Source organism: Salvelinus namaycush, chromosome 20 (assembly GCF_016432855.1).
Source record: "Salvelinus namaycush isolate Seneca chromosome 20, SaNama_1.0, whole genome shotgun sequence".
NCBI lineage: Eukaryota > Metazoa > Chordata > Actinopteri > Salmoniformes > Salmonidae > Salvelinus > Salvelinus namaycush.
Window position 1 is genome coordinate 34,278,702 of NC_052326.1, and position 132,741 is coordinate 34,411,442.

The 132,741-nt window shown below is 41.9% G+C and overlaps 1 protein-coding gene across 1 annotated transcript; it reads right to left on the reverse strand.

Annotated features, from left to right (window-relative positions):
* Nucleotides 1-30,146: 30,146 nt before the first annotated feature.
* On the reverse strand, nt 30,147-121,673 carry LOC120064775 (sodium channel protein type 8 subunit alpha-like). The gene is made up of 27 exons (XM_039015380.1): nt 121,647-121,673; nt 113,761-113,879; nt 112,904-112,993; nt 112,653-112,781; nt 110,025-110,116; nt 105,102-105,323; nt 82,155-82,218; nt 81,820-81,961; nt 80,717-80,923; nt 79,752-80,069; nt 67,208-67,540; nt 66,089-66,224; nt 64,738-64,976; nt 50,504-50,677; nt 49,918-50,274; nt 49,317-49,478; nt 48,853-49,146; nt 45,500-45,617; nt 45,090-45,244; nt 44,019-44,192; nt 37,526-37,648; nt 33,062-33,346; nt 32,713-32,766; nt 32,387-32,524; nt 32,162-32,266; nt 31,672-31,942; nt 30,147-31,312 (listed from the first exon to the last, which is right to left on the reverse strand). Exons 1-27 carry the CDS (start codon nt 121,671-121,673, stop codon nt 30,147-30,149), a joined length of 5,694 nt encoding a protein of 1,897 aa, XP_038871308.1.
* Between the last annotated feature and the right edge of the window lie 11,068 nt (nt 121,674-132,741).

The following is a 132,741-nucleotide window of genomic DNA, read 5'->3' on the forward strand; positions in this document are numbered from 1 at the left end:
GCAACAGCGTTACTTTAAATCATTAGAACACATTAGTCAAAAGCTACAAAATACACTTAATTGGATTTCTGCAAATATGTAACTAAATACCATAGGTGTCCTCTTAAATTTGGGAACTTTACAGTCCTATTGATCAAACAGCCATAAAAAGGTAGGCTATCTTTCCCTACATGCACATCAACAACTAAGGCAAGCCAGAGCAAGATGAGCTAAAATCTAACAAAGGAACATTAGATAAACCTTCTCAAACATTTTTAAGCTAGTTGGCTGTCAAAATTGCACTGATAAACGATGGGGAATAGCCTGCTCATCCTTCTGCAGCTTGCCAATGCATGCGTTGTCCCAAACAAGCAAACTGGCTAAAGTTGGCCTACTTGCTAGCTAGCTACTTCCAGACACAAATGAGAGTACACCTCCCTGACCATTTTACACACCCTGGCAGAGCTGGTTAGACCGTTTACATCTTTTATATAGAGCGTTCATGACTAAGTACTACTTTTTTTGAGTATGTTTTCTGACACCGTATTCAGCGGGTCTTGCGCGTTTGTAATTTAATCAGTTATTCTGAGCTCTGGCACACTCAAGACTAGTGCTCTGAAATCAGAGTAAATAGCTAGCCAGAGTGAGTTTGCAAACGCAAGAGATGCTAACTGGATAACAGTCGTTCAGCATAGCTATCTAGCAAAGCGATTCACATTTCTTGCTAGCTAACCAAACGGCACGTGCATCTAACTGTGTAGCCACTGAAAAACGATACGAGCTGGAAAAGTCACTCACCCACTCCTCCAATGACATGACGTCCTCCTAGCAGCAAGCCATCTAGCTAACGTTATGCTCTGTGTTTTTAGCTTGCTACATAAATAGGTACACTAGTATATTAGCCATGTTATGACTGACTTGTGATCATTTCCTTTGCTAGTTTGATTGTATTATTAATTACCCAAGTCCAGCTCAGTTAATCCGTACTAATGTGTCGCTGAGTTGTCATAATGCTTCAGCAAATATACATTATCCCAGGGGTGTTGGAAGACATAATGTAACTTAATGTATGTCCCTCTAACTGCCCTGAATGCCTCTGCTCATCCTACAGCTATTTATGCACATAATTACTGCATACAGAAACCAGAGTTATACTGTTAGCACTGAGGCGGTGTGCCCTAGTAGGAAGTCCGCTGTGCAGCTCACCCTGCACTAACATAAATAACATGAGAATGTCTACTTCTGCTAAGCTTCCCAGTAAAGCAATGAAAACAATCAAGCATCCCAGAAAAGTGCTAAAAAATAGCCCACGTTAACATATGTAGCTTAAAAAACAAGGTTCATAAAATCAATCATTTGCTAGTAACAGATGACATTCATATTGACAGTTTCTGAAACTCACTTAGATAATACCTTTTGATGATACAGTGGTAGCAATACATGGTTATAACTTTACAGAAAAGACAGAAATGCCAAAGGTGGAGGTGTGGCTGTTTATATTCTGAACCACATTAATGTAAAGCTTAGAGAGGATCTCATGTTAAATAGTGTTGAAGTAATATGCCTACAAGTTAATTTACCTCACCTAAAGCCCATTCTGGTGGGAAGCTGCTATAGACCAAGTGCAAACATTCTGATAACCTGGTATCAGTCAACCTACCAGGTAGTTAACCTTTACTGCTCAGGCGTTCCGCCAGCGGAACTCCTCCCACATTCCACTGAAAAGGCAGAGCGCGAAATTCAAAATATATTTTTTAGAAATATTTAACTTTCACACATTAACAAGTCCAATACAGCAAATGAAAGGTACACATCTTGTGAATCCAGCCAACATGTCCGATTTTTTAAATGTTTTACAGCGAAAACAGCACGTATATTTATGTTAGCTCACCACCAAATACAAAAAAGGACAGACATTTTTCACAGCACAGGTAGCATGCACAAAGCCAACCTAACTAACCAAGAACCAACCAAACTAACCAAGAAACAACTTCATCAGATGACAGTCTTATAACATGTTATTCAATAAATCTATGTTTTGTTCGAAAAATGTGCATATTTCAGGTATAAATCATAGTTTACATTGCAGCTACAATCAGAAATTGCACCGAAAGCAGCCAGAATAATTACAGACACCAACGTCAAATACCTAAATACTCATCATAAAACATTTCTGAAAAATACATAGTGTACAGCAAATGAAAGACAAGCATCTTGTGAATCCAGCAAATATTTCCGATTTCTTAAGTGTTTTACAGCGAAAACACAATATAGCGTTATATTAGCTTACCACAATAGCCAGAAACACAAGCCATTTCCCAGCAGTAAAAGTTAGCGATCGTGACACACCAGCAAAAGATATATAATTTTTGACTAACCTTGATAAGGTTCATCAGATGACAGTCCTATAACATCAGGTTATACATACACTTATGTTTTGTTCGAAAATGTGCATATTTAGAGCTGAAATCAGTGGTTATACATTGTGCTAACGTAGCTACTTTTTCCCACAACGTCCGGATTTTTTTCTGACACATTCTGACCAAATAGCTATTCATAAACATAACTAAAAAATACATGTTGTATAGGAAATGATAGATACACTAGTTCTTAATGCAATCGCTGTGTTAGAATTCTAAAAATAACTTCATTACCACATAAGGCTTACGTTATGTCGACCGGGTGCCCAAAACCTGGGCGCAAAACTAATAGTACACAGTTCGACAGATATGAAATAACATCATAAAATGGGTCCTACTTTTGCTGATCTTCCATCAGAATGTTGTACAAGGTGTCCTTTGTCAAGACCAATCGTTGTTTGGATTTAGAACGTCCATTTTCCCTCTTGAATTAGCAAGCGCACTAGCCAAGTGGCGCGAAGCTCTCCTTTCTGAACAAAGGCACACAACGCAACACGCCTAACGTCCCGAATAAATTTCAAAAATCTAATAAAACTATATTGAAAAAACATACTTTACGATATTGTCACATGTATCAAATAAAATCAAAGCCGGAGATATTAGTCGCCTATAACGAAAGCTATTCAGAAGGCAAATCCAGGTCCAACCTCGCGCCTTCCTGAAAACAGGAAATGGGTGACATGTCATTCCAAGAGGACGTATTCCATCTCAGACCAAGATAAACACTCCATTTCTTCTCTCACAGCATCTTGACATCCAGGGGAAGGTGTATGACGTGCATGTATACTAATAGGTATCATGCCCATTTATAGGCAGGAGCCAGAAGAGAGCATCGATTTCAGATTTTCCACTTCCTGGTCAGGAAGTTTGTGCCAAACGAGTTCTGTTTTACTCACAGATATAATTCAAACGGTTTTAGAAACTAGTGTTTTCTATCCAATAGTAATAATAATATCCATATTGTACGAGCAAGAATTGAGTACGAGGCCGTTTAAATTGGGCACGTTTTTCCCCAAGTGAAAACAGCGCCCTCTGTCCTCATCAGGTTAACAGCACAGGAATTAAATCATCAATATTTTTATTGTTCACATCTTTACTAATGCGGCAGAAATATGCTTTTAAAGTAGTATCCAAATTCATCAGATGTAGTGATCACAATATATTAGCCATATCTAGGAAAAACAAAATTCCAAAGGCTAGGCCTAACATAGTATATAAGAGGTCATACAATAAGTTTCGTAGTGATTCCTATGTTGTTGATGTAAATAATTGTTTGTTGGTATGTGGTGTATAATGAGGAGCAGCCAGAAGCTGCACTTGACACATTTATGAAATTGCTTATCCAAGTTACTAATAAGCATGCACCCATTATGAAAATGGCTGTGAAAACGTTTAAATCCCCGTGGAATGATGAGGAATTAAAAAATTGTATGGTTGAGGGATGAGGCAAAACGAATGGCAAAGAAGTCTGGCTGCACAACTGATTGGCAAATGTACTGTAAATTGAGAAATAATGTGACTAAACTGAATAAAAAGAATATTATGAAACAATGACAAAGAATGACAGTAAAAAGCTTTGGAGCACCTTCAATGAAATTGTGAGCAAAAAGGCAAACTCAGCTCCATCATTCATAGAATCAGATGGCTCATTCACCACAAACCCCACTGATATTGGCATGATATTTAATGATTTATTTCATTGGCAAGATGAGCAAACTTAGGCATGACATGCCAGCAACAAATGCTGACGCTACACTTTCAAGTATAACTGATCAAATAATGAACGATAAGAATTGTAATTTTTCATTCCGTAAAGTGAGTGTGGAAGAGAAAATTGTCTATCAACAATGACAAGCCACCGGTGTCTGACAACTTGGATGGAAAATTACAGAGGATAATAGCCGATGATATTGCCACTCCTATTCGCCATATCTTCAATCTAAGCCTACTAGAAAGTGTGTGCCCTCAGGCCTGGAGGGAAGCTAAAGTCCTTCCGCTACCCAAGAATAGTAAAGCCCACTTTACTGGCTCAAAATGCTGACCAATCAGCCTGTTACCAACCCTTCGTAAACTTTTGGAAAAAATAGTGATTAACCAGATACAATGCTATTTTACTGTAAACAGACTTTCAGCACGCTTATGGAGAAGGACATTCAAAAAGCACGGCACTTACACAAATGACTGATGATTGGCTGAGAGAAATTAATGATAAAAAGATTGTGGGAGCTGTTTTGTTTGACTTGAGTGAGGCTTTTGACATTATCGATCATTGTCTGCTGATTTTGTTACGACAGTAGCTAAGATGGGGAGAAGTCTGTCCATAATTGGAAAAGATTGGAAAGCTGCCGCGTTCATCCAGCTCTTCAAAGGGGGAGACACTCTAGACCCAAACTGCTACAGACCTATATCTATCCTATTCTGGCTTTAAGGTCTTCGAAAGCCAAATTAACAAACAGATTACCAACCATTTTGAATCCCACCGTACCTTCTCCGCTATGCAATCTGGTTTCAGAGCTGGTCATGGGTGCACCTAAGCCACGCTCAAGGTTCTAAATGATATCATAACCGCCATCGATAAGAGACATTACTGTGCAGCCGTATTCATCGACCTGGCCAAGGCTTTCAACTCTGTCAATCACCACATTCTTATTGGCAGACTCAACAGCCTTGGTTTCTCAAATGATTGCCTCGCCTGGTTTACCAACTACTTCTCTGATAGAGTTCAGTGTGTCAAATCGGAGGGCCTGTTGTCCGGACCTCTGGCAGTCTCTATGGGGGTGCCACAGGGTTCAATTCTCGGGCCGACTCTTCTGTATACATCAATGATGTCGCTCTTGCTGCTAGTGATTCTCTGATCCACCTCTACGCAGACGACACCATTCTGTATACTTCTGGCCCTTCGTTGGACACTGTTAACTAACCTCCAGACGAGCTTCAATACCATACAACTCTCCTTCCGTGGCCTCCAACTGCTCTTAAATGCAAGTTAAACTAAATGCATGCTCTTCAACCGATCACTGCCCACATCTGCCCGCCATTCCAGCATCACTACTCTGGATGGCTCTGACTTAGAATATGTGGATAACTACAAATACCTAGGTGTCTGGATAGACTGTAAACTCTCCTTCCAGACTCACATTAAGTATCTCCAATCCAAAGTTAAATCTAGAATTGGGTTCCTATTCCGCAACAAAGCATCCTTCATTCATGCTGCCAAACATACCCTCGTATGTTTGGCGATGTCATTTACAAAATAGCCTCCAACACTCTACTCAACAAATTGGATGCAGTCTATCACAGTGCCATCCGTTTTGTCACCAAAGCCCCATATACTACCCACCACTGCGACCTGTATGCTCTCGAAGGCTGGCCTTCGCTTCATATTCGTCACCAAACCAACTGGCTCCAGGTCATCTATAAGTCTTCGCTAGGTAAAGTCCCGCCTTATCTCAGCTCACTGGTCACCATAGCATCACCCACTCGTAGCACGCGCTCCAGCAGGTATATCTCACTGGTCACCCCCAAAGCCAATTCATCCTTTGGCTGCCTTTCCTTCCAGCTCTCTGCTGCCGATGACGGGAACGAACTGCAAAAATCACTGAAGCTGGAGACTCATTTCTCCCTCACTAGCTTTAAGCGTCAGCTGTCAGAGCAGCTCACACTGCACCTGTACATAGCCAATCTGTAAACAGCCCATCCAACTACCTCATCCCCATACTGTATTTATTTATCTTGCTCCTTTGCACTCCAGTATCTCTACTTCCACATTCATCTTCTGCACATCTACCATTCCAGTGTTTAATTGCTATATTGTAATTACTTCGCCACCATGGCCTATTTATTGCCTTAACTCCCTTATCTTACCTCATTTGCACTCACTGTATATAGACTTTTTGTTTTCTTTTTTTCTACTGTATTATTGACTGTTGTTTATTCCATGTGTAACTGTGTTGTTGTACATGTCGAACTGCTATGCTTTATCTTGGCCAGGTCACAGTTGCAAATGAGAACTTGTTCTCAACTAGCCTACCTGGTTAAATAAAGGTGAAATTAAAAAAAAAAGTGCTGCTGTGCCGCCTTAACACTATCAACAAGGCAGGTCCTACAGGCTCTAGTTTTGTCGCACCTGGACTACTGTTCAGTCGTGTGGTCAGGTGCCACAAAGAGGGACTTCAAAAATTATAATTGGCTCAGAACAGGGCAGCACGGCTGGCCCTTAACTTCTCTGGGATATGTGGGACGCTAACGTCCCACTTGGCCAAAAGCCAGTAAAAATGCAGAGCGCCAAATTCAAATAAATTACTATAAAAATCAAACTTTCATGAAATCACACATGAAAGACACCAAATTAAAGCTACACTTGTTGTGAATCCAGCCAACATGTCTGATTTCAAAAAGGATTTACGGCAAAAGCACACCAAACGATTATGTTAGGTCAGAGCCAAGTCACAGAAAAACACAGCCATTTTTCCAGCCAAAGAGAGGAGTAACAAAAAGCAGAAATAGAGAGAAAATGTATCACTAACCTTTGATTATCTTCATCAGATGACACGCATAGGACGTCATGTTACACAATACATGTATGTTTTGTTCGGTTAAGTTCATATTTATATCCAAAAATCTGAGTTTAGGCGGGACGCTACTGTCTCACTTGGTCAAAAGCCAGTGAAATTGCAGAGCGCCAAATTCAAACAAATTACTATAAAAATCAAACTTTCATTAAATCACACATGAAAGACACCAAATTAAAGCTACACTGGTTGTGAATCCAGCCAACATGTCAGAATTCAAATAGGCTTTTCGGCGAAAGCAAACGATGCTATTATCTGAGTTAGCACCATAGTAAACAAAGACAGAGAAGCATATTTCAACCCTGCAGGTGCGACACAAAACGCAGAAATAAAAATATAATTCATGTCTTACCTTTGACGAGCTTCTGTTGTTGGCACTCCAGTATTTCCCATAAACATCACAAATGGTCCTTTTGTTCGATTAATTCCGTCGATATATATCCAAAATTTCCATTTTTTTTGGCGCGTTTGATCCAGAAGAACACCGGTTCCAACTTGCTCAAACGTGACTACAAAATATCTCAAAAGTTACCTGTAAACTTTGGCAAAACATTTCAAACTACTTTTGTAATACAACTTTAGGTATTTTTTAATGTTAATAATCGATAAAATTGAAGACGGGATGATCTGTGTTCAATACAGAATTAAAACCAACTATAGCTAGCTTTCTGGTCACGCGCTTCTATCTAACAGGACACTTCATGTGACTCTCGTTCAAGATGGCCGTACTTCATTACACAAAGGAATAACCTCAACCAATTTCTCAAGACTGTTGACATCCAGTGGAAGCGGTAGGAACTGCAAGCAGGTCCCTTAGAAATCTGGTTTCCCAATGAAAACTCATTGAAAAGAGTGACCTCAGAAAAAAAATCTGAATGGTTTGTCCTCGGGGTTTTGCCTGCTAAATAAGTTATGTTATACTCACAGACATGATTCAAACAGTTTTAGAAACTTCAGAGTGTTTTCTATCCAAATCTACATATCTTATCTTCTGGGGATGAGTAGCTGGCAGTTGAATTTGGGTATGCTTTTCATCCAAACGTGAAAATGCTGCCCCCTATCCTAGAGAAGTTAAGAACACATTCTTATTTTCAATGACGGCCTAGGAACGGTGGGTTAACTACCTTGTTCAGGGGCAGAACGACAGATTTTTACCTTGTCGGCTCGGGGATTTGATCTTGCAACCTTCTGGTTACTAGTCCAACGCTCTAACCACCTGCCTTACATTGCACTCCACGAGGAGCCTGCGTGGCAGGCTGACTACCTGTTACGCGAGTGCAGCAAGAAGCCAAGGTAAGTTGCTAGCTAGCATTAAACTTATCTTGTAAAAAATCAATCAACCTTAACATAATCACTAGTTAACTACACATGGTTGATGATATTACTAGTTTATCTAGCGTGTCCTGCGTTGCATATAATCGATGCGGTGCCTGTTAATTTCTCATCGAATCACAGCCTACTTCTCCAAACGGGTGATGATTTAACAAGCACATTCACCCCCCCCCCCAAAAAAACTGTCGTTACACCAATGTGTACCTAATCCATAAAAATCAATGCACAAGTATATATTTTTAAACCTGCATATTTAGTTAATATTGCCAGCTAACATTACTTTCTTTTAACGAGGGAAATTGTGTCACTTCTCTTGCGTTCCGTGCAAGCAGTCAAGGTATATGCAGCAGTTTGGGCTGCCAGGCTCGTTGCAAACTGTGTGAAGACCATTTATTCCTAACAAAGACCGTAATTAATTTGCCAGAATTGTACATAATTATGACATAACATTGAAGGTTGTACAATGTAACAGCAATATTTAGACTTAGGGATGCCACCCGTCGATAAAATACAGAACGGTTCCGTATTTCACTGAAAGAATAAACGTTTTGTTTTCGAAATGATGGTTTCCGGATTTTACCATATTAATGACCTAAGGCTCGTATTTCTGTGTGTGATGTTATAATTAAGTCTATGATTTGATATTTGATAGAGCAGTCTGAGTGGTGGTAGGCAGCAGCAGGCTCGTAAGCATTCATTCAAACAGCACTTTCGTGCGTTTGCCAGCAGCTCTTCGTTGTGCTTCAAGCATTGAGCTGTTTATGACTTCAAGCCTATCAACTCCCGAGATTAGGCTGGTGTAACCGATGTGAAATGGCTAGGTACCTAGTTAGCCGGGTGCGCGCTAATAGCGTTTCAATCGGTGACGGTTCTCGCTCTGAGACCTTGAAGTAGTTGTTCCCCTTGCTCTGCAAGGGTTGCGGCATTTGTGGAGCAATGGATAACGATGCTTCGAGGGTGGCTGTTTTCAATGTTTTCCTGTTTCGAGCCCAGGTAGGGGCGAGGAGAGGGATGGAAGCTATACTGTTACACTGGCAATACTGAAGTGCCTATAAGAACATCCAATAGTCAAAGGTATATGAAATACAAATGCAAATAATAACTACAACCTAAAACTTCTTACCTGGGAATATTGAAGACTCATGTTAAAAGGAACCACCAGCTTTCATATGTTCGCATGTTCTGAGCAAGGAACTTAAACGTTAGCTTTTTTTACATTTACATTTTATATTGCACTTTTACTTTTCTCCAACACTTTGTTTTTGCATTATTTAAACCAAATTGAACATGTTTCATTATTTATTTGAGGCTAAATTGATTTTATTGATGTATTATATTAAGTTGAAATAAGTGTTCATTCAGTATTGTTGTAATTGTCATTATTACAAATAAATAAATATTTTTAAATCGGCATCTGCTTTTTTTGGTCCTCCAATAATCTGTATCGGCGTTGAAAAATCATAATCGGTCGACCTCTAGTAGACAGATATATATATATATATATATATATATATATAAATACACCTTATGGAACAGCGGGGACTGTGAAGAGACACATACACAGGCACAGGCACACATGATAAGACATGCACTCTACTCTACACACATACACATGGATGTTGTATTGCAAGTATGTGATAGTGGAGTAGTGGCTTGAGGGAACACACTAAATGTATTGGGTAAAGTGTTATGAAATGTAATATTTTACATTTTATGTAACTGCCTTAATGTGCTGGACCCCAGGAAGAGTAATGGGGATCCTTAATAAATACAAAGTATTGACATTCCCAGCCTTCGTTACATTAGTACGCTGTTGTCCAAAATATTGAGTCATTGAAACTGAAACAGTGCATCCTGAATGGAGGCAGCAAACAATGTACCAGGACAGCTGTATTTACAACCTGATAGCAATATTTTTTGGACTACCAAGAAATGTATTGGTGAATTATATTAATCATGCATAGAACTGCATCCATCTGTTCTGCCAACAATGCCTTGGTGTACGTCATGGAATGTTGAGTCAAATAGAACCTACTGTATTTTTAAAACCTCATGAAGTTTGTTTTGTAGCATAAACTGGGAATTTGATATTTTTGACTGACATTATGATTGTTTGTTTCATATCTGCAAAGTAGTATAAAAGTCTGCATATAGCTGACAATGGGGTGACAGTTTTTTTTGATGTGCTGTTCTAGAGTTCCATAGCCCAGCAGACTCACCTAACGGAAAGGGGGATGGACACATGTTCATTCTTATTAAAGTCCGGGAGACTTACAGGGAGGAGAGTGCATGAGTTTAAGTGAGTACAGTAAATCCAATCCAACCATTGGCCCTGGATAATATGCTAGTATCACAGAAGCAGACTGCCATTGTGGAGGTTTACATAGTGCATCAAGTATACTATTATGAGTGGAGCTTACTTCTCTTTGTTCTGGAGAGATCGCAGGTATTTGGTCAGAAAGCTCTGGAGGACCTTGGACCATTCAGTCTCTGAAGACAATGTTTGTTTTCCAGAATTTCAACTGTGGCAACTAATGGAGACCTAGCCCTTGATCATGACTCTCAGTGCCATTACATTACACATAAGTCATTGGAAGGAGGCATCTTCTGTACGGGGGTTTTGTTTATGAGCCCTGACGCTCGGTCTGAACTTTAACGCAGGTACGGTTTTGGAAGCATAAGGACTTTATCTTTCATACAGTGGGGCAAAAAAGTATTTAGTCAGCCACCAATTGTGCAAGTTCTCCCACTTAAAAAGATGAGGCCTGTAATTTTCATCATAGGTACACTTCAACTATGACAGACAATGAGATTTTTTTCTCTCCAGAAAATCACATTGTAAGATTTTTAATGAATTTATTTGCAAATTATGGTGGAAAATAAGTATTTGGTCACCTACAAACAAGATTTCTCGCTCTCACAGACCTGTAACTTCTTCTTTAAGAGGCTCCTCTGTCCTCCACTCGTTACCTGTATTAATGGCACCTGTTTGAACTTGTTATCAGTATAAAAGACACCTGTCCACAACCTCAAACAGTCACACTCCAAACTCCACTATGGCCAAGACCAAAGAGCTGTCAAAGGACACCAGAAACAAAATTGTAGACCTGCACCAGGCTGGGAAGACTGAATCTGCAATAGGTAAGCAGCTTGGTTTGAAGAAATCAACTGTGGGAGCAATTATTAGGAAATGGAAGACATACAAGACCACTGATAATCTCCCTCGATCTGGGGCTCCACGCAAGATCTCACCCCGTGGGGTCAAAATGATCACAAGAACGGTGAGCAAAAATCCCAGAACCACACGGGGGGACCTAGTGAATGACCTGCAGAGAGCTGGGACCAAAGTAACAAAGCCTACCATCAGTAACACACTACGCCGCCAGGGACTCAAATCCTGCAGTGCCAGATGTGTCCCCCTGCTTAAGCCAGTACATGTCCAGGCCCGTCTGAAGTTTGCTAGAGAGCATTTGGATGATCCAGAAGAAGATTGGGAGAATGTCATATGGTCAGATGAAACCAAAATATAACTTTTTGGTAAAAACTCAACTCGTCGTGTTTGGAGGACAAAGAATGCTGAGTTGCATCCAAAGAACACCATACCTACTGTGAAGCATGGGGGTGGAAACATCATGCTTTGGGGCTGTTTTTCTGCAAAGGGACCAGGATGACTGATCCGTGTAAAGGAAAGAATGAATGGGGCCATGTATCGTGAGATTTTGAGTGAAAACCTCCTTCCATCAGCAAGGGCATTGAAGATGAAACGTGGCTGGGTCTTTCAGCATGACAATGATCCCAAACACACCGCCCGGGCAACGAAGGAGTGGCTTCGTAAGAAGCATTTCAAGGTCCTGGAGTGGCCTAGCCAGTCTCCAGATCTCAACCCCATAGAAAATCTTTGGAGGGAGTTGAAAGTCCGTGTTGCCCAGCAACAGCCCCAAAACATCACTGCTCTAGAGGAGATCTGCATGGAGGAATGGGCCAAAATACCAGCAACAGTGTGTGAAAACCTTGTGAAGACTTACAGAAAACGTTTGACCTCTGTCATTGCCAACAAAGGGTATATAACAAAGTATTGCGATAAACTTTTGTTATTGACCAAATACTTATTTTCCACCATAATTTGCAAATAAATCCTTTAAAAATCCTACAATATGATTTTCTGGATTTTTTTTTTCTCATTTTGTCTGTCATAGTTGAAGTGTACCTATGATGAAAATTACAGGCCTCTCATCTTTTTAAGTGGGAGAACTTGCACAATTGGTGGCTGACTAAATACTTTTTTGCCCCACTGTATCAGCGAGAAACAATTTTCAAAAAAATGCTAAATTGATACACACCTTTTATACGTTTAGTGTTCCCTCAGCCATATCTCCATGTTACAGCATGTTTTTATGGAAGACCGACTGAAGACAGTGCCAATTAGCTACCTAGTATGCTCCAAACATGTGTGTAACAGAAGAAGGTCGCCAGAAAAGTGTTGTCACGGACAAATACTGTCGGCTGCAACTGTGATAAGCCGGTAAAGGTAAAACAGTGTAGTGTGTACTTTGCATTTGTGAAATTATTTTGTGATATGAAAGTAAAGGGCTTTATATTTCTAGAACCATATCTCAATTGAGAATCAATTCACAGTTAGATGGAGTATTTGGCTGCCAGAGCCAGTCTACCTCTGAAAAGAACACAGAGTATACGAAACATTAGGAACCCCTTCCTAATTTTGAGTTGCACCCTGTTTTACCCTCAGAATACCCTCAATTTGTCGGGCACGGACTCTACAAGGTGTCAAAAGTATTCCACAGGGATGCTGGCCCATGTTGACTCCAATGCTTCCCACAGGATATCCTTTGGGTGGAGGACCATTCTTCATTCACGCGGGAAACTGTTGAGTGAAAAACCCAGCAGCTTTGCAGTTCTTGACTCACTCAAACCGGTGCGCTTGGCACACTACCATACCCTGTTCAAAGGCACTTAAATATTTTGTCTTGCACATTCACCCTCAATGGCACACATACACAATAAATGCCTCAATTGTATCAAGGCTTAAAAATCCTTCTTTTAACCTGTCTCCTTCCCTTCATCTACTCTGAAGTAGATTTAACAAATGACATCAATAAGGAATCATAGCCTTCACCTGGTCAGTCTAGTGGAAAGAGCAGGTGTTCCTAATGTTTTGTATGCTCCGTATATAAGGTCCTTTACCTTAAGGCTTAACGGTAGCGTTAGGCTCCTTAAAGAGTACATCTTGGGCTAGTGGAAACATTTTGTGATAATGGTTACGCAAATTTACATTGCATCCATGTGAATTCATAGCTAAGCTATTATTTTATATTATGGCACCACGTATCATCTTATTAACAATTGCTACCTTGACTTATTCAATTATGACATCAACATGCTCCTTGTTTGACGTTAGTTAGCTGCTAGCTTAGCTAGATGCAGCCTGTGATTGTTAACGGCTAATTCTTCAAATATGGTAGCTAGCTCAAGGACAACCCTATTCATTCTAGAAGTATTGAATATGGCTTAATTCAGAAAGTAGGCTTCACCTTCGAGTTACATCTGTAGGCATTAGCTAGCTTGCTAGCTAGCCAACATGCATTGTTTGACATGCCACGATCCTGCTTACTTTAAATCTGACGGGGCTGTAATGGAGCAGGTTGAGAGCTTCAAGTTCCTTGGTGTCCACATCAACAACAAACTAGAATGGTCCAAACACACCAAGACAGTCGTGAAGAGGGCACAACAAAGCCTATTCCCCCTCAGGAAACTAAAAAGATTTGGCATGGGTCCTGAGATCCTCAAAAGGTTATACAGCTGCAACATCGAGAGCATCCTGACTGGTTGCATCACTGCCTGGTATGGCAATTGCTCGGCCTCTGACCGCAAGGCACTACAGAGGGTAGTGTGTATGGCCCAGTACATTACTGGGGTTAAGCTGCCTGCCAGCCAGGACCTCTACACCAGGCGGTGTCAGAGGAAGGCCCTAAAAATTGTCAAAGACCCCAGCCACCCCAGTCATAGACTGTTCTCTCTACTACCGCATGGCAAGCGGTACCAGAGTGCCAAGTCTAGGACAAAAAGGCTTCTCAACAGTTTTTACCCCCAAGCCATAAGACTCCTGAACAGGTAATCAAATGACTACCCGGACTATTTGCATTGTGTGCCCCCCCCACCACCACTCTTTTTACGATGCTGCTACTCTCTGTTTATCATATGCATAGTCACTTTAACTATACATTCATGTACATACTACCTCAATTGGGCCGACCAACCAGTGCTCCCGCATATTGGCTAACCGGGCTATCTGCATTGTGTCCCACCACCCGCCAACCCCTCTTTTACGCTACTGCTAATCTCTGTTCATCATATATGCAGTCACTTTAACCATATCTACATGTACATACTACCTCAATCAGCCTGACTAACCGGTGTCTGTACGTAGCCTCACTACTTTTATAGCCTCGGTACTGTATATAGCCTGTCTTTTTACTGTTGTTTTATTTCTTTACTTACCTATTGTTCACCTAATACCTTTTTTGCACTATTGATTAGAGCCTGTATGTAAGCATTTCACTGTAAAGTCTACACCTGTTGTATTCGGCGCAAGTGACAAATAAACTTTGATTTGATATATAGCTGCCGTAGCTAGCTAGATAATGGTTTATGATAATTGCAGTTTAGTTCATTATCTAGCTAGCTAAACAACTAGGCAGTTATCAGACACTGGCCATGTTCGAGAGGATCAAAACTGCGATGTATGATGGGTAAATTGTGTGTGACTGACTGATCTACAAATAATAATGAGTCGTTATTTATAATGTGATTTGTAGATCAGTCAGTCGGCAGTCACCTGCAGTCATTGTAATGCTCTCGAACATGGCCAATTGCTCTTAACTTACCATACCTTTCTGACCAACTAGACATTACTTTCGCCAATCTTGGCTGACTCCTCCTTGCCTACCCCCGTCTCCACGTCTTCTTCTAGGTTCAAAACGATGTCTGTAGTCCGGTGCTTCATTGACAAAAGAAACCCACTCACACACATCCATCTGGTGCAGTCAATGGGGATGTTTGAGTGGATCAATTTTGTTAAGACGTTGACCAATGTTGTTCACCTCCTTTCAAAGTGTGTTGCATTATGGCTATAAAAATGTTCTAATTTGCAAGGTCCAGCTTTTGTCAAATTATCGTCAGATTTCACTTTTCATTGCAGATTAGGAGAATTAAGCTAAGGTTAGGGCTAGCTAAAATAAAACAAGTCTACTTTTTACATTCATTTGACAGACGCTGGATACCTTCTAACCATGACTGACTTGTGACTACATGTCGACTGCATGACCTTTACAACAACCATGTGATCAAAGATCATGAACTTTCGACTACAGTCGACTGGAAATTTCTGCAGTTGCTCCTTGCCAACTGCAACTTGTAATCGGAAACTAAAGCATTGAGAGAGACAACCTTCTGTTTTTTGGGATGCAAAAGGCACTACATGCTCAAATGGTTGATGTCGCCAAATATCATTGGTTATTATCAATGCATGTTTGCTGTTTTGGGTGGATAACTATTTAGAGCTTAAAATACATATTTATACTTACAATCTAATTACATGTAATCCAAATTTCTAACATAAATAAGTGAAATATCCTATTTGTGACAATATGCTATATATGCTTCGGATCATCGCTGCTAGCTAGCTGCTACCGAGTGGCTATAGTGGCTAATGCACCTGTCCCGAAACTAGCACCAGTCTTCCGGCTAGCAAACAAAATTACAACATTACCTCTTTCGCCAACTGGCCTGAACCCTTTGTCGACAAGGAGCCCGCCGTTCCACCACGACTGGTCTGCCGACGTAACTCCATCCACTGTGCCCTCAACCGGCCTTTGCCGGATGTCGGAGCAGGCGCTTCTACTAGCCCCGGCCTGCTAACTTTAAACGCCGTGTCTCCCGCTTGCTAGGTAGTAACGACTACCCAGCGGCTTCCCTGTTTCATCTATTGCTGTTCACTGGATCCTATGATCACTAGGCTACATAGCTGATGCCTGCTGGACTTTTCATTAATCACGGTACTCCATTTTGTTTATGTTTTGTTTATCTGTCGGCCCCAGACTCACCATCTTGTTAACTAGTTAACTCACCATCTCTGCCCATTCATCGCCATTTTAGCTGTTGTCTTAGCTGATTAGCTGTTGTCTACACGTTGTTGTCTTAGCTAGCTCTCCCAATCAACACCTGTGATTGCTTTATGCATCGCTTTGTCTCTCAAATGTCAATATGCCTTGTATATTGTTTAGAATAGTTATCATTGTTTTAGTTTACTGCGGAGCCCCTAGTCCCACTCAACATGCCTCATACCTTCTTTGTCCCACCTCCCACACATGCGGTGACCTCACCCAGCATAACTAGTGCGTCCAGAGATGCAACCTCTCTTATCGTCACAAAATGCCTGGGTTTACCTCCATTGTAACCGCACCTCACCATACCCCTGTCTGTACATTATGCCCTGAATCTAATCTACCATGCCCAGAAATCTGCTCCTTTTATTCTCTGTCCCCAACGCACTAGACGACCAGTTTTGATACCCTTTAGCCGTACCCTCATCCTATTCCTCCTCTGTTCCTCGGGTGATGTGGAGGTTAACCCAGGCCCTGCGTGTCCCCAGGCACTCTCATTTGTTGACTTCTGTAACTGAAAAAGCCTTGGTTTCATGCATGTTAACATCAGAAGCCTCCTCCCTAAGTTTGCCTCCGCCAAGCCTGATGTCCTCGCCGTGTCTGAATCCTGGCCACCAAAAATTCTGAAATTTCCATCCCCAAATACAACATTTTCCATCAAGATAGAACTGCCAAAGGAGAGAGAGCTTGCAAAGTTCTATCATACTTTCCAGGTCTATGCCCAAACAGTTCAAGCTTCTAATTTTAAAAATGAATCTCTCCAGAAATAAGTCTCTCACTGTTGCCGCCTGTTATAGACCCCCCTCAGCTCCCAGCTGTGCCCTAGACACCATATGTGAATTGATTGCCCCCCATCTATCTTCAGAGTTCGTTCTGTTATGTGACCTAAACTGGGATATGCTTAACACCCCGGCAGTTCTACAATCTAAGCTAGATGCCCTCAATCTCACACAAATTATCAAGGAACCCACCAGGTACAACCCTAAATCCGTAAACATGTGCACCCTCATAGATATTATCCTGACCAACTTGCCCTCCAAATACACCTCTGCTGTTTTCAATCAGGATCACTGCCTCATTGCCTGCATCCGCTATGGGTCCACGGTCAAACGACCACACCTCATCACTGTCAAACGCTCCCTAAAACACTTCTGCGAGCAGGCCTTTCTAATCGACCTGGCCCGGGTATCCTGGGAGGATATTGACCTCATCCCGTCAGTCGAGGATGCCTGGTCGTTCTTTAAAAGTAATTTCCTCACCATCTTAAATAAGCATGCCCCTTTCAAAAAAATGTAGAACTAAGAACAGATATAGCCCTTGGTTCACTCCAGACCTGGCTGCCCTCGACCAGCACAAAAACATCCTGTGGCGGACTGCAATAGCATCGAATAGTCCCCGCGATATGCAACTTTTCAGGGAAGTCAGAAACCAATACACACAGTCAGTCAGGAAAGCAAAGGCTAGCTTTGCAGAAATTTAACAGAAATTTGCATCCTGTATCTCTAACTCCAAAAAGTTTTGGGACACTGTAAAGTCCATGGAGAACAAGAGCACCTCCTCCCAGCTGCCCACTGCACTGAGGCTAGGTAACTGTCACCACCGATAAATTCACGATAATCGAGAATTTCAATAAGCATTTCTCTACGGCTGGCCATGCTTTCCTCCTGGCTACCCCAACCCCGGTTAACAGCGCCACACCCCCCGCAGCTACTTGCCCAAGCCTCCCCAGCTTCTCCTTCACCCAAATCCAGATAGGATATGTTCTGAAAGAGCTGCAAAACCTGGACCCGTACAAATCAGCTGGGCTAGACAATCTGGACCCTCTCTTTCTAAAATTATCCGCCGCCATTGTTGCAACCCCTTTTACCAGTCTGTTCAACCTCTCTTTCGTATCGTCCGAGATCCCTAAAGATTGAAAAGCTGCCGCGGTCATCCCCCTCTTCAAAGGGGGTGAAACTCTAGACCCAAACTGTTATAGACCTTATCCATCCTGCCCTGCCTTTCTAAAGTCTTCGAAAGCCAAGTTAATAAACAGATCACTGACCATTTCGAATCCTACCGTACCTTCTCCGCTGTGCAATTCAGTTTCTGGTTTTTCAATGCCATACAACACTCCTTCCATGGCCTCCAACTGCTCTTAAACGCTAGTAAAACTAAATGCATGCTTTTCAACAGCTCGCTGCCCGCACCCGCCCGCCCGACTAGCATCACTACTCTGGATGGTTGTTACGAATCCCTTTGGCCCGACAGTCTAGGGGGGATGGTAATGGGACCCGTAACACAACTCATGCAAATTATAGTAGTGAAAACGTAAGTGAGAACAAATAACACAGACAACTTAATTACCGTCAAACACTAAATGTTTATTTATAAACACACGGTAAATGGGGGGGAGCAGGAAAAGGGGCTGAGCGGGACCCAAGGAATGAAAGAATAATAATTCAAAAACACCCCTAAGCTAGACTAGCCTACTTCACAAACAGCTAACTAACTAACCAAAAATACAAGGGGTGGTCCGCCCAGTTCTAACTAGTGTTTTTAACAATGTTTAACTACGGGTAGTGTAGCCCAAGGGCGACTTGTCTGGTTACCCCCTTTTCCCACCATCAAACAAACACTCAAACACCATAACCAAAACAATACTCACAGGTGGGGACAAAGTGACATGTAGCTGCAAAACACACAAGCGATCTACAGACAGAAGGCATGTTACAAAGAGATTGAGCTGGGGAGAAAACAACTGACAGGGGTTTTAAACCAAGGGAAAGGGACTGTGATTGGGTAAGGGAAAAGGAGCAGGTGTCTTCCGATTAGCGACTGATTGATGACTGATTGGGGAATGATTATTGTCACCTGTGAGTAGGGGAGAAGGAGAGAAAAGAAATACACACAGGATACACACAGAACACTTGTATCCGTAACAATGGTTCTGACTTAGAATATGTGGACAACTACAAATACCTTTGTGTCTGGCTAGACTGTAAACTCTCCTTCCAGACTCATATTAAACATCTCCAGTCCAAAATTAAATCTAGTGGCGCAGTGGTCTAAGGCACTGCATCGCAGTGCTCGCTGTGCCACTAGAGATTCTGGGTTCGAGTCCAGGCTCTGTCGCAGCCGGCCGCGACCGGGAGGCCCATGGGGCGGCACATAATTGGCCCAGCGTCTACCGGGTTAGGGAGGGTTTGGCCGGCAGGGATATCCTTGTCTCATCGCGCACTAGCGACTGCTGTGGCGGGCCGGGCACAGTGCACGCTGACACGGTCGCCAGGTGTACATTGTTTCCTCCGACACATTGGTGCGGCTGGCTTCCGGGTTGGATGGGCATTGTGTCAAGAAGCAGTGCGGCTTGGTTGGGTTGTGTTTCGGAGGACGCATGGCTCTCGACCTTCGCCTCTCCCGAGTCCGTACGAGAGTTGCAGCGATGAGACAAGACTAACTAATACCAATTGGATACCACGAAATTGGGGAGAAAAAATGGGTAAAAAAATGAATCTAGAATCGGCTTTCTATTTCTCAACAAAGCCTCCTTCACTCACACTGCCAAACATACCCTAATAACACTGACTATCCTTCCGATCCTCATCTTTGGCAATGTCATTTACAAAATAGCCTCCAACACTCTACTCAGCAAACTGAATGCAGTCTATCACAGTGCCATCTGTTTTGTCACCAAAGCCCCATTTACCACCCACCACTGCGACCTGTATGATCTAGTCGGCTGGCCCTCGCTACATATTTGTCGCCAGACCCACTGGCTCCAGGTCATCTGTAAGTCTTTGCTAGGTAAAGTTCCACCTTATCTCAGCTCACTGGTCACGATAACACCCACCTGTAGCACGCGCTCCAGCAGGTATATCTCACTGGTCATCCCCAAAGCCAACACCTCCTTTGGCCGCCTTTCCTTACAGTTCTCTGCTGCCAATGACTGGAACGAATTGCAAAAATCGCTGAAGCTGGAGACTTATATTTCCCTCACTAACTTTAAACATCTGCTATCTGAGCAGCTAACCAATCGCTGCATCTGTACATAGCCCACCTGTAAATAGCCCATCCAATCTACCTACCTCATCCCCATATTGTTTTTATTTACTTTTCTGCTCTTTTGTACACCAGTATTTCTACTTTCACATCATTATCTATCAGCTTTGCTTTATCTTGGCCAGGTCGCAATTGTAAATGAGAACTTGTTCTCAACTAGCCTACCTGGTTAAATAAAGGTGAAATAAAAAAATGTAATCTAGATATTACTGTAATGTTGTGTTGCATGTTATAGCCTAGAATTGGTCTTGTCTGTAATATTGTCACCAAACAAATTAAAATGTGTTGATTGTCTAAGTGTGAATAAAATGTAATACACATTGTGGGCTACAAATGGGTTATTGTTGGGGATTTCTACACTGGCAATTTTAGAGGCTTAATCTGTGACTGAGAAACCGGTCCTTAATGAGCAAGTACCCCAGACACCAGTTGTTTGGTCAATACCAAGTACATTTGACTGCAATGCATATGGTTTACCCAGTAACTTATGTGAACTGATGTACATGCATATTCTAATCCTTTTCTGTACAGTGTTTTTGGCCTTTGTGATTTAATCCAATTCTGTTCTTTACATGCTTACTGACAAAAGCAACACAAATGTTGAGAATGAAATAAATACACTGCAGGCTATAGTGATGCTGATATGCAATCAATTACCATACAGTAAAACTCTTTGTGGACTCCATTTAATCACATCTGTTATAATTGCATGTTGCACAATCACAAATAATGAGGAAGGTACAGGGGCATGAAGTAATGGCAAACAGAGCATTTCCCATATGTTGCAAAAACACCTATGTTCTCATTATAGTAGCCTATGCACTCACTACCTCGCTATATTTTGAGAAAAATACAAAACCAGACTTGTGAATGTTCGAAAGAGCTTGGGCTTGTATCCAATTTCCTTATCAGGATATTAATTCCTTGCGCCATGTTGATCATGTTCAGCTTCCTGTAGGAGAGGTGGTATTTCGATAGCATCCACTTCATCGACAATCGAGAGGAATAGTAATGGTGTCTTATTGTAGGCACTAACTCTGCCATGGTTCTTTGTATAAAGCCTATGAGGAAGAGGTGTGACGGTTTTTGTATAAACGCCGAAAATAAGGTATGTGGTAAACACAGGTTTACGAAATCATATGTCCTATGAGATCATATTCATCAGCTAATGTTGGTTTTTGTGAATTTCGAAGAATTTATGTAATAAATAACACAAACCACATAAAGGCTTCATAATTCATAAAGGTCATGTTATCTGACTGCTATTATCTCATGGAACAAAACGTATAAGATATCCTAAACGTGTTAAATTCAGACTTTATTCCAAAACTATTCTTTCCCAATTAATTTTTCCCATAGCGATGGTTTAGGACTACATGCTGGCGAGCTCTATTTAGGCAAATTTCATGTCTGCCATTGTTGCGTTTCCTGGAAACAGCACAACATGTCCAATTTGCTGTCGGTGCAAATGTTCCGTCTACAGTCGGCTACTTTCGGTGTACCACTCCAACGCGCCCAATGGCACCGCATTCCAAAAGTATTCCCTTAAATCTGTCATGCGTTGCCTGGAAACCCGACGTTGAAATACATAACATTCTACGTCGGGCAGGAATTAGCATTTTGAATCAAGAAAGGTTCTTCTCACAACCTTTATAAGCCAAAATGTTGAATAAAATATTTTAATGTTTACCGGTTGGTTGTCTGTGCGCTTGGTCCTTTTTGCGGTAGGAATGTGAGACAATATATCCACAGGAAAGTATAATTACATAAACTTTTCAAAGCGCTGGTGGTGCTTCCAGATTTCTATCACCTGAAGCATAAAATCAAAATCAAAATACATGCACGAGATGTATGCATACTTGTGAGCTGGTGCATGTGTTTACATGGTTCTGGGCAAGCTTCAGGTGATAGAAATCTGGAAGCACAACCAGCACTCACTACCGAATTCCTCTGGAAGCAAAAGAACTGTTCATTGAGAGCTTCATGAAATGGGTTTCTATGGCTGAGCAGGAGGCTGGAGTGGTGTAAAGCTTGCCAGAATTGGACTCTGGAACAGTGGAAACATTCTCTGGAGTGATGAATCACGCTTCACCATCTGGCAGTCCGACAGATGAATCTGGATTTGGCGGATGCCAGGAGAACGCTACCTGCCCCAATGCATAGTGCCAACTGGGCTCCCAAGTGGCGCAGCGGTCTAAGGCACTGCATCTCAGTGTAAGAGGCATCACTACAGTCCCTGGTTCAAATCCAGGCTGTATCACATCTGGCCGTGATCGGGGGTCCCATACGGAGGCGCACAATTGGTCCAGGTTTGGCCCGGGGTAGGCCGTCTTTGTAAATAAGATGTTTGTTCTTAATAACTGTCTTGCCTAGTTAAATAAAGATTAAATTTAAAAAACTGTAATGTTTGGTGGAGGAGGAATAATGGTCTGGGGCTGTTCCAGTGAAGGGAAATCTTAATGTTATAGCATACAATGACTTTCTAGACGATTCTGTGCTTCCAACTTTGTGGCAACAGTTTGGGGAAGGTCCTTTCCTGTTTCAGCATGACAATTCCCCATGCACAAAGCGAGGTTCATACAGAAATGGTTTGTTGAGATCGGTGTGGAAGAACTTGATTGGTCTGCACAGAGGCCTGACCTCAACCCCATCAAATACCTTTGGGATGAATTGGAACGCAGAAAAGGGGGGACCAACTCCATATTAATACCCATAATTTTTGGAATTAAATGTTTGACGAGCAGGTGTCCACATACTTTTGCTTATGTAGTGTATACAGTGGGACAAAAAAGTATTTAGTCAGCCACCAATTGTGCAAGTTCTCCCACTTAAAAAGATGAGAGAGGCCTGTAATTTTCATCATAGGTACACTTCAACTATGACAGACAAAATGAGAAAAAAAAATCCAGAAAATCACATTGTAGGATTTTTTATGAATTTATTTGCAAATTATGGTGGAAAATAAGTATTTGGTCAATAACAAAAGTTTATCTCAATACTTTGTTATATACCCTTTGTTGGCAATGACAGAGGTCAAACGTTTTCTGTAAGTCTTCACAAGGTTTTCACACACTGTTGCTGGTATTTTGGCCCATTCCTCCATGCAGATCTCCTCTAGAGCAGTGATGTTTTGGGGCTGTTGCTGGGCAACACAGACTTTCAACTTCCTCCAAAGATTTTCTATGGGGTTGAGATCTGGAGACTGGCTAGGCCACTCCAGGACCTTGAAATGCTTCTTACGAAGCCACTCCTTCATTGCCCGGGCGGTGTGTTTGGGATCATTGTCATGCTGAAAGACCCAGCCACGTTTCATCTTCAATGCCCTTGCTGATGGAAGGAGGTTTTCACTCAAAATCTCACGATACATGGCCCCATTCATTCTTTCCTTTACACGGATCAGTTGTCCTGGTCCCTTTGCAGAAAAACAGCCCCAAAGCATGATGTTTCCACCCCCATGCTTCACAGTAGGTATGGTGTTCTTTGGATGCAACTCAGCATTCTTTGTCCTCCAAACACGACGAGTTGAGTTTTTACCAAAAAGTTATATTTTGGTTTCATCTGACCATATGACATTCTCCCAATCTTCTTCTGGATCATCCAAATGCTCTCTAGCACACTTCAGACGGGCCTGGACATGTACTGGCTTAAGCAGGGGGACACGTCTGGCACTGCAGGATTTGAGTCCCTGGCGGCGTAGTGTGTTACTGATGGTAGGCTTTGTTACTTTGGTCCCAGCTCTCTGCAGGTCATTCACTAGGTCCCCCCGTGTGGTTCTGGGATTTTTGCTCACCGTTCTTGTGATCATTTTGACCCCACGGGGTGAGATCTTGCGTGGAGCCCCAGATCGAGGGAGATTATCAGTGGTCTTGTATGTCTTCCATTTCCTAATAATTGCTCCCACAGTTGATTTCTTCAAACCAAGCTGCTTACCTATTGCAGATTCAGTCTTCCCAGCCTGGTGCAGGTCTACAATTTTGTTTCTGGTGTCCTTTGACAGCTCTTTGGTCTTGGCCATAGTGGAGTTTGGAGTGTGACTGTTTGAGGTTGTGGACAGGTGTCTTTTATACTGATAACAAGTTCAAACAGGTGCCATTAATACAGGTAACGAGTGGAGGACAGAGGAGCCTCTTAAAGAAGAAGTTACAGGTCTGTGAGAGCCAGAAATCTTGCTTGTTTGTAGGTGACCAAATACTTATTTTCCACCATAATTTGCAAATAAATTCATTAAAAATCCTACAATGTGATTTTCTGGATTTTTTCTCCTCATTTTGTCTGTCATAGTTGAAGTGTACCTATGATGAAAATTACAGGCCTCTCTCATCTTTTTAAGTGGGAGAACTTGCACAATTGGTGGCTGACTAAATACTTTTTTGCCCCACTGTATGTACTACTCATTATTTTTGGCCTTTAAGTGCAAATTAATTTCAAATAGAGGTAGCTATAGAAACTTTCAATGCAACTCATCAGTTTGATTGAGCTCGCTGACTAATCGTTTGTAATTTGTTTGTCTTGTGAACATTCTTTAGTAGTTCTCCAGTTCACCGCTGGAGAGTGCTGCAAACTGTTTTTCTTCATATATACTTTCCTTATATAGTGCTCTTCTTTTGACCATGGCCCATATAGGGCTCTGGACAACAGTAGTGCACTATATAGGGGATATGGTGCCTGTTGGGATGCACACACACATATCCTCCTGCTCTCCTACACAATTGTCTTATGTTGTGATTTATAGGCCCCTATTTTCAACCCTGACCCCTTCCCGATCCACCCCAGGTGCTGGTTAGGCTATCTATTTATTAAAAGCGTAGAGAACAAGAACATATGGATGGAGAAGGAGAGAAAGATAAGGAGCAGGGCACGGTGCCACTTTAAACTAGAATAACATGAGTCTATTACAAAATGTATGTTTGTGTGTATGATTTAGGAGTCTACAATTGCACATTCACATATCAGCTTAGATATGCCCAGGTATTTTTTACATTGAAATACATGCATACATTTTTCACATTAATAAATCTCAGCATCTCCTCTCTCTCCGTCTTCCTACTGCTCATGTATTTTTCCCTCTCTTACTTCCTTCCCCTTCCCCTCGTGTGCAGTAGGTTGTGGGACAGGGAGGGAGGGAGGGAGGGAGGTCTACAGTATTGAGAGCAGGCTGCTGCTGACTCAGCCCAGGCCACTGCATTCATCTATCTGCACTGCAGCACAGTTTTTACCCTCCGTCTTTCCTTCCCTCTCTCATTCAGTGGGCCACTTTATACACACGCATGTGCGCACACGCACGCACACACACACAGTTCACACTACACAGCACACCACACTATGCTGTGCTACTTGAGGTACTATCCTTTTAATACAGATTTGGCCAGTTACTGGTTAGATGCTTGCAGACAAGATCCACCACTGACCTTGCTGTGATTTCAGATGACTAGTCTTTCTGTTTATTACTGTAAATCTACACTGATATTCATTTTAAAGTCTGTGATGAAAACCAAATGAGAAACTTTTTCCTCATGTATATACAAACTGTAGTTCATTATTTTCTAGAAAAAAAAGACACCACTATGAAGCATAACTGGAAGGCTGCTTTATTGTTTGGAAATGGATTCGTGCTCAAATGAAGACAATCTTTCACTGATTCTCACTTAGTCCCAAGTGGTTGTGCAACACTGTCCTCTCTCTGACTGTATTAGTGGCAAGAGATAACAATGACACTCAAAAAGCTTTAAGAAAATATTTTTGGCAACAAAAAACCCCCAACAAATAACAGGTCTCAGTCATGCTACAAAATAAAGGCTACATAAATTATTTCATAAATCCACACCAGAATTGAACCCAAGTGTAAAACAGAAGGCAAGCTCTCTCACCAGCTAAATGATCAGTGAACAGAATACAGAGAGAGCACTTGCAATAGATTACTATAAGATGTTAGTTCTGTTGATCTAGTCTAGGTGATGTTTTCTCTCCATTTTGATTTACTAAACCAATGGGTTTGGATATATCCTTTTTACTGATGTGTTGTAAAGTCTAAAAAGGCAGCTAAAAGGCACATGCCATTAAGAGATATTGCACCAAGAAACAAATAGAAATAACAAAAACAATAAACCTTGAAATTATCAGATGCATTGTTTAGAAAATAACAATAAATCCAAACTGCACTGGTGTGTTTAGGGGGAACCTGGAGGAAGGTCAGAGCTATAACAAGTAAAAAGCTGTCACACAAGGCGACCTGAGGCTCAGGATACCGGGGCATAATGACCGGCCAGCGCCGGCTTGTCTCAGGGTGGAGAGTGTGTATGTGGGAAGCGGGAAGAGGTGGGAGAAGTTGTGGGCAAGACATCTTCACACATGTACAAAAGGGTGTGCTGGTAGTGCAATCCTCTCACCAATGCAGGCTACACAATCCTCAGCAAGCAGCCATTGTACGCTGTTCCCCAGTACATAGAGATCCTGGGCAGGCCAGAGTTTTGGTCATTCACTGAACATATTGCACACAAAAAAGAAATGTGAGTTATTACAGTCTGTTGCACTGCATTCTCCTCAGTACAAGGAGCGTAAGGGAGAGTTGAGGACATATATATATTAGAATATATATATTCTGTGTGTGTGTGTGTATATAGCTCTATATATGTATTGATTTTTATATCGTTTTTTTCTTTTTAATATCGTTTTTTTATTTACTCCCTTTTTAATGTGAAAAGTGACTCCAAAAATCTACTCCACCTAACACGTGTCAGAGTCTAACAAGTGTGACAAGGGGTGTCAGCTGGAAGCCATTCTATTTACGGTTATTCATATTAGATTAATAGCAGTAGTTTAAGTATTTCTGTATTTACAAAAAACTACACATGCATGCACGCATAAAATAAAATGATATATTACATTATTTATAGTCTCTTAAAAAGTTCATTCTTAACTTTTCAGCAATTTGTGCCGTTTACAACACAGCCTGAACTGTACATAATTTTTTCTCATTTTGTTTTTCAAATTGATGTAAGGTTTTTACATTTTTCTGTTTATACATTTATACATGTATATCCTTGATGGGGATGGAGAAAAATGGACAGCAGTTGCTTTTATGCTTATCATTCAGAGTTTTATTTGGTTCAACTTAACACCCACACTGATTTTGGAGATCTCATGCAGCAACTAGACCACAGAACTTGAGAAGGGGATTGGGGATTTATTCATAAACAGGAAGGTAGTGACATCACTGCACAACAGGAAGTGCAAAAGCTTGGGTGTCTTAACGTGTTACGGCTCACAGTACCTTTACAATGCATCAAGTGCGCTGTTCATTATTTGGTATTTGTTACGAGATATACTTGCTAGGTAAGTGGAGTAAATGGCTGATGAGAGGTTTTGGAGCACATTTTTCTCAAATATAGAATTATGGGGCCTGCTCTCTAGTGCTCACATACCTGTTTTGCCTCTCATAGAATTGAGTGTTCTGCTCAAACTAACATATCCATTTTCCCTTTCATGACATCTCCTCACATTGTTTCTTAAGTACCTATGACTGATATTGGGGTGAGCAGTATTATTGTTATTGTTGTATTTTATTCAGACCTAACCTAAATCCATAGCTACACAACCACTAATATAATTTACTATTGATACAAACGCTGCCCTTACAAGCGAGCGAAATGTTGCTTTTTCACTGAGATGCTTCTAGCCCTATATTTCTAAATGTCTTTTACAGGAAGCTCTAAAGTGGCCCCTGATAGACTGGCTGCCCTAGCTATTGCCAGCCGAGACCATTGTCCAATAGGGTGGCATAACATCACACAAAATCATAGAAAAAGTGTTTCATAAATACTCTCATCACATTTAGTTGCAGAGCTCATTATAATACATCTGTAATATCTCCTGAGATAAAGGGGTGAACTCTTCAAGCATTGCGTACAGTTCTAGGATCTCTGTCTAACAATGACAGCAAAAAACAGAATAGGCAGCAGGGGGTACTATTCACCCACTCCCATTCCAAGGACAAGGGGTGATGATGAGCAACAAGGCTTCTCCACATAAACAGAAATTGGTGTTTCTCTAATCTCCTAGCACAAGATTAACTCTCAACCACATTAAAGAAATGGCTGAAAATACATGTTAAAATGATACAGACTAGATAACCATAACAACATGTACAAATGAATCAGCACATGATAAGGAAATAAAACAGTTATTGGAAACAGAAATACAACATTCTTTCTACACTTAAACCTTGTAGAACAGTCTAAATTGTCCTTAGAGAAAAAAACAGAAATGGAAACCACCTTGCTACATCAATTCCCTGCACACTTAGACACTCCCACAATGCCCTCATCCAACACAAAAACAAAGGCAGATGGCATGGTCGATTAGGTATGTGATATTGCTGCATTCAAATAATATATAAGCTTTTTAAGATTTAAAACGATCCATCAAATCCAGTCAATAATACATACACACAGACACCCATTCCCTTCTCTTCTGCATCCCATAGCAGCAATAACATTTTCTATTTCTCCTCATACAATCCACAATGTTGGTATTCCACACCAAAGTTTATCATCATAATACCAATGATTTACTTCTAACGTTGAATTTTTGACAGTGGACAACCTCAAACCTATGGTCGAGCCACTGTTGTGGTCTGAGTATTAGTGTCTTGTGGACTATGATTATTCATGCAAGATTTCTGATCAAAACATGCCATCATGCAAGTCATTTCTATGAATTGAACAAGCACAATTATTTATGTATTTGTTTGGAAATATGACTGAGTAAATGTAAGCCCTTGGCCCAAGGTGACTCCCTAATCAACAGCCCCTTAACAAATTGGTGTGAAAGCCCATGTAGTAAAAGCCTTTTGATGTGGGTATAACAAAGATAGAAGGTGAGGAAGAGTTATGTGACATGGGAAAATTGTAGATGTTTTTTTTGTAACCTTTTTTTGCCGCTCAAATTGTGGAGATACTATATTCAGCATTAACAACCCAAATGGAAAACCCTTACTTTAGGCTACTATGGGTTTTTGTCTTTCTCTCCTCAGCTGTTCTTCTGTTTGTTCATATAGACTGATAATGTACATAAATGTGCTCCATAAATGACTAAATTCAATGATACAGAGTCCCTTCTGACTGCTTTTCGAAGGTGATTCTTCAAGTCGAGCAGTATTTCCATGTTTTTCCTGCATAGCTCTGTATTTCCATGGGAATCCATTGCTGGCGGGAATCCCAAACATTAGATCCCTTATCAGCGTTTCTCATTCATTCCTCTTAGTGAAAAGTTATGTTCCTTATGTGTAGTCCACCAGTCAGGGAACTGCCCATTTCTTTCATATTTTGTCTGTTTTTCATTCCATTTTGTTAAGATCAGTAGTCTAGATGCAACAATGTCACACAGTACGCTGATTATGTTTGGTTTAAATCAAGTTCAAGTCTCTTTAAGCTGTAAGAGACGGAGCTGCTTCACTGCATCGATAGTATGAAGTCTTTAAACAAAATTATTAATATTATTATTTTTCTTTCTTGCAAATGAAATAATCTGTACATCTGTGTCGGTTAGATGGTTTCCTCTCGCTTTGCTTGAAGTTACATTATTATAATTATTATTGTTATGACTGTTATTATTATTCCAATACTCTAACACTTAGATTCCCTGACGGATTTTTGGTTTCTGCCCTTCTCCTTCCTCCCTGCTTTTCCTTCGTTCTCATCCTGTTTTTCCTTGTCAGGTTTGGTTACACTGTCATAGGAGGGGAGAGAGGCAGTGGAGGGCGTACCCTCCTTCTTTTCCTTTTCCGGATTCGTCCCACCATTCTTTACATTATTGTTATTGGCCGGTCTGCGCTTGCATTTGAAGCCACGTCTAGCCAGGTAGTTTCGGTAGGCCTGCTGGATGATTTTGGCCGACACGTCCTCCTGCTTGCGCCTCAGAGTAGTGGTAATGGGCTCATAAGACACTTTGGACGGGTTCGCCGCAATAAAGCGCTGTTCCATTTGATCCCTCAGCATGTCCAGCTCTCCGGTATCGCCTAGTACCCGCTTGGTGAATGCAAACAGAATGTCGAGGCAGTGGATCCGGTCCCCGCTCACCATGGGCAAGTCCATGGAGATCAGCTCTATGGTGTTGGGCTTTGGAACACGGAGCGGGTGCTCTAGGTAGTCTGCAAAGTCACCAAGCTTGCCATAGGTGATGAACTGCGAGGCGTCTGGGTCGAACTTCTCCCATATTTCGTAGAAGGTCGTGAAGTCGTCTTCGCTGAGCGGGTCGGCACTCTCTTCAGTCGCAACGCCGAAGTTCTCAAGGATAATGGCAATGTACATGTTGACCACAATTAGGAAGGAGACGATAATGTACATGACGAAGAAGAAAATCCCTACCGAGGGATTGCCGCAGTCGCCTGTATTCGGTGCACCTGGGTTCTCCAGTTGTGGGTCACAGTCTGGGGGGTAGTTGAGAATGGGTAACAACAAACCGTCCCAGCCGGCAGACGTAGTGATCATAAACAGGCAGATCATGCTGTTGCCAAATGTCTCAAAGTTGTACATGTCGTCGATTCCTGCCCCATGCTTGACATAGCCAAAGTTAGACATGCCAAAAATAGAGAAGATGAACATAACCAGGAAGAGCAACAACCCGATGTTGAACAGAGCAGGAAGGGACATCATCAGGGCAAACAGTAGAGTCCGAATGCCCTTGGCCCCTTTGATCAGACGCAGGATTCTGCCGATTCGAGCCAGTCGGATCACCCTGAAGAGGGTTGGAGAGACAAAGTACTTCTCAATGATGTCTGCGAGGAACATGCCTGGATAGAGAAGCAGACAGAAGAGGATAGGGAGAAATGTATTATTGCTGGTATGTTCTGCAATCCTTTTAGTATGTTTCCTTAAATCCATAACACGGTCATATAGATATTTAAAAATAATACAAACTGTCCTGTGACTGTTGGGCCACTAGGGGAAGATGTTAACATATGATCTCACTTTTCCAAGCCTTAAATTTCATAATTATGAGATATTTCTACACAGATTATTTTTGATAGAAAATAGATCAATCCATTTCTAGTAATTAAAACAGCAACTCAAGTTCTAGGACTCAAATACCAGGCATGGATGACAATAGGCAAACTGCATGTAGGAGGAAAGGGATGAAATCACTACTGACCAACAATTGAGAGAATGACCACGACCACGTCAAAGATGTTCCACCCAATGGTGAAGTAGTAGTGGCGAAGGGCAAAGAGCTTTAACACAAACTCGGTAGTAAAGGCAACGATGAAGACGAAGTTGACCCAGTAGAGAATAATGTCGGTTTCTTTTGACTGATCGTCCGTCTCCACCATCATGGTCACCATGTTGAGGCAGATCAACATCATAATAGATATATCAAACACCTGCTGCGTCACGAAGTCAAATACCAGGCCCTGAAAGTTATTCTGAGAGAAAAGAGAAAACATTATGGAGGAAAGATAAAGAGAGTTAGTAGATTTAACAAATCAAAGCAAGGCACATTTTGTTAGGGTACATTCTGGAAGGTCTGTTGGTTAGTAAAGTTTAGTTTGACATGTCTTTTGAATGTTACCTTAATTAGAACTCCTAATTTACCCCTCCCCAAAGCAGCCCTTAGGCTAAAGGAACCATAGGAAGAGACTCACCAGTGGTCTCGGAATAGGTTTTTGTGGTTTTTTTGAGCCAAGTTTTTTCATGGCAGTGTGGTATTTCTTCTGCTCTTCTGTCATGAATATATCCTGACCTCCAAAGTAAAGGGACACAAGAAAACATCTGGTTACAACCTTGTTGAGCCAAAGAATGTGGGAACCTCTTCTTAACCTAGTTTTATCTTATCAACAGGTCCATGGAATAAGGAAAATAGGTCTTATCTTTTTCTTTTGCTGGTTAAAGTTGTCAATGATGACACCAATGAAGAGATTGAGGGTAAAGAAAGAGCCAAAGATGATGAAGGCAACAAAGTAGATATACATGTAGATGTTGTCTTCATAGATCGGCTGATCCTCCACCTACAGAGAGCAGGAAAAACACATTCAAGCTCCAAATTGTCCCTCATTACATTGCAAGTTGTGGGTTCAAAAGCCCTTTTCGCTACAAGTTAGTATTGGTAGGTTCTTCTGGAACATGTTACATCTGTTCACAAAATACCAACCAACAAACAAAAGGGAGACAAATCTCATACAAGTGACAGGCATACCTTCCGAGAATCAATGGCGGCATACATTATGTCCATCCAGCCTTTAAACGTGGCCTGTGAGAGAGGGGATATATAAAGTAATGTGAGAAAACATGGAAAAGAAACATGAGGAAGAAGAATGAAGGTAAAGCAGAAAGAGAGGAAAATTAGAATGAGGTGTTGAAGAGGAAGGAGGAAAATTACAAGATGAAGGAGATAAAGGTACAGTAAGAAGCCATTGATTGAAAAATATGAGAATTGAATCCTGCAGTCTAAGTACTGTTCAATGTCCAATCAACTTTGACCTCCACTGTGGGAGGGCCAAATTAGTTAAAAGTCAAAACATTGATAGGAAAGACCTTGAACTCACCACTTGTAGAAGTGCCAGGTATCCTGCAGCCACATTGTCAAAGTTAATTTTGACATTCTTCCACCTGACCTCACTGTAATTTGCGTTGATTAGTGCAAAGCACTCAGTCTTGTTGTTGACGACGTCGGGTTTAAAGTTTTCCTCTGAGGTCTCGTTGAAGCAGTAGTAATACTTCCCTGCAAACAGGTTGACCCCCATGATACTGAAGATGAGCCAGAAGATGAGGCACACCAGCAGCACGTTCATGATGGAGGGGATGGCTCCAACCAAGGCATTCACCACCACCTACACATGTAACCAAGGAAACAGGAGCAGCATGAGATACAACTCACACATATATACAAAAATAAACCCACTCCCTCTCAGAGATAAAGGTCATATACCTTATGTGATTTGCACATCAGTTTGGTTTATCTTGACTATGACTTATATGTTGCTATTACTCTATCATATGCAACTGACGTCACCAATGATGTATACTGGTGTTAAAATGAGCCTGTGTTTAGAGCATTGGACCAGTAACCGAAAGGTTGCTGGTTTGAATACCTGAGTTGACAAGGTGAAAAATCTGTCGATGCGCCCTTGAGCAAGCCTCTAATTTGTGCCAGAGTCACTGTACTATGGGTGACCCTATAAAACAACACATTTCACTGCATCTATCTCGTGTAAGTGACAATAAAAAAAGTGGGGGAAGTACAGTGAATAGTTTGAGATCCCATTTTTGGTGTACCTATTTGAAACCTTTAATGAGTACACTCTTAGGTGCCTGGATAGGTTGTGGCGGTGTCAGCAGCAGCACACGGTGTAATGCTCTGACGATGTACATTGGATTTTTTAATGCAGGACACCCAGCAGCTCTCAGACAGCTAAGCTGAGCCTGGCATGCACAGTCATACAGGCACATGTACAGAGCCATGTTCCCAACTTGACAAGACAATCAGAACTGAGATGAGAGGACTTTGCTGAAGGTTTCCCTCGGAATGTGTTGTGGTTATGGCAAACGACCTCAACTAAACACACACCTAGTTACCGCACGGCAAGCGATAATGGCTACCCAGAATATTTGCATTGTACAGTGAATGCTGCTACTCTCTGTTATTATCTATGCATAGTCACCTTAATGACTCTACCTACATGTACATATTACCTCAATTACCTCGACACCGGTGCCCCTGCACATTGACTCTGTACCGGTACCCCCTGTATATAGCCCCGCTATTGTTATTTACTGCTGCTCTTTAATCATGTGTTATTCTTATCTCTTACTTTCTTTTAGGTATTTTCTTAACTGCATTGTTGGTTAAGGGCTAGTAAGTAAGCATTTCACTATAAGTTGAATGTGACAAATACAATTTGATTTGATGAGTAGACTAGGGAGCTAACCTCACTAAATGGACATCATAATGATGTGAAGATGTACCTGGTTCCCTCTTCATAACTAGGCTGACTAAATTCTGTGATGATGTTATGAGTTTACCTTATCAATATTTTAAAAAACAACGCCTACTACCGGCAAATGGTTGTTGATTTTCTGTTATTGTCAACTGCTGTTGTCAAGAAGAGAAACATGGCTTTCTGGCATGTGTGCATTGCTTGCATGTAAATATTTCAGGCATTATCAGTCAAATAACAGCACAATAATCCTGTATTATGGAGGTTGAGGGCTCTATTCAAACTGTATCGCTGAAGCTTTACAGATTGCAAGACAGATCATTTAAAGGTATTTTCCGAGTAAGCTGACATACTGTGAATGCAGTCTCCTCTAACACAGGAACATAGCCTTTAAAGTGCAAATCACGCTGTAACGCGGGTTCAGCGATACAGACATAATAAATATATTTTGCAACATAATGCTACAGCCAGATGAAGTCCAGACAGAAACACTAATTCTGGTGCTTGATATACAGTACTTCACCAATCTCTGGTGACATGACATAACTAGGGATGTGGGGAGAACAGTAGACACATCTGAATTGTACATATGGGAGGAATTACAAGTCGGAGAGACCAACATTTTCAAGAATAACAACCAGTGGTAAAATCCTTCACAGGAAATTGACAGATGATACTACCTGAAACTTAAAACCAATAAGAGACTATGGTATATTAAACTGTGAGAAATGCTACTATGCGTCTCACTTGGTGTAGGCGTCACGTGCCAAAGCTTCAACAAATAAGCCCTGCCCAATGGCTCAGCTTACACGTTCTGTTTTCTATAATGGTGCTTACTGGAAACTGGTACCAGCAAACATGACCACATTGGCACGATGTGGGCTCTATGCAGGCTAAGCTATTGGCCCCCTGTACTGCCCAAACTGAGCCAATGTGCTTTTGCTCATCGGCTCCACATTGGCCCCAGGGCAGGTATTTATTCAAATGTAACTTATTTACTTAAAGATGCACTATGCAGAATCACGCCGCCATTTCCTGGTTGCTAAAATTCTAATAGTTAGCCTAACTTCAGTTTATGTGACAAAACAAGCAGTTATTGTATAGACAGTCATTGTACCATCTAAACCGCTGTGAACTATATTTTCCATAACCAAATATATTGTATATTCAGCTGATGTACAAAACCGAAAGTTCAGAACGGGAAGCATAGAAATAGCACACATAGAACATATCTACCTCTTCTTAGACTTGCTTTCAACAGGAATTAAAGATCTATAACTCACATCTCTCAGTAAATTTGGTCGGGTCGCCTAAAAAGTTAGAATTTGTAGCTTTAAATAAATAGTATAATATTCCAACCTTAAAGGTATTTAGCAAATGTGTTACATTGTAGACAACCAAGTTGTTACTATCATACATATATTTTTTACAAGAGAAACTGTAAAGTTTCTTATATGCCACATGCACTTATTTAAATTTTTTGAAACACTTCTTCATTGGCACTGTACAAGTCAATACTTTTTTTGGGCTTCACACAATGCAATCCTTAAACTGGAATGACACTCAGTAATGGTTGCACAAAAATAACTGTGTGCACACCACACCCACAAATATTTGAATGAGCCCCCGCCTCTACGTTATGAAGTAGCTGGTGTGGGCTAGACCATGCTGGGCTTGGTGTGGGCTGGCCCGTGCTGGGCTTGGTTTGGGCTGGCCCGTACTGGGCTTGGTGTGGGCTGGCCGGTGCTGGGCTTGGTGTGGGCTGGCCCGTGCTGGGCTTGGTGTGGGAATGCCCATGCTGGGCTAACCCACATTGGGTTGGTGTGGGATTTGTTGTGTGCAAGCCTGTGTTGGGATTGGTGTTGGCTAGCCTGTGTTGAGCTGGTGAAGGCTGGCCTGTGTTGAGCTGGTGATGGCTAGCCCATTTCGGCAAAGATGGTTCAGTATGAAGATGCCCAGAAACAGCTTCTCCAATAGAAATTCCCTAGCTAAACTCATGCACAGAAACAGTTTGGCACATGCACCAAACTGACCATGTGCAGGCCATCAAATCAAAGGCACTCCTTTGAAATAAAGTTATTTTTGACCAACATTTTAATGTGTCAGTTTGTCACTTCTATTAGGATGTTCAGCTACTTTAATACGTTTTTTAGAAATCAATTTAAAAAAATGGACAACTAAGGATACATTTTTCACTTCTCTCATTGACATCCCAAACCCCGGTCTGGTCTGTCGAGCCTGTGTCGAGAGGCGTTCCCAGAAGTATTGGCCTGTTTGGCCTCTGGGTTAGAAAACTCTGATGTAGGGCTGGTGAGGGATTCGTGTGGGCTAGCCCGGTTTGGGCTGGTGTGGGCTAGCCCGGTTTGGGCTGGTGTGGGCTAGCCCGGTTTGGGCTGGTGTGGGCTAGCCCGGTTTGGGCTGGTGTGGGCTAGCCCGGTTTGGGCTGGTGTGGGCTATGTGTTACATTCCATGTGTTACATTGGAATGTTTGAGTGAGACACGTGAAACAGTAGATGAAGGAACAGGGTACAGGAAGGATCTCTTGCTTGAAAGCTCTCGACAGTAGAAGTGAAGGCTCTAAAATAAGTACAATAGATTGCCAGTTTCAGTTAAAAATGACATCTCATTCATATGGGATGAGTGACTTCATTCTCCAGTCTTCTTTCATAAGTTCCACATCTATACTCTGTTTTGACATTGTGATGAGGCAGCGTTGCAACATATTGCCGTTTTAACCAATCAACATTTTAACATTACAATTAACCTGGAATTGCTTTCAAATGCATACTTTATCCATATTTGAGATAATCATTGATTTCATATCAGCTGCATCATGACTTTCTGAAATGATCTTTTCATGCAAATAGCGTGTCATAGATGAGCATGTGTAGAATGTTGCATGCATTTTCCTTTTGGACAGAATTGTGTTAAATTTCTTCATTTTTTTCTTAAATGCCCCATTTGGCTTTTCTAACATTATTTTTGCTTTCTAGTTCATTATAGCATGCATTGGTTCTGTATCTAATGAATGGACATGCAGATGGACCAGCTGCCTGGTGTTTTAGATCTTACCCTCATCCCTTCAAAACGAGACAGGGCCCTAAGGGGCCTCAAGGCCCTCAATGTCCGTAGTGATTTAACGGGCCCTAGATCGGAGTAGCCCATCGCATTAGCTATAAGAGTGATTATAGACACCTATACACAGAGAGAGAGAGAGGAAGAGAGAGGGTCCAAACAGTTAGAATTGGTAACAGAGATAGATGGACCAATTTGCTAGAGAAAATGAATAACACATATCGATATTTATACATATATATGCATTGTTTATATATGTATGCATATGTACCAATATGTACACAAACTGAATATAAAGAGAGTAAAGTTTAGCAGCGGTTAAAACTTCTGCAGAATTCAAGGAATAGTAGATGCCCCAATTTTATCTGGATATTTAGGGAGTCTGTTTTGTTTTAGTTTGTAAGGCAGGTGAAGCTTGAAAAAAGGCTTTACAGTGTACGTGGTTAGAAACATGTGGTTGACAGAAAAAGAGGGGAAAAATAAGGGAAGAGAGAAAAAGAGGTAGCCAAATCAAGCAGGGGACATTTGAGGGGAGATATTATATAAGAACTCAAAGTGACACAGTATACGCACACTATTCAAACAATTCACAAAGTACCAGTTGAGTATAAGAATGGAGAATGGGAGCCAGGAAGGTGAGGGCAGTTGTGGGGACGAGTAGGAGAGAGGACAACCTGTGAAAGGGAGAGTCCCGAGACAAAACCACAAGAACCTTACCCTGGCCTCTCAACCACCAGCCCCCAAGCCTTTTGACTGCAGTTCAACATTCCTTTTAATTTAAAGAGATACACTGTTACAGGTACCTGCGAGAGAAGGTACAGGTTGAATATGCACATGCATGAGCCATCTCATACTCACATTTCATTCTATTCTAGACCAAAAATTGTACTCATGAGGGAGCCATAGCCTACATAAGGAGACCCACGGGACCCAAGATGTAGAGTAGTTACAGGACAGAGAGGAGCAAGGAGCCAGAGAGGCAAAGAGACCATGGGACACCACACCTGTTAGAAAACGTGAGCTCACTTCCCCTCTGTCTCTCATGACCACCCATGATAATGTGATACTGGCGGGTGGTGGGGGAACTGTTGGATGGCCTTTGAGAAATGGAACAGTTTCATTCGAAAGGATTTGCAAAAATCATGTCTAAAACATATTTAAAGTCTAGCAATGACAAATACTGTACTTTGTCACAGCTCTGGAGGGACAGACGTTTTCTCTTCTGGGAACTGTTTACAAAGGCTGTGTTTGAGAATGAGCTGATCTTTCGGTTTCGCTCATTCATGAGAATGTATGTTAAATATATTTGTAAGGTACTGAGTACTACCCATGACACTATGCTCTTCTTTGCCATGGGTTTCTTTTTCTCAAAGAGGAAAACTTCTGTAGATGTTATATTTAAATGATCTCTATCACATATACACACAGCCTTTGTCCATGTATGTCCCCTGGCTTTTCTAATGGCACGCTGAAGCTTCCACTGTCCTTTAGGCTACTACACTGTCATTGTTCTTTGGGGTGATGGTCACCTTCAGCCTCTGTCGGCTTGACGCCCCCTGTAGGAAAAGGTGGGGAGTGGCCGCCATGCCTCCTTCCTCTGGCTCTGTAAGGAGAAACTGAGGAGAGACATGCACCTTCTGAGTAACCCACAATACACAGGCAGGCAGGCAGGCAGGCAGGCAGGCAGGCAGGCAGGCAGGCAGGCAGGCAGGCAGGCAGGCAGGCAGGCAGGCAGGCAGGCAGGCAGGCAGGCAGGCAGGCAGGCAGGCAAGGCAGGCAGGCAGGCGCACACACACACACACACACACACACACACACACACACACACACACACACACACACACAGCGGTTAAAACATTGGGCCAGTAACTGAAAGGTCGCTAGTTCGAATCCCCGAGCCGACAAGGCACTTAACTATAATTAATCCATGGTTGCCGTTGATAATGGCAGACCCTGGCTGTGACCCCACTCTCAGTGGGAGTTGGGATATGCAACAAAAAAAGCTAGAGCTGCACCGGTCAACTGTAAGTGCTGTTATTGTGAAATGGAAACGGGTAGGAGCAACAACATATCAGGCGCGAAGTTATAGGCCACACAAGCTCATAGAACGGGACCGCTGAGTGATGAAGAGCGTAGCACGTAAAAATAATCTGTCATCGGTTGCAACACTCACTACCGAGCAGTGGTGTAAAGTACTTTTGTAAAAATACTTTTAAGTACTACTTATATTGTTTTTTGGGGCATCCGTACTTTACGTTTTATATTTTTGACAATTACTTTTACTCTACTACATTCCTAAAGAAAATGATGTGCTTTTTACACCTTACATTTTCCCTGACACACAAAAGTACTCGTTACTTTTAGAATGCTCAAGCTGGACAGAATTATGGCACCTATCAATATAACAATTTGTCATCCCTACTGCCTCTGATCTGGCGGACTCACAAAACACAACTACTGTGTTTGTAAATTATGTCTAAGTGTTGGAGTGAGCCCCTTTATGTCCGTAATTAAAAATAATACAAAAATAGTGCCCTCTAGTTTGCTTATACAAGGAATTTGATGTATAGCATTTACTTTTATTTTGTACTTTGACTCAAGTATGACGATTTAGTACTTTTTCTACCACTGTACTTAAGCACATTTAAAACCAGATACTTTTAGACTTTTACTCAAGTATTATTTTACTGGGTTACTTGGTAACTTTCACAAGTATATCGGACCAAATTATGAAAGACAAGAATTGTGCTTTTGAATTGCGTAAAGTCAGTGTAGAAGAGGTGAAAAAATTATTGTTGTCTATGAACAATGACAAGCCACTGGGGTCTGACAATCTGAAAGGAAAATGACTGAGGATAATAGCAGACGATATTGCCACTCCTATTTGCCACATCTTCAATTTAAGCCTATTAGAGAGCGTGTGCCATCAGGCCTAGAGGGAAGCTAAAGTCATTCCGCTACCCAAGAATAGTAAAGCCCTCTTTACTGGCTCAAATAGTCGACCAATCAGCCTGTTACCAACCCTTAGAAAACTTCTGGAGAAAATGGTGTTTGACCAGATACAATGCTATTTCACAGTAAACAAATTGACAACAGAATTTCAGCACGCTTATTGGGAAAGACACTCAACAATCACAGCACTTACACAAATGACTGATGATTGGCTGAGAGAAATTTATGATAAAATGATTGTGGGGGCTGTCTTGTTAAGACTTCAATGCAGCTTTTGACATTATCAATCATAGTCTGCTGCTGGAAAAACATATGTGTTGTGGCTTTACACCCCCTGCTATAATGTGGATAAAGAGTTACTTGTCTAACAGAACACAGAGGGTGTTCTTTAATGGAAGCCTCTCAAATACAATATAGTTAGAATCAGGAGTTCCCCAGGGTGGCTGTTTAGGCCCCTTGCTTTTTTCAATTTTTACTGACGACATGCCACTGACTGAGTAAAGCCAGAGTGTCTATATATGATGATGACTCAACAATATACACGTCAGCTACTACAGCGACTGAAATGACTGCAACACTCAACAAAGAGCTGCAGTTAGTTTCAGAGTGGGTGGCAAGGAATAAGTTAGCCCTAAATATATCTAAAACTAAAAGCATTGTATTTGGAACAAAACACTCACTAAACCCTAAACCTCAACTAAATCTTGTAATAAATAATGTGGAAATTGAGTAAGTTGAGATGACTTAACTGCTTGGAGTAACCCTAGATTGTAAACTGACATGGTCAAAACATATTGATGCAGTAGTAGCTAAGATGGGGAGAAGTCTGTCTATAATAAAGCGATGCTCTGCCTTCCTAAGAACACTATCAACAAGGCAGGTCCTACAGGCCCTAGTTTTGTTGCACCTTGACTACTGTTCAGTCGTGTGGTCAGGTGCCACAAAAAAGTACTTAAGAAAATTGCAATTGGCTTAGAACAGGGCAGCACGGCTGGCCCTTTGATGTACACAGAGAGCTAATATTAATAATATGCATGTCAATCTCTCCTGGCTGAAAGTGGAGGAGAGATTGACTTCATCACTACTTGTATTTATGAGAGGTATTGACATGTTGAATGCACCGAGCTGTCTGTCTAAACTATTGGCACACAGTTTAGACACCCATGCATATCCCACAAGAGGTCTCTTCACAGTCCCCAAGTCCAGAACAGACTGTGGGAGGCACACAGTACTACATAGAGCCATGACTACATGGAACTCTATTCCACATCAAGTAACTGATGCAAGCAGTAAAATTAGATAAAAAAAACCATTAAAAAACACCTTATGGAACAGCAGTGACTGTGAAGCAACACAAACATTGGTACAGACACATGCATACACACACACACAAGATAACATACGCACTATACATACACATGGATTTAGTACTGTAGATATGTGGTAGTGGTGGAGTAGGGGCCTGAGGGCACACAGTGGGTTGTGAAATTTGTGAATGTATTGTAATGTTTTTTTATTTTTTTTAAACTGCCTTAATTTTGCTGGACCCGAGGAAGAGTAGCTGCTGCTTTGGCAGCAGCTAATGGGGATCCATCATAAATACAAATACTTGAGTCATTTTCTGTTAAGGTATCTTTACTTTTACTCAAGTATGACAATTGAGTACTTTTTCCCGCCACTGAGTTCCAAACTGCCTCTGGATGCAACTTCAGCTCATTAACTGTTCATCGGGAGCTTCATGAAATGGGTTTCCATGGCTGAGCAGCCGCACACAAGCCTAAGATCACCATGTGCAATGCCAAGCATCGGCTGGAGTGGTGTAAAGCTCGCAGCCATTGGATTCTGGAGCAACGGAAATGCGTTCTCTGGAGTGATGAATCACGTTTCCCCATCTGGCAGTCCGACAAACGAATCTTAGTTTGGCGGATGCCAGGAGAACGCTACCTGCCCCAATGCATAGTGCCAACTGTAAAGTTTGGTGGAGGAGGAATAATGGTCTGGGGCTGTTTTTCATGCTTCAGGCAAGGCCTCTTAGTTCCAGTGAAGGGAAATCCTAATGCTACAGCATACAAGGACATTCTATAAAATTCTGTGCTTCCAACTTTATAGCAACAGTTTGGGGAAGGCCCTTTCCTGTTTCAGCATGACAATGCCCCCTTGCACAAAGCAAGGTCCATAGAGAAATGGTTTGTCAAGATCGGTGTGGAAGAACTTGACTGGCCTGTACAGAGCCCTGACCTCAACGAACACCTTTGGGATGAATTGGAACGCCGACTGCGAGCCAGGTCTAATCGTCCAACATCAGTGCCCAACCTCACTAATGCTCTTGTGGCTGAATGGAAGCAAGTCCCCGCAGCAACGTTCCAATATCTTGTGGAAAGCCTTCCCAGAAGATTGGAGGCTGTTACAGCAGCAGCTTGTGTGGCATTGTGATGTGTGAAATGTAAACCTTAAAAATTATATTTTTTTGGGACTGTCCCCATCACTCGCCCTGCCTGTCACCACTCATTCCACCCCTGTATTTGTGTATATGCCCCCATAGGGGAGAGTCAGACAAAGGGGTAAGTTGAGCCACCCTTGTTTCTAGGACACCATACACAAAATGTATAATTTGACCAAATATTTAAACAGAGGTCATCATTCATGGAGTCTGTGAAGGAAGAAAGGTCCAGATAAGCAAGTTAGGTCCAAAAAAACGATTTTCAACAAGTCAAATGAATGTATTGTGTTAGAGGTTTCATGATGCTTGTATCTAAACCAAAGTAAATAATTTTAAGATTGTTCTATACATCAGTTGGGGTCTCTTTAAGCTAGCATGAAAGTGCATCCTTGTAGCTATGTGGGCTAATATAGTCAAAATGTTTGCCTTGAGGTAAGTTGAGAAAATTGAAATGTTTTCTTCCCAGGCATAATGCAAGGCGTTATCGCTGGGATATGACGTAACAACAGGGTCTGGCCTATGTTAAAAGTGTTTTAAAAAATGGTTTGTTACGTGTTAAGCCAGTGTTAAAAGATGCTTAAACGGATTATAAAAACAAAAAAGCGATTATGATTGTGTTGAATTGTGTTTGGGAAATAAAGAGAGACACGGTTTTAAAAAGTAGGTGGCTTAACTTACCCCACTCTCCTGTGCAGGGTTTTGCTATGCCGGTTAAATGGTCTATGTCAATAGGCAATGATTTGATGTCCTGTTCATAACCTAGAATCTGCGATCAGTGCTCAATGGCCATACTGCAGCATCCTCATTTGAGATATTCAAGTCCCTTATTATCAAAGTCGTCTCAGATCAGGAACAAATAGTTACAGCTACAGTATGCTTGAAGGGAAACAGCATCCAACATGGGAGGAGGACACTAAAGCTCATCATCTCTCACAGAGAGAGAGAAGAGCAAGAGACAACAGATAGCCAAAGAAGAACATGAAGAAGACAAAGCAAGAGAGATAAACATATATTGAAAGAGAGACCAGCACAAAAGAAGAGGGGAAAAATCCTAAGAGGGGGCAGGAAGTAACAGAGTCTGTTGGAGAAGTTACTTACATCCACAATGAAGAAGTCCAGCCAACACCAGGCGTTGGTGAAGTACTTGACCCAACCATAGGCCACCCATTTGAGCACCATCTCCAGGATGAAGATATAGGTGAACACGCTGTCGGCGTACTCCAGGATAATCTTGATGGTCTTCCTCTTATTTATGTACACATCCTCAAAGGCCTGGGGGAGGGAACAGAACACCAGCATGTTAACACTGATGTGACTGGACGTCTTGTTTTAGGATTATGCCTCTGAGTTTTTCCTGGCCATGTAAAAACTCCTGACCCTTTCTATGGTTAAAGGTGTTTTAGCTGGTTTTGACATTTGCTTTTCCTGTTGAAATATGAATTATCCTAAAATGATATAGTGTTAAAGGTGCAATGGGGAACATGAGCAAATATTATCCTTTCTCTGTCCTCCAAAAAGTGTTACATTGGCTTTTTATATACAGTATTTTTTTCTCTCCAGAAATTGTACTTACTGATTGCGTCTTTAATGTCTTGGGATTCAACTGTGCTAAAGTTGATACTGCCCTACGTCCATGGCAAATGTTGTGAATGTGAATTTAGAATTCTCTCTGATACAACAATTGAATCCTCTCAGAATGTGTGGTGTTTACATAGTGCCCACAGCAGTGAAAGAGGAGGTAGGCTACTGTAGGTGATGGAACAGGCTCTCTCTGTACTGTAGGGTTAATAGTCCCCTCAGACCCACTATCCTATAGGATATATCCCTCTGTCCATTCCTGAACACGTAAGTGTTCTGAATCACTATTTGGCTACAGTCTCCCAGAAAGCTGCAAACTAAGTTAAAAAGCTGGTGTATTACAGTACTTTGTTGCCCATTAGCAACAGTCGCAGAAGAAAGGAAAAAGTAATGATCTCGCTAAGACTTACACTTTGCAAGAAGGGGGAATAAAATATTTCTTGATTTAATTTTTACATTTCAGTACATTCTGTCAGAACTGATATGGTTTCTGTAAGACAGTACGTAATGGTGTGGTATGAGGTGAACTGTGTGTGTGTGTGTGTGTGTGTGTGTGTGTGTGTGTGTGTGTGTGTGTGTGTGTGTTCATACCAACGCCCCGCTACTGAGCAGGATCATGAAGATGATGACGGTCTCAAACCAGTTGTGCTCCACGATCAGGTAGCTTGTCTTCCTCAGGAACCACCAGTGCTTCCCCCAGCCATGGTCGATGGGCAAGTACAAAAACGTATACTTGGCAACACATTCTGGAAGAGAGGGCACACACACACACACACACACACACACACACACACACACACACAGATGAATAAGTTTAGGGCATGTACACTTAATTGACTACGCACGCACACAAAATGCCCTCATTATGACATACAGACCGGAGATGAGGACAGACACTCACAGACCCACACTTGGCATGGCTTAAATATCAGTTAGCATAAATGAAATGCTAAGTGCTATTGTGGCCAGACTGAAGCCTGTGTCTGTGGGTTCTTAGTTACCATCTGTCCAGCAGGCGTCTGGGTCCAGGAACTCCTCCACAACCTCCACCACCACCACCTCCTCCACGTCAAGCTTGATGTCTATGGTGCTGCCCTCCGAAGAGCTGGTGTCATCAAGCTGAGACAGACAACAGGAGAGATATAGGAGAGGAGGAACCTCAAATTAAATTCCTAACATCACTGAACATTCAGTGGTGTTATGAGCTAGTATGTACAAAGATACATGGTGGTACCCACTGTACCCACTGGTACCCAGTGGTACCCACTGCCTACAAAAGCATCCACTAGTCACCCGCTCACCCTTTCGGTGGATGCAGTACATCATAGGCATCATGATTTAAAGGCAACGTAACCTAACCAGGAAAAACTCTGTGTCGCAGTTGTAGGTTAGATGTTACATGTTGTCTGCATGTTTAACACATTCTCTTGCATTCCAACCATGGAGTTGTGGGTAACCTTGTCTATTTGCCCCGACATGAGTATTATTAGCAACATTAACTAGCTAGCTAGTCATTAATCTTGGCTGCTGATTGATTACATTAATAGGGCTGGTCACTGATAAATATGCATTTGCAGATTTGACAGTGATGCATGATTTGTTGCTCTTTATGCAAATAGACTACAGCATTAGATCCAGTGATAAAAACTTTTACTCGACGCACAGGACATAAACATATGACACTCAAGAGGGGAATTGATATGATAAACATGTTAATTAAAGGGAGGTGGGGGAAGGATTGCCTTAACATATATGCCTGGGCTTTTAAATTCATGTCTAATTCATTGTAATGATGCTGGACTGTTGTGTCTGTGAGATACAAACAACCACAATTACCAAAGCATTATTTGATCTGATTACAGAGAAATGGTTATGAGAGAGGATTCAACATATAGGCCTAAAATGTAAATGTATTGAGGCTGATCTCGACCAGCTTAGGTAGAAACGTTTAAACAGACATACAGTATATGCCTGGTCTAGCCAACCTAATAAATCATCTCACAGCTCAACGATAATTTAAGGTGAACCAGGACACACAAGCATTCATGCACATACGCACACCCACAGAGCCAATCGAATTCACAGAAGAATGACGCTGCACTTTAGAATCCTGAATCTTCAGCAGAAGGACTGTGCTCCTCTCTCTCACACACACTCTCTCTCTCTCCCTCTTCTCTCTCTAACACAAACAGCCAGACAGATCCCTGATTGGCTGACAGGGGCTCCGTGTCCATCCAAGCGTTGCAGGGCTGGGCTGTCACTGGCTTAGCTGCAAGATAGCCTGCCGTGTGGTTGGTGGAGACAGGGAGCGAAGCAGACTGGGGATCTGGTACAGGTATTGGAGCTGCTGCATGCCTTCCCCCTGCAAACCAGGTCAAGGTGACCCAAGCATCAGAGCTCCCCAACATATCCACATACTGTACAAGTGAGGAGGACCTTTCCCACACGTTCACAGACACAAAGCCGTGTTCGTCTGTCTGACTGTCAGTCTGCAGAGTCAGTGGTACTGCCATGTCTAAACAAATGTTCTGAAACGTCAGGCCATCTGACGGTCTCCTGTGTTCACCCCTTTGTGTTCAACGCTCTGTGTTCACTGCTCAGTCCAGTGTTGATGAGTGGATAAAAAGACACGCATTGCATATACACACACGCACTCTAAGCCATTACATCATCTACTACAGTACATTGACTGCAATCTCAAGAACCTCGGCATGTATTTGGCTACTCTGCAAAGCATCATGCTACATTTATAACTAGAAAAGGTACATTTCCTAGAGAAAATTTGAGCGATTGCATCAGCTATTTAACAGTAGTGGTCTTACTGAAGCAAGCACATTAATTAAAAGGAATATGCTGGATAGCAATAGTGGTTAGTAGAGGGTGCCAGCATACTAATGAGCTTGAGGCATGAGGTTTTGCTATAACGAATAAATATTTGCTGGGATTAATTTGTTTTCTGAAGTTTAACTATTTCTAGGAAGATGCGCAAGTGAAAGTAAGCACTTTGTTGACACAATTAGCTAAATCCTATTTAGTCACAAAGTCAGTCTTTCTCATCATTGGCATATTGTAGCTTGTATTAGCTAACATAAACGTAGCTATACATTACCGTCAAAGTCAGTCATAGAAATAGAATTCCTAGAATGGACATCCCTATTCAAGTCAATGGGTCAGTGATGGTAGACCGGCGGCCATTTTGAGTGTACACATGATAAAAAATAAAGCTGGAAGTACAGCATTCAATTTGTGCTTTATTCACAGTCAACACAATTGACATTACAAAGCCACATCATCATTTGAATGAACATTCCATGTTAACGTAGCAATTCAGCATACCTTGTCAGCCATATTGAGTGTACCCATGAGGGGGAAGTCAAAATGCCATGGCCCAGGGGGCTATTCCACTTCTAGGAATTCTATTTCTATGATCACCGTCTCATCATTGGCTTATTGTAGCTTGCATTTGCTAACAAAACGTATACATTACCTCCTTCTGCTCATCAGGAGAGTTGGTGGCAGATAAAGGCAAACACATTAGCCACGGTTTAACTTGTGAAAGACTATGTGATTACTAAAATAGCTGTATCTTTTGAATGGTATAAGCTATTACTGTTCTGATTTGAGTTACAGATTTGTTTGCATTTGTTTCAGTAGCTAGCTATCTAGGTTTGAAAAATACATTCTGTTATTTGTGCAGTTAGCTAACTAACTAGTTGGTTTAGCTATGAAACATGTTAAGTTAGGTGAGGTTTAGCTAAATCAAATAAGGTGGTTTCATCATTCTCTGTGAATTGGAGTGATGTGTTAGCATCCACTCCTCTAAGAGGGCTCATACTTATGACTTCTTAGAAGTTGCTTGTAGGTTTTCACAGAATCTAAATAAATTGGCTAGCTTCGGGTAGCTGAATATGTCATCACTACATAACTGCAAAAGTGACAAACTGACACACTTTCGTATTTCTTAAAAACAACTTTATTTCAAGGAGTGCTATACTGCACAAGTGCATTTTGGTGCAGCTCGTTAACTTGAGGTGATCACGTGTTTCTTCGTAGCTAGCTTGGTGGCCATAACACTGCTAGCTAGCGTGATCAGGGGTTTGTATTGGAATGGCCGTTAGAAAGGCCTCTTTCTGTATAGACCCTCTTTGATAAAGTCACAACTTATCCTAAATCTCCAACAGAACTTCGTCAAAGCTTCCACCCAACCAAGCACCCAAAACACCCCTCCCCCTTTCCCGATGAACCACCTTCCTCACCCACCCACCTACCCCTTATATAACCCCCACCCAAAAGTATACGTTTCTAGATTTAAATAACATACAAAGAATATATCACCCCATCACTCCATACTTACGTCTTTGCTGTTCTCCGCATCTGACTCGCTGCTGAAGTCCTCAGTGTTGAGGTTATCGAAGTCTGACTCCCCGACCGCAATTGGAACGCACACGGTTAGGTTGGGATTGTGGATGAAGGACATGTGGTCCTCGTCGATCATGTACTTGCCCACGCTGCTGCCGATGCCGCTGGTAGTGCCGTTGATGTAGTCCAACTCGCGGTTGATGTCTATGCCCTTCTGGTTTGCAATGCAGTTAAGCTTCTCGTCAAACTCATCAAGAGGCTTCTGCTCGTCTTCTGCTTCTTCCTCCTCCTCGCAATCAGAAATATATTTCAAAATCAGTCAGGACAAAACTACTGGCATTCAGCTACATTGGGACAGGGGTTTGTCTTGGTGTAAAAACAACCCAGAAACAATTCAACAATGACATCAGAGTGATGTCATATATAACTGAACATAGATGACATGGCATCACAGCATACCTTCTTCATAACCTCGGCTACAAAGACCTTGGCCCAGGCAATCCCCGTCTTTATTCGACCGACAGCTATTTGCAGATTGTTCTGTTCTCCGTCATCGTCCGAGGGTGCCAGGTTGTCTGCGCTGAACGAGCTCAGCAACAAGGCAAGGAACAGGTTCAACACCTGGGGAGAGGGCCGTGCATAGACAGAAGGTCTAAGCAGGTGTGTCACTAACCGCTAACTTTCTGACATCAGGCTTAACCAGACCAAAATGCTAATGCTCAAACCATATTTATTGGATGAGTTACATGTGGATGCAGAAATGCAACTTACTTCTAATTCGCAAAGTAAAGAGAGGCCTGATCTTCAAAAAGTAGGGTATGTAAGAAACTGCTACTCAAATATGGATAATTCAAGGAAAAGGCTATGAGGACACAACTGACGCCCAAACCGATATTTCATTTCCGAATTGTATAAAATTAGGTTAGGGTTAGGGTCAGGGTTAAGGGTTTACTTAAGGTTAGGGTTAAGGTAAGGGTGAATTTTACTTTTTTGCTTGTCGGTTTAAGTGTCAGCTGTGTCTTTATAGTCTCTCCCATATTTCAAAGGTTGTTTTTCTTACCACCAAGTTGCCTATGACCATGACCATCAAGAAGACGATCATGCACATGTTCTGGCCGGCCACCTCCATGCAGTCCCACATGGACTCGATCCACTCCCCGCACAGAACTCGAAACACCATGAGAAATGAGTGAAAGAAGTCATTCATGTGCCAACGAGGAAGCTTACAGCTTATAGCGATCTTACAAACACAGTCCTTGTAGTTCTTTCCAAACAGTTGCATGCCCACCACGGCGAAGATGAAGACGATAAGGGCCAGCACCAAGGTCAAGTTTCCCAGGGCTCCCACAGAAGAATGAATGATTTTGATCAGCATGTTGAGTGTGGGCCACGACTTGGCCAGCTTGAACACTCTCAGCTAGACAAGAGACAGAGGGGGAGGGGAGGAAAGATAGAATTGAATGAGTGGGGGGTTACATTTCAATAAATGTTGATCATATTGTATGAGTATTTGGGCATTAGTCATGTCAAGCTAACTCTGCTGCAGAGTGAACCCTTTCCCCCACCTGCTGTGAATTGTCTGGACATCAGGGCCATAGGGTTATCAATACGGTCCCTCATTCCAATCCACACCTTTTCTTACTCACCAATCGGAATGACCTGAGCACAGACAGACCCTCAATGTCAGCCAATACCAGCTCGACTAAACTGAGGGTCACGATGAAGCTGTCAAAACAATTCCAGCCCTCCTGGAAGTAGTAGTATGGATCCATAGCAGCAAGCTTGGCAAACATCTCACCAGCAAAGATACCAGTGAAAACCTGTGAGTGCAAAGAGAGAAAAAGGTTAACAGTCTGATCCTAGGGTCAAGCTGCCAGTGTAGGACACAGGGTTGGGGTCAACCCCACTTCAATTCAGGAGATTCATTGAAATTCAATTCAAGGATCGAAGGTGCAATTTACACTGTACAGGGGTTGCCATGAATTTGACAGGAACTTACAGGCAGCTAGTGGCAAGTAAGTACAGTAACCAATGACACAGCATTATGTAAAAAAAAAAAGTATAATTAAAAAAAAAAAAAAAGTAAAACGTTATTGTAAATGTAATCAATTAAATTGATGGGAGATTGGGGTTTGTATTTTACTGTATTTTACTGTAATAGCATGCACTGTAAAACACCAACTTAACCAATGGCTTAAATCAGCCTTATTATGCGAGTTGAGTGTACTTTAAAAGGACGAGGATTTGAGCTTATTTGTAAAAATCAAATCAAAGTTTATTGGTTGCATACACGGATTAGCAGGTGTTATAGCAGGTGCAGAGAAATTGTTATGTTACTAGCTCCTAAAAATGCAGTAAAATGTCAAACAATTCAAATGTAAGAAAAAAAAGGCAAAAAAGACTAGGACTCAAGAACGTCGGGACGAATCTGATTAACAACCCAAATAGCACTGTAGCAGTAATCAATTGCAATCTATACGTACAGTTGAAGTCGGAAGTTTACATACACTTAGGTTGGAGTCATTAAAACTCGTTTTTCAACCTCTCCACAAATTTCTTGTTAAAACCTTTCAGTGCTACCCATCCCGGATCCGGGAGCATCCTCATCAAAAAAGCTGACTAGCATAGCCTAGCCTAACGGGACAGGGATATCATATAATATAATTTCATGAAATCACAAGTCCAATACAGCAAATGAAAGATAAACATCTTGTGAATCCAGCCATCATTTCCGATTTTTAAAATGTTTTACAGCGAAAACACAATATGTATTTAAATTAGCTAACCACAATAGCCAAACACACAACGCCATGTTTTCACCATGTTTCCACCGCATAGGTAGCTTTCACAAAACCCAGAAATAGAGATAAAATGAATCACTAACCTTGAACAACTTCATCAGATGAGAGTCTTATAACATCATGTTATACAATACATTTATGCTTTGTTCGAAAATTTGCATATTTGAGGTATAAATCGTAGTTTTACATTGCAGCCACCATCACAAATAGCACCAAAGCAGCCAGAATAATTACAGAGAGCAACGTGAAATACATAAATACTCATCATAAAACATTTATGAAAAATACATGGTGTACAGCAAATGAAAGATAAACATCTTGTGAATCCAGCCAATATTTCCGATTTTTTTAAGTGTTTTACAGCGAAAACACAATATAGAATTATATTAGCTTACCACAATAGCCAAACACACAAAGCCATTTATTCACCGCCAACATAGCTTTCGCAAAAACCAGCAATAGAGATAAAATTAATCACTAACCTTTGGACAACTTCATCAGATGACAGTCTTATAACATCATGTTATACAATACATTTATGTTTTCTTCGAAAATGTGCATATTTAGAGCTGCAAATCGTGGTTATACATTGTGAATACGTAGCAACAATTCACCAAAATCTCCGGAGATATTTTGGACAGTCACCTAATCTAACCAAAGAACTCATCATAACCTTTACATAAAAATACTTGTTGTATGGCAAATGAAAGATACACTGGTTCTTAATGCAACCGCTGTGTTAGATTTTTTAAAATAACTTTGCTACAACATACAGCATGCATTATTGTGAGACAGCGCTCACCTATTCTCCGCCGTGTTGGAGCCAACATATTCCACAAAAATACGAAATAACATCATAAATATTCTCTTACTTTTGCTGATCTTCCATCAGAATGTTGTGCAAGGAGTCCTATTTCCAGAATAAATCGTTGTTTGGTTTTAGAATGTCCATTTCTTCTGTCAAATTAGCAACTTTGGCTAGCATTGTGGCGCGAACATGCCCATCAACTCTTGGCGCCTGGAACGAAAAATTCCAAAATTCCCAATAAACGTCGAATAAACTGGTCAAACTCGATTGAAAATCCTACTTTATGATGTTCTTCTCATATGAATCCAATCAAATCAGAGCCGGAGCAATTCGTAGTGTATACCGAACGCTTTCCAGAAGACAATGTGAGGTTCCCCGGCGCGCAGCTGAATACTGACGATAGGGCGGACCTGTCACTCCAAAAGCTCTTATTCGGCTTCACATCAAGCTAGACACCCCATTCAACCTTCTACTGCCTGTTGACATCTAGTGGAAGGCGTATGAAGTGCATACAGATCCATAAATAAAAGCCAGTTGAATAGGCAGGCCCTGACACAGAGCCTCATTTTCAGAATTTTCACTTCCTGTATGGAAGTTTGCTGCCAAATGAGTTCTGTTTTACTCACAGATATAATTCAAACAGTTTTAGAAACTTCAGAGTGATTTCTATCCAATAGTAATAAAAATATGCATATTGTATGATCTAGAACAGAGTACGAGGCCGTTTAATTTGGGCACGATTTTTTCCAAAGTGAAAACAGCGCCCCCCTATTCACAAGAAGTTTTAACAAACTATACTTTTGGCAAGTCGGTCAAGACATCTACTTTGTGCATGACACAAGTAATTTTTTCAACAATTGTTTACAAAAATTATTTCACTTATAATTCACTGTATCACAATTCCAGTAGGTCAGAAGTTTACATACACTAAGTTGACTGTGCCTTTAAACAGCTTGGAAAATTCCAGAACATGAATTCATGGCTTTAGAAGCTTCTGATAGGCTAATTGACATAATTTGAGTCAATTGGAGCTGTACCTGTGGATGAATTTCAAGGCCTACCTTCAAACTCAGTGCCTCTTTGCTTGACATCATGGGAAAATCAAAATAAATCAGCCAAGACCTCAGAAAAATAATTGGAGACCTCCACAAGTCTGGTTCATCCTTGGGAGCAATTCCCAAACGCCTGAAGGTACCACGTTCATCTGTACAAATAATTGTACGCAAGTATAAACACCATGGGACCACGCAGCCATCATACCGCTCAGGAAGGAGACGCGTTCTGTCTCCTATAAATGAATGTACTTTGGTTCGAAAAGTGCAAATCAATCCCAGAACAACAGCAAAGGACCATGTGAAGATGCTGGAGGAAACAGGTACAAAAGTATCCATATCCACAGTAAAACGAGTCCTAGATTGACATAACCTGAAAGGCCGCTCAGCAAGGAAGGAGGACTACGGTTTGCAACTGCACATGCGGACAAAGATCGAACTTTTTGGACAAACGTCCTCTGGTCTGATGAAACAAAAATAGAACTGTTTGGCCATAATGACCATGGTTATGTTTGGAGGAAATAGGAGGAGGCTTGCAAGCCGAAGAACACCATCCCAACCGTGAAGCACGGGGGTGGCAGCATCATGTTATGGGGGTGCTTTGCTGCAGGAGGGACTGGTGCACTTCAGAAAATAGATGGCATCATGAGGATGGAAAATTGTGGATATTTTGAAGCAATAACTCAAGACATCAGTCAGGAAGTTAAAGCTTGGTCGCAAATGGGTCTTCCATATGGACAATGACCCCAAGCATTCTTCCACAGTTGTGGCAAAATGGCTTAAGGACAACAAAGTCAAGGTATTGGAGTGGCCATCACAAAGACCTGACCTCAATCCCATAGAAAATTTGTGGGCAGAACTGAAAAAGCATGTGCGAGCAAGGAGGCCTACAACGTGACTCAGTTACACCAGCTCTGTCAGGAGGAATGGGCCAAAATTCACCCAACTTATTCTGGGAAGCTTGTGGAAGGCTACCCAAAACGTTTGACCCAAGTTAAACAATTTAAAGGCAATGCTACCAAATACTAATTGAATGTATGTAAACTTCTGACCCACTGGGAATGTGATGAAAGAAATAAAAGCTGAAATTAATCATTCTCTCTACTATTATTCTGATATTTCACATTCTTAAAATAAAGTGGTGATCCTAACTGACCTAAGACAGGGAATTTTTACTAGGATTAAATGTCAGGAATCGTGAAAAACGGAGTTTAAATGTATTTGGCTAAGGTGTATGTAAACTTCCAACTTCAACTGTATGTAAAGGGCTGCAGGTAGCCTAGCTGTTAAAGTGCATTGGCCTAGTAACTGATGTACATTGACTGGTTGATTAATCTTATGTTACACAAACATTAATAACATACCCTTTTCTAAACTAATCAAACTTATTGCACCCGTTACAGAGATGGCTGTTCCAATTTATATGATTTAGGTCGTTTCAATAATCCAACCTCCCCTACACTGGCAGTCATTCTCAATGGTTGCGGATGATTAACTTCTTATGGCTGCAAGGGGCAGTATTGAGTAGCCAGTTAAATCGTGCCCATTTCAAATGGCCTCGTACTCAATTCTTGCTCGTACAATATGCATATTATTATTACTATTGGATAGAAAACACTCTCTAGTTTCTAAAACCGTTTGAATTATTTCTCTGAGTGAAACAGAACTCATTCTGCAGCACATTTCCTGACCAGGAAGTGGAATGTCAGAAATCGATGCTCTGTTCAACTTCCTGCCTATACATGGGCATGATACGTAAGAGTCTACGTACACTTCATACACCTTCCCCTGGTTGTCAAGAGGCGGTGAGAGAAGAAATTTCATGTTTATCTTGGTCTGAGGTGGAATTAAAGCTCTTTGTATGACGTGACCGTCCATTTCCTGTTTCTGGAGCGCGCGAAAGGGGACATGGATTTGCCTTCTGTTTAGCTGTCGTTATGGACGACTAACATCTCCGGTTTAGATTTTATTTGATACATGTGACCATATCATCGTAAAGTATGTTTTTTCAATATAGTTTAATCAGATTATTGAAATTTTTTCGGGAGTTTTGCCGTGTTCCGTTCTCTGACTTTGTTGACGTTGGAGAGATCCGTGCCACTTGGCAAGTGCCCATGCTAAATGAAGAGGGAAATTTGCCGTTCCAGATCCAAACAACGACTGTTCTGGACAAAGGACACCTTGTCCAACATTCTGACGGAAGATCACCAAAAGTAAGAAACATTTTATGATGCTATTTCTAATATCTGTCGTGCATGTGAACTGGTCGTCGGCGCCCAAGTGTTTCTGGCTATTGTGGCTACGCTAATATAACGCTACATTTTGTTTTCGCTGTAAAACATTTAATAAATCGGAAATATTGTCTGGAATCACAAGATGCCTGTCTTTCAATTGCTGTACACTATGTATTTTTCAGAAATGTTTTATGATGAGTAATTAGGTATTTGACGTTGGTGTCTGTAAATATTATGGCTGCTTTCGGTGCAATTTCTGATTGTAGCTGAAATGTAAACTATGATTTATACCTGAAATATGCAAATTTTTCGAACAAAACATATGCTATACAATAAATATGTTATCAGACTGTCATCTGATGAAGTTGTTTCTTGGTTAGTGGCTATTTATATCTTTATTTGGTCGAATTTGTGATAGCTACTGATGGAGTAAAAAACTGATGGAGTAAGAAAAGTGGTGTCTTTTGCTAACGTGGTTAGCTAATAGATTTACATATTGTGTCTTCCCTGTAAAACATTTTAAAAATCGGACATGTTGGCTTGATTCACAAGATGTGTACCTTTCATATGCTGTATTGGACTTGTTAATGTGTGAAAGTTAAATATTTTTAAAAAATATCTTTTGAATTTCGCGCCCTGCACTTGAGCTGGATGTTGTCATAAGTGTACCGGTGTCGGGCTGCACCCCAAACAGGTTAAAAGCTTGCTTCTCTTCATTACTGACATGCCTGTGTGCTGAAGAGTTTCTGGGGTTGTGTCCCTCTTTCTACCCTTTTTCTCACTATCTTTTTATTTGGACCGGGAGACAGCAACAGTAACAGTGGTGTGACCACGGCTGGCGCTGCCTCCTTGGTCCAGCGGACTAAGCCGGCACCACCGACCAGACCAGGACCAGCCAACCACCAACCACCCAGAGTAGTTCACCAAAAAGAGAGACCAGACCAGAGAACACCACCACATCCAGGGAGCGGAGGAAGGAACCCCTTAAAGATACCAACCTACGCCTGGAGCGAGCAGACCACAGGTGAGTGCCTCCATTGACCTCCAGGTCACGGCCTTTCTGGTGTGTTTGCTCAGGTTGTCCTTCCTCCCCCTGCGGGAACGTAGCAGACCCAAGACCAGACTAGACAACCTCAAGACCAGAACTAGCACCCTTCCAACCCTCCTCTTCCAAATACCCGCCCCCTCCCACCCCCAACTGAAGATGACCGGAATGAACCCAGGAGCGATGCATTTCTATATTGCGGTAAGGCTGACGCTAAAACCGAGGAAGGAGGCTGCCGAGGATGGAGCCGCCAATCGCCAGAGAGCAGCAGGAACAGCAAGAACAGCAACAACAACCGCCAGACCAAACCAGACCCACCTGGAATTCAGCAGGACAGTTCTCCAGAGAGGTGTGGGCTTTGTGCAATCCGACCGAAACTGCCTGGCAAAGCCCCCAGGGCCACATGAAGCCATTGTGTGTTAGTTAAAAAATAAAAATAAATCAGTACATGGAGCTAACAAAGATAAGTTCATAGTAATTCCACTTTCAGACACAGAATCAAAAGTTAGTCACAGTCCAATTCCATAACGAAAGCATCCAAGAGTCCGACATAGAAGTTTGGTTACACCACTTCGCCACCCTCAAGTCAGCGGCTAGGAGGGTCCTAGACAAAGACGACGTCTGGACTGGGGCCATTGGTTCAGTTAAGACCGGAGTGGGCGGAGTCCATAACCTCCCCTGTACCATCAAATTGGGGAACAATCCCAGCTCAGTCCACAGCACAGCCATAATCTGAGGAAACTGTAAAGGGGATCATCCCATCTCAGACTGTACTTCCACACGACCCTGTAACCTCTGCGGGAAATAGGGACACTCCTTTAGAACCTTCCCCAATTCATACGCCGGCAGGGAAAAGGCCCTCCCCACCAACAACAACCCCCCATCACCAAGTAATAACGACGAAGACCCATATTCAGACAACCCCACAGACGTCCCAGAAATAGCTCCCACCCCTTCTATCCCCCCTCATCCCACCACCCAGTCCGTTCAGGGGCCCGCGAGGCAGTCAGTGGGAAGGCATGCCAAGAACCATGGACAGCCAAGTGCCAGCCAACAACACCAACGACCCGCTGGAGGCCCTCATCAAACTCTGCAATGACATGACCAACCCCGGATCCTCCCAATAACCAATTATCATGACTCTGACAATACCCTCAGAACAGAAAGACATACTTCAGACAGCTGTTCATGGTTGCCTCCCCACTAGGGAATCCATCGATAAACGTCACACGGTATGTACAGGGAACTGCCCCCACTCAGACTGAAAACACCGTCCAAATGTTTGTGAGTGCTACGTGGCCAGGAAGTCTGGGCCCTCTTTGTTCCCTCTGTCCTCCAGCCTCCAGCCTTGCCGCCGCATTACTTCTCCCCCAGCACCAGCCCAGGCTGATGGACATACTCGCCACCCCTCCTTCCCCCTCTACACCTATCCCTCTAACAGAACCAGATCAGAATCGGGAACCAGTCACCACCAGACCAGAAGAGGTGCAGAGGAGGGACCAAAGATCTAGAGCAAGCAGGCCACAGAGGAGTGCCATCACTGATCTCTGGATCTTGGGCCTTCATGTGTGTCTGCTTGCTCCTCAGGTTGTCCTTCCTCCCCGCTGCAGATCCAACCAGTCCCAGTTCCAGACCCAGCAACAGCACTAGAACCCCCACACCCCCCCTACAGACCCAGATACCGACCCTGCAACAGCCCCGGTTTACAGTCCCGGCCCCAGCAACAGCATGGTTCCCAGTTCAATTCCCAGCACCAACCCTGGACACAGCAGCTGCTACCACAAATGCCACCTCCATCCAACCACTGCCAGCCCAGACCCCACCCCTTCCCCAAAACATGGTTGACCCACCATCAACTACCCCACCCCACCACACCAACCAGACAAGAAAAACATCTAAACTCAGACAATAAAGATATATGCCTCAAGACACTGTGAAATGAAAACATACAAGCAAACGAACAAAAAAATGAATAAAACAGAATGGACAGTGAAGACACTAAGACTTTAGCAGTGTTCAAATACCCATACTAACATACTGTATACGACATACTTAATGAGTATATACTACATACTATTAGTTAATTTAGTATACTGTAAACAAACAGTTTCCTTTCAGTTGAGCGTACTAGCTCTTCGCCCGTCTACCGGAAGTTGATGCTGTTGCTATGCAACCTCTAGTTAGACAAATTACTAGTTAGACATTTTACAACTTCGGTTGTGTTCTTGAATTCAATCTGGAGTGCCAGAGTGTGCTTGTAAATTCAGAGCGTTGTCAGATTGTCTGTTAGCAAATTCAGAGCATTGGCTAGTTTTCTAGCTACTTCCAGACACAAATGAGAGAGACCACTCTGACCATTTTACTCGCCCTAGCAGAGCTGGTTAGGCAGTTTTCATGTTATCCAGACTGTTGGTGACTATAACTGTGCTGCTGGCAACAATTTAATTACTCTTTTTTGCCAACGTTTACTGACACCGGCCATATTCAACCGGTGTTGAGCGTTTGTAAATTCATTATTCTGCACTCTCGTACACTCAGACGAGAGTGCTCTGAAATCGGAGTAGATAGCCAGAGCGAATTTACGAAAGGACCCCGAATGTCCATTGAGAACACACAACAACTATACTATAAGCTAAGAATGACGGGAATAATCAAGTCAATAAACGTTGAGTAGTTAGTTAGATAGCCTATAGTTAATATACTAGCAAGTTTGATGTATAAGTAGCCAACTAACATTAGGTAGCTAGCTACCATACCGGTACATACTGCTGTAATGATATACTATGTGGTTCGTAAGGACAGCATAGCTATCAAATTGTCAGCCAACATAGCGTGTAAGGTAACTTATTTGAAAAGTCATTACTTTATTACATTGCTCAATATTTGTCATAATTAGTTAAAGCAGTGAATTTGTATCCACTTTCATTGTACTTCAGCGTCATATTTTCCACCATTTTCTTCAAATCTGAAAACGATGAGAAGCCACACCCATTTCCTGAAGAATTGCATTATGGGCCCTAAAGTACAGAAATAGTGTCCTCTGCGTGTATACTTCATATTTTGGCGAATTTAGTACGATACCCGGAAACTTTTGGCATACTAACTATATCCATACTATGACCAATAAGCATACTATATACTCAATTCACGTCACAAATAGTACGGTTAGTGTGGGTAGTATGAGTATTCGAACACAGCTTGAGTTGTGCGAAGAGCAGACACTACTAAAATGGGAGTATCAATGAACATTGATTCTGGAAAATGAATGCTCAGTTTCTGTTGTGCGCAGCATTGTGGTACCATGGACTGCTATCAGAATTTTAGACACAAACTGTTATTCTAGCTGTCTAGTCTGTGTTTTATAAAAGTGCAATGAGAATAAAATCGGCAACTTGTTCTCATTCTGAGAAATAATTAATTTCAACATCTGAACAAAGTGGACAGGCTAGGATGCTGTTCAAACAGTTGGAGACGGACAGAAGGATGTGTTCATACCAATTCAACTGTTCTACCTTAGCTAGCAAATAGATCCAAGTTGGCTAGACTTTAAATACACTGCTCAAAAAAATAAAGGGAATACTTAAACAACACAATGTAACTCCAAGTCAATCACACTTCTGTGAAATCAAACTGTCCACTTAGGAAGCAACACTGATTGACAATAAATTTCACATGCTGTTGTGCAAATGGAATAGACAAAAGGTGGAAATTATAGGCAATTAGTAAGACACCCCCAATAAAGGAATGGTTCTGCAGGTGCTGACCACAGACCACTTCTCAGTTCCTATGCTTCCTGGCTGATGTTTTGGTCACTTTTGAATGCTGGCGGTGCTTTCACTCTAGTGGTAGCATGAGACGGAGTCTACAATCCACACAAGTGGCTCAGGTAGTGCAGTTCATCCAGGATGGCACATCAATGCGAGCTGTGGCAAAAAGGTTTGCTGTGTCTGTCAGCGTAGTGTCCAGAGCATGGAGGCGCTACCAGGAGACAGGCCAGTACATCAGGAGACGTGGAGGAGGCCGTAGGAGGGCAACAACCCAGCAGCAGGACCGTTACCTCCGCCTTTGTGCAAGGATGTGCACTGCCAGAGCCCTGCAAAATGACCTCCAGCAGGCCACAAATGTGCATGTGTCAGCATATGGTCTCACAAGGGGTCTGAGGATCTCATCTCGGTACCTAATGGCAGTCAGGCTACCTCTGGCGAGCACATGGAGGGCTGTGCGGCCCCACAAAGAAATGCCACCCCACACCATGACTGACCCACCGCCAAACCGGTCATGCTGGAGGATGTTGCAGGCAGCAGAACGTTCTCCACGGCGTCTCCAGACTCTGTCACGTCTGTCACATGTGCTCATGTGCTCAGTGTGAACCTGCTTTCATCTGTGAAGAGCACAGGGCGCCAGTGGCGAATTTGCCAATCTTGGTGTTCTCTGGCAAATGCCAAACGTCCTGCACGGTGTTGGGCTGTAAGCACAACCCCCACCTGTGGACGTCGGGCCCTCATACCACCCTCATGGAGTCTGTTTCTGACCGTTTGAGCAGACACATGCACATTTGTGGCCTGCTGGAGGTCATTTTGCAGTGCTCTGGCAGTGCACCTCCTTGCATAAAGGCGGAGGTAACGGTCCTGCTGCTGGGTTGTTGCCCTCCTACGGCCTCCTCCACGTCTCCTGATGTACTGGCCTGTCTCCTGGTAGCGCCTCCATGCTCTGGACACTACGCTGACAGACACAGCACACCTTTTTGCCACAGCTCGCATTGATGTGCCATCCTGGATGAACTGCACTACCTGAGCCACTTGTGTGGGTTGTAGACTCCGTCTCATGCTACCACTAGAGTGAAACCACCGCCAGCATTCAAAAGTGACCAAAACATCAGCCAGGAAGCATAGGAACTGAGAAGTGGTCTGTGGTCACCACCTGCTGCACCATTCCTTTATTGGGGGTGTCTTGCTAATTGCCTATAATTTCCACCTTTTGTCTATTCCATTTGCACAACAGCATGTGAAATTTATTGTCAATCAGTGTTGCTTCCTAAGTGGACAGTTTGATTTCACAGAAGTGTGATTGACTTGGAGTTACATTGTGTTGTTTAAGTGTTCCCTTTATTTTTTTGAGCAGTGTATAAAGATTAGTTGCCTACTCACTAGCAATGTGGGCTTGTGCTTGAACGATTATTGCGAGACCTGTGTTAATTTTCTATAATGCCCGCTACACTCGGGGCTCCCGAGTGGTGCAGCGGTCTAAAGCACTGCATCTCAGTGCTAGAGGCGTCACTACAGACCCTGGTTTGATCCCAGGCTGTGTCACAACCGGCCGTGATCAGGAGTCCCATAGGGCGACGCACAATTGGCCCAGAGTCATCTGGGTTAGGGGAGGGTTTGCCCGGGGTAGGCCGTCATTGTAAATAAGAATTTGTTCTTAACTGACTTGCCTAGTTAATAAATAAAGGTTAAATTAAAAAAATATGAGTTAATGTGCATTATGCATGGTTGTGGTTAAATTTGTAATCAAAAGGGCATTTTCATAGACAGACTTGAAAGGCAGATCAGTGATTATTGCAAAAAAGCATGTTAAACTATTTTGATAAAATATTTCAATTATTAGTGGGTCTTATGTTTGTAGAAGGCATATATTTAGCCTAGGTAGAATTTCACAAGCCCTGAATTCATTACATTATTGATGACTGTTTGAAATGCAGTATATTTTCCCGTTAATTATACACAAAGCTCATTTAGAGAAAATATTGGAAAAAATCTAGATATATATCATGAACCGCCCATAAGTCTGAAAATAATCGAGATAGGATTTTTAGGCCATAGCGCCCAGCCCTAGTTAGGCTATATGCCCAATACTATTGCAGCTGGTTGCCTTACAATTGTACATTGTATCAATTTCAATGCTATTTTGTTGTGCAAAATCACAGTATTATTGTACTGGTTGCCTTACAACTAAGTTGATTCAACATTTTCTTTTTTTACAGTGTGGGATTGGTGTAAGCAGGTTTGCTGCTAGGTAATTTGTTGTCTTTATAGCACCATACAGGTTCCATTTAGAACCTTATGAGCATGGTTCTTTATAGAACCTTCAAAAAACGGTTCTATATAGTACCAAAACGGGATCAGCTATGGTTACAAGCCCCAAAAATTGTATTTGGTACTACAGATGTCAGATCTTAATTTGACCAGTTTCATTGCAGAAGTAAAATAATACTGCAACAGGAGGATTTGATTATTTTTTTTAAATGAAGTGATCATTTCTAACAGAAAATTAGGTTTGATAGGCTACAGTAGGCTATAGTTTAAGTGTGAGATCTAGTGGAAGAAAAAGAACTGTGTGTTTCCAGTGAATTTATGCAGCGCAGGAAAATTATCTGCGACAACAGAGTGATCAAATTAAGATACTATATCTCTATATATATATTTTTAAATTATAAGTGTGTAGTATATTATAACATATCATTCTGATAGAAACCCCAAAATGTCTGCTCAAGATTTGTACCTGAGAGTTCTGATCTGTGCGTGCTATGCTGTGCTGCAGAACATGGAGGTTAAAATCATGGAGAACTTGTGATTTGTAGAAATTCCGCTTAAATGCAGAAATTTAAGAGCGAAATGCAAAACAGATCTTGCTTGCGTGGCATTTTGTTTGATGTAGTGCTGATTAAAAATGTATTGGACTCTTAGTGCTGGTGGAGGTTGTCCTGGCAGGACAAGTTCATAGAGAAGTGCCCCACCCACCCACCCACCCACTACCAGTCAGGCAGGGAGGGTTGTATCATGCCATGTTGGTGGACCAATCATCACTGCAGAGAGCACTCAATGATTCATCCTGCACCACCCCTGACACCATGCCAACATCTGTGACCTCAAATAAATAAATAAAAACATTTCCCCTATCGCTGCTGACACCAGTCACAGAGATGGATAGACGATTGTAGTGGCCACAAGCCTGTATTAGCAAGGACAGCGCCATTGAGAACTGTCACCATTTTGAAGTAGTCAACTGGGTGGGACTTCCAACTTCATTGGCTGATCCCTACTGATGACCCGGTTGGAGTCATGTTCAACCATGTCATCAGGAGGGATCAGCCGATCGTGAAGAAGAACATTGACTTCTTCAAGATGGTGATAGCCTCAATGGCGCGGCCCATGCGCTCACAGAAGCCATAATTGGACGGATATAAGGTTGCAACCTCTATGACACCAGCCAATCTCACACCACGCCAATTCCACTGACATGCCAGGGACTCTGGTACTGTACTGAGATATCTAAGAGCAAGTGGACACCACAGATACCCTCTCTAACCTCTCCTCACATTCACACACCAGCCTCATACCTTACCAAGCAGTATGTTCCACTTAAAGTACAGATCGATCAGGTTACATTCAACTTTAATGTATCCCCCAACCAACCCTGCCATCCCCTGGACACACCCCTGTTCTGCCATGTTAGAACTGCTAAATCTGCAGGAAGAGATGGAGGAGAAAGGCGACTGAGGCAAACAAACAGAGAAGAAAATGGGTTGAGAGAGAGAGGCAAAGTTGGGGGAGAGAAACGGAGATAGAGAGAGAGCCTGGGTGGTGAAAGAAGGGGAGCAAGCTAGTTGCTTTAAAAAGGAGCTGAATGTTTTATGAATTCCCATCGAAGGGCAGAGTGTAATGCATGTATGAAAGGACCTAAGTTAAACCAGCAAAGAAGTGCTCTGAGAGAACTGTGCTACACAGGGGAGTGTGAGACAGAGAGAGAGAGAGAGAGAGAGAGAGAGAGAGAGAGAGAGAGATACAGACACATGGGGGGAAAGATACAGCGACAGAAACATGTGGAGCAGAGGCAGAGAAATAATTGGATAATGGGATGTGAGAAACATTCCAATCACACGTTGAGACAATCTTGTGGTACCCTACACGCTAAACACTGTCCACTTCACTGTTCCTCACCAGATTTCCCACTGACAGCGTCTCCTCAAAGCGAGGAGTCATGGGGTAGTGTTCCATGGCCATGAAGAGGGTGTTGAGGACAATACAGATGGTGACAGCCAGATCCACAAAGGGGTCCATAACGATCAGGTTGAGCACATGCTTGATCTTCAACCAGATAGGAAAGCAGTCCCACACACAGAACATGTTGGCAAACTTATACCACCATGATGGGCACGCCCTCTGAGAATCCTCTAGCTCTGTAGGGGGAAAAGGGAGGGAGTAAAAAAAACAGAGGAGGGCAGGGGAGAAAGGGGTAAACCGAGAGAAAGAGGGAGACAGAGGGAAAGAGAGGGAGAAAGTGGTAAAGAGCGAATGAGAGGAAAAGTGAGAGGAGGGAGTGGGAGAGAGAGGAAAAGAGGGAGAGAGAAAGAGTGAAAAGAGAAGGAGAGAGCGTGAAAGAGAGGGAGATAGGGGGGGGGGGGGTCACACAAAAAAACATTGCTTTAACGCTCTACGTTGTCTTGTGGTCAGGTCAGCATAGTATAACTATAGGGGTTGAAAGGTGAAATTTTGAACAAAGGCAGCCATACCCTCCACAAGTGGTGAAACCTTTCCAGGTCAAAAATGTTCCTTGAGGAAGCCCTCTGAAAGTGTCTTTTGAGGAACCCCTTTGTAAAGGTTCAAACCGGAACCTTTTTGTGATGAAGAGGGTTCCATTTTCTACTTCTTTTTTCTATTTCTTTAATAATATATTGTAGAGGTGGCAGCTTATCATATGAATGGGGAATGGCTTATTGGAGGTGTGGCTTTCAGATAGTTATTTTTGGCCAATTCCTGTTCATCATTTTAAATTTGTACAGGTAACGAGTTCAAACAGGTGCAGTTAACACAGGTAATGAGTGGAGAACAGGAGGGCTTCTTAAAGAAAAACTAACAGGTCTGTGAGAGCCGGAATTCTTACTGGTTGGTAGGTGATCAAATACTTATGTCATGCAATAAAATGCAAATTAATTACTTAAAAATCATACAATGTGATTTTCTGGATTTTTGTTTTAGATTCCGTCTCTCACAGTTGAAGTGTACCTATGATAAAAATTACAGACCTCTACATGCTTTAAGTAGGAAAACCTGCAAAATCGGTAGTGTATCAAATACTTGTTCTCCCCACTGTATACTGTATATATATCTTTTTTTTTTAAAGCTACATTGGACCTTTAACATATGATGAAAATACAACAGAACAGATGAACAGAAATTACATTTATTCTAAAAGGTGGCCTAAAAAGATCTATCTGATAGTCACACCCCTACTAAGCCACACCTCCAGTCCAGGGTACCCAGTGTGTGAGAGAGTGTGTGAGTTCCGTACCCTCCAGTAGAGTGTGTGAGTGTGTGTGTGTGGCCACGCTCATCACACTGTTGGCGCGGTCCTTGTTGCGGCCAAGCTGGTCCACAGACACCATCAGGGAGCCTGAGTGTTTCTTCTTCCCCTCCACCTCTGTGGTCTGCGCTCAGGGAGAGGACACACACACACACAAACACCCGTCAGAGGCCTTACATAAACACACATATCTTGAAACCAGTCCAATCATTATGCCTTTGTGTCTGACACACACACACAGAGAGAGAGACCAATATCTAATCCTATCCCACACACCAGACACGAAAACCCGATCCCATACAACAGACACTAAAAAGTGCCGCTAACCCCCACCCCTTACAATATTATCCCATTCTAAGTAAACCGTCAAAACATATATCAGTCGTATCCCCTTCCCAAACCTGCATGCAAGAGCATGCATGTATCCAATAAGAAAAGAGAAGTCAAGACAGCCACTGTACCATGCTACGTTTGGAGAGTAGGTAAAAAGGTAAAGCTTGGCTTGGATTGGACAGAAGTAATGGGAAGTCAAACTACCATGCTAGCTAGGATGAGGAAGAATGCTGTTGTTAGAAAAAGGTTACGTTTTTTTGTAGCTTGGGAAAGACAAAAGAGAGGTGGGGAAATGGTGGCAAAAGACAGACAGAATAAACTGGTTTTGAGGAGAGAGATTAAGAGGGGAGAGAGTTTCTAGTAATGTTTGTTGTGGATGGGGCATGGCAACAGAGATATCTGTTTGTTAGATAGGTGCTACCAAGAGACACTGCGTACTTCTATGCAGGAGGCTTTGAAACGGGCTACTAGGCTAATAGAAAGGTTACTACAGTGTAATGGAAGCCAGGAATCTGTTGTTTTTCATTGGTGGAAGAGCGCGCCACTCAGAGCAGCTGAAGCGAAGGGGGCGCAGGGGGGAGGGGGGGAAATAAAGACTAGAGAATGGAGTGTGTGTAATAAGGCTGTGAGTGCTGAGCAAGTCTCGAGAAGGGAAAATCAAACAGAAGAGGAAGGAACCAGAAATTCAGAGACAAGAAGAGAAGGGAAAGGGAGTGGAAACCAGACCGAAAACATCCTTACACTGTCGTCAGTGGCTGCCTTATCTATTTTCACCTCAGGCAGAAGGCGTCCGCCTGGCTGGTGAGCGATGAGCGACACCACGCCGTTGCAGTCCACCGTGCTGTTCCTCTTCCCTCCAGTGTGGGGCGCCAGTGGGCTGATGAGACGCGATGAGCCCTGGCTGTATCCGCTGTAGCTGCTGCGGCGGTAGGGGATGAACAGGGAGCCCCGGCGGTCCTCGCTCTCCTCCACCGTGCTGTGCTCATCGTCGGCAAACTCGTTCTCCGAGCCCACGTCCTTTGGAGGGCGGCCCTTGTTGAAGCTGAAGATGCTGCTACGGCTGTTGTGCCGCGACATGAATGGAGAGCCCGGGATGGAGAGGAGAGACTGGAGGAGAAAGAGGGAGAGGGGGGAAAGAGAGAGAGAAGAGAAATAAAGGAAGGGATGGACAGAGAGGTGAGGGGATGGAAGAGAAGAAGACACAGAGAAACAAAGCACGAGAAAGAAAGAAAGAGGGATGGGTGTGAGATGATAAGAAAAAGAGCAGGAGACAGAGAAAGGATGAGAAACGGAAAGACGAAAAGGTCAAATAGGATAAAAGGGGAAAAGAAGTAGCCACAGAAACAGAAATGAGAGATAATGGTTCATTCAGACATGTAAAGACACAGCAACTAAAGACTAGAAGATGGCCACTTTAGAAATCAGGCACACAAATGTACACAACGGTCCGTTTTGCTTAGTAAACAGTTCTGACTGAGCCTCTCACAGGTAACTTTTTTTTAACCAGGGGGGTAAGGGTGGTGATAGGCAGGGCAATGACAAAACACAGCTAGATTATTGCTTTCAGCAGGGCAGTGAAAGATTCATGAAAAGGGTTTATCAATAATGTAGTGGGGGCCTGTGAAAGCATGCCTCTCTCTACCCTTCCCTCACACCAAACAGGCCAAGACTGGTGTAATGTACAGTCACTGCTGCTACACTAAAACTACTCTCCTCTGCACTAGTGTTGAACAGAGGATGTGACAGCACAATGCAACATCATGGACTCTCACCAGGACGGAGAGAAAGAAGAAACAGTGGGATAGAGGGAGAGGCCTTAGTAATTCTGTCACTCAGTAGAAATCACTGTTACATTCATTTGAAACCTAACATTGATATGACATCATTAGGGAAGCTGTTAAGCTCAGAAATGTAACTCAATTTGATTTATATACCCTAAACAAACGTAGATATGAAGCCAGCGCAGATTCTTTTTTTGGGGGGGGGGGGGGGGGGGGGGGCTTGGCTGCTGACATTAACACTATTTTACAATTCAGAAGGACTGCTTTGAAGAAAAGGCACCATATTTGTTGCAGAGCTAGGTTTATGGACCCTGAAAAGATGGCTGCTGACTTTAACACTGCTTTGCCGTTCAGAATAACTATTTTGAGATAAACAAAACACATTTGGCAGGGAGTTAGATCTATATATCCTGAAAATATTTCAATAGGGAGCCACCACCGATTTTGCCCCTGGGGGCCATGGCAGCCATATTTGAAAATGATTGCCTAGCAGTACCAATATTTTACAACCAAGGACTATTTTAAGAGAAAGGCTCCAAATTTGGCTCAGATCTAGATTTATGGACCCTGAAAAGACTAAGAAATGCAGCCACAGACTAGATGTTATACTATATTATAGTTTAGAGACCCTTGTGTACATCTCCCAACATTTTTTCTAGGTCAAAGAAGTATAGGCCATGACTTTTTCTAGATTGAAGGTTTGTAATTAAATTTTTACAGTCTGCAGCCATTTAGCAAGATGGCTGCCATACCCCCAGGGGCCAAATCTGTGGTGGGGCACACCAGGAACATGGTTGCCTACACCTGTACTACATAGTGAGGCAGTTAAGCTGATAAACAAAACACATTTTAGTTAATGATTTCTCAAAATAGTTTTTCTGAACTGCAAAGTAGTGTTACAGTCGGCAGCCATCTTTTCAGGGTCAATACATCTAGCTCTGTGACAAATTTGGTGCCTTTACCTCAAAGCAGTCCTTCTGAATTGTAAAATAGTGTTACTGTCGGCGGCCATGTACATAAATCTACTTCTTTACCAAATGTGGTACTTTTAACAAAAAGTTAACAATTTATCAGCTTAACCGCTATGTAGTACAGGAGTAGGCAACTCTGTTCCTAGTGTGCCGTGGGTACTGCAGGGCTTTGTTCCAACGAAGCACCCCACCTGTCCAACTGAGATAATTGATTAGTTCAATGATTGCCTAAATTCAACACACCTGGTCTTCCAGGTCAGTTAAATAAAAAACATGAAGTGCCTGTGGCATTCCAGGACCAGGGTTGCCTTCCCCTGATTTAGCGATAGATGACAGAAGAAGACTACTGAAAGTATATACTAGTAGTCAATAAATGTTTAATAATGGTGAATTAAACAATGGTGAATCAATGTCATCTGGCCTACAAATTAATATTGATAATAATGTACAGTGCATATCATAAGTATTCACCCCCCTTTGATTGTTTTGTGGGATTTAATTGTGATTTTTTTGTCATTGATCTACACAAAATACTAAGATATATGGAATTGTTTTAAAAAGGTCATACCAAGGATCATTTTGCTATTTGATAAGAACCCTTGAAGTATCCCAAAAATATATTAAAAACATTTTGGGGGGGGGGGCCTTACTGCTATTTGCCCATACAAACTCATTGAATGACAGATTCACTACGTGGAACAACAGATAGTCCCACAAAAATATCTAAAAGTTCTTAAGTGTCTATCCTATATCTGAGAGACATAAAAAAGATCAGGATACTTTTTTTTACATGTATTTAACTCCTTATTTCTGTCACTAAACACTAAACTCCATATATACTTCCATATTTCTTTTGACTGGTACCGGGGGACATTCAGATGTCCATTCAGACACAGAGGGGTCATCTTAGTGTGTAGCCCAAACTGTTCGGACGCTACAGACAGATCGGTAGTACCGGCTTCAGACAAGTCCCAAGATGCTTGTGGACCATCATGTTCCTTAGGGTCTCAACTTTCCATAGAGGGGTCATAACAGACACTACAGAGAAGACCAATTTTCGGGACGGTCTGACAAACACCACTCTAGCTCTGTCACCTTTCACCGCAGATGCGGAAGTGTTACACAGGCAGATGCGGTTGATTGAGACGCATCCAGTGAAAAAATATCTCTAGCTTAAACTAACAGATTTTCAAATCAAATCTTATTAGTCGCAAGTGCCGAATACAATGAATAACTGACAGTGAAACGCTAACTTATGAGCCCCTAACCAACAATGCAGTTAAAAAAAATATGGATAAGAATAAGAGTAACAAGTAATTAAAGATCAGCAGTAAAAAACAACAGTAAGAGTATATACAGGGGGGTGCCGGTACAGATGTGTGGGGTCAATGTGTGGGGGCACCAGTTAGTTGAGGTAATATGTACATGTAGGTAGAGTTATGACGATGCATAGATGATAACAACAGAGAAAAGCAGCGGTGTAAAAGAGGGGGAGATGGGGGGGGGGGGGTGCAATGCAAATAGTCTGGGTAGCCATTTGATTAGATGTTCAGGAGTCTTATGGCTTGGGGGTAGAAGCTGTGTAGAAGCCTCGTGGACCTAGACTTGGTGCTCCAGTACCGCTTGCCGTGCAGTAGCAGAGAGAACAGTCTATGACTAGGGTGGCTGGAGTCTTTGATAATTTTTAGGGACTTCCTCTGACACCGCCTGGTATAGCAGGCCGTCCTGGATGGCAGGAAGCTTGGCCCCAGTGATGTACCCTCTGTAGTGCCTTGCGGTTGGAGGCCGAGCAGTTGCCATACCAGGCAGTGATGCAACCAGTCAGGATGCTCTCAATGCCAAACCCATGCCAAATCTTTTCAGTCTCCCGAGGGGGAATAGGTTTAGTCGTTCCCTCTTCACGACTGTCTTGGTGTGCTTGGACCATGTTAGTTTGTTAGTGATGTGGACACCAAGGAACTTGAAGCTCTCAACCTGCTCCACTACAGCCCCGTCGATGAGAATGGGGGTGTGCTCAGTCCTCTTTTTCCTGTAGTCCACAATCCTCTCCTTTGTCTTGATCACGTTGAGGGAGAGGTTGTTGTCCTGGCACCACACTGCCAGGTCTCTGACCTCCTCCCTATAGGCTGTCTCGTCATTGTCGGTGATCAGGCCTACCACTGTTGTGTCATCAGCAAACTTAATGATGGTGTTGGAGTCGTGCCTGGCCGTGCAGTCATGGGTGAACAGGGAGTACAGGAGGGGACTGAGCACGCATCCCTAAGGGGCCCCGGTGTTGAGGGGACTATGGTTTATTTGATTTTCCTCCTCAGGAGACTGAAAAGATTTGGTATGGGTCCCCAGATCCTCAAAAAGGTTCTACAGCTGCACCATCGAGAGCATCCTGACCTGTTGCATCACTGCCTGGTATGGTAACTGCTCAGCATCTGACTGTAAGGCGCTACAGAGGGTAGTGCGTACGGCCTAGTACATCACTGGGGCCAAGCTTCCTGACATCCAGGACCTTTTTACTAGGCGTGTCAGAGGAAGGCCCAAAACAATTGTCAAAGACTCCAGTCACCCAAGTCATAGACTGTTCTCTCTGCTACCGCAAGGCAAGCGGAAATGGAGCGCAAAGTCTAGGTCCAAAAGGCTCCTTAACAGCTTCTACCCCCAAGCCATAAGAATGCTGAACAACTAATCAAATGGCTACACGGACTATATACATTTACCCCCCTTAGTTTTTACACTGCTGCTACTCGCTGTTTATTATCTATGCATAGTCACTTTACAAATTACCTCGACTAACCTGTAACCCCGCACATTGCCTCGGTACCAACCTGGTTATTGTTATGTAATTTTCTTGTGTTACTTTTTGATTCAATTTTTTTTCTCACTTTAGATTATTTAGTAAATATTGTATTAACTATATTTTTTGAACTACATTTTTGGTTAAGGGCTCGTAAGTAAGCATTTCACGGTAAGGTCTACAACCTGTTGTATACGGCGCATGTGACAAATACAATTTAATTTGAAGTATTGTTATGGTTAGCCTAAATAAGTACCAGGAGTCAAAATATTTTTAACATTTTACATAATAAATTAGTATGTGGGCAGTAATCACTTTATTGGTCTATTGCACACAAGGTCCAGCCAAAATGTTACTCCCGCTTTTAACTCAACCCCTCCGAAAGACACCCATACAGATTTTAATATGCTTTAACCCTACACATACAATTATCTCAAAGGTCCCTCACTCGAGTAGTGTATTTCAAGTATTGATTCAACCACAAAGACCAGGGAGCTTTTCGCAGTGATGCAGCCAGTCAATATGCTCTCAATGGTACAGCTGTAGAACCTTTTCAGGATTTGAGTACCTATGCCAAACTTTTTCAACCTCCTGGGGGGGAAGAGGCACTGTCGCGCCTTCTTCACGACTGTGCGTGTTGGTTTGGAACATTTTACTGATTTAGTGTCCGTGGCAACAACTGAAAATGTGTGCTGTTGGCGGTACTCAAGGACTGGAGTTGGGCCACCTGTATCTACGTAGTGACTGGGTGTATTAATACACCATCTAAAGCCTAATAAATAACTTTACCATGCTCAAAGGAATATTCAGTGTTATTTTTACACATATACCAATAAGTGCCCTTTGCTGCTTGGTATGGCAATAGCACCGCCCTCGATCGCATGGCGTTACAGACGGTTGTGCGGACAGCCCAGTACATTACTGGAGCCGAGCTCCCTGCCATCCAGAACCTCTATATCAGGCGGTGTGAAAAGAACCGCCAGAAAATCGTCAAAGACCCCAACCATCCAAGCCATAGATAAATAGTCTTGCTGCCGCACGGCAAGAGGTACTGGTGCATCAAGTCTTGAATAGCTTCTATCCATAAGCAATATGATAAATAGCAAACAAAATAGCTACACAGACCGAATTCACCTTGTATCTTTATTGACCTTTATTTCAGTATTTGCACTGTCTCCATGCACACTCACAGGGCCCTACACACTCCCACACACTCTCACTCCAACACACACACACACACACACACACACACACACACACACACACACACACACAAACACTCACTCCATTATTTCTTCACTCACACATAATATGTACATACATTTATACTGACCCTACAAACTCGCACACCCACATGCAAGCTGCTGCTACTCTGTTTATCTTATATCCTGTTGCAGTCACCTTACCCCTATACATATCTACCTCCATCACTCCAGTATCCCTGCACATGTAAATATGATATTGGAACTGACTTTTTAAATATTTCCAGTATATAGTATGCTTACTTAATTGTGTATTTCATATTTTTCTTATTTCTCATGTTTTTTAATGATTATTTGACAAGTGGAATGATGCAGCCACCACCATGCTTCACCGTAGGGATGGTGCCAGGTTTGCTCCAGACGTGACACTTGGCATTCAGGCCACAGAGTTCAATCTTGGTTTCATCAGACCATAGAATCTTGTTTCTCATGGTCTGAGAGTCCTTTAAGTGCCTTTTGGCAGACTCCAAGTGGTTTGTCATGTGCCTTTAACTGAGGAGTGGCGTCCGTCTGGCCACTCTACCATAAATGCCTGATTGGTGGAGTGCTGCAGAGATGGTTGTCCTTCTGGAAGGTTCTCTCTGGAGCTCCTGTCAGAGTGACCATCGGGTTCTTGGTTACCTCCCTGACCAAGGCCCTTCTCACCAGATTACTTAGTTTGGCCGGGCTGCCAGCACCAAGAGTCTTGGAGGTTCCTGTTCTGTTTTTATTTTTAATACATTTGCAAAAATGTCTAAAAACCTGTTCTCACTTTGTCATTATGGGGTATTGTGTGTAGATTGATGAGGGAAAAAAATAATTTAATACATTTTAGAATAAGGCTGTAACGTAACAAAATGTGGAAAAGGGGAAGGGGTCTGAATACTTTTTGAATGCACTGTATATAAATCTGGTACAGGTGGGGGGTTTTTTTGCCCATGACAATGTGTGAGGTGTATACTTTTGTTTCAAAGTAGATTTTTTTTAAAGACTACCAAGAAACACTCTGTGACCCTAATTTAGCCCACTGCAGTAAAAGGTTAATGGCTGTGATGGGAAAAAACTGAGGATGGATCAACAACATTGTTGTTACTTCACAATACTAACCTAAATGACAGAAGGAAAAAAAGGAATACTGTACATTATAAAACATATAGCAAGACATGCATCCTTTTTGCAACAAGGCACTAAAGTAAAACTACATAAAATGTGGCAAAGGAATTAACTTTTTGTCCTGAATACAAAGTATTATGTTTGGGGCAAATCCAGCAATGAGTAACACTCTCCATATTTTAAAGCATTTTATTTTCTATTTATCCTTTATTTAAACAGAGAGTCACATTGAGATTAAAAATCTATTTTACAAGAGAGCCCTGTATACATTACAATAAAAACAGAATAATAAAACATACACGTGTATAAAACAATATATAATTCAGCACACAATAACAAAATAAACATATTTAATTAAAGCATTCAACTACATAGAGGTCCTCAATCAATAATGTAAACTGCCTGAGTGGCACTAGCACATCTAACTGCAGTGAACTCCGCAGATTGTTCCACAAATTAGGGGCAGAAAAACAAAACGCAGATTTTCCCCAATTCTGTAGAGACTGAAGGGCTCTCTAGTGTTATCCATTACTAAGAACAGATTTGGTAACTTGTTATTCTTAACTTAATGAAGTTACATATAAAGGAAGTTTCTGTAAGATTACATTGTAAATAAATAAAAGAGAATGCAGTTATCTTCTTACAGACAGAGAGGTCCATCCCATATTTTAATCCATACTACAATGAGTCCTAAAATTGTCCACTGTGATTAAACGAATTGCGGAATGGTAGACTGCGTCCAAGGGTTTTAAAACAGAGGTTGCCGCATGCATGTAAACAATACCACCAAACTCCAATACAGGGAGAAGAGTTGTTTGAACAATCTTTCTCCTATTTTCAATACTGAGGCATGATTTATTTCAATATAAAGAAAACTATCTTGGATTTTAGCTTCTTGTCATCAGTCCAGACACCCAGGAACTTATATTGAGAAACAAGCTCGATGTGGGCTCCATTTGTAGCGCAAATATGCAGGTCCTCATGGTCAACATTTCGTGACCTAGAGAACAGCATGAGCTTGGTTTTACTTGTATTTAACACTAATTTAAGATCTGTAAGTGATTTCTGAATTGAATCAAAGTTCACGAGTCACCTGCTGCACTGTGGCGGCACAGGAATAAAAAACTGTGTCATCTGCATAGAGATGAATGTTACAAGTATTAACAGTTTTTCCTATGTCATTAATATACAAGGTGAACCATAATGGACCCAAAATCGAACCCTGAGGAACACCTTTCTGAATCTCAAGAAATTCTGATTTAATCTCATCTGTCAAGATGGCCTGAGTTCTGTCGCTAAAATAATTCTGAAACCATAAACAGGCTTTATATCCCAGACCTATTTTTGATATCATTCTGTTTTGCTGAAGAAGTTCAATGTCGAATATCTTTGACAGGTCAATAAACAAGGCAGCAGAGCTCTTTAAAGCATCCAAAGTATTGACTAGATCATTAACAACTAGGATGGTTGCTGTGGTAGTACCACGCCCAGGCCTAAATCCTGATTGGTTTATATTAAAAATACAATTATCAGATAAAAAGGAACGAAGTTGTACATTAACCAAAGATTCAATAATCTTAGCTAAATAAGGTAGTCTTGAAATGGAGCGATAGTTGTCAAGATCACTTGTATCCCCACTCTTATGTGCTGCTGAGCCCAGCAATAAAGGGAGCTCCACACTTAAGCAGACCAGGCCCCAAATGATCAACCCCTGTGGATTTTTTTTGTCTAACGTTAGCAAAGCATCCAGGACTTCTTTATCAGTGAATTTCTGAAACGAAAACTCCTGACCAGCATTTTCAGTATCATTTAATAGATTTTCACCATCAACATCCAAACTATTCTTTTTAAGAGCTGGCTTTGAAATACATTCAAATATATAGCCTGCAGAGATAAAATGGTGATTAAATGCATTAATGATATCAATTTAGTCAGTAATAAGGCCAGAATCCAAATAAATGTATTGGGGAGAGAAGAAGAGACACAACCCTTCAGTGACATAACAGCTTTTCAAAATGTAGCTGGGTTCCCTGTACATTCAGATAGTGTATTAACATAATAATCTGATTTAGCTTTTTAAATAGTTTCACACACATTTCTCAATCGCCTGAAAGACTGCCAGTCTGGGAGTCTGTGAATCTAGCTTTGGCCCAGGCAGCATCTCTGTTGTGTAGGACTTCAGATAGCTCTCGACAACCAAGGGCAAGACCTATTTTTAATTCTCAGTTTTTTTTAAAAAGGAGCATGTTTAACTACAATACAATTGAAAACATTTGAGAAGTGGTTCAGAGCCAACTCTGGGTCAGGTATTGTCACGTTCCTGACCTGTTTTCCCTTGTTTTTGTATTTGTTTAGTATGGTCAGGGCGTGAGTTGGGGTGGGCATTCTATGTTGTGTGTCTAGTTTGTCTGTTTCTGTGTTCAGCCTAATATGGTTCTCAATCAGAGGCAGCTGTCAATCGTTGTCCCTGATTGAGAATCATATATAGGTGGCTTGTTTTGTGTTGGGGATTGTGGGTGGTTGTTTCCTGTCTCTGTGTTTGTGTTCTGCACCAGATAGGACTGTCTCGGTTTTCACGTTTGTTGTTTTGTATTGTTGTAAGTGTTCACAGTTTGTTAAATTAAACATGTTGAACACTAACTGCGCTGCATTTTGGTCCTCTCCTTCACCAATGGAAGAAAACCGTGACAGGTATAGATGCAATACAATCAAAGTCAACAAAATAAAAAGTCACAAAAAAATGCCTGTTCATTGAAATGTTTAAAATTCCTCTTGTTGATAAAACGAGGTTTGGCTCTAGGCATCCGTATATCCCTAACACATACAATGGGACAGTGGTCACTAATATCCAAAGCAAATACCCCACTCCCAGCATATTTCTCTGGAGTATTTGTAAATATGAGGTCAATCAAAGTCGATTTCATAGGGTCCTTTAAGTTAGGACGAGTAGACTTTAATCAGCTGGGTGATATTTAGATTAGTACAAAAATTATTTAAACAGTCAGCAACCTGCGTTCCCCATGCAAGATTAAAATCTCCAGCAATCAACACCTCTGGGGTAGTAAAAATGGCAATTAAATCAGTGAGTTTGTTTAGTACATCTTGGCGGAGGGTGGACAATAGATTCCTATAACTGTTATTTTTTAGTTTGAAACCAACTGAAGATTTCAAGCCAACAATTCAAATTGTTTAGGACTGGAGGTAGCCTTTAACAGAGACACAGAAATAAGATTCTTCATGGAAATAGCAACATCACCACCTTTGCCTTTCCTATCAGCCCTAAACACATTGTAACCATCCATAGCAACCTCCGAGTCTCAGGTTATCAGTCAACCAGGTTTCAGATCAAATAAAAATATCAGGGTCTGCCTGAGGCCCAGATCTTGACATGATCCATTTTAGGTAATAAACTACGAATGTTAAGATGTAAAAATGTCAAACCTTTTCTGCATTTCAAATCACACAGAATTCCAATACAAGTCAGATTACTGTGAGATTTCAGAAGAAAAGAAAACTCAAAAATTGGATTACACCTTTTAGGAAAAGAAAACAAAGTAGGAATAGCAGTTATATTTCTCCTGTCAGCACCATTAGGCATGTCACCACTATCAGATACAACATGTGGAACTCTCACAGTAACTAAAGAGGAGATGGTAAAAACGGACTTACATGTAATGCTAATATTGTCCTCACATCAATTTAGTTGACCAAGAACCTTTCCAATGTTTGATGACAACAGCTGGGAGCCATTTTCACCAAGGTGAAAATGTCTTCCACAAAGTAGCCTATTCCAGAAGGAGTCAACATTGTCAATGAAGGACATGCCCAAGTCCTCGGTCAGACGCATTAACCACTAGTGAAGAGACCAAAGACGGCTAAAATAGTCAGTCCCACAACGGCGAGGAGATGGAATTGGGCCCGAGACAATTATATGTTCTGCTAATTTCTGAGCATTCTCCAAGAGCTGGAAGAAATTGTCTTTTAGCATTACAGATTTCACACACATAATATCATTAGACCCAATATGCAACAACTGTTTTCAGAGCAGGAATCTGTTTCTTGATGGTGGGCATGACTTCTGATAACTCCAATACCCTAGCTCCAGGAAAACCAAGTGTACAGGTATTTCGGACTTCCACCAATCTAACCATGAGCTTCCCATAATAATGGTTGATGGCTGTTGGTTGATGGCTGTTGTCCTGAGAGCCGGAGCCCTCAGTCCAACCCTAGCCCCACTAGGGGCTCCTCTAACTAGCCCCCCACAAATGACCACCGTAGACCCTGGTGAAGCAGAAACCACATTAGACCCCAGCGATGCCATCACAACATTGGCCGATACGGAAAGGAACCTCTGACGCTCCATGTTGTGGGTATGCTTGACATTCACAATGACTGGGGTGTTTTTCACGATAAATTTAAACACAATGGAGATAAGCACAGGCAAAATCCTAGAGGAAAAGCTGCTTCTGTCTACTTTCCACCAGACACTGGGAGACAAATTCACCTTTCAACAGGACAATAACCTAAAACAGAAAGCCAAATCTATACTGGAACTTACCAAGAAGACAGTGAATTCTCCTGAGTGGCCTAGTTACAGTTTTGACTTAAATCTGCTTAAGCATGGCAAGACTTGAAAATGGCTGTCTAGCAATGATCAACGACTAACTTAACAGAGCTTAAATAATTTTAGAAATTGTAATGCGCAAATATTGCACAATCCAGGTGTGCAAATCAGGTGTAATCGCTGCCCAATTTGTTTCTTACATTGACTCAAGATATACAAGTGATTTATTTTTTATAATAATTTTTTGTGTGTGTCTGTCACGTTCCTGACCTGTTTTCCGTTGTTTTTGTATTTGTTTAGTATGGTCAGGGCGTGAGCTGGGTGGGTAGTCTATGTTATGTGTTTCTATGTTGGGTTCAATGTGTTGCCTGATATGGTTCTCAATTAGGGGCAGGTGTTTGACGTTTCCTCTGATTGAGAACCATATTAAGGTAGGCTGTTCTCACTGTTTGTTTGTGGGTGATTGTCTTCTGTGTCAGTGTTTGTTACCACACGGGACTGTTTCGTTTGTCTAGTCTGTTCCTGTTCGTGCGTTCTTCGTTTATATGTAAGTTCTCATGTTCAGGTCGGTCTACGTCGTTTTTTGTTTTGTAATTTCTCAAGTGTATTTCGTGTTCGTCTTGTCTAAATAAATTCATCATGTCTTCACAACACGCTGCGTTTTGGTCCGATCCCTACACCTCCTCTTCAGAAGAGGAGGAGAACAATCGTTACAGTGTCTTTCATTCCCTTTGACATTATGGCGTATGTTGTGTAGATCGTTGACAAAAAATAAAATTAAACCCATATGAATCTCACTTTGTAACACAGTAAAATGTGAAGTAATTGTTTATCTTTTATTGTCTCGTGCTAGATTTTACCTGGTTCATGATGGACGTTTTGCGTCCCAGCCGGCTGCCCGGGAAACGGAAGATGCTCCTCTTGCTGCCGTCGTCCGACTCTGACTTAACGTGCTTCTCGTGGTCAACCTTCTCGCCCTTCTCTCCCTTCTCCTTCTTCTCCTCCTCTTTCTGACGTGACTTCTTCTTGCGGTTGCGTCGTTCCTTCGCGCTCTTGGAGCTGAGCTTGGACGCCTCGGAGGAGCTGCGTGATAGTTGTCCACCGCCCTCCGTTGCGTCTCCCCCCTCTACCGCGTCGCCCACCGAAACCGTGCCCGCCGAGGTCGCCATGGCAGCAGCCTGAGGGTGAGGAGGTGGGAGACAGGTAAGAGAGGGGAAAAGTGAAGGGAGTCAGACAGATGGACTAGGGCTGACCCCAATTATTCTTATCGATTCTGATTTGATTTGTTTACTCTGACTCAAATCACTTTTTGATGATTCTAATATTTGCTAAACAATTTCTTAGCATGAAGCATGGCGCATGAGTTACTCAGTAGGCTATAGGATATGTCTTCTGCAGAGGAACAAGACAAAGCCATGAGAAAACAGGTTTTGCTAAGTCATTGATATTAAAGTCCTAAAAACAGGTTGGCTCACTAATACGTTATCACATGGAAAACACCCTTTTAGGATGAGAAACACCTGATTTTGGTACAGTCGAGTAGCATTAACTGAAGTTACTAACATAAGCTACAATTTTGTGGTTTGTGTATTAAACAAAATGATGAAATCGATAAGAATTTCAAAAGACAGACAGGCAGACTGACAGACAGCACCCACACCCAGTCTGTGACTAACCTGTGCATCCTGAAGGGTGGCAAGACAGAACAGGTAAGAGAAGGGAGAGGTGAAGGGAGTGAGACGTATAGAGACAGACACAGACCCAGCAATTAGACAGACAGACAGACAAATGCCTCACCACCCAGGCTAACCAGGGAGGGACTAACCTGTGCATCCTCCTGCTGGTTCTTGATCTGCTCCAGCATGGCTTTGAACTCGGCCTCTTTCTGCTCGGCCTCCTCTATCGTCGCCTGGTTCTGCTCCTCATAGGCCATGGCCACCACAGCCAGGATCAGATTGACCAGGTAGAAGGATCCAACGAAAATCACCAACACAAAGAAGATCATGTAGGTTTTCCCTGCCGCTCGCAGAGTCTGGAAGGGAGGGAGAGGAGGAATGAGAGAAAGAGAAAGACGGAAAACAAGGAGAAACAACATATACTGTTACAATGGTCACAATGAATAAACATGATCATCTTGATTCATTCACTGTTCAGAGTGGCAGTATTTAGCTTTTTCTATTGGAGTTGTATCCTCTCATGCTTCTCCAGAGTTGAGGTACTTCCCTGTGCATGTCTGTCAATGCATGGTGTTTCTATCTGTGGCACTGTTAGCAGTGCATTACCATCAACCAATGGGTTTCTCTGGGAATGGCTCCAGACATGGGAGCCGTGAGGGTGCTGGCACGTCTATACCAGGGGTGTGAGTGTGCACTTTTTTTGCACTTGTGAAATGTAGGCTATAAAAGCGCACGATCATGAATATGAAAGCCTGTCTCTATGCAATGCATTATGAACATGTATAATCTATATCAATAGGCATACAAAATTAGGAGAAAACAAGGCTATTATAAGAGTGTCCTCCCCTCCTCAATAGCCACCTTTTACCAAGGACACTAATACAGTATGTATCCTACCACAGAAGTGTTTTTAAGTCTGCCACACACCCCCTTTGAATCAGCTTTTGTTTTGTCAGAGGAGAAAAACTTGCACACGTTTAAAAACAATATGCTACTTACTACTTACTTTATCTTCAAAATGTCTTTCCCAACTAACTTAATTTGTTTTGAGCACTTTACATATTTATTTTAGGAGGACAGTACTGGTGAACTGACAGTCCCCAGCTCAAAAGAACAAGTTAGAGCTGTCTCAATCCATCGGTTTGGTTTCATTGCTCTTCCAAGCCGCCTGCATTGAATTACACTGCTTGCGTCATTACAAGCAGGAGTTATTCCAGTATACATGTTCTGTCTATGAGAAACTCGGCCTTACCAACATGTAGAGGTTCTCCCAAAAGTCTTGGGTCATGAGGCGGAAGAGAGTGAGGAAGGCCCAGCCGAAGCTATCAAAGCTGGTGTAGCCGTAGTTTGGGTTTCTCCCGGCCTTCATACACATGTAGCCCTCAGGGCACCGCCTGGGAGGAAGGGAGGGAGGAACGAACAAACGGAGGGGAGGAGGGGGAGTCATGATTTTCAAGCAAATCTTCCAATTTATGTTTTGTGTGAACGTCCTAGTTATGTTAGTATTATGCTCTCAGTTGTTCTCTTGTATGGTGGCTATTACAACTTACTGGAAGTTTGTTTGTAGTAATAGAGCATGAGACTCACCCTGAGTCTGAGCTGTTTCCGCACAGCAGAGCATCCAGCTGCCCGGGAAGGATGTAGAAGTTGGCTGAAAAAGTGAAGTGCATGTCAATATGTCTTCATTTTCATCTTTACTCAGACAATTAGACTGATTCAGACTCTTATGGTTATGTGGAATTGTGTCTGTTTCCGATGTGCCGTGGACTCACCATAATTCATGATATACTGCATGTTATTTTATTTAACCAGAAATGTACAAACGAATGTCTTTCCATCTAATCATGTCTACAAACAAATGTCTTTCCATCTAGTCATGTTGTAATGACACCTAATGAATTCTGAACCCTCAGTCCGTCTCTTCCCAATGCTGCCCTGCCACTTTAACTTCCTGCACATTAGGGTTGAATATTTTCCAGAAAATAACCAGGTTTCCATCCAACCTTTTTATGCAAGTAAAGTACGTTGGATAAAAAAAACTTCACAACAGGCCTGATGGAAACAGAAAAACGTTCCTAAATGTAGACGAAACTAAATACTCTAGAAAAAGGTAGGATCTTTTTGTGTTGGTAAAATGAATTATGCGAGAAATGTCAGTGGAAATGCTTTTATGCACAAATATTGATATAATAACAGTCAAATCGAAGTAGACTTGAAATCACGGTCCTCCCACTACAACTCATCAGGAAAGTATGCAGTTTATTAGGCTACAGATTAAATAAATTATGATGAACTTCACAGGGTGGTGAAAGTGCAAGGTGATGAGCTTGATGCTCCTTTCCAATAAATATTCAGAGTCTTATTGTCACGATTCCTAATGAAGGTGGCTCCCCTTCCTGTTCGGGTGGCGTTCGGCGGTCGTCGTCGCCGGCCTACTAGCTGCCACTGATCCTTTTTTCCCCTTTTCTGTTTATTGGTTTCACCTGTTTTGTGTTTGGTTAATTAGTTGGGCTATATTACCCAGCAGGCCCGCCTGCTAGTTGTGCGGGATTGTTTGTGTAACTAGGGTGCACGTTTGAGGTATTCGTGTTTTGTGGGTTTTGCTGGACTGTTGCAGTCCCCGGTTTTGGGGCATTTGTTTTGTGTGCGCCCTGTGTTTTGTGGGGTGGCTTATGTTCGCCGTTTTGTGCATTAAATTAGCACTACCACTGAACTCTCTGCTTCCTGCGCCTGACTTCGCACCCACTACACCCAGATCGTTACACTTATTTTGGTGACATGATCATTGATGCTTGGCTGCCGTTTGACAAATAAAAATAATATTGTCCATAATCTCATCATGTAGGCTATACCCGCACTGTGTCTGTGGGCTGTTGGCTAAAGCGCATGTGCCAAAACAGAGTGGGCAGAGTTTTCCAACCAATTAGATGGAAACCTAGCTAGTCTACACATGTTCCTTCCAGAGAAAATTGCAAACCCCTCCCGGTTATCCCAGGTATTCCTGTTCACACCGGAAATTATATTTAAAAGCATATAAATAACCTACCAGCAAAAAAACTGTTCTTATAGGCTACCATGTAAATTGATAAAAATACAGTGCATTTGGAAAGTATTCAGACCCCTTGATTTTTTCCAAATGGTCTTTTTTGTTGTTGCCTTATTCTTAAAACGGATTAAATAGCCCCCCCCCCCAATCAATCGACACACAATACCCCATAATGACAAAGCAAAAATACGTTTTTAGAAATGTTTGCATATGTATTAAAAATAAACAGTAAAATCAGTATTATAACCCTTTACTCAGTACTTGGTTGAAGCACCTTTGGTAGCGATTACAACCTCAAGTCTTCTTGGGTATGACACTACAAGCTTGGCACACCTGTATTTGTGGAGTTTCAGCAGATTTCAGCAGATCCTCTCAAGCTCTGTCAGGTTGGATGAGGAGCGTTGCTGCACAGCTATTTTCAGGTCTTTCCAGAGATGTTTGATCGGAATCAAGTCTTAGCTCCGGCTGGGCCACTCAAGGAAATTCAGAGACTCGTCCCGAAGCAACTCCTGCGCTGTCTTGGCTGCGTGCTTAGGGTCATTGTCCTGTTGGAAGGTGAACCGTCGCCCAAGTCTGAGGTTCTGAGAACTCTGGAGCAGATTTTAATCAAGGATCTCTCTGTACTTTAATCCGCTTATCTTTGCCTCGATCCTGACTAGCCTCCCAGTCCCTGCCACTGAAAAACATCCCCACAGCATCATTCTGCCACCATAAGGCTGTAACTTAACAAAATGTGGAATAAGTCAAGGGGTCTGAAAACTTTCCTAAGGAACTGTACATAGTCATTGAACACTGGTCACTTAAACAATATTTACATACTATATGCATACACTGTATTCTAGTCAAAGGTCATCCTACATAACTACTGCTGTACACACCTTTTCTATTCATATACTGTCCAGACACACCATCATATACAGTGGGGCAAAAAAGTATTTAGTCAGCCACCAATTGTGCAAGTTCTCCCACTTAAAAAGATGAGAGAGGCCTGTAATTTTCATCATAGGTACACTTCAACTATGACAGACAAAATGAGAAAAAAAAATCCAGAAAATCACATTGTAGGATTTTTAATGAATTTATTTACAAATTATGGTGGAAAATAAGTATTTGGTCACCTACAAACAAGCAAGATTTCTGGCTCTCACAGACCTGTAACTTCTTCTTTAAGAGGCTCCTCTGTCCTCCACTCGTTACCTGTATTAATGGCACCTGTTTGAACTTGTTATCAGTATAAAAGACACCTGTCCACAACCTCAAACAGTCACACTCCAAACTCCACTATGGCCAAGACCAAAGAGCTGTCAAAGGACACCAGAAACAAAATTGTAGACCTGCACCAGGCTGGGAAGACTGAATCTGCAATAGGTAAGCAGCTTGGTTTGAAGAAATCAACTGTGGGAGCAATTATTAGGAAATGGAAGACATACAAGACCACTGATAATCTCCCTCGATCTGGGGCTCCACGCAAGATCTCACCCCGTGGGGTCAAAATGATCACAAGAACGGTGAGCAAAAATCCCAGAACCACACGGGGGGACCTAGTGAATGACCTGCAGAGAGCTGGGACCAAAGTAACAAAGCCTACCATCAGTAACACACTACGCCGCCAGGGACTCAAATCCTGCAGTGCCAGACGTGTCCCCCTGCTTAAGCCAGTACATGTCCAGGCCCGTCTGAAGTTTGCTAGAGAGCATTTGGATGATCCAGAAGAAGATTGGGAGAATGTCATATGGTCAGATGAAACCAAAATATAACTTTTTGGTAAAAGCTCAACTCGTCGTGTTTGGAGGACAAAGAATGCTGAGTTGCATCCAAAGAACACCATACCTACTGTGAAGCATGGGGGTGGAAACATCATGCTTTGGGGCTGTTTTTCTGCAAAGGGACCAGGACGACTGATCCGTGTAAAGGAAAGAATGAATGGGGCCATGTATCGTGAGATTTTGAGTGAAAACCTCCTTCCATCAGCAAGGGCATTGAAGATGAAACGTGGCTGGGTCTTTCAGCATGACAATGATCCCAAACACACCACCCGGGCAACGAAGGAGTGGCTTCGTAAGAAGCATTTCAAGGTCCTGGAGTGGCCTAGCCAGTCTCCAGATCTCAACCCCATAGAAAATCTTTGGAGGGAGTTGAAAGTCCGTGTTGCCCAGCAACAGCCCCAAAACATCACTGCTCTAGAGATCTGCATGGAGGAATGGGCCAAAATACCAGCAACAGTGTGTGAAAACCTTGTGAAGACTTACAGAAAACGTTTCACCTCTGTCATTGCCAACAAAGGGTATATAACAAAGTATTGAGATAAACTTTTGTTATTGACCAAATACTTATTTTCCACCATAATTTGCAAATAAATTCATTAAAAATCCTACAATGTGATTTTCTGGATTTTCTTTTCTAATTTTGTCTGTCATAGTTGAAGTGTACCTATGATGAAAATTACAGGCCTCTCTCATCTTTTTAAGTGGGAGAACTTGCACAATTGGTGGCTGACTAAATACTTTTTTGCCCCACTGTATACATACACAAAAGTACGTGGATTCAGCTTTTCAAATTAGTGGATTCAGCTATTTCAGCCACACCCATTGCTGACAGGTGTATAAAATCGGGCACAGCCATGCAATCTCCATAGACAAAAATTGGCAGTACAATGGCCTATTGAAGCGCTCAGTGACTTTCAACATGGGATGCCACCTTTCCAACAAGTCAGTTCGTCAAATGTCTGCCCTGCTAGAGCTGCCCCGGTCAACTGCAAGTGCTGTTATTGTGAAATGGAAACTTCTAGGAGCAACGGCACAGCCGTGAAGTAGTAGACAACTCAAGCTCACAGAACGGGACCGCCGGGTGCTGAAGCTCCTAATGCTTAAAAATCATCTGTCCTCGGTTGCAACACTCACTACAGAGTTCCAAACTGCCTCTGGAAGCAATGTCAGCACAATAACTGTTTGTCGGGAGCTTCATGAAATGGGTTTTCATGGCTGAGCAGCCGCACACAAGCCTAAGATCACAATGTGCAGTGCCAAGCGTCGGCTGGAGTGGTGTAAAGCTTGCTGCCATTGGACTCTGGACCAGTGGAAACGCGTTCTCTGGAATGATGAATCACACTTCACCATCTGGCAGTCCGACGGATAAATCTGGATTTGGCGGATGCCAGAAGAACGCTACCTGCCCCAATATATAGTTCCAACTGTAAAGTTTGGTGGAGGAGGAATAATGGTCTGGGGTTGTATTTTATGGTTCAGGCTAGGCTCCTTAGTTCCAGTTAAGGTAAATCTTAACGCTACAACTTACAATGAAATTCTGGACGATTCTGTGCTTCCAACCTTGTGGCAACAGTTTGGGGAAGGCCCTTTCCTATTTCAGCATGACAATGCCCCCATGCACAAAGCAAGGTGCATAGCATACATGGTTTGTTGAGATCGGTGTGGAAGAACTTGACTGGCCTGCACAGAGCCCTAACCTCAACCCCATCAAACACCTTTGGGATGAATTGGAACACCGACTGCGAGCCAGACCTAATCACCCAACATCAGTGCCTGACCTCACTAATGCTCTTGTGGCTGAATGGAAGCAAGTCCCCGCAGAAACGTTCAAAATAGTGGAAAACCTTCCCAGAAAGGTGGAGGCTGTTACAGCAGCAAAGGGGGACCAACTCCATATTAATGCCCATGATTTTTAATGAGTTGTTCGACAAGCACATGTCCACATACGCTTGGTAATATAGTGTATACATATTTATATTCCAGACTTCCTTTCTTTTAATATTCCTTTCTTTTAATTTGTTGGATTTATGTGTATTGTTCGGTATTACTGCACTGTTGGAGCTAGAAACAAGAGTTTCACTGCACCTGCAATAACATCTGCAAAATATGTGTACGCAACAAATAAAATCAGATTTAATTTGATTGATGTAAATCTTCTACTTAGCAAACTAAATTTCTTATACTGATCGTGATTTAGGAACAGTTTGAAATGTACTGGGGTGGTTCTGGTGGTTCATTGTTAGCTAGTTATGTTGAAAGAGCTGATTTGCCATCGAATTCACGGGCAGGAAACAAACAGACTTAATCCATACTCATTTAGCTGTTCTAAACCGAAAAGAAAAAGATTCAAACAGAAAATATTAAAAATATTTACAAAATGTACAGGAGCTCTCTGCCTAGGCTACCTCACAGCACCATGGCAAAATTACAAAATGTGTAGAAAAGCTGAAAATGAGCTCTAAAACAGCAACATTTTCTCTCAGCCTCATGGCAAAATTTGTAAAATAGTATGGATTAGCTATAAAACTGCACAATGTTCTCTTTGTCACATGGCACAAAAACAAATCCTAAACAAAAAATCCCAAATGTTGACTCTACGTCACTGCCTGTCATTTGAACGTTTCATTCCGTTTTGATCAGTTGTGGTTCTACTCTCGACGGTTTATTTAAGTTTTATTTAAACTTTATTTCACTATAAGGTCTAGAAAGGTACAGTAGCAGGCTAGTCCGGCTGTATTTTTACTTATGATACAGAGATTCTCTGTCTTGCGGATCTTAATTCTCCCACATCGTCCTATTATATTGTGGCCACATGCTCCCGGCAAGCCCAATTATTCAGGAAAGTTTAACATGCGCTCTGCCTCCTATGATTCAAACGGCTGTTCCTCGCGGACCTATAACCATAACGCTTCAATATAGCATTTGTAATTTAACGTTTAAAATGTATTACATTTTATGTCTGGCATAAACACAACCAGTCACAATGTTTTAATCTGATTAGGCCACTTCAAAAGTATCCTGTAGGCTACATGTGCACGTTTGTCCACTCCACTCTAATATAATACCAGCATCCAAACTGCACTATCATTTGAGCAATGGAAAGAGACATCTGTTACAAAAGATCAAAAAGTTTAATGACATTCGCAGGTTTGTCCAGATTGGATGCTCTTATTTGATCGAGGTGTTGAAAAGTCAAACCATGATGTTGAAGCGCCCGAAGTCGGTAATCATTATCCAGTTATGCTTTGCTAATTGGTCGTGTGGTGCATTGGCACAGAAACCAGTTGGTGGAAAATTCATTGCATATGTCTTATATAATTATACATATAGCATAACATTTTTGAATTGATTTCCTCCTACCTGATCATTGTCTGCAGCCGGCTCTGATCGTAGAGTAATGAGACAGGCAGGGAGTCTCCTTCGTGGTGGTCGGCTAACCCTCAACCTTCTGGCCCGTAGCCCTGCGTGGCATTGATAGTGCCACAAAAACATTCTAAAGTGGTAAAGTCGATATCCATGTTTTCAAACACAGGGTCGCTACAGTTATTGTTATTTGTGGTCATAATCATGATTTATTTAGTTAATTCAATGAGGAGGGTTTGCACATTTTTTACAGTACAAGGGGAGGATCATGTGGAAATATTTGTAACGTTTGGGAGGAAGGTGCAATTTTTTGTGGCAGTTCTGTTGATACACTGTCACGCCCTGACCTTAGAGATCCTTATTTATTCTCTATGTTTGGTTGGGTCAGGGTGTGACTCGGGTGGGAAAATCTATGCTTTCTATTTCTTTGTTGTTTTGCAGAGTGTGGTTCCCAATCAGAGGCAGCTGTCTATCGTTGTCTCTGATTGGGGATCATATATAAGTTGTGATTTTCCGTTTGGGTTTTGTGGGGTGTTATTTTCTGTTTAGTGTCTGTGCTTGACGGAACTGTTCGCTTTCGGATTTGTTATTTTTGTTTGAGTGTTTCTTGTAAATAAATATCATGAACACTTTCCACGCTGCGCTTTGGTCCACTCTTCCTTCCACCGACGACGAGCATTACAGAACACCCCATCAAAGAAGGACCAAGCAGCGTGGCCAGGAGGACTGGACATGGGAGGAAATCCTGGAGGGAGAAGGACCCTGGACACGGGTCGAGGAGTATCGCCGTCCAAGGGAGCAGATGGAGGCAGCGAGAGTGGAACGGCGACTATACGAAGAGTTAGCTCAACGACAGAAGCACGAGAGGCAGCCCCAAAAAACGTTTTGGGGGGACACACGGGGAGATTGGCGGAGGTAGGGTTTAGACCTGAGCCAACTCCCCGTGCTTACCGTGGGAAGCGTGTGACTGGTCAGGCACTGTGTTATGCGGTGATGCGCACGGTGTCTCCAGTGAGCATTCACAGGCCGGTGCGCTCTGTGCCAGCGCCCCGCATTTGCCGGGCGGAAGTGGGCATCCAGCGAGGACGGGTTGTGCCAGCTCTAAGCTCGAGACCTCCAGTGCGCCTCCACGGTCCAGTGTATCCGGTGCCTGCTCCACGCACCAGGCTTCCAGTGCATCTCCCCAGTCCGGTGAGACCTGTTCCGGTTCCACGTACCAGGCCTCCAGTATGTCTCCCCAACCTGGTAAGCCCTGTGGCAGCTCCACGCACCAGGCTTCCAGTACGTCTCCTCAGTCCGGTGAGACCTGTTCCGGCTCCACTTACGAAGCCTCTTGTGATGATCCATGGCACGAAGCCTCTTGTGATGATCCATGGCACGAAGCCTCTTGTGATGATCCATGGCACGAAGCCTCTTGTGATGATCCATGGCCCGGAGCCTCCAGTGATGATCCATGGCCCGGAGCCTCCAGTGATGATCTATAGCCCGGAGCCTCCAGTGATGATCCATGGTCCGGAGCCTCCAGTGATGATCCATGGCCCGAAGCCTCCAGTGATAATCCATGGCCCGGGAGCCTGTAGTGATGATCCATGGCCCGGGAGCCTGTAGTGATGATCCATGGCCCGGGAGCCTGTAGTGATGATCCATGGCCCGGGAGCCTCCAGTGATGATCCATGGCCCGGGAGCCTCCAGTGATGATCCATGGCCCGAAGCATCCAGTGGTGATCCATGGCCCGACGCATCCAGTGATGATCCATGGCCCGGAGCCTGCAGTGAAAATCCATGGCACGGAGCCTCCAGCGACGGTCCCCAGTCCGGAGTCTCCAGCGACGGTCCGGAGTCTCCAGCGACGGTCCGGGGCCTCCAGCGACGGTCCCCAGTCAAGCGCTTGCAGCAACGATCTATGGTTCGGAGGTCCCGGCGACGATCCCGGCACCGGAGGCGCCACCGAAGTGGGGGGAGCATAAAGCGGAGCGGGGTCTGCGTCCCGCATTGGAGCCCCCACCGAGAGTAGATGCCCACCCGGACCCTCCCCTATAGGTTCAGGTTTGCGGCCGGAGTCCGCACCTTTGGGGGGGGGGTACTGTCACGCCCTGACCTTAGAGATCCTTATTTATTCTCTGTTTGGTTGGGTCAGGGTGTGACTCGGGTGGGAAAATCTATGCTTTCTATTTCTTTGTTGTTTTGCAGAGTGTGGTTCCCAATCAGAGGCAGCTGTCTATCGTTGTCTCTGATTGGGGATCATATTTAAGTTGTGATTTTCCTTTTGGGTTTTGTGGGGTGTTATTTTCTGTTTAGTGTCTGTGCCTGACGGAACTTTCGTTTTTCGTTTTTGGATTTGTTATTTTTGTTTGAGTGTTTCTTGTAAATAAATATCATGAACACTTTCCACGCTGCGCTTTGGTCCACTCTTCCTTCCACCGACGACGAGCATTAGATACACACACTCGACCGGTGACAGCATGTTTGGATACCGGGCAGTTTAATCTCTGTACAGGGCAGACTGGGTAAAAAGGCGCAAATGGTCATGCAATAGTTATGTGCAGTTCGCGAATGTGCAGATTCTTTTGCTGTTTTTAAGTCATGATCCGTTTTTCTGAGTGACTCATTCATTTTAGTCGTCCCCCTCTGGGCACACCACATAATTTCAACGTGGATTATTCGGCATATCAGTGGTAAATAGGGGTACTGAAGATGCTTTAAAATTATCTGCAGCACCCCAATCCCCATTTTCTTTATCTATACAACAGATTAATGTTATATTACTGTGCTTCTAATTACATTATAAAGATTACATTAAAAGTACATGGTGCAAGTGATCAATGCAGTTCGAGACTCTGCAGCAATTGTGAAGATCTCCACAGACCTGTGACGACCTATGCATGCTAGCTTGAACATGCATGCTTTATATGATTACATATGAAGACTATTATAGTTGAAGTAACCACAATGTGGCCATGGATGTGTTACTAGTTTTAAGGTTGAATGTTACATAAGTTTAAGATAGACTTGACTTTTATTACAAAAGTAATATTTAATTGTGATTGTTTGAAAACGCAACCAAATATCAACAATTAATTGATATGTTGGATTCAAGTCTCCATCTCAACCAAAAATCTAAGTAAAAAAATAGGACCAAATCAAACTTTAAATACACTTTAAATAAAGTTTGATTTGATTTAGTACTCTATTCTTTAACTTAGATTTTTGGTGGAACTATCCAAGCAGAAGATGCATCTCCTTCAAATGTTGATATTTGGTTGTGTTGACAACCAAACACAATTCAATATCATTACATTTGAAATCAACCAGAGCTTGAAACCCTAGGTCTATTGTATTGTCTATTTGTTGTTGAATTCTGGGTTGAATTGAAACAATAACTGTTGATGACAAATGTGCAGGCCTAAATAGCATAATTGATGATGAGTGATAAAGTATGGTCACATTTAATTTGCTCAATTAAACCTACCCTTTGGAATGACTGCTATAACAACAGTAAATCTATTTAGTTTTTAAGTGGACATCTCTCAACAATCATTCCCACGATAGCACCCTGGTGAAGACGGGAGGGAGGATGGTTGGGACGTTAGATGGGTGGCGGGTAGGATGGAGGGTGGGTGGTGGATGAGAGGGGTGTGACAGCTAGGAGGGGTCTCACTATCTTCCTGGCGGGTGAGAGCTGGGTAGGGTGGGTTGGGATGGAATGGAATGGGAGGGTCAGCTGTATGGGGATCTGGGATCATGGGAGGAGGGAGGGGAAAGGGTTCTTATGGTCTTCCACAACACATTTTCATGCCCAAATTTGTACCATTTGTAACCATAAAACATTTACCAAACTGTGAAATTGTATATTCTACAGCTGTTTTTCATGATTGGTATCAAAAATGTTTTTTATGTAAACATTTGTAATTGTCTGATTTCAGAATTTATTACAGGGAATAATCATGGCCAGCTGGTCTTGTTAGCATAAGGTTATGTGTGCCAGGTTATCCGATGGGAAGAGCTAACATGTAGCATTCTATCACGTGCAACTATGTCAATGATTGTAATTGACTGATACAGATTTTGAGACAGAAACGTTTGTTGAAAGATTTTCATATGTTTGGAAGTATTGACTCACAGGTTTCCCCTATTCATCTAGAGCACTGGTTCCCAATCCTGGTCCTGGGGACCCAAAGGGGTGCACATTTTAGTTTTTGCCCTACAACTACACAACTGATTCAAATTATCAACTCATCAAAAGGCTTTCTTTCATCGCATTCCCAGTGGGTCAGAAGTTTACATACACTCAATTAGTATTTGGTAGCATTGCCTTTAAATTGTTTAACTTGGGTCAAACGTTTCGGGTAGCCTTCCACAAGCTTCCCACAATAAGTTGGGTGAATTTTGGCCCATTCCTCCTGACAGAGCTTGTGTAACTGAGTCAGGTTTGTAGGCCTCCTTGCTCGCACAAGCTTTTTCAGTTCTGCCCACACATTTCCTATAGGATTGAGGTCAGGGCTTTGTGATGGCCACTCCAATACCTTGACTTTGTTGTCCTTAAGCCATTTTGCCACAACTTTGGAAGTATGCTTGGGGTCATTGCCCATTTGGAAGACCCATTTGCGACCAAGCTTTAACTTCCTGACTGATGTCTTGAGATGTTGCTTTAATATACCCATATAATTGACCTACCTCATGATGCCATCTATTTTCTGAAGTGCACCAGTTCCTGCTGCAGCAAAGCACTCCCACAACATGATGCTGCCACCCCCGTGCTTCAAGGTTGGGATGGTGTTCTTCGGCTGCCAAGCCTCCCCTTTCTCCTCCAAACATAACGATGGTCATTATGGCCAAACAGTTCTATTTTTGTTTCATCAGACCAGAGGACATTTCTCCAAAAAGTACGAACTTTGTCCCCATGTGCAGTTGCAAACCGTAGTCTGGCTTTTTATTGGCGGTTTTTGAGCAGTGGCTTCTTCCTTGCTGAGCGGCCTTTCAGGTTATGTCGATATAGGACTTGTTTTACTGTGGATATAGATACTTTTGTACCGGTTTCCTCCAGCATCTTTACAAGGTCCTTTGCTGTTGTTCTGGGATTGATTTGCACTTTTCACACCAAAGTACGTTCATTTATAGGAGACAGAACGCGTCTCCTTCCTGAGCGGTATGACGGCTGCGTTGTCCCATGGTGTTTATACTTGCGTACTATTGTTTGTACAGATAAACATGGTACCTTCAGGCATTTGGAAATTGCTCCCAAGGATGAACCAGACTTGTGGAGGTATACAATTATTTTTCTGAGGTCTTGGCTGATTTCTTTTGATTTTCCCATGATGTCAAGCAAAGAGGCACTGAGTTTGAAGGAAGGCCTTGAAATTCATCCACACGTATATCTCCAATTGACTCAAATGATGTCAATTAGCCTATCAGAAGCTTCTAAAGCAATGACATAATTTTCTGGAATTTTCCAAGCTGTTTAAAGGCACAGTCAACTTAGTGTATGTGAACTTCTGACCCACTGGAATTGTGATACAGTGAAATAATCTGTCTGTAAACAATTGTTGGAAAAATTATTTGTGTCATGCACAAAGAAGATATCCTAACCAACTTGCCAAAACTAAAGTTTGTTAATAACCTCTACCACTTCTCTCTCCCGGATCCGGGATCCTCCTCATCAAAAAAGCTGACTAGCATAGCCTAGCCTAACACGACAGGGATATCATATAATATAATTTTCATGAAATCACAAGTCCAATACAGCAAATGAAAGATAAACATCTTGTGAATCCAGCCATCATTTCCGATTTTTAAAATGTTTTACAGCGAAAACACAATATGTATTTCTATTAGCTAACCACAATAGCAAAAGACTCAACCGCATATTTTCACAATTTTTCTACCGCATAGGTAGCTATCACAAAACCGACCAAATAGAGATATAATTAGTCACTAACCAAGAAACAACTTCATCAGATGACAGTCTTATAACATGTTATACAATAAATTTATGTTTTGTTCGAAAATGTGCATATTTGAGGTATAAATCATAGTTTTACATTGCAGCTACCATCAAAAATATCACCAAAGCAGCCAGAATAATTACAGAGAGCAACATGAAATACCTAAATACTTATCATAAAACATTTATGAAAAATACATGGTGTACAGCAAATGAAATATAAACATCTTGTGAATCCAGCCAATATTTCAGATTTTTTAAGTGTTTTACAGCGAAAACACAATATAGCATTATATTAGCTTACCACAATAGCCAAACACACAAATGCATTTATTAGCAGCAAAAGGTAGCGATGGCAAAAACCAGCAAAAGATATAAAATTAATCACTAACCTTGACCAACTTCATCAGATGACAGTCTTATAACATCAGGTTATACAATACAATTATGTTTTGTTCGAACATTTGCATATTTAGAGCTGCAAACCGTGGTTATACATTGTGAATATGTAGCATCGATTCACCAAATTGTCCGGAGCTATTTTGGACACTCACCTAATCTGACCAAAGAACTCATCATAAACTTTACTAAAAAATACATGTTGGACAGCAAATGAAAGATACACTAGTTCTTAATGCAACCGCCGTGTTAGATTTTAAAAAATAACTTTACCATAACAAACAGCTTACGTTATAGCGAGACAGCGCCCGCAAAAAGGGCGGATAATAGGACATAACATTTTCCACAGAAATACGAAATAACATCATAAATTGTTCTTACTTTTGCTGAGCTTCCATCAGAATCTTGTACAAGGAGTCCTAGGTCCAGAATAAATCGTTGTTTGGTTTTAGAATGTCCTTTTAGAATGTCCTCTCCTGTCGAATTCGCTCCACAAGGCTAGCCAATGTTGATGACGTTCCCAATTTCTCTCGACGCAGAGAACGGAAAACTTCAAAAGTCCCATTAAACGTTGAATAAACTGATGAAACTCGGTTGAAAAAACCTACTTTATGATGTTTTTCTAATATGTATCAAATAAAAACAAAGCCAGAGATATTAGCCGTGTATACCGAACGCTTATCATAAGACAATATGGAGGTGCTTAGGTAGAGAAAGGAAATTCTGGACACGTCATTCCAAGAGCTCTTGTTCGACCTCAGATCAAGCTAGACACCCCATTCCACCTTCCACTGCCTGTTGACATCTAGTGGAAGGCGTATGCAGTGCATGCATATCCATAAATATAAGGCAATTCAATAGGCAGGCCCTGGAACAGAGCATCGTTTTCAGATTTTTCACTTCCTGCATGGAAGTTTGCTGCAAAATGAGTTCTGTTTTACTCACAGATATATTTCAAACAGTTTTAGAAACTTGAGAGTGTTTTCTATCCAATAGTAATAATAATATGCATATTGTACGATCTAGAATAGAGTACGAGGCAGTTTAATTTGGGCACGATTTTTTCCAAAGTGGAAACAGCGCCCCCATATTGACAAGAAGTTTTAACAAGAAATTTGTGGAGTGGTTGAAAAACGAGTTTTAATGACTCCAATCTATGTGTTTGTAAACTTCCGACTTCAACTGTATATATTTTTATGAGTTGTACGCAGACCTCACTCCATCCAGTTTCAACTGAAATTGTCCAAGATAAACCAGCTAGCTTGATCAAACAGTGCTGACATTTCCATTTGAGCTAACTAGCTAAATTATACAGCATTTTGTCTATATTGATGGTGCTACAATAATGTTGATGTGTTAAATTGCTTAGATCATAAAAACCATAGTGCTGCCTTATGCATAGAGCTTCCCAAGGCCTTCGACACTGTTGACCATTACATTCTCATTCAAAGTCTGACTGAAATAGGCCTAGATCAGGCTTCTTGCAAGTGGTTTGAGAAATATCTGTCAGATAGGACACAATGCGTGATTTCTGATAGTGTCAAGTCTAGTTTCCTGGATATTACAAAAGGCGTACTGCAGGGGTCGTCAGTATTGGGACTGGTTCTCTTTACTATTTATATAAATAATATTGGTATATCTGTTAAAACGTGTAATATTAATATGTATGCAGATGACCAAGGGTTAAATTGGGTCGGGTATTGCTGGGTCCAAGACCCGGCATCTATGATCCAAATGAGAGCCAGGCAGAACTGAGATCCGGTACCTTTCGTTAGCCTATTTGAATTATCTAATGAATAATTGTTGTCCACATTTAACTCTCCACAGCCAACAACACGAGTAAGCAACATCTAAATCAGACAACCCCATTGAATTTACCTATTCAATTATTTAGCCTGTCACAATCTATGCAAGAAAGTTAAATTCCTCTAAAGGCGCATTCTAATTGCAAGTGCAGCACTGAGAGACAAATATGCATGCCCAGTCATTGTAGCCTACAACGTTCTTAATTCCTTCGCGGGAAACACACCTTTGAAATCCGTTTTGATGGCCTCTGTTAAAAGAGGATCACTGAGTTTTCTAGTGTTACTAGGATACATTTATTTCTCAAATACCAAACAATTGTCAAATGCACAATTTCAGAACCAGAGTTTTTAGCAGCGACACGGTTTATGCGCATTAGTAGGTGCCAATGGCATTGCATGCATAAGGAAGACCTGGGGCTAAATGTAACAGTCAGGTGTAACAGGTAGACAGACCTATATTCTATTCACAGTACATAATCCTTGGTTGGTTGAGTTCCAGTGGAATGTTTTTTTAGTACATTCAAGTTATCAATATGTTGGTATAATTATCAACAAGATAACCTTACGTTTAGACTTTAGTTTGTGATCTAGCTAATGATTAACCCAATTGGGTAAATGCAGATGGGCAAATCTCAGCCTATTTATTTATAGCCACTATGCTGCATCAGGTTGGCTACATAAGGTGATACTGCTTATTGCTAAAAGGCACTCTTGATAATATGAACTAATATGTTATTTTGGGTTCATTTCTGGAGGGGGAAATTCTACTTTAGATGTCAGTTTAGATGTCACCACTTGCGCCAGCCATTAGCCAGCTTTTTCGCATGGCGCCAACTGATAAGACGCATCAGGAGGGCAGTCACGTGCGCTAGCAAGGCAGAGGTCCTGAGATCGCGCCAGGTATGGGTCGAATCGGGAGGAAGTGGTACTCGTTAAGCAAGCAGCCCTTTACATCAGATTTATTTTATTTTAATTGACCTTCTTATTGAGGAATGTAATAGTTTTTCTTCAATAAAATGTGATTTGAATATTTGTGTATTTGACATGTTTTATATTGTATTAGATTTTTGATTTTGTCTTATGAAATTGTATGTGCAGGGATCCCTTGTGAAAGAGACCCTCTTCTCAATGGTGACTCCCTGCAATACACTATCGGTCAAAAGTTTTAGAATACCTATTCATTCAAGGGTTTTTCTTTATTTTTACTATTTCCTACATTGTAGAATAATAGTGAAGACATCTAAACTATAAAAACACATATGTAATCATGTAGTAACCAAAAAAGTGTTAACTAAATCAAAATATATTTAATATTTGAGATTCCTCAAATAGCCACCCTTCGCCTTGATGACAGCTTTGCACACTCTTGGCATTCTCTCAACCAGCTTCACTTGGAATGCTTTTCCAACAGAGGACAGGTCATCTGATGCAGCACTGCATTATGCCCACAAAGCTCATCACTAAGCTAAGGACTCTGGGACTAAACACCTCCCTCTGCAATTGGATCCTGGACTTCCTGACGGGCCACCCCCAGGTGGTAAGGGTAGGCAACAACACATCTGCAATGCTGATCCTCAACACGGATGCCCCTCAGGGGTGCGTGCTTAGTTCCCTCCTGGACTCCCTGTTCACCCATGACCGCGAGGACAAGCACGACTCTAACACCATCATTAAGTTTGCTGATGACACAACAGTGGTAGGCCTGATCACCGACAACGATGAGACAGCTTATATGGAGGAGGTCAGAGACCTGGCAGTGTGGTGCCAGGACAACAACCTCTCCCTCAATGTGAGCAAGACAAAGGAGCTGATCGTGGACTACAGGAAGAGGAGTGCTGAACACCCCCCTTCCCATCGACGGGGCTGTAATGGAGCGGGTCGAGAGTTTCAAATTCCTTGGTGTCCACATCACCAACAAACTATCATGGTCCAAACACACCAAGACAGTTTTGAAGAGGGCACAACAACACCTTTCACCCTTCAGGAGACTGAAAATATTTGGAAAATATTTGGCATGGATCCTTATACAGCTGCACCATAGAGAGCATCTTGACTGGTTGCATCACCGCCTGGTATGGCAACTGCTCGGTATCCGACCGTAAGGCGCTACAGAGGGTAGTGCGTATGGCCCAGTACATCACTGGGGCCAAGCTTCCTGCCATCCAGGACCTATATACTAGGCGGTGTCAGAGGAAGGCCCGGACAATTGTCAAAGACTCCAGTCACCCCTGTCATAGACTGCTCTCTCTACTATTGCATGGCAAGCGGTACCGGAGCGCCAAGTCTAGGACCAAAATGCTTCTCAACAGCTTTTACCCCCTCCTGAACAGGTAATCAAATGACTACCCGGACTATTTGCATTGTGTCCGTCCGCACCCCCCCAACCGCTCTTTTACGCTGCTGCTACTCTCTGTTGATCATTTATGCATAGTCACTTTAACTATATATTCATGTACATACTACCTCAATTAGCCCGGCTAACCGGTGCCCCCGCACATTGGCTACCCGGACTATCTGCATTGTGTCCCGCCACCCACCAACTCCTCTTTTACGCTACTATTTGTTTATCAAATATGCATAGTCACTTTTACCATACCTACATGTACATACTACCTCAATTAACCCGACTAACTACTGTTATTTTTCACTCTCTTTTTACTGTTGTTTTTTATTTCTTTACTTATCTATTGTTCACCTAGTACCTATTAACTATTTTTTACTTAAAAATTGCATTGTTGGTTATGGCCTGTAAGTAAGCGGGAACGACTGAGAGATCTGAGGCTTTTCCCAAGCCCGCTGGAGAATGCCCAGGATCAGGCTACGCCGCCTTGAGGCAATGTGTGTGACAGAACGGGCTCCAACCCAGGATAGAACCCGTAGCCCAGTTGATCAGGGGGTTGTGCTTCTGGCACCATGGCAATCCCAAAACCATGGGTACATGAGGAGACTCAATAAACAGAAACTGCATGGACTCACTGTGGTTACCTGACACTCGCAGGTTGATGGGAACCATACTGTGAGTGACCCTGCCAATAGAGCGTCCGTCCAATGCTCTGGCGTCCATGGGAATAGAAAGGGGTTGTGTGGAGAAGCCCAGATCTGACACCAGGGTAGCGTGCATAAAGCTCCTGTCAGCCCCAAAATCCATAAGCACCCGGAAAGATTCAGACCGGTCACTCCACAGCAGGATAGTATGGGAAATGGGAGACTCCCTGTATGGCTCACCAGCATACTCGTACCTACTGATGAGCGTGGTCTTTTACTGGACAGGTAGATATGTAATGTCCTGAAGTACCACATAATAGACAACTTTTGGAGCTCAGTCTGCGTAAATGTTCCTCAGGAGACAAGCTAGCCCTGCCCAGTTGCATGGGCTCCGGAGGAGGCGAGTCGACAGTCCTCGATGATTCCCGGGGGAACTCGGGTGACATCAGATTCTCTCAGGTAAGCAGGCGTCGGGGACTTTTGAGATACTTCGGAGGCGAGGGGGAACAGGAGGGGGAACCCGTGGACGAGCGCGTATGGCTGGGAATAGACATCCTCTCCCTGCTACGTTCCCGTAACCGCCCATCGATCCTTATGGTCAGGGCTATGAGGGAGTCGACGTCCACGGGCAGCTCCCGGGCTGCGAGCTATTCTTTAATTCCCTCCAATATTCCGTGAAGGAAGGTGTCGAACAGGGACTCTGGGTTCCAGGTACTCTCGGCAGCCAACGTGCAAAAATCTACCGCGTACTCTGCCACACTACGGGAGTCTTGATGCAGCTTCTGAGCTACCTCTCTCCCAGACACCGGAGAATTGAACACCTTCCTTACCTCCGCCATGAAATCCTGCAGACTAATGCAACCAATGGATTGTTGCTCCCACACCGTTATAGCCCAGACGCGCGCCCTCCCGGACATCAGCATTATAAGATACGCTATCTTCGAACGATGCAATGGAAACAAAAAGGGCTGTAGCTCAAAGATGAGGGAGCACTGGGAGAGAAACGCCCGGCAGGTTCCAGGATCCCCAGCGTAGGACCATTCATAGTTGAGCTCACTCAGTTTAGCGCGACGTTGATTAGCTATTATTTTTATTTTATCAAGGGAGGCCAAATGCTCGCTGGCTTTCATTGTATTCAATACTACAGGTGGCAACAATATCATATTATTTTTGACCAGACAGCATCAGATAGATGGTCTTCACATACAGAGACAGAGGGGTGTTGTTTCGCTCGCTCGGATGCTTTCTCCGGTAAGATACATTCAGCCTCTTGCCAAAAAATAAAAATGTTGAATCACAGAGCGACTAAAGAAATTATTTTAATACGTTTTTTTATAATTCTTTTGTGTTTTTTGGTGTTATTATGGTGAATAAATGTATTGGCTGGTAAGAATTCTGAATGTCTGGTATATGTTTTTTTCTAAATGCAACAGGCCTGCCACTCGTTTAGACCAGTGGTTCCCAAGGGGTAGGCAGGGGGGGGGCTGCATGGTAAGTCCGGCTTTAAACTTACTCTTGAAAGTTATAATAGTAGAATGCACAAGATTACATTTCGAATTTGGGTAGTGCCTCATCAGTGCCTCTTGTCATGTTAGTCATTGCATACCTTAGAAAGCTACTTATAACCCATGACAGCTAACGTTTTTTATTTTGTTTATTTAGCCCATAGATGTTGTTGTAATTTTTTTGTCATTCAAGTATCACATAAATACACATGGCAAAATGTATAGAATTGCACTAAAATTTGCTTTAAAACTGTTGCATTTTCTTTGCACCCAATGACAAAATGTGTAGAATTGCAGGAAATAAGATTTAGAGCTGCAGAAATTCTCTTCACTAACGAGAGGGGTGTGAACAGTTTGTGTCGTGGCATGTGACATGTGCACGCTCGCACAGGGGGAGCATGGGATGTTCCCCAATGCTGGAAGTGGGGGCCCAGAGTAAAAAAGTTTGGGAACCCCTGGTTTGCACCGTCCAGAGTGCCAGGGCCCCTTCCACACACTCACTGTATAGTAACAAGTGGCATGTGTTTTGAGAGAATGTGCGATCTGAAACCGGTCATCCCTTACCTATGCTCTATATCCAAAGTGTTATGCTTTTTGCAATACCTGTTGGACAGAGAAGTCTTTTCCACTTTTCCACTGACAGAGAAGTCTTTTCCACTGTTAAGGTGTACTGGCTGCCATCGCTGCCTATCATATAGGCTTTGACACTATACAGTGGAAAAAACTTTCTCTGATATGTCGTTTTATGAATGCTGACGGCGCAAGCAGCTCACTCACTCACTTTGTGGACGTAAGAGCTATGGTAAAGCGGTTTTGAAAGAGAAACTTAATCTCTTACGCCTAGTCCCCAAGCCTTTAGTCCCATTTTGGTTACTGTCTATTGTGCTTGAGGCCACTGGAAAGCGTTGAGATGAAGTATATTTCTTTCAAAACCACATAACCAATGCATTTTTTGGCAGAAATGCTTTCTGGAACATGTGAAGTTTAATGTGCCTTAATAACAAACGTGTATGCCATCTGTAAATGCGTATAATTTGGTTAACCACGAAAAAAGACAGGAATGTTCCCGCTAGCCATGATTGGCTGAGATAATGGATGGGCTGGACATGCCGAGAGATGAGTTTGGATTGGTCTGCCATGTAGCACACTTCGTTCTATAACATGAGCTGGTCAGTATGTGTAGGTAACCCTTTGTAACGCTGCTTTAAAAAAAATATATCACGTAGTAGAAGTGCAAAAGTGTTGCTCTCCACTTTCTGGAGGAACAAGTTTTGAAATCAGTGGAATGCCCGATGGAATTAGAGTATGATAGCTAAGGAGATGGAGAAAATTCTGGTGTTTGATTGCAAATATGCAGAGGTAGTTGAAAATTGAACACACAGAAGGCTGTTGTATAAAACACCTGTCTCAGGATTACATCTTCAAACTAAGGGCAACCATGGCATCCATGGCAGAGAGGAAGAAGCGTCCATCCATGTTTACGGGTAAGATAGTCTAGCTAGCCACATTTTCAGATATTATACGTTTCTAATTTTGTCAGAAGTTAGCTAGCTAACATTAGCTGACTGGCTCGCTAGCTAACGTTATATGTATGATCTGTGTAGTAATATTATTCATATCTCAGAGCCATTTGCATTGCTAGTTAAAGCCTCACGTTAGCTAGCTAGCCAACATTGAACATGGTTGGTTAGCTACCTGCAGATTCATGCAGGGTAATAATGTTATGAGTTGGGATTATGGTTCATTGTTTAGCTAGCTAGCTACATGTCTAACAAAAGACACCACTATGCAAGTAACCATTTCACTACACCTTCTGTATCCTGTGCACGTGACAAATAAACGTTGATTTTATTTGATATAGTGTGTGTTTACCAGAGACGGTAATGTGAAGTTCATGACCTGCACCAAATGTATAACGTTAGGCCAACAAGACAGTGTCCAAGTTCTGAAATTCTCTGCTAGAATGCCCTGCTTTTATTTCCTCACACTGACAACCGTACGCTATTTTCTGTAATTGACTCGCCATTAACTTGTAAATAATGATCTTGCTGTGAGTTTATTTTCCTGTAATAATGAAGACAAATTAGCTAACGTGAAGACGTTGTCAGCTATATGATATAGTCAGTATTTGAACTGGCTAGCCAGCTAACTTAACATTAGCTAGCTGGTTAACAAGCTAGAAATGAACCAAAACATTGTTTAGAAAGTTGCTTTTAGTTGCCTGGTTTGCTAGATTGACATATACTAAATTAATTTTAAACTGGTGGGTTTATTGGTGTTAAAATACACTAGTTATGCTATTTTGGACCACCAGGCCGCTGATGTCATGCAGCCTGTAGTTTTTGTGTTTATTATTTTTCATAACAACAATGACAAGTTTGATGTCAAACAACAATAGAATGTTCATGATGTCACTGCGACAATTGTGGCTAGACGTAGTATAAACCAGCCTTTAGTCTTGAAATCTTTGATTGTTTAGAACATGTCCTCACATGTGAATCCTTAAAGAGATGGGTGGGGCTAAGGCTTAAGAGGGTGTGAACGATGCAGAATGGGTGTAGACAAAAAATAGCTCTCCAGTTGTTTTACCAAAACATTCAAGCACCATTTTCTCAAAAGTGAGGTTACAAGTTTATCATCTTCCCATTGTTCCTCAACTGTAGTGTATGATATACCATTTTCTAGCTCTGAGTCTCTACTTTTATCCAGTAGGTTACATATCTGCGACACAGGAGTGGGCTATATCCCATTGTGAGACAGCAAAACGAATATTTGAAAGAGAATTTACAAGAGCGACTGCCTTTAAAAAGTTAATCCCTCTGAAAATGGCCTATGTGGCATCGATATGAGTCAGAAACAGTTATTCTAGAGTCAAAATGGACTACAAAGTGTAAACAGGATCATTTTGGTCATAAGTCAGTCTGGTCTAAAACGGAGTTTGGAACATCCGTGTGTCACAACGGTTAATGAAGGTTGGGTTGAGATTTGACTATGTCCATTTGCCCACTAATATGGGGTGAACAGCTGAGGTGATTGCTTTATATCCAATACCTTATACAGTGAGACAGACCTGCCCAGCAGCCCGACTTTATTTAAATATGACCACACATCGCGCATTTTTTTACTTGTGAAATACTGCACCAAACACCTTAGTTAGATATAAAATTGCGCAACTAAATTATCCTCAGCAAAAACGTCGAAATTAATTACAGATTTCTTGATATATCTTAGATTCATTCTGGGGATTTTGAGGAAGTGAAATAAGGAAGTGAAATCTACAGTGTCTTATGGGGGGACAAACATCATGAACCAAATGTGGAATCGGTCAGGAAACACACCTCCAAGACTGAAATCTCGTTTTTCGAATGAGCAACAGAAAAACACGTGCTAATCGGCGTGTTCAGTGGCTCTTTACTTTCATAATCCCGGTTCTCAGATAATAGAATGAGGTATCTCACGGCGCTTCCCTGCTCGAGAATGCTTGAGAATGACCAGAAGGCGGGCCCAACAGACGTAAACTTAAGTTTTGCGTTATAGTCTTTAATTTAGACTATGAGTGATACACAGATAAGATCGACCCATTAAACAAAAAGGATACATGTTTATCAGATTCTCTGGTAGGCACGGCCTACCTGGCACCCCCTCAAACTCAACTCAAATGTTATAAGTCGAAACGGTCTTCTGTCTCAGTGTCACACATCGTTTGGCTGTGTGTCGGACTCACTGCTGTTCATGATGTATTCGGTCCAGTCGAAGCCCTTGCTGCCATTGGCCAGGTAGTTCTCAGTGGAGTTGATTGGCCAGATGACACATTTCTGCCGCAGGTTGCCCATGAAGAGCTGTAGTCCAATCAAAGCGAAGACACTGAGACAGAAGACCGTGAGGATCATAACGTCTGACAATTTCTTGACGGATTGAACTAGAGCACCGACGATGGTCTTGAGTCCTGGGGAAAGGAACCAGACATGCATTCACACACACAGACACAAATGTGCACACACACACACACACACACACCCGCGTATGTGTGTGTTTGTGTACACACACATACATATAAACACACAAGTGCACACACGCACACAAACAAAGAGAAATGGGCATTGCTGGAAAGTACAAGCTTAGCTATGAATTATTTCTATAGAGTTTATATAGTAGTATTACAGTAATATAGTAGACCATCACATAAAACTGTACTTCTTCAAGTTAACATCAAACCAAAACGAACGCTCTGTTCAGAATCAACAATATTTCAATTTGGACAGGTATAACAGAAATATTCTAAACTGCAGGCGTATGTGTCATAATAATAATAATGCGTATGGTTGATATATTTTCCATGAGGAAAGGAAGGTTTTCACTTCAAACACTCTGATACGTCAATAGTGATTGTGTTCTATATGGTTAGTTACTGTTAAGTCATATTGAACTAAATTACAGCGAGAATAGCATCCTTGATAACTACAGTAACAGTCAAAAGTTTGGACCCACCTACTCATTCAAGGGTTTTTCTTTATTTGTACTATTTTCTAAATTGTAGAATAATAGTTAAGACATCAAAACCATGAAATAACACATATGTAATCATGTAGTAACCAAAAAAGTGTTAAACAAATCAAAATATATTTGAGATTCTTCAAAGTAGCCCCCCTTTGCCTTGATGACAGCTCTTGGCATTCACTCAACCAGCTTCAACTGGAATGCTTTTCCAACAGTCTTGAAGGAGTTCCCACATATGCTGAGCACTTGTTGGCTGCTTTTCATTCACTCAGCGGTCCAACTCATCCCAAACCATCTCAAAATGGGCTGAGGTTGGGTGATTGTGGAGTCCAGGCCATCTGATGCAGCACTCCATCACTCTCCTTCTTGGTCAAATAGCCCTTACACAGGCTGGAGATGTGTTGGGTCATTGTCCTGTTGAAAAACAAATAATAGTCCCACTAAGCACAAACCAGATGGGATGGCTTATCGATGCAGAATGCTGTGGGAGTCATGCTGGTTAAGTGTGCTTTGAATTATAAATAAGTCATTGACAGTGTCCCCAGCAAAGCACCCCCACACTATCACACATCCTCCTCCATGCTTCACGGTGGGAATCACACATGCGGAGATCATCCATTCACCTACTCTGCGTCTCACAAAGACACGGCGGTTGGAACCAAAAATCTCAAATTTGGACTCATCAGACCAAAGGACAGATATCCACCAGTCTAATGTCGATTGCTCGTGTTTCTTGCCACAAGCAAGTCTCTTCTTATTATTGGTGTCCTTCAGTAGGGGTTTCTTTGCAGCAATTCGACCATGAAGGCCCGATTCACACAGTCTCCTCTGAACAGTTGATGTTGAGATGTGTCTGTTACTTGAACTCTGTGAAGCATTTATTTGGGCTGCAATTTCTGAGGCTGGCAACTATAATGAACTTATCCTCTGCAGCAGAGGTAACTCTGGGCCTTCTTTTCTTGTGGTGGTACTCATGAGAGCCAGTTTCATCATAGCGCTTAATGGTTTTTGCGACTGCACTTGAAGAAACTTTCAAAGTTCTTGACATTTTCCGGATTGACTGACCTTCATGTCTTAAAGTAATGACGGACTGTCGTTTCTCTTTGCTTATTTGAGCTGTTCTTGCCATAATATGGACTTGGTATTTTACCAAATAGGGATATCTTCTGTTTACCACCCCTACCTTGTCACAACACAACTGATTGGCTCAAAGGTATTAAGAAGGAAAGAAATTCCACAAATTAACTTTTAACAAGGCACACCTGTTAATGCCTTCCTACCTCATGAAGCTGGTTGAGAGAATGCCAACAGTGTGACAAGCTGTCATCAAGGCAAAGGGTGGCTACTTTGAAGAATCTCAAAGATAAAATATATTATGTTTTTTTAAACACTTTTTTGGTTACTACATGATTCCATATGTGTTAATTCATAGTTTTGATGTCTTAACTATTATTCTACAATTTAGAAAATAGTAAAAATAAAGAAAAACCCTTGAAAGAGTAGGTGTGTCGAAACCTTTATTTGTTACTGTACATCAAACAATAGTACAATAATTAAAGACACATAAAAAACAGCAAGAAGATTATCAGACATTCAATTTTACACCACAACATAGAAACACAACAACATTGAGAGTGCCCCTACGTGATATTTCCATGAGACTGACACACTTCAGTGATGATCAAAATACTCCTCAAATGTTCTAAATCAACAAAATGACACAGAGGTAGGCTATACCAAAATAGTTCTAAGACTAATAGGTGATGGAGTTGTGGAGGGATACCAATTCATGACAAGTTTATGTTAATTTACACCATTATGTGAATGTAATTTTTATGTAATTTTCCCTTTTCTGTTCAAGTCTCAGTTTCACAGGCAGTGTAGAGCATTCTTGGAAAGAGTGGGGCCACTCTCAGATAATAGATATCACAACAACTACAAAACATCCACTAGATCGACCAAACACAGCAGCACAGCACAATGAAGAGAGAGCGCAGGAATGGGTTCAGTCAGAAGAGGAAGAAGTTGGAAGAGAAGAGAGGGTAGACGAGGGGGGCAGGGGTAAGGGGGGGGGGGGGGGGGGGCGAGTGGGAATGGCAGGTTGCATGCAGGTCATTTAAACGCCAAGGCTGAAGGAATTGACTCCATGTCATCATCACCTGTCTGTCTGGCAACCGGGATGGTGACTTAGCTTGGTTCCCATGGTTAGAATGGTTCCCATCCTAGGCACCCCCATCATGTCCCACTCGTGCTGTGTGGTGTGATCCCCACTGGGTGAGCCTTTTAGGCTGGGACCCCTTTAGATCAGAGGCCTACACTGGAGACTGAGCCAACACTACTTACTGGACTAGATGTATTTAATGCACAAATTCACATTTACTTCCTGCCCCAGACATTTGTCCAACAGCACTTTTGCACCATTAAAGTGTTCTGCAGTCGAAGTTCTACAAAATCTCAAAAGGCTAAGTGTGTGTGTGTGTGTGTGTGTGTGTGTGTGTGTGTGTGTGTGTGTGTGTGTGTGTGTGTGTGTGTGTGTGTGTGTGTGTGTGTGTGTGTGTGTGTGTGTGTGTGTGTATACATAACACATAACTGATTTTCAATCCAACACTTTCAACCCTCCCCCCCAGAGAAAAAGCCTTCAGGTGGATCTCCAATTAGTTTTTCTCTGGGGGTTATATATTTGCACCATTGGAACTGTTGGATTGAAAATCAGTTATGTGTTATCACTGTGTTTATTTCCTTTAGTTACTTTCTCTGTTGTGTTTATGCCTTAATGTCCCAGGATTAACAAAGATCTTCTCAGAAACTAATAGTCCACATTCAGGAGTTCACTGTTATAATCATAACAGAATGGAATTCAAAGTAAAGAAGCTCCTTAAAAGCCAAAGTTGTAAGATAAAAAAGCAGGTGTCTTGAAAAGCTTCATGCAGCATAAAGTGTGTTGTCAAACTAGGCTTGGCAGTCTTAAGGAATTCATTGTTCTTCAGAGTGCTCCGTTATGGTCAGGGCTTCATACAGAAATGTGATGTGTTTTAAGATGGTGACAACAACTAAGGTAGAAATTTGAACACAAACTCATCAAAGGTCCTAAACGTTATGTATTTACCTATATTCATTCATTTGGTGGATATCAACACATTACTCTCTGTTGGAAAGTGAATCGAACCTCTCTGAAAGAGATCCTCATGGTCTAAATAAGAAAAGCTTACAGATACAATGTGTGAGTGTGAAACCCTTGTCTATCACTTTGACTTGGAGGTTAAGATGTCAATAATAATAACTATTTTGCATTTCTACTACTCCTCATACTTAGACCCTGAGTTTTTCTTAACCATGGGAGAGTTATCAACTAGGGCCTGACGTTTTCCTTGGGGGCAACTCAGGCTCCTACCCATACAATCTGCTCTCAGTATACTGTATGAATCTGTTAATGTCACTTTGGGGGAGAATATTATTAAAATACAAGCAATAATACAACATTTGCAGTGTATCCCACCCACTTATTATATGGGCTGTTCGTCTTCTAGTATGTCATATCAGGAGCACCTTTTCAACTTAACACCACAAGACTGCCAGTAGACTGCGAAGCCTATCAAAAATGTATTGCTACCATTTTTGATCGTTTGGAAAATAAAAAGTCAACAAAACAGTTATCGTTTCTGAGGCATCCTCTTTAAGAGTCTAAAGTAATAAGAAATTATGAGAATCCATTTAATGAGAAATCAAAATAAACTCAGCTTTAGTGTTTAAATGGGAGTCTCACCTGGAATCACAGAAATAGTTTTCAATGCTCGGAGAACTCTGAACGTTCTCAGCGCCGAGACATTCCCCAGGTCCACAAATTCTGTTACATATCTGTAACGGGGTAGGATCACACACAGAACAAAACACCATGACAAAAAACACAAACGGTAACACACACAAACCTACAGGTCACACACACGGACGCCAAGTGCACCACACCAGCACCATCACCACCGAAGAAGATGACTGGCAGGAGGAGGGGACACCACAGCGAGAGAGAGCGAGAGAGAGAAGCGCCTATACCTCCAGGAGAGAGGAGCGAAGGTGGAAGAGGAAACAGAAACAAAACCACACCTAACACTGACCCCAGCAACTCGCCCGCCAGCACACACCTGTATAGTCTTACCTGGGATAACAGAAATAGTTTTCAAAGCCCTCAGAACCCTGAACGTACGCAGAGCTGACACATTGCCTAGGTTTACAAACTCTGTTATATACCTGCAGAGTGGATCAGATCACAGTTACTCAGCAGTCGTTCCAGAATGAAAGAGAGAAAGAAGGCAGGATTGTGGTAAATGCCATTTCAATTAAGTCAATTCAGTAAGTAAACTGAAATTCCAATTGAAAAAAATTGTTATTGAAAATATTTTAGATTTTTTTTTTCAGTTTACTTCCTGAACTCACTGAATTGAAAGGGAATTGACCCCAACCTTGAAAGAAAGAAAATACAAAAATAAAATAAAGGAATAAAAAGGAAGATAGGAAAATACAAAATAAAGAAAGAAATACACTGTATGGCCCAAAATGTTTCAACCAAATGTTTCAAAATGTTCCACAGATAAATCAGAGAAAACATATTGTTGTGCTAAAATTAGAGCAGGGCAATCATTCCTTGTCAAACTGAAACGATTACAATATTTGCATAACTTTCAATCATCAAAATCTCCTTTTACCAAATTCCAAAAAGACTGCTATCCCTGCCCATTGAAATCATCTTCTTTGGTAGGATATCCCTCCCTCTGCAACATGTTGTTTTTAAAGGAGGATACAAGTAGAGTAATCAGATAATTTTTTTATGCATCGGTATAAACTCTACATCATTTCACGGAGCTATCTCACTCTCTAGAATTGAACTAGTTAGCCATCACATCAAAATGGCTTCTCTTTCAACAAACCCATGCATATGTGTGTCATTCTCATAAAATTCAACATTACAAATATACAGTGCATTCAAAAAGTATTCTAACCCCTTGACTTTTTCCACATTTTCTTACATTACATCCTTATTCTAAAATGTATTAAATATAATTGTTTTCTTATCAATGTACACACAATAGCCCATAATGACAAAGCAAAAACAGGTTTTTAGAATTGTTTCAAATGTATTAATAAATAAAAAACTGATATCAAATTTACATAAGTATTCAGACCCTTTGCTATGAGACTTGAAATTGAGCTCAGGTGCATCCTGTTTCCATTGATCATCCTTGAGATGTTTCCACAACTTGATTAGAGTCCACCTGTGGTAAATTCAATTGATTGTACATGATTTGGAAAGGCAAACACCTGTCTGTATGTCCCACAGTTGACAGTGCATGTCAGAGCAAAAACCAAGCCATGAGGTCAAAGGAATTGTTTGTAGAGCTTCAAGACAGGATTGTGTCGAGGCACAGATCTGGAGAAGGGGACCAAAACACTTCTACAGCATTGAAGGTCGCCAAAAACACAGTGGCCTCCATAATTCTTAAATGGAAGAAGTTTGGAACCACCAAGACTCTTCCTAGAGCTGGCCGCCCTGCCAAACTGAAAAATCAGGGGAGAAGGGCCTTGGTCAGGGAGGTGACCAAGAACCCAATGGTCACTCTGACAGTGCTCCAGAGTTCCTCTGTGGAGATGGGAGAACCTTCCAGAAGAACAACCATCTCTGCAGAACTCCACCAATCAAAACTTTATGGTAGAGTGGCCAGACGGAAGCCACTCCTCAGTAAAAGGCACATGACACCCCGCTTGGAGTTTGCCAAAAGCCACCTAAAGGACTCTCAGACCATGAGAAACAAGATTCTGTGGTCTGATGAAACCAAGATTTCACTATTTGACCTGAATGTCAAGCATCACATCTGGAGGAAACCTGGCACCATTCCTACGGTAAAGCATGGCGATGGCAGCATCATGGTGTGGGGATGTTTATCAGCGACAGGGACTGGGAGATTAGTCAGGATCGAGGGAAAGATGAAAGGAGCAAAGTACAGAGAGATCCTTGATGAAAACCTGCTCCAGAGCAATAAGGACGTTAGACTGGGGTGAAAGTTCACCTTCCAACAGGACAATGACCCTAAGCACACAGTGAAGACAACGCAGGAGTGGCTTTGGGACAAGTCTGCACAATGTCCTTGAGTGACCCAGCCAGAGCCCGGACTTGAACCCGATCTAACGTCTCTGGAGAGATTTGAAAATAGCTTTGCAGCATCGCTCCCCATCCAACCTGACATAGCTTGAGAGGATCTGCAGAGAAGAATGGGAGAAACTCCCCAAATACAGGTGTGCCAAGCTTGTAGCATCATACCCAAGAAGACTCGAGACTGTAATCGCTGCCAAAGATGCTTCAACCAAGTACTGAGTAAAGGGTCTGAATACTTATGTAAACGTGAAATTTCAGTAGCTTTTTTGAAAATACATTTCCAAAAATGTATAAAAACTGTTTTTGCTTCATCATTATTGGGTATTGTATGTAGATTTAATCCATTTTACAATAAGGGTAGCGTAACAAAATTGGGGAAAAGTCAAAGGGTCTGAATACTTTCCGAATGCACTGTACCTGTACTAACATATACTGTATGTCCTATTAATTGATTGATTCAGTTGAATGAATTCTATTTTGCGGAATTAATATTTGGAGATGCTTAATCATCTTGGATTATTATTATTATCTTGGAATGTACTGCCTGGTCCAACCCTGTCACCCTGGTAGAGATGGCAGTGCAGAGAGAGATGGAGGTGTAGAGAGAGGAATATGGGGAGGAGGTGGACTACTTACGCCATAGAGATCACCATGAAGTCCAGCCAGTTCCATGGATCTCGTAGAAAAGTGAACCCATCTATACAAAAGCCTCGCGCCACAATCTTGGTAAGCGATTCGAAGGTGTAGATACCTGTGAAGGTATACCTAGAGCACAATAAGACGAGAGACAGCGAAAGGGTGAGATATGTGAATAAATGCATATTAGTTTATAAATGTGTTCTAAACAGTTTATGAATGTACATAAGGAGTTATAAATCAATACTTACTCTACTATCTTGTTCCATTCTGGAGGATCACTAAATGTCATGAATACACAGTTGGTCAAAATGGTGCTCATGATGATCATACTGAATACCGTAACAGGGAAGAGAGTTAAGAAAAGGTTGATGACCAAATAAACTCCAACACCCATCAACATACGGTAGGAACATAGTTGAATATACTGTGAGACACTCTACAATGACACAGTTCATCCATTAATTTTTTATTTTGTATTTTACCCCTTTTTTCTCCGCAATTTCGATCTTGTCTCATCACTGCAACTCCCCAACGGGCTCAGGAGGCAAAGGTCAAGTCATGCGTCCTCTGAAACATGACCCGCCATGACCCGCCTTAAACGGAGGAAACACCGTTTAACTGACAACCGCGGCCAGCCTGCAGGTGCCTAGCCCGCCACAAGGAGTTGCTAGAGCGCAATGAGCCAAGAAAAGCCCCCTCGACCAAACCCTCCCCTAACCCGGATGACGCTGGGCCGATCACGGCCGGTTGTGATACAGCCTGGGATCGAACCCAGGTCTGTAGTGACGCCTCTAGCACTGCGATGCAGTGGCCCCATCCATGAACGATTTAACAAGATGTGGATCCAGGGTATCCGGATAAGGGAGGGAAGATGTTTCCGGATAGTGTGGGTCACAAGATCCAGATCAATGCACAAGGATGATTTGGCCTGTATCACCTCTTCTCTGTTTCTTCAACCAATCAAAAGAAAATATCACAATCACTAGCTCCTTCAACCTTAATATTATGTACAGTACATTGAAGAAGTACATACTCTGTAATTTCCCCATGATAAACAACTAAATCATAATTTCAAAGCAAGACAATGCACCACTTGAAAGGATATGAGTGTATCAAAATCTTAATTGCTATTCGCCTAAAGAGACTAAAAGGGCTGATGACGTACAAGGAGTCCGTGGCGTGGAAGCGGAAGATTGTTTTCCCTTTGTTTAGGACTATAAACGTCTGTGGAGAGAGAGAGAGAGAGAGAGAGAGAGAGAGAGAGAGAGGGAGAGATGCATTAACAAGAGCATTACAAGGCATGACACATACGGGACATGTAAAAAGGAAAAGCTGCACAATCTCATGGCTCCGATGTAATATGCTGCCTTCATCAGGGTTTCATGACACATACAGTACATCCCATGCTGAGATAACAGAAATGGGAAGTCATGACTAAGGTACACTAAGCTGACTGTTCATTGGCTGATCTGATTGCAGACCTCATCTCTGAGTCACAGGGCACACAGGGTGGCTCCACTCATTTTATGGAACTTGCTGCTTCAGTTTGCCATGCCCATTCACTACAAGAAGAATTCTGTTGTATTACGACCACAAGTAGTTTTCAAGTTTAAACCCACTTTAACATGGCACCATAAAGAGTACTCTGTGCATTTCCTCCCAAAAGCAATCAACAAGAGGGTAAATCAATATTGGTAACTTATTTGTTACTGAGGTATAAACAGGGTATATCCTAAGATGTGCTGACCGTGTGTTTCATGCACATACTAGGGCACAGGCTGAACAGCAAAGACAACCACAATATCTTCTCTCATTATAGAACAGTAAGGCAGAGACTTCTGATTCTCTAGTAATTTGCATACTTTTTAGCCAGTAGTTCTCAAAGTAAAATTGCTTACTATGTGACACAGGTGCAGATATGTGCACCACGTCAAGGCTCTCTCTCTCCTGTGTGTGTGTATCTTGCTAGTGAAGGGCTGAAGCTCTTTGGCTAGAACTTGAATTGCTAGGGAGCTGGCCCTCTTGGGGGAAAATGTAAGGAAAACAGTCGCTTTCAAAGTAGGGATATGGTGGCTAGTTGAGGTGAAATTAATTCTGCTCATAGATTCTACATGTATGAACTACACATTGACATATCCAGCCCAAAGCGGGAGGTTAAAAAAATACTTAGTAGTTCCGGAGCATGTCTTTAAGTCAACCATGACCTTTAGTCTCTTCCACTAAAGCACATGCACATGCCTCTTTTACTAATGTGAAGACATATTATTACAACTATTACAGAATGTGTGAAAAATATAAAATGGAATTCAATGACCAGGTCTGAATAGCCTAATAACTAAAAAACTTAAAATGTAATTTTAAGTTTTTCAAAATGTCAAAAAGTACCCAACCACTTTGCACTATCTAACTACTGTACCACTTCCAGTTAGAGTAACTAAGAGCCCCTGACTGACGGTGACAGTAAGATATCCCAGTGTTTGTGTCTGTTCCTTCCTTCCTGTGTTCCTCTCCCCTCTCTCCAGTCTGTGGCCAAATAGTTGTCTTCTTCTCCCAGCTTAAAGCTCTTACTGGAAAAGAACTGCAAACGCTGCCATCGATCAAGACAAGATCTGCTGACTCCAGCCTCTCAACAACCACTCCCCATCCCATAAACAGGCCCGGGCCAAGTGGGGCTGGGCTGGCTGTGGTGAGGTTAGGCCCAGAGCTCTGAGAGAAGGAGAGTGTGTGTGTGTGTGTGTGTGTGTGTGTGTGTGTGTGTGTGTGTGTGTGTGTGTGTGTGTGTGTGTGTGTGTGTGTGTGTGTGTGTGTGTGTGTGTGTGTGTGTGTGTGTGTGTGTGTGTGTGTGTGTGTGAGTGATTGAGGGGGGGGGGGCTGTATGCGATTGCATTTATGTATGAGCACACACGTGTGTGTGTGTGTGTTTGTGTGCGTGTGTGTATGCACGCTTGTATGTGGGTGTGTGTGTGTGCACAGGGAGTGAGAGGAAAGAGACATCACAGCAGAAGCATGACCCGTAGATAATCAGCCGTACTGTTAATTATAAGTGCCTACATTAACTTTTCTGGCTCCACTTCATCAATTAGTCATCTTCCCAGTCAGACCCAGAGAGACAGAGAGAGAGAGATAGAAAGAGAGAGGGGTGCTACGTAACACATGAGTCCAGATCAGATGACCTCTGCAGTACCTTCCTACTGTACAGTACAGTATTACACTCCACAACAGCTGTGGGACTAGGGGAGAATATTTAGGCCAGTATACCGCACACCACGCAACATAGGCCAACACGCATAGAATTAAACACTAAAACATCTCAGCTCAACATACCGAACACAGATACAGCCCGATTCACACACAGTCAAACAACCCGTTACACTGTAAGCCCCACACATGTACAACAGAAACACAAAGTCAGACTAACACATTCAAAACTAAACTGTTCACATGGCATGCACAACAAACAGACACATACACATTCAGAGAAAGAATCCACACCTACAAAGACATACAGTAGGTATATAGAGACACCAAAAAGGACTTCAGACAAACTCTCACTCTCTCTCTCTCACTCTCTCTCACACACACACACACACACACACACACACACACACTGGGACTGTCTGTTTGTCACACACTCCAAGGGAAACACTGGCAAGGAGCAGCTGGGCAACAAGACAGAGGTGTCCTGAGACAGGAGTGTCCTGAGACAGGAGTGTCCTGAGACAGGAGTGTCCTGAAAGCTAATTAGATTAAAATAGCGAGTGGTGGCTGCAGAGCAGTCTGGGGAAAGACTAAATGTATTCTCTCTCTGCATTACAACACTCCTCACTCTCCCCTGATCCTTCCCTCTCTCCTTCCCTAAGTATTTCTTCCTCTCCTTTCTTTTTGACCATAAACTATCTATAGCTAGGCTAACTCAAATCCTCACCATTTCTTCCTGTCAGAAAAAAATTGTCTGCCTCTATCATTTACCCCAATAATTGTCTGGTGTTGGTTAAAATAGGCCCAGGTTCAAATTTCAGCTACAGCAAAAATCTAACGTTCAAAGAAATGTGGGAAGTCAAATGTTGCTATGACAGAAGAGACATGTGTAATGAGTGGCCTGCTCTGCTCATTGTCAACATGACCACAGATGTGGTCCCTATAGCCTCATGCTAGGTGTATGTGTTCTATCTGGTTGTCCTGACTTCAATTCCTCCCTCCCTCCCTCTCTTTCTTCCCTCCTTCCCTGGGGAGTGAAGGCGACTTTTACTTCAGACCCTCTGAGGACATAGCTTTAGTTTAGGACACACAGGTAAGCCTCTGTTTGCATGGCTCTGATAGTCTTATTGGCACCAAATGGTTACATTTCAATGTCATTAATCATATTAAATGTGATTAAAGAATCATATTAATCTTATCTACTGCTATCAGCCAGGGATAGTCATTCATATTCTGACAGGCCTTTGATTCACTGACATTCTTGAGCCACAATAACTACAGATTCCCAATACAATATTTCATTGGACCAACCTGTAGAGATTTTCCCAGTTCGCTGCCATCTGGAGTTATTTGCTCCCGAACAGTTTTCATTTTGTGATGACACATCATATACACACACTGACATACACACATGCATGCACACACACCCCATACATCGGTTTCATCGCTAATATGCTAGGCCTGTGTTTCAATTTAGGTCATCCACTATGGCATACTGCAATCAACGTACATACAGAATCATAATTAAATTGTAAAGGGGCTTTAGTATGTATGTAAGCTGGATGGATGTAGAGAGAGAGGAGGGAGAAATCTGCTATTGATTACACTAACTGGCTACTGCTACAATATGGCTGTGGATAGAGGGACAGACAGTCAGTCAGTGAGAGAGAGAGAGAGAGAGAGAGAGAGAGAGAGCGAGAGAGAGAGAGAGAGAGAGTGAAGAAGGAAGGCGAGGGGGATGTAGCCTATAGGAGGATAGGAGCCAGGACATAGTGAGGCGCCCCATTACTATGGAGAGGAGAGCAGGCTAATGAGGACAGAGGGCGCTGTTTTCACTTTGGGGGAAAATCGTACCCAATTTAAACAGCCTCGTACTCAATTCTTGCTCGTACAATATGCATATTATTATTACTATTGGATAGAAAACACTCTCTAGTTTCTAAAACCGTTTGAATTATATCTGTGAGTAAAACAGAACTCCTTTTGCAGCAAACTTCCTGACAGGAAGTGGAAAATCTGAAATCGATGCACTGTTCTAGGGGCTGCCTATTAAAGTCCTTGATAATTATTAGTTTAGATGCACTTCATACGTCTTCCACTAGATGTCGACAAGCAGTGAGAGAAGAAATTGAGTGTGTAACTTGATCTGGACTCGAATCATAGCTCTTGGCATGACGTGTCACCAGTTTCCTGTTTTCTGGAGAGCGCGAGGAGGGACCTGGATTTGCCTTCTGATAAGCTGACGTTATGGACGACTAATATCTCCGGCTTTGATTTTATTTGATACATGTGACAATATCATCGTAAAGTATGTTTTTTCAATATAGTTTAATCAGATTATTGAAATTTTTTCGGGAATTTTGCCGTGTTCCGTTCTCTTCCGTTTGTTGACGATGGAGAGATTCGTGCCACTTGGCAAGTGTGCTTGCTAAATCGAGAGGGAAAAAGGCCGTTCTAAAACCAAACAACGATTGTTCCCGACAAAGGACCCCTTGTACAACATTCTGATGGAAGATCAGCAAAAGTAGGACCCATTCTATGATGTTATTTCATATATCTGTCGTACATGTGAACTAGTCGTTTGCGCCCAGCTTTTGGGTACTCTCTCGCTATACCTAAGCTGGATGTCGTAATGAAGTTATTTTTAGAATTCTAACACGGCGATTGCATTAAGAACTAGTGTATCTATCATTTCCTATACAACATGTATTTTTTAGTTATGTTTATGAATAGCTATTTGGTCAGAATATGTGTGTCAGAAAAAGTGTCAGAAAAATATCCGGACGTTGTGGGAAAAAGATGCTACGTTAGCACAACGTTAGCACAATGTATAACCACTGATTTCAGCTCTAAATATGCACATTTTCGAACAAAACATAAGTGTATGTATAACCTGATGTTATAGGACTGTCATCTGATGAAGCTTATCAAGGTTAGTCAAAATTATATATCTTGCTGGTTTATTCGCTATCGCTAACGTGCCTATTGCTATCGCTAACGTGCCTTGATGAATGAATGCGGTAGTGTGGTAGGCTATTGTAGTAAGCTAATATAATGCTATATTGTGTTTTCGCTGTAAAACACTTAAAAAATCAGAAATATTGGCTGGATTCACAAGATGTTTGTCTTTAATTTGCTGTACACCATCGATTTTTCAGAAATGTTTTATGATGAGTATTTAGGTATTTGACGTTGGTGTCTGTAATTATTCTGGCAGCTTTCGGTGCAATTTCTGATTGTAGCTGCAATGTAAACTATGATTTATACCTGAAATATGCACATTTTTCGAACAAAACATAGATTTATTGAATAACATGTTATAAGACTGTCATCTGATGAAGTTGTTTGTTGGTTAGTTTGGTTGGTTCTTGGTTAGTTAGGTTGGCTTTGTGCATGCTACCTGTGCTGTGAAAAATGTCTGTCCTTTTTTGTATTTGGTGGTGAGCTAACATAAATATATGTGGTGTTTTCGCTGTAAAACATTTTAAAAATCGGACATGTTGACTGGATTCACAAGATGTGTATCTTTCATTTGCTGTATTGGACTTGTTAATGTGTGAAAGTTAAATATTTCTAAAAAATATCTTTTGAATTTCGCGCTCTGCCTTTTCAGTGGAATGTGGGAGGAGTTCCGCTGGCGGAACGCCAGAGCCGGACAGGCTAACTAGGCTACGATTCCCGGACATATTGAAATGGGCCAATACATATCAACTGTTTGATGCATGAGTGTGCTGGACCCACTGTGTGATTATCAAAGGCACGCTTCACATGCATAAACACACACCATCACACAATATATAGACTTTCTTTTTTCTACTGTGTCATTGACTTGTTTATTGTGTTATTGGCTTGTTTATTGTTTATTCCATGTTATTCCATGTGTAACTTTGTGTTGTTGTCTGTGTCACACTGCTTTGCTTTATCTTGGCCAGGTCGCAGTTGTAAATGAGAACTTGTTCTCAACTAGCCTACCTGGTTAAATAAAGGTGAAATCAAAAAATATATAAAAAATAAACACAGAGTGGCACGGGTCCTATACACAGTACACACACCGGAATACAGTCCCACTGATCTAAATACTAGTACACACACACTTACATCATACACACACAATGCAAACGGAATGTCTCATGACCGATTTGCTGCAAAGCTACTGCAAGTTTCATCATCCACAATAGAGGCTTTGAAGAGAAATGCAGATGCAGGAATAGGAGGCAGAATGCAGCTGCAGAGACAACCAAAGAGAGGGAGAGGAAGGAGGGAGGCATGCAGTGGAGCAGTGAGAGAGGGATGTGGAGGGGCATGCAGGGATACAGGGACAGCAGTAAAGACAGACAAAGAGAGAGGGAGCAAAATAAGGAGACAAAGAGAGAGGGAGCAAAATAAGGAGAGAGAGAGAGAGAGAGCAAAATAAGGAGAGAGAGAGAGAGAGAGAGAGAGAGAGAGAGAGAGAGAGAGAGAGAGAGAGAGAGAGAGAGAGAGAGAGAGAGAGAGAGAGAGAGAGAGAGAGAGAGAAAGGAATGGGGCACGCAGTGGAGGAGAAAGTGAGAGATAGAGAGAGGGGAATGAGGGGATGGAGTGGGAGAGGGAGGAATGCAGAAGAAAACCCTGAGAGCTGCAGAGGGGAGAGAGCCAAAGCAGAGATGGATGGGTAGAGGGAGGGAGGGAGGGAGGGAGGGAGGGAGGGAGGGAGGGAGGGAGGGAGGGAGGGAGGGAGGGAGGGAGGGAGGGAGGGAGGGAGGGAGGGGATGGCAGCATGCAGCAGAGAGAAAGAGAAAGACATGACAGAAGGCTAAACGGGCAACAATGGAGAGTAGGTCATTGAGGGAGGGGGGAGTAGCCTACCACAGCTGGGGGGGGGGGGGTAATTAGACTGTTCTTTAAACACCTGACTTCAGCCAGGATTTTTGTCTGAATCATCGTCTAAGACATCAATGACCTTCGCAAACAGAAACACATTCAGTGAGACAAACCATCGTAAACCCTTGCTAAAACGTTTGCATTAATACATCCAGAGATGATGGTCACATTACGGTATACAGCATACATAACCTACTGGCCAGCATTTATGCAACCGCATGTACTATAATGCTAACACATCATTATCCAACCACACTACCTCCCTCACTCCCTTGCTCCCTCCCTCACTCCCTCCCACAATCCCCGGCACACATATGTACTACACTCTTATAAAAATAGGTGCTATTTAGAACCTAAAAGGGTTCTTCGGCTGTCCCCATAAGATAACCCTTTGAAGAATCATTTTTGGTTCCAGGTTGAACCCTTCTGGTTTCAAGTAGAACCCTTGTCACAGAGGGTTCTACATGGAACCAAAAAGGGTTATCCTACGGAGACAGCCGAAGAACCCAATTGGAACCCTTTTTTCGAAGAGTGTATATAGCCAGTCCAACTCCACTGAGCATCAATCCCCTCTAGATGTCCCGTGTGGTGTGCTCCCCCCTCCCAAACCCCATTCCTCCCCCTCCCCCCCTCCCCTCTCCCTCCCTCTCTACTCCCCCTCTCCTCCTCTCGGCAGTACAGAAGGATGCTGTGTCATCAGACACTAAGGACTCAGACAGACGGCTAAAGCCAGGCCCTTGCTCTAATTTACTACACCTCAGAGAGAGAGAGAAAGAGGGAGAGAGAGGAAAGGGTGTGTGGGGGGGTTAAAATTACAGCCATGGCATGATAGGAAGTGAATAAAGTCCCCAACGTGGGACCTAGCTATGATTAATTATATCAGTGTATGAGGGACATATTCTGGATATGTTTCACTCATTCAAACCTACTCACTGTCCCTGTGTGATCATCATCAGCCATTGGAAATGACCAGTCAGTATGCTACTCAGCCAGGTTCATTTGGGGACAGCAGCAGTCTGCCATGCAGGAGAGATGCTGGTTACACCATAGAGATAGAATGACTAGCAGGAGAGATGCTGGTTACACCATAGAGATAGAATGACTAGCAGGAGAGATGCTGGTTAAACCATAGAGATAGAATGACGAGCAGGAGAGACGGGTTACATCATAGAGATAGAATGACTAGCAAGAGAGACGGGTTACATCATAGAGATAGAATGACTAACAATAGAGACTCTGGTTACATCATAAAGATATAATGACTAACAGTAGAGACAATGGTTACATCATAGAGATAGAATGACTAGCAGGAGAAAACTCTGGTTACATTGTAGAGATAGAATGACTAGCAAGAGAGACGGGTTACATCATAGAGATAGAATGACTAACAATAGAGACTCTGGTTACATCATAAAGATATAATGACTAACAGTAGAGACAATGGTTACATCATAGAGATAGAATGACTAACAGGAGAGACTCTGGTTACATCACAGAGATAGAATGACGAGCAATAGAGACTCTGGTTACATCACAGAGATAGAATGACTAACAGGAGAGACTCTGGTTACATCATAGAGATAGAATGACTAGCAATAGAGACTCTGGTAACATCATAGAGATAGAATGACTAACAATAGAGACTCTGGTTACATCATAGAGATAGAATGACTAACAGGAGAGACTCTGGTTACATCATAGAGATAGAATGACTAGCAGGAGAGACTCTGGTTACATCATAGAGATAGAATGACTAACAGGAGAGACTCTGGTTACATCATAGAGATAGAATGACTAGCAGGAGAGACTCTGGTTACATCATAGAGATAGAATGACTAGCAAAAGAGACTCTGGTTACATCATAGAGATAGAATGACTAACAGGAGAGACTCTGGTTACATCATAGAGATAGAATGACTAACAGGAGAGACTCTGGTTACATCATAGAGATAGAATGACTAACATGAGAGACTCTGGTTACATCATAGAGATAGAATGACTAACAATAGAGACTCTGGTTACATCATAGAGATAGAATGACAAGCAGGAGAGACTCTGGTTACATCATAGAGATAGAATGATTAACAGGAGAGACTCTGGTTACATCACAGAGATAGAATGACGAGCAATAGAGACTCTGGTTACATCACAGAGATAGAATGACTAACAGGAGAGACTCTGGTTACATCATAGAGATAGAATGACTAACAGGAGAGACTCTGGTTACATCATAGAGATAGAATGACTAACAGGAGAGACTCTGTTTACATTATAGAGATAGAATGACTAGCAATGGAGACTCTGGTAACATCATAGAGACAGAATGACTAACAATAGAGACTCTGGTTACATCATAGAGATAGAATGACTAACAATAGAGACTCTGGTTACATCATAGAGATAGAATGACTAGCAGGAGAGACTCTGGTTACATCATAGAGATAGAATGACTAACAATAGAGACTCTGGTACATCATAGAGATAGAATGACTAACAGGAGAGACTCTGGTTACATCAAATAGATAGAATGACTAGCAGGAGAGACAATGGTTACATCATAGAGATAGAATGACTAACAGGAGAGACTCTGGTTACATCACAGAGATAGAATGACGAGCAATAGAGACTCTGGTTACATCATAGAGATAGAATGACTAACAGGAGAGACTCTGGTTACATCATAGAGATAGAATGACTAACAGGAGAGACTCTGGTTACATCATAGAGATAGAATGACTAGCAATAGAGACTCTGGTAACATCATAGAGATAGAATGACTAACAATAGAGACTCTGGTTACATCATAGAGATAGAATGACTAACAGGAGAGACTCTGGTTACATCATAGAGATAGAATGACTAACAGGACAGACAATGGTTACATCATAGAGATAGAATGACTAACAATAGAGACTTGGGTTACATCATAGAGATAGAATGACTAACAGGAGAGACTCTGGTTACATCATAGAGATAGAATGACTAGCAGGAGAGACTCTGGTTACATCATAGAGATAGAACGACTAGCAAAAGAGACTCTGGTTACACCATAGAGATAGAATGACTAGCAGGAGAGACTCTGGTTACATCATAGAGATAGAATGACTAACATGAGAGACTCTGGTTACATCATAGAGATAGAATGACTAACAATAGAGACTCTGGTTACATCATAGAGATAGAATGACAAGCAGGAGAGACTCTGGTTACATCATAGAGATAGAATGATTAACAGGAGAGACTCTGGTTACATCACAGAGATAGAATGACGAGCAATAGAGACTCTGGTTACATCACAGAGATAGAATGACTAACAGGAGAGACTCTGGTTACATCATAGAGATAGAATGACTAACAGGAGAGACTCTGGTTACATCATAGAGATAGAATTACTAACAGGAGAGACTCTGTTTACATCATAGAGATAGAATGACTCGCAATAGAGACTCTGGTAACATCATAGAGACAGAATGACTAACAATAGAGACTCTGGTTACATCATAGAGATAGAATGACAAGCAGGAGAGACTCTGGTTACATCATAGAGATAGAATGATTAACAGGAGAGACTCTGGTTATATCACAGAGATAGAATGACGAGCAATAGAGACTCTGGTTACATCACAGAGATAGAATGACTAACAGGAGAGACTCTGGTTACATCATAGAGATAGAATGACTAACAGGAGAGACTCTGGTTACATCATAGAGATAGAATGACTAACAGGAGAGACTCTGGTTACATCATAGAGATAGAATGACTAACAGGAGAGACTCTGGTTACATCATAGAGATAGAATGACTAGCAATAGAGACTCTTGTAACATCATAGAGATAGAATGACTAACAATAGAGACTTGGGTTACATCATAGAGATAGAATGACTAACAGGAGAGACTCTTGTTACATCATAGAGATAGAATGACTCGCAATAGAGACTCTGGTAAAATCATAGAGACAGAATGACTAACAATAGAGACTCTGGTTACATCATAGAGATAGAATGACTAACAATAGAGACTGGTTACATCATAGAGATAGAATGACTAGCAGGAGAGACTCTGGTTACATCATAGAGATAGAATGACTAACAATAGAGACTCTGGTACATCATAGAGATAGAATGACTAACAATAGAGACTCTGGTTACATCAAATAGATAGAATGACTAGCAGGAGAGACTCTGGATACATCATAGAGATAGAATGACTAACAGGAGAGACTCTGGTTACATCATAGAGATAGAATGACTAACAGGAGAGACTCTGGTTACAGCATAGAGATAGAATGACTAGCAATAGAGACTCTTGTAACATCATAGAGATAGAATGACTAACAATAGAGACTCTGGTTACATCATAGAGATAGAATGACTAACAATAGAGACTCTGGTTACATCAAATAGATAGAATGACTAGCAGGAGAGACTCTGGATACATCATAGAGATAGAATGACTAACAGGAGAGACTCTGGTTACATCATAGAGATAGAATGACTAACAGGAGAGACTCTGGTTACAGCATAGAGATAGAATGACTAGCAATAGAGACTCTTGTAACATCATAGAGATAGAATGACTAACAATAGAGACTCTGGTTACATCATAGAGATATAATGACTAACAGGAGAGACTCTGGATACATCATAGAGATAGAATGACTAACAGGAGAGACTCTGGTTACATCATAGAGATAGAATGACTAACAGGAGAGACTCTGGTTACAGCATAGAGATAGAATGACTAGCAATAGAGACTCTTGTAACATCATAGAGATAGAATGACTAACAATAGAGACTTGGGTTACATCATAGAGATAGAATGACTAACAGGAGAGACTCTTGTTACATCATAGAGATAGAATGACTAGCAGGAGAGACTCTGGTTACATCATAGAGATAGTATGACTAGCAATAGAGACTCTGGTTACATCATAGAGATAGAATGACTAACAGGAGAGACTCTGGTTACATCATAGAGATAGAATGACTAGCAGGAGAGACTCTGGTTACATCATAGAGATAGAATGACTAACATGAGAGACTCTGGTTACATCATAGAGATAGAATGACTAACAATAGAGACTCTGGTTACATCATAGAGATAGAATGACTAGCAGGAGAGACTCTGGTTACATCACAGAGATAAAATGACTAACAGGAGAGACTCTGGTTACATCATAGAGATAGAATGACTAACAATAGAGACTCTGGTTACATCACAGAGATAGAATGACTAACGGGAGAGACTCTGGTTACATCATAGAAATAGAATGACTAACAGGAGAGACTCTGGTTGTTGCTCGTCATTACATCTCTGTGGTGTAACCAGAATCTCTCCTGTTATTCGTATCTCTATGATGTACCAGAGTCTCTCCTGTTAGTCATTCTATTTCTATTGTAACCAGAGTCCTCTCCTGTTAGTCATTCTATTCTATGATGTAACTCAAGTCTCTCGCGTTAGTCTTCTTCTCTGTGATGTAACCAGAGTCTCTATTGTTAGTCATTCTATCTCTATGATGTAAACCAGAGTCCTCCTGTTAGTCATTCTATCTCTATGATGTAACCAGAGTCTCTATTGTTAGTCATTCTTCTCTATGATGTACCAGAGTCTCCATTGCTAGTCATTCTATCTCTATAATGTAACCAGAGTCTCTTCCTGTTAGTCATTTCTATCTCTATGATGTAACCAGAGTCTCTCCTGTTAGTCATTCTATCCTATGATGTAACCAGAGTCTCTCTGTTAGTCATTATATCTCTATGATGTACCAGAGTCTCTCTGTTAGTCATTCTATCTCTATGATGTAACCAGAGTCTCTATTTTTGTCATTCTATCTCTTGATGTAACCAGAGTCTCTCCTGTAGTCATTCTATCTCTATGATGTAACCAGAGTCTCTCCTGTTAGTCATTTCTATCTTCTGGATGTAACCAGAGTCTCTCCTGTTAGTCATTCTATCTCTATGATGTAACCAGAGTCTCTCCTGTTAGTCATTCATACTCTCTGTGATGTAACCAGAGTCTCTCTGTTAGTCTTCTATCTCTATGATGTAACCAGAGTCTCTATTGCTAGTCATTATTATCTCTATGATGTAACCAGAGTCTCTCCTGTTAGTCATTCATCTCTATGATGTACCAGAGTCTCTCCTGTTGTTCATTCTATCTCTATGATGTAACCAGAGTCTCTATTGTTAGTCATCTATTCTATGATGTAACCAGAGTCTCTCCTGCTAACATTCTATCTCTATGATGTAACCAGGAGTCTCTCCTGTTAGTCTCTATCTCTATGATGTAACCAGAGTCTCTCCTGCTAGTCATTCTATCTCTATATGTAACCGAGTCTCTATTGTTAGTCATTCTATCTCTATGATGTAACAGAGTCTTCCTGCTAGTCTTCTACTCTATATGGAACCGAGTCTCTCCTGTTAGTCATTCTATCTCTATGATGTAACCAAGTCTCTCCTGTAGTCATTCATCTCTATGATGTACCAGAGTCTCTCCTGTTAGTCATTCTATCTCTATGATGTAACCAGAGTCTCTCCTGCTAGTCATTCTATCTCTATGATGTAACCAGAGTCTCTCCTGTTAGTCATTCTATCTCTATGATGTAACCAGAGTATCTCATGTTAGTCATTTTATCTCTATGATGTAACCAGAGTCTCTCCTGTTAGTCATTCTATCTCTATGATGTAACCAGAGTCTCTCCTGTTAGTCATACTATCTCTATGATGTAACCAGTCTCTCCTGCTAGTCATTCTATCTCTATGATGTAACAAGAGTCTCTCCTGTTAGTCATTCTATCTCTGTGAGTACCCGAGTCTCTATTGTTGTCATCTATCTCTATGATGTAACCAAGTCTCTATTGCTAGTTATTCTATCTCTATGATGTAACCATTGTCTCTCCTGTTAGTCATTCTATCTCTATGATGTAACCAGAGTCTCTCCTGTTAGTCATTCTATTTCTATGATGTAACCAGAGTCTCTATTGTTAGTCATTCTGTTTCTATGATGTAACCAGAGTCTCTCCTGTTAGTCATTCTATCTCTATGATGTAACCAGAGTCTCTATTGTTAGTCATTTTATCTCTATGATGTAACCAGAGTCTCTCCTGTTAGTCATTCTATCTCTATGATGTAACCAGAGTCTCTCCTGTTAGTCATTCTATCTCTATGATGTAACCAGAGTCTCTCCTGTTAGTCATTCTATCTCTATGATGTAACCAGAGTCTCTCCTGCTAGTCATTCTATCTCTATGATGTAACCAGAGTCTCTATTGTTAGTCATTCTATCTCTATGATGTAACCAGAGTCTTTCCTGCTAGTCATTCTATCTCTATGATGTAACCAGAGTCTCTCCTGTTAGTCATTCTATCTCTATGATGTAACCAGAGTCTCTCCTGCTAGTCATTCTATCTCTATGATAACCAGAGTCTCTCCTGTTAGTCTTCTATCTCTATGATGTAACCAGAGTCTTCCTGCTAATCATTCTATCTCTATGATGTAACCAGAGTCTCTTGTAGTCATTCTATCTCTATGATGTAACCAGAGTCTCTCCTGTAGTCATTCTATCTCTATGATGTAACCAGAGTCTCTATTGTTAGTCATTCTATCTCTATGATGTAACCAGAGTCTCTTCCTGCTAGTCATCTATCTCTATGTGTAACCAGAGTCTCTCCTGTTAGTCATTCTATCTCTATGATGTAACCAGAGTCTCTCCTGTAGTCATTCTATCTCTATGATGTACCAGAGTCTCTCTTGTTAGTCATTCTATCTCTATGATGTAACCAGAGTATCTCATGTTAGTCATTTTATCTCTATGATGTAACCAGAGTCTCTCCTGTTAGTCATTCTATCTCTATGATGTAACCAGAGTCTCTCCTGTTAGTCATTCTATCTCTGTGATGTAACCAGAGTCTCTCCTGTTAGTCATTCTATCTCTATAATGTAACCAGAGTCTCTCCTGTTAGTCATTCTATCTCTATGATGTAACCAGAGTTTCTCCTGTTAGTCATTCTATCTCTATGATGTAACCAGAGTCTCTCCTGTTAGTCATTCTATCTCTATGATGTAACCAGAGTCTCTCCTGTTAGTCATTCTATCTCTATGATGTAACCAGAGTCTCTCCTGTTAGTCATTCTATCTCTATGATGTAACCAGAGTCTCTATTTCTAGCCATTCTATCTCTATGATGTAACCATTGTCTCTCCTGCTAGTCATTCTATCTATTTGATGTAACCAGAGTCTCTCCTGTTAGTCATTCTATCTCTATGATGTTACCAGAGTCTCTATTGTAGTCATTCTATCTCTATGATGTAACCAGGTCTCTCTGTTAGTCATTCTATCTCTATGAGTAACAAGTCTCTCCTGTTAGTCATTATATCTCTATGATGTAACCAGAGTCTCTCCTGTTAGTCATTATATCTCTGTGATGTAACCAGAGTCTCTATTGCTAGTCATTCTATCTCTGTGATGTAACCAGATCTCTCCTGTTAGTCATTCTATCTCTATGATGTAAACAATCTCTCTGTTATCATTCTACTCTGTGATTAACCAAGTCTCTCCTGTTAGTCATTCTATCTCTCTGAACCTGATCGCTCCTGTTAGTCATTATATCTCTGTGATGTAACCAGAGTCTCTCCTGTTAGTCATTCTATCTCTATAATGTAACCAGAGTCTCTCCTGTTAGTCATTCTATCTCTATGATGTAACCAGAGTCTCTCCTGTTAGTCATTCTATCTCTATGATGTAACCAGTCTCTCTGCTAGTCATTCTATCTATTGATGTAACCAGAGTCTCTCCTGTTAGTCATTCTATCTCTATGATGTAACCAGAGTCTCTATTGTTAGTCATTCTATCTCTATGATGTAACCAGAGTCTCTCCTGCTAGTCATTCTATCTCTATGATGTTAACCGATTCTCTATTGTTAGTCATTCTATCCTATGATGTAACCAGAGTCTCTCATGTTAGTCATTCTATCTCTATGATGTAACCAGAGTCTCTCTGTAGTCATTATATCTCTATGAGTACCGAGTTCTCTGTTAGTCATTCTATCTCTATGATGTAACCAGAGTCTCTATGCTAGTCATTCTATCTCTATGATTAACCAGTCTCTCCTGTTAGTCATTCTATCTCTATGATGTAACCAGAGTCTCTCCTGTTGTCATTCTATCTCTATGATGTACCAGAGTCTCTATTGTTAGCATTCTATCTCTATGATGTAACCAGAGTCTCTCATGTTAGTCATTCTATCTCTATGATGTACCAGAGTCTCTCCTGTTAGTCATTCTATCTCTATGATGTAACCCGAGTCTCTATTGTTAGCATTCTACTCTATGATGTAACCAGAGTCTCTCTGCTAGTACATTCTATCTCTATGATGTAACCAGAGTCTCTCATGTTAGTCATTCTATCTCTATGATGTAACCAGAGTCTCTCCTGTTAGTCATTCTATCTCTATGATGTAACCGATTCTCTATTGTAGTCATTCTATCTCTATGATGTAACCCGTCTCTATGTTAGTCATTCTATCTCTATGATGTAACCAGAGTCTCTATCTTGCTAGTTTTCTATCTCTATGATGGTAACCAGGTCTTCCTGTTAGTCATTCTATCTCTATGATGTAACCAGAGTCTCTCCTGTTAGTCATTCTATCTCTATGATGAACCAGAGTCTCTATTGTTAGTCATTCTATCTCTATGATGTTACAGAGATCTCTATTGCTTCATTCTATCTCTATGATGTAACCAACGTCTCTCCTGTTAGTCATTCTATCTCTATGATGTAACCAGAGTCTCTCCTGTTAGTCATTCTATCTCTATGATGTAACCAGAGTCCTCTCTGTTAGTCATTCTATCTTCTATGATGTAACCAGAGTCTCTCCTGTAGTCTTCTATCTCTGTGATGTAACCAGAGTCTCTATTGTTAGTCATTCTATCTCTATGATGTAACCAGTTGTCTATCCTGCTAGTCTTCTATCTATTTGATGACCAGAGTCTCTCTGTTGTCATTCTATCTCTATGATGTACCAGAGTCTCTATTGTTAGCCATTCTATCTCTATGATGTAACCAGAGTCTCTCCTGCTAGTCATTCTATCTCTATGATGTAACCAGAGTCTCTCATGTTAGTCATTCTATCTCTATGATGTAACCAGAGTCTCTCCTGCTAGTCATTCTATCTCTATGATGTAACCAGAGCTCTCCTGTTATGTCATTCTATCTCTATGATGTAACCCGAGTCTCTATTGTTAGTCATTCTATCTCTATGATGTCACCACAAGTCTCTATTGTTAGTATTCTATCTCATGATGTAACCAGAGTCTCTCCTGTTAGTCTTCTATCTCTATGATGTAACCAGAGTCTCTATTGTTAGTCATTCTTCTCTATGATGTTACAAGTCTCTATTGCTAGTCATTCTATCTCATGATGTAAACAGAGTCTCTCCTGTTGTCATTCTATCTCTATGATGTAACCAGAGTCTCTCCTGTTAGTCATTCTATCTCATGATGTAACCAGAGTCTCTCCTGTTACTCATTCTATCTCTTGATGTAACAGAGTCTCTAGTTGCTCTATTCTATCTCTTGATGTAACCAGAGTCTTCCTGTTAATCATTCTATCTCTATGATGTAACCAGAGTCTCTCCTGCTAGTCATTCTATCTCTATGATGTAACCAGAGTCTCTATTGTTATCATTCTATCTCTATGATGTAACCAGAGTCTCTCATGTTAGTCATTCTATCTCTATGATGTAACCAGAGTCTCTTTGCTAGTTATTCTATCTCTATGATGTAACCAGAGTCTCTTCCTGTTGTCATTCTATCTCTATGATGTAACCAGAGTCTCTCCTGTTAGTCATTCATATCTCTAGTGATGTAACCAGAGTCTCTCCTGTTAGTCATTCTATCTCTAGGATGTTACCAAGTCTCTATTGCTAGTCATTCTATCTCTATGATGTACCAGAGTCTCTCCGTTGTCATTCTATCTCTATGATGTAACCAGAGTCTCTCCTGTTAGTCATTCTATCTCTATGATGTAACCAGAGTCTCTCCTGTTAGTCATTATGTCTCTATGATGTAACCAGAGTCTCTCCTGCTAGTCATTCTATCTCTGTGATGTAACCAGAGTCTCCATTGCTCGTCATTCTATCTCTGTGATGTAACCAGAGTCTCTCCTGTTAGTCATTCTATCTCTATGATGTACCAGAGTCTCTATTGTTAGTCATTCTATCTCTATGATGTAACCAGAGTCTCTCCTGCTAGTCATTCTTCTCTATGATGTAACCAGAGTCTCTTTGCTAGCATTATCTCTATGATTAACCATGTCTCTCCTGCATTTCATTCTATCTCTATGATGTAACCAGAGTCTCTCCTGCTAGTCATTCTATCTCTATGATGTAACAGAGTCTCTCCTGTTAGTCATTCTATCTCTATGATGTAACCCGAGTCTCTATTGTAGTCATCTATCTCTATGATGTACCAAGTCTCTATTGCTAGTATTCTATCTCTATGATGTAACCAGTGTCTCTCCTGTTAGTCATTCTATCTCTATGATGTAACCAGAGTCTCTCCTGTTAGTCAATCTATCTCTATGATGTAACCAGAGTCTCTATTGTTAGTCATTCTATCTCTATGATTAACCAGAGTCTCTCTGTAGTCATTCTATCTCTTATGTAACCAGAGTCTCTCCTGTAGTCATTCTATCTCTATGATGTAACCGAGTCTCTATTGTTAGTCATTCTATCTCTATGATGTAACCACAGTCTCTATTGCTAGTTATTCTATCTCTATGATGTAACCATTGTCTCTCCTGTTAGTCATTCTATCTCTATGATGTAACCAGAGTCTCTCCTGTTAGTCATTCTATCTCTGTGATGTAACCAGTGTCTCTATTGCTTGTCATTCTATCTCTGTGATGTAACCAGAGTCTCCTGTTAGTCATTCTATCTCTATGATGTAACCAGAGTCTCTCCTGTTAGTCATTCTATCTCTGTGATGTAACCCAGTCTCTACTGTTAGTCATTCTATCTCTATTATGTAA

Coding starts and splice junctions, on each gene's coding strand:
- LOC120064775 (XM_039015380.1), bottom strand. CDS start 121,673: ATGGCTGATGATGATCACACAGGGACA. Junction 50,275..50,503: donor TGCTCAGGTCATTCCGATTG/GTGAGTAAGAAA, acceptor TCTCTTGTCTAG/CTGAGAGTGTTCAAGCTGGC. Junction 49,147..49,316: donor TAGCCGAGGTTATGAAGAAG/GTATGCTGTGAT, acceptor TCTGATTGCGAG/GAGGAGGAAGAAGCAGAAGA.